Source organism: Platalea leucorodia (assembly GCF_965183815.1).
Source record: "Platalea leucorodia genome assembly, chromosome: 13".
NCBI lineage: Eukaryota > Metazoa > Chordata > Aves > Pelecaniformes > Threskiornithidae > Platalea > Platalea leucorodia.
The window spans coordinates 8,806,236-8,934,389 of NC_138835.1; the positions used below are offsets into that span (position 1 = coordinate 8,806,236).

The 128,154-nt window shown below is 43.8% G+C and overlaps 2 protein-coding genes across 2 annotated transcripts; both read left to right on the plus strand.

Annotated features, from left to right (window-relative positions):
• Positions 1 to 24,391: 24,391 nt before the first annotated feature.
• Positions 24,392 to 37,839, plus strand: SALL4 (spalt like transcription factor 4; the record flags this gene model as incomplete). The annotated part of the gene is made up of 4 exons (XM_082326157.1): positions 24,392 to 24,461; positions 32,812 to 35,346; positions 36,005 to 36,312; positions 37,417 to 37,839. 4 exons carry the CDS (start codon positions 24,392 to 24,394, stop codon positions 37,837 to 37,839), a joined length of 3,336 nt encoding a protein of 1,111 aa, XP_082182283.1.
• A 13,785-nt stretch (positions 37,840 to 51,624) lies between these two features.
• On the plus strand, positions 51,625 to 113,172 carry ATP9A (ATPase phospholipid transporting 9A (putative); the record flags this gene model as incomplete). The annotated part of the gene is made up of 28 exons (XM_082325618.1): positions 51,625 to 51,692; positions 64,025 to 64,169; positions 64,499 to 64,612; positions 68,129 to 68,237; positions 75,168 to 75,226; positions 75,838 to 75,889; positions 76,468 to 76,562; positions 77,774 to 77,854; positions 79,277 to 79,352; positions 82,482 to 82,558; positions 83,151 to 83,311; positions 84,086 to 84,228; positions 85,011 to 85,123; positions 87,908 to 88,120; positions 93,501 to 93,662; positions 99,670 to 99,762; positions 100,619 to 100,702; positions 101,591 to 101,761; positions 103,714 to 103,812; positions 104,097 to 104,186; positions 104,326 to 104,470; positions 104,999 to 105,063; positions 105,840 to 105,995; positions 107,394 to 107,458; positions 108,286 to 108,394; positions 109,692 to 109,749; positions 111,681 to 111,884; positions 113,036 to 113,172. 28 exons carry the CDS (start codon positions 51,625 to 51,627, stop codon positions 113,170 to 113,172), a joined length of 3,144 nt encoding a protein of 1,047 aa, XP_082181744.1.
• Positions 113,173 to 128,154: the final 14,982 nt, after the last annotated feature.

A 128,154-nucleotide genomic window follows, 5' to 3' on the forward strand; every position in this document is an offset into this window, starting at 1 on the left:
GACACTGCTGCACCTACAAACTTAGTGAACTGTTTCTTGATAGATCTGATAGTGCTGGGGTAAAGCAGGACGATATTTGTCACTTTATAAACACCAGTTTACATAAGATTTTGAAGTAAATGTTGTTTGGGTAAGTTTAGATAAGTATCTTTGACTCAATATTGGGGAAAAAATATCCTTCTGCAGAGTAATCCTCTGATTAAGAAGATCTGTGCTGTCTCATTGTAATATCTTAACATGAATACCACCCCTGTAGTCGTATTTCAAGTTAAGCTCTTTAAAAGGGCAGGCCTACCAGGCCTGACTGGTAAAATATGTCTGAAGTGGAGGTATCTTTGCATATATCCACGCTTGGCTTCACCAGTAAAAGTTGATCTCCCTGATGGTCAAATGAAATTATTCTCAAAATAGCACTAAGTCTGTATCAAGACTGTTCCCCCCGCGAAGCTGCAGGAAGGACTTTTGTTATCTCCTAGTACAAACTGCGCTCCAGAGAAATGACCGAAAACACCCCGGTACAAATTTTTACTCCTGCTGCCCACCTTCATGGTGTGTGGAAATCAGTCCTGGCTCTCTCAAATCTCCAAGTATTACATTGCCTGTCTGCTTTGTAGTTGTTCTTGCAGCTCTGCAGGAAGACCAGAGTGGCTCCATTTCAAGCTGCACCTGGACCTCCAGGTTCCACCTAGGGCAGCACTAACCTTCCTGAATGGCCATAGCACATGAAGAGCTGAGTTTGCAGGGGGGAGATGGTCCCTGAGACGTGCAGAAGCAGGAGTGTGTTGCAGAGGAACAGTACTGAAGGAAGGAGCCAACGTGAGTAAAGGTAGGACTCTGGATAGCAGCCCGGACAGTGTCTGTCTTGTGACTGATCCTACAGGCTTTGTGTCTCTGGAAAGCAGGAATCTCCAGAGCGCACTCAAATGAGGAGCCCGTTGAAGGCTGGAGCTTCAGCTGATGGACTTTCAAAAGAGACATAAAGGTTCTTGGAGACCCAGACAAACTCAGACACACAACCCAGTGAAGAAGGGAAAGACATTCAGGTAGATGCTGTGTTCCCCAGAATACCACCTCCACAGTCCTCTATTCTTTCTTCTCTAAAAGACAGAGAAACAAATACCAGCAGAGAACAAGAAAGTGCATTTTAAAATAGCTGGCTTATTTAAAAAACAAGTAGTGATAATCTTAGACAAAAGCAAATACTAAAAGCCACCATGAAAGGGCAGGGCACGACAGGCAAACTGGCTTCTAGCAGCATAAATCAATGCCTTGTGAACAGAGAGATGCTGAAAAGAATACCTGAGACGTAAACAGAACTCGGCAATCTTGCAAGCAGTCCAGGAACCGATTAGTTAGACTTAGAGATTCTCATGAATAAAATTGTAAAGTAAATCTATAACCTTGATGTCAATAATGCAAAACTATAGTTTCCCAGTTTTGAGAGTCCAGATAAATTACTTGGTTACCTTGTATCAAAAGAGAGAATCTGGTGCTGCCTGAGAGGATTTGGCCTTAAACTAGCTGGTGGAAGCTGAGTAAATAATTCTAGAAAGAGTGCCTTGTTTCCTTGTGGTAGTACACTGGTCCACAACACTCCAGTAATACAGCTGCCAGAGGTTTTTAATACCAATTCAGGCAGTTTTCTCCTCTGGATCTCCAATGTTTCACCTGTAACACTATGTCAGTCACCAGCACATTGAGCAAAATTTGTGGTACCATTCCTGCCTGTGTTACCCAAGATGCTCTAGAGTCCATCCCCTGCTGCAGAGGACCTACCAGACAGCTCTTACCCACCCCACCATGAATGGCCAAAATGCACGGACAAAAGTCAAGGTATTCTTATGAAGAACTTTAAGAGAAAATGATGGGAATTTGTTTTGCCCACGTTTCAGTCTAATTTCGGCTTACTGATCCCGATGGCCTTGGCTGTGTTATTCTAGAGAACGACTTCCCCCACCTGCTCACAGTGTGAACCCAGGCAGGAGGGCGGCACAGATGATGTGTCCTCCAGTCCAAAACTATCCTCAGGACAAAAGAGCTGAGGAATTTATGGTGAGGAAAGGCAGCGTGAGAGAAGGATTATGTCTAGAGAAAGGCACCAAAATGTTGTAGATACTGTGAGCAACAAATGTAGGTGCTGAAAAGCGTTATGGACCAAAGACCGAGGGAGTCAAGCACGACAGCCAGCGCTCCTCTGGCAAAGCACCTCCCCTGCCATCAGTGCAACGCAAGCTGTTACAAGCACACGTCCTCGGGGGCGGTCAGCCCTTCGTGCGTTCTTTTACACAGCTTTAAATGCCGTTAGAAGTATTTCTGTCGTTTATTGCTACTCAATAAAGTTTTATCTTGTGCAAGTCATGATTTATTTACTCCATCTTGCAGAACAGACATGTGCGCTCTCCCACATCAGCACCCCTTTACCAGATTCATAAAATGTGTTAACAATTCATTTAAAATTCATATACAAGCCAAGTACAGTTCCTTCACAAAGCTGCACCAAGTAACATAAAGCAGCACGCGCCCTGACATATGGCACACTGTCAACGTATGCTCTTAAGGTCTCCCTCAGCGGTAAGTGCTTCAGTGTGCTTTTGTAATTGCTCTTGTGTCCAGCCAGTCAAACAGCATCTTTCCATTTTCCAGTTACCACCAAGCTTTTGCTAATTTTCCTTCTTAGCTACCAGGAAAACACAGATTGTGAGAATACTTGGTTTAGAGAGGGACTGGTTAAGAGCTTATCTGCAGCCTTTCAGTTTATCAACTGCCTGTTTAACAGGGGGCTTTCACCTGCTCAGACAAGATGCAGTTTTTGCTGGTCTATGTGCGAGTTACACAAGCAAAAAGGTAAGGTGAGAATCAAAATGAGGGTTTCTATCCCTGTGTGCTCCTCTGGGAAAATCGTCTTTGCCTGTAGCTCTTCCAACAGTCCTCCTTCTGAAAGGTGCAATCATTGTGTGGCTTCAGTGACCTTTTACTAATGGCTGTGAAATATCTCTGGTTATTCCTTTTCCCTGGTAGATTCAGTTTTACTGCAGCACACCCGCTCACAGCACTGATATTTTCATTTTCCAGCACCAAAGGACCCTGGCTCTGAACCTGGCGCAGGAACATCTCACCTCCAGGCTCCTCACAGCAAAATGTCCCACTTTCACCCTCATCCAGGCAAAGACGACTTATGGTAACACAACCTCAGGCTTCATCATCCTCCAGTATCTCACCATATTTGCATAATTTCCAACCCAAGATGACGTGAGAGATCTGCAATGTCCCTGCAGTGTGCTTTTTCCTTCTATTCCGATTTTAACAGGGCCGTGCACTGGGAAAGACAGCCTGATGTTTGTGAATTCCAGAGGGAAAACTATTGGCAATTTTGTGGTGACCTAAACAGTAACGATACAATTTTGGGGTGTGGACAGGACCCAGGTGTGTGCTTCAGGCCCCAACTGTCCTTCAAAAGAGCACCCAGCTGGGCGGCTCTGCTCCATGTGAAGTTAGGAAGAGTCCTTGCTGCATTCCTCACAACGTTGCTACACACATTTGTGCAATATTTGGCTTATTTGTGCAACATAATTAATGAAACATGTCTCATTGGCACCAGCATCCCTAGGGACCCTAAAGCAAATGGGAGCCTTTGAAGCCTTAAAGGATCTTAAAAGCAGAAAATATTTACCACAAGTTTATTAAACCAAGCTTTACTGGTAATAAATCAGCAGCCTGTAGACATGCCCTTTTCTTGAGGATCTGACATTAATCTTTTAGAAAAATACAGTAACGATTTACAAGTTTCATAGCATCTTTCAATCTTTCCAGTTACAAGCTGCTGATGCACTTTGCTGTCAAAGCCTCTAAGTTTGGTAAGGTGTCCCTTCCCAAGGCAGGTCCTCTGCAGAAAACAGAGATGAGTCGAGAGACTCCTGTCCATATGCAATTCTCAGAAAGTCCATGGAAGACATCAAGCCTTACATAGCGCTTACAGGCGCACGTGAGCATCATGTTATTCCTTTTCCCGTAGCCACTGATCCACAACACTGGAAGTATTTTAAAGACATTGACCCAGAGTCTCAGTAATTGAGCTGGGGGTGGCTGAGAGGTCCATTCTGTCCCTACATCTGCAGTTTAGGTTATGTGATCTTACTGTGCTGTTTCAAAACCACAAAACACTGGGGCGGAGGGCAGTGTTTACGAATTTGCACACCCCTTACACTGCACCATTGTATGGTAAATTATATTGGAGCCTCTCCTGAGCTCATTAACAAAAGCCCATTGTTCGAGGGTGTTATATATCCTATGTGCTCTGCCTGGGAGTTATACTTGTATCATGAAAGCGTTGGTGAGTTCACATGAGAACTGTTTTCTATTACCTCTGTTTGGATTTTTAATGACATTTGTACAGGTGCACAGCTTAAAAAAGGGGCTCTTTTCTCAGTCTACAGAGTTGTTCCAGAATTCAGCTGGAGCAACAGCCATTCCCAGCAATGATTTTTAGCAGTGATCTCAAAATTGTGTGTCGCATCACCTAGTATTACTCAGTTTTATTTACTAAGGGTGTGTTAAAGTATCTTTCCATTAAATAGGGTATATGGGTGGGAGATAGCTTGTACAGTTCAGTGAGAGCTAAATCAAGTCCAAGGCAATTGCACTTGAGGATGTGTGCAGATATTAATACGTTCATCTTTTCAGTGTAAATGCTGTCTTAAGTAAGTTAATAAACGATTAAGTTTTATTGCAGGATCAAGCCTTATGTGCCAGGTAGTATATTCCTCACTGTATTTGACATAACCTGATAACTACTTAAAAGGTCTAAAACCTGTGGAATGAACTGTGGCATCTGTGACCGTGGCTTCATGGCAGAAAGGGCTCGGTGGCAGAAAGGGCTTAGAATGTTCTTGCCCCATTGCACGTTTCCCAGTTGCCATCCCGAGCTGGCTCTCCGTCCTTTGGTTTTTGTGTGTGTGTGTTTTTAAGCTGGATCAGTTCCCTGAACTGGATGACAGACTGATTTCACAACTAGATGGGCCAGTACAGGAAGGACCGCGGTGCATGGAAGAACCAACGTGGAGGGAGTCCTGGATTGTTGGAAACCACGGTTGCCTCAAAACTCGCCGTAACGTGAAGCCACAGATAAGGTTAGTCATAGCCTGGGACGTGCAGCTGATGACCGACCCCATGGGAGAATCGCTTCCCAGCAGCGTTGTGCAAGGGGCTGATACTCTGTCTTCCTAAATCCTGGAGGGCTGAAGCTTATTTGTACAACAAACAAGGCCCGGTTGGAGTTTACCATGCAGAATTGTCCCTCTCTAATATAATTCAGCTGTGTATGTATTTCATTGCAAAGAAAATATAGCTATGAGTTCTACCAGGTTCCTTCATCAGCGGCCATTATATTAGTGCTAAATGTTCATTTGACTTATATGTGTTAAAAGAAGTGCATTGGGCAGGATTCTGAATAAATGCAAATCACAGGTGAATAATCTGAAATATTTGGAGTTAGAGGCACAAGTGGGATCCGAGTCAAGCCACTTGTCCTAGTTTCTGTCACACAAACACTAACCCTTTATAAATCATTAATTTCCAGACTGTTTATTATCGGGGGAAGTAACAAAACAGTAGTATCACATAACACATCCTAAGAATGCCTTGTTCATTTTAAGAGCAAATAAAACTAAATAGCACCAAGTTGTTAGTGATGCCTACGAGACCAAGCAGAAACACAAAAAGGGGACCTTAATCAGGCTGAGGCCACAAAATAAACAGGGGAATGGGTAAAAAAAAAAAAAAAAAAAAAAGAGGTTGGAGAAGAGTGACTTCACATAGACTATCTTCACATAGATATTCTTTGTTTACTACCACGTGGAAATTGTCTCTGCTCATTACATGGCGGGGCTTTCACCAGGGATGCCGCAGCAGTGCTATTAGAGTGCGAATGGTTTCCACAGCTGCTGCTGCTGTTACCCTTAGCTGCCTTTCTCACAGGAATAATTTAACACCTATCCATGGGCAGAGAACAGAGCAGAGCCACCGTTTCAAAAAATAATCATCAAAATTAATTACTCCGTCGAGAAAGCAAACTTTTTGTTGTTTTGTTAGCACGGCCCCTCCTCTAATGGGTTTGTCATATGTTGCCCAGAAGCTGCTTGTGATGAGGTAACGACATTAATTCCCATCTAAAGATGAGGCAGAGAAGGAGCAAGAGCGATGTTTATCTTTGCTACAACTCCACTGAAGTTCACCTTTCCATGCAGCACCGGCTCCAGGGGAGCAGAGCAGCTCCCGCCGTGGGGAGAGGATGCTGCAAGCCACAGACGCTGCCAAGGCACGAACGTTCAATCGTGCGCCTTGTTCCAAAGTACCGTGACAGAGTTGCAAGTAGGAAGATGAGAGTTAGATAAAATGGGCGGAAATTCCAATTTATTTTGTAACCTTTCAATGGATAGCGCTGACAGCTGAGAAATGCACAGTTATGTATTCCTTGCAGGTTTGCTAACACAGCAATGCCAGAAACCAGACTGTTTCAGTACCGTCGAACCTCACCAGCACAAAACATACTGGCTTTTTGTCAGTTTGGCTTAAATCACTTCCCACTTTCACTAGTAAAAAGTCCTTTTCTGGCCAATACTACTGAGCTTATATTGAGCTGGCTTTTTTGCTGGCCTTATTTGTCAGTAAAGCACTGTACTTCTAAAAGTGATGTTAGCAAAACTGTAATCCAGGCCTCACGCATTATTTTGGTCCAGATGTTATTTATTTTAGTCTCTTAAGGTTCCAAAATACTATATATTTACAGTTGCCTTTAAAGTTATCGTTAGTTACAAAATATTAGAAACATAGTTTCATCTATAAAGTGCATAATTAAATTAATCTTTACCATACTTTTTTTACATGACACAGGAAACGGTTTAGTCTGATGAATACCATGGACATATAATTAGTACTTTATACCATAAACTAGATTATAACTTACACTGTCCACCCTGGCTCCAAAAATCCTTGCAGATTTTAATTCAATTGCTGCACTTTATCTGGATGAAAGCATTTGAATTCAATTATTATTATTCATTGTGGATTTGTGCCTTTATATAGGTTAGATGTGGTAGTAGTTTTAAAACAGAAGTTTAGTGGAAGTCTCAAATTAGGCATTTGCATCTATATTTAGGCATCTACCAGATTTTAAATGCCGAACATCTGATTTTCCTAGCTGAGGTTTTCTTAAGTTAGGGTTTAATGGGAATCAAGACTGGGAGATAAAAGTAAAGGGAAAATAATTTTGAGGTATTTCTGAATTTCTATGGGAACTGGGCACCTGACCTGCTTGGCCTCTTTTGAGAGCCCTCTTACATGCCTATCTGTACCTTTCAATGCCTAAATACCTTTCAAAATCTGGCAAGACACTTTGAATAAATGTTTAACAGTAAACTCAATAAAACCTTCTTGTTCTCTTTGATTTGTTCTTTCCACCGCCTAAGAAACTTTTAGATATTTTTGGCACCGAGACATCCCTTGAGGTAGATCTGCCCTTTTTAATTTTAGCTGAAGATAAGTTAGATGTGGTTGCAATTTAAAGACGTTTTAAAAATGGGATCCTGGAATTAGCCATGTGCTTCTATATTTAGGCGTCTCCCAGATTTAAACACCGAACGCCTGGTCAGGGGGATTGATCCTCCGCGGTCCCCGCTCCAGCCCAGGGCTCCGCCGGGCGCGCAGCCTCCGCAGGGGCTGCTGCAGGAAGCAGAGCCAGGCCATTTATTCTCCTATTACAGGGCCATTCCTGTGTTTATACCATCTTGTTTAGCTTACTCCTAATGCACATCCTAAGATGTACCTCTAATACACATCCTAAGACATGTTTATGAAAATTCTTTATAAGCAAAATATTTTACTTCCATTGAGTAAGTTCAGATACAGAACAGCCTCAGCGCTATAGGCCAGTTCAACTGCACTCTTGCTCTCTCCCTGTGCATCTTTTATTTAAAAACTCAGCCTTCAGCCCACCCACATTACCGCAGCAAGACCCAATAATTGTAACATACGGATTCTCGGCCAATCTTGTGCTGTTCTTGCTAACATGCTTGCAAGCAGTAATTATTCTTCAGAAGATTAAATACTACTTAGAGCTGCAGAAGGTAAGTTGTTAGCTGGAGAAGCAGCAACTGGGGTTTGGACTCATTTTGGGGTTTAATTCTTTAAATGCTTCTTCAGAGCAGATACTGTATCCCTTTATGAAGCACATATTCCCAAGGTGTGATCCTCCGCTGTCTGCTAATTGGGAAGTCCATTACATCAAATGGGCTCGAATCAATGGCATCATTGAACTGGCTAAGCATCAAAACCATGCCTTGATCTTAAAAAGATCTTGAACGTTTACAGAGCCCACTGACTCCGTTTATGGGTGCTCAGCACTTCTGAAAATCAGGCAAGAAGCTTTTAAAGATTAAACAATAGCCTGACTCCAGCAGGAAGTAAAATCATTTAAAATTTGAAGAGAGACACATAAAAAGGGGACGTGACATTCAAGAGATATTTTATTATATAAGACAGCAAATTCATAGGAAATGCTTTTTCAGTGAAGTGATTTATTGCACTGTGGGACTCCTGGCCACCAATACAAGGATTTTAAAAGTTTCGTGCACAGACCAGATGACAGAACTATCTTTGTTTAACTCTTATTGCTAATGGCATTTCTGCAAGGGTTGTTTAACCTCAGGCTTCAGGGTCTAATCTGTACTCTGATTTTCAGGTCAAGATGACACCTAATGTGGTGGCTGATTATCTTGCCTTGTCTTTTACACTGTCTTGCCTGAGCATCAAATGATGTCCAGCATCAAAAGTGGTTATTGAATGAGATGATAGGCACCTTCCCATTCCCCTGGTTTAGTACCACACAGTAATTTCTACTGTTCTAAAATCAAGTTTTCATATTCAGACGCTGCAGGAAAAGTACGATGCAAGTGCCCTGCAGAGGGATTCTGTCTCTAGAAGATAGAGACGATGAGCTCTACAAGCACAGCAATAACCAGCTACTTAGATAAAAGTTTTCTTCCCTGGATGCCGTGATTTGTCCCCAGACTCTTACTCCACACACGCCCAACCCCACATGCCCGAATCTCAGACGCATCAGGATTCAGGTGGGTGCCGCTTCCACACCGCTGAACTCAGCCTTCTCCTGCATTATTTATGTTTATTCTTTCCGGGGGCGGGGGGAGTAAAGTAAAAACATTTTACATGCTTTTTAAACTCATAAATATAATGAATCAAAGGCAATTTGGCAAATCTCTTTTATGGCTAGAGGCCCACCGTGGATCTGCCCACTTAGTTAAACTCAGTCTTGCTGAGGCATCTTTCTACCTCCAAAGAATCTGTCACTTGGAGCCAATCGATCACGGTGACGTCCCGTCCCGTCCTTCCCCAGCACTAGAATGTGTGTTTCTTTTTATTTGCCCATTACTTCAGTTCCTGCCATCTATCTCCCTTGAGGTTTCTTTTCCTTATTTTTAATACCTCTTCCAAGTTGTATCCCCACAATCTATTTACCTGCTGTGATCATCAGACTAAAACCAGAAAGAGACTGAAGCTCATGTTCCCAGCAGGCTGAAATCTGATTTCCTGCGCCTGTTTTATTTGCATATCATTGACAGTATCTGGACAACTGAATATACATTGGGTTTGGATGAATAAATTTCACATAAGAGTGAGATAAACATGGCATTATGCCTCACAGGTATTCAGAGAAGAAAAAAAAAAAAAAAAGAAAAAAAAAACACCACAGAAAGAACACATATTAGCTTCAATTACCCTAAAAGCTCCAAAATTATCTTAAAGTCCTGTGAGATTTATACATACACACACACACACAGAGGATATATATAAATACTGGAAAGATATATATACTGGAAATATATATATACTTTTATTTTTTTAACATATATATAAATATTGGAGAGATATATACTGGAAATGTTCTGTTTACTTTCTGGGGGTTTGTGACCTTAGGGTGAACCCCATAGAGACCCCACATTTTCAAGCTTTTCTTTATTATCACATGTTTTAAGATTACTTTACAGATCCACAGAAGAAAGGCTTCTCTTACAACCATTTGTTTCTCTAGGAACTTCAGTTCTAAATGAAACACCAAATATCGTGGGAGCTAGTAACCCGAAACCGAACAGTTTGTATCAAGAAACTGCTTGATATGAACATTGAGTGCTCTGAATAGCAGTCATTCATTTTCAGAAGTGCCATCAGCTGGCCATGTAGTAGTAGGTTCCCAAAATTATGGAAGTTTGCATAAATATCTCCTCAGACAGGCACTAGTGAATTAACACTTTTTTTTCTCTTTTCTTGTGTATGCATGGATGGAATTGCCATATTATTTCACACATAATTACATGTAAGGCTTGATTAAATAAAATCAGTTGTTCTTGAATGAATGTTGAATGTAGGGGGTAAGATAGAAGAGAAGCTGGTGGGGCAGCAGGGGCCGGAGCCTCAGCTGTTACCCGTTAGGCTGCTGCTGGTGGAGCCCATTTATACCCACCCCATCACCCCTGAGCTCCTGGCCGTGCCTGAGGAACAGGCCAAAGGCTTGGGGGATGCGTGTGGGAGAAGATGCTGTTCTCTGGCTATGGAATAATGGTACAAAGGAAGAGCTGGACACCCCACTCCTTAGGGTTTTTATGAAGACTAAACAGGTGAATTTATGGATGACGTTGTCCTTCCCCTCCTGTATTACAGTAGTGTGCTTTGGCTAGGCCGGCTGCTAGTAAATCAGCACCTTCAGGATTTCTCACTGGTGCATATACATTGCAGAGCCATGGCAGCAATTGGAGGGGAGGCTGCAACACCCCCCTGGGACAAGCAAAGCTGGTGTCTGTGCTGTGACATGATCAAGCCTTTCCTTGTTTCATGAAATTTCAAATCCTTCAGTCTTTACCTACATGAAGCCTCATTTTGGAGTCACTGCTCCTGATTAATGCTCTGTAGATACCTAAATATTTGAAAAAGCTGCTTAACACCTCTGCAAAGAGGGGGAGCAGGGTATTTTAAGAAGAAAAATGTTATGCCCATACTATGCAACTCCATGACTTGAGGTAAAGCCAGCCTGGCCCAGGAAACTGTATCCTGGGTTACTCATTCAGAGTATTTCTTCCAAGAGGCTGTTTGTTTGTGTACGGCTGCCCCGGGCTCTTGCAGCAAAATTCCTTGTGCTGAAGCAACTTCATTCATACAGGCAGGACCTGAAATAACGCACAGTGAAGCAATGCGCAGCTCATCAGTATTAGCCAGTAGCTGCAGATGTAAACCCTAACCGATCTGAATTCAATTCTTTGTACATACACCTTATTAATGGAACTTGAAATATAGAGAAACAAAGCTGGAGGGAGAAATTCCCGTCGTTTATATTTACACCATGCATTCAACAGACCTCCCTCTTTTCTGGAAGAGTTACAGAATGCATTAATTGAGCTTCAGGGTGGCTGATAATTACTTAATTACAGACTAATTTCCCCTTTCCTAGAGGTGAAGTTACATTGATGGCAAAAAACCTGCACAGCCTTCTCAAAAGCAGAAATGCTCCAGCGTACATGAGACCTGATCCTGCTCTGTCCAGGGCTATATTGGTGAGAACCTAATAAAAGGGAGAGAACTAGGTGGTGTGGCTGGCAGGAGGCTGCAGCCCATGGCTGGTGTGGTCCAGCCCCACATGCCTCCCCTCCTCACTGCATGGACCCACAAGCAATTTTTGTGGCTGTGGTCTGAGGACATGATCCAGCTGAGCTAGCAACTTTTTTTTTGTACTGGGTTATTTTTCAGCCAGTGCAGCATAAAAAGAACAAAAGAGAGGTGGGAGCACAGGCTGGTTTAGCCACGATGCTCTTTAGTGCTGATACTCAATGTCGTCAAACTAAACTGGGAGGCTTTGGCTCTGTGAACATGAAAACCCTGTCTAAAGGCTTGGTGCTACCATCCTTCCTCTTCCCATCCCTGGTTGGAAACAGGGACGGCAGCAAGTAGGTATTTTGGCTGATCCCAAACTGTAACTTCACCCTGAGAGAAAACACCAGGTCTCCTGATTGTAAACCATTTGGGCTTTGTCATCTTCTGTGTTTAAACAGCTCTGAGCATACTGGCTGCCCAAAATAAATAGCAGGGGTGAATGAGGGTGATGGACTGCTCCCTGATTATTGTGGGTGGTGATACCATTTCTGAGAGCTGCATTAGCATTCAAAATTCAAGGTATTCAGCCTTGATTTCACCATTACTCCCACTGAGTTCAGACAACCACTCTCTTATAAAGCCTGCCTGGGAGAACCGGCATTCAGTATTTTGTATATGGTGGGTGAGGATGTGCCACCTCGGCACTGAGTTTTTCTTTCCTTATGTCATACGGAGGTAACGCCCTGCATGATGACACATGATCGGGTCCTTCAACCCTCAGGCAATAACTTTATACCTTCTTTGACATGGCTGTAGGGATGATAAATATGCGTGTGTTTCTTAAGATTACTTCAGGTGGTCTCTGAAGGCCTGAGTTCTTCCTAATCTTTTGCTTTTCCCAAAATAATAAGAAAGATTTCTCAGCCATCTTAAAACCTATCGGGAGGCCTAGAGCTTCAGACTCAAACTGCAACTTCAAAAGGTTTGTAGCAAACAAGTCTGCAAATGTATTTAGTGTATGAAAAATGATTTTCTAAAAAACATACAAGATGTTCTATTTCACCTAATTCTCTGTATTGATTTCTGTGGCATCATCTTCTTCCTTCTCTTTTTCTTCTTTTAATGCATTTCTATTTCTTCCAAACACACAAAAACCTGTTTCTTTTACAAAAGAGAACAAAGAAGTTTTCCTTCCCAATCAGTAATTTCTTTTTCTTTTGTAATTGTAAAAAGAAACTCCTGAAAAATCAATATATTGTTGCCAAGTCATACACAATTGGGAATGGAGCAAGCTTAGTAAATAAAGGGAATTGCAATTTTTTCCTGTCTTTGGTCACCCTTTAGCATGCTCAAGGTGACTGCAATCTCTTTGCTGCTTCTGGTTTGCTCCCCCACCCAATCTATCCTCCCCTCCTCCCCGAAAATTTAAAAGTTAATCTCGGAGATGAAAAGAGAAGTTTGAAAAGAATTGTTCTTGGAGTCAAAATGCCTGATGTCCTAAATTACAGCAACCCCCACCCCGAAGTGATTGGCTCCTGAAGGTAATCTGACCCCTCTCAATTAACTAGCACAGAGATAAAGATTGCTCATGCTAAAGTTGTCACATAACACCAGGCTTAGAAATTGGAAAACCTCAAGGAAAAGAAAGATACCTGTTTGGCTGTATCAATAGTTTCAACATATATCAATATTTGGATACGATTTACTCTCTTGATGTGCAAAATTGAGGGAATTTATGCACCTAACCTAACAAGAAGGGCTTCTTGTTGAATAACCGCTTTAATTAAAAGTGTAAGAGACCATTTACTAGCTGAAGCTTTGAGCTAGGATCTGCGTTGCTTTTTTCAAGGCACAACTGTCATCTGCAAAATATACACATGGAGTTTTGAAGCTCAGATGTGAGCTGCTTGCAGATCCAAGGGGGGCAGAAAAAGATGCTTTACTGACTTGATTTGCACCTGCAATTAAACAGACACACAGGCTAGGCTAATTTACACTGAAACTTAATTGCAAGCATAAATCTTGTGTATACAAATGACATATAAATAAAACCTCTCCTAGATATCCACGATCTGTTACACAAAGGAGCCAAGAGTCCCATATCTCCTTTTTTTCACGGTTATAGGTCTCACTTTGGGACACGGAATTACTTTAAAGCATTTGTCTTCTTCCCTGAAAATACCTAACTGTGGGATGTCAAAAAAATAAATCAGGATCCAATTTGTCCTGGACTACCTTTAAACAGAGATGCTGTTAACAATTAATCAGCAAAAAGAGTGTGGGGAAACACAAGCATGAGGGTTACAATTTATTAACTGTAATTCCAGCTTGTTTGAGAGCCCTGCAAAGGTGCTTTGCTGCTCGCGTTTTTGTGGAGGGAGCCAGGGCTGAGTGGCATAAGGAATGGGTCAAGGGATTATAGATTTGCTGAGGCCATTTTTATCTTCTAACCAATATTTCAGTGTGGAAGGCACTTTGAGACTCCAGGGGTGAGCAGTATATGGTTAGACCAGCGTTCTTTACGTGAGTGGCAAGTTTTTGATGAAGCCTAAAGGAGAAGCTAAAAAAGGGAACATGCAAACAAGAACAAAAAGCAACCCCAGTTGGGTGTTTCTCCTGGAAATACCTCTCACATAACAACTTATTTCCATATAAACTTGAATGTTTGGGGGGTTTTGATGTGCCTGGATAAGGAGATCGAATGAGGCTAATATGTAGAAGGCTCAAGAGACCTAAAGTAATTTAATGCCTGGACCAGAATGGAGCACCTTCTCAATAATGTTGATATCTTTATGGAGGCTTATGTTAAAATACGACTAGATATTTTGAGGGTTGAATTTTAATTTCAGTTTGTCACAGGGCTGATCAGTTAAAAGGCTGCTAGAGTTGTTTTGTTTCTCTTCCACAAAATGTATTCTCCAGGTTTTTCCTACTTGAGTTATGAGCCTGCTGTTACTCTGATAAGCCTGTTTATGGTGTGACCTACTTAACCAGAGCTCTGGTGACTGGAGGCTCACAGTAGTGCAAAGACTAAAGGCCACAAACAGGAAAAGATATCATATGAAAAAAAAAAGTTTTCAGGCTTTTGTCCTTTACATGCTGCAAGGTGTCAAGCACTGAACTAGGGCTGAGACCATTGTTCAACCAACTGCTCTTTTCAAATGGAAATGTCTGCAAAAGCCATGTCAGCAAAAGGAATTCTTTGCTTAAACTGTGGCTCCTAGCTTATACCCTACAATAAAACCTGAGGCCTATTAGTCCATACTTAGGACTTGTTACTAGGTTTTAAAGCTCCTTTCAGGCACAGTTTTAGCCTAATCTGGCTGTATCACTAGCACGGGCAAGATTATCAAGCTGCAAGGTTATGTTGCCTTTGACTTGCGAATGTATGTCACAAGTCTAGTTTATAGTTTCCACCAGTGCCATTGTCTTTTAAAAAATATCTTTCTGCAGAAGGCACGGGAGCGACACAGGACTAGCTACGTCCACGCAGGAAACAGGATCGAGGATTTGCAAAGGTCTGTTGATTTTTCAGCTTTCATGCTCTGAAGATATATTTCCTTTGAAGTGTCTCAAATAGGGTAGTATCCAATTATATTTGTAATCCCAATCTAATTCAATCAGGGACTCCAATTATAGCTGGTCTGTCTCTTAATCTAGTTAAAGTCTGTAGAGTAGACTGCACCTTAGCTAACATAACTAAATTAAAATTCAAGCTGTTGAACGCTTGTAATCAGGGATAACCAAGTTACAGCCAGAACTAGCTGAAAAGTGGGAGGTTTGCAAAGGCTGATCTTCATTTAGTGTCCAAACCCTGCATCAGTTCTACTTGCAGCTAACTCCCTGCCAAGCTTCTAATTATAAAGGGCCTTAAAAAGTACTTTTGGGCTGAGCCAAATACAACAATTTTAGCTTTGTCTAGTTGTTTTCTGCCTCTCGAATGCTTCATCCCAGCTTCCCCAGCAGTGGGCTCAGGGACACTAATGCGGTGCTACTTGCACAAGTGCATCACCTTGCAACTCCGTGGAGCACGTGGCCCAGCAGCTGCTTGGCATCTTACCTGCTTATTGTGTGGCCATGGCATCTGGAGTAACCAGGCAGACACCCAGGTCTCACAAATCCACCCTCACCTGCACACCTCCATGAAAAAGCCTCACCTGGAGAGCCTCCGTGCTCCTGACGGACAGCGTGCATTGAGGGAGAGCAGGTAGATGATCTGATGTACATCGGTGACGCACCATGGTTATGGTGCAAAATTTACACTACTACAGAGAATAATCAGACAGCGTTAGGGGTCTTGTAGGTATAAAAGCAGACAGATTGTAAAAAAGCTGTCGGGGGAACTTTACAGACAGTGATAGCCCTGCTAGCCAGTCATGCTGCATCAGTGTGACTTCAGAAAACACATCGCTCTAGTTAACTAACCAATGTTAAAACCAGCAGGTCCTAAAACAGTTTGATGAGCCAGTGCGGATGGGGTTACAATGAAACAACTGAGCTTCATAGGTGGGAATACTTTAGGGTTGTGGGTTTTTGTTTTGGTTGTTTGGGGTTTTTTTAATTTATACCAGAATTGGCTGGCTGAAGTGACTTTGGCCAACAAAACAGCAAAGATGTCCTATTGTGTTTAATCATACTTGGGGGCAGCTATTAAATTTAATTAGTTCTGTCCCAACTGCCAGTTGCTCAGTTTCAATGTATTTACCCACCAGTTCCAGGCTCTCTCAGTTTTAAGGGCTGTACTTAAGCTGCCTTGATGAAGACTAAAGTCTCTTTCAACCATTTTGGGAGACAAGGTATGAACTAACACTCAACAATCATTTCCTTTGTTTGAAGAGAAAATTGCACAGCAATACTGTCTTTTGCTGAAAGCGGGGTCTGACAGCAGGAACACCTTGCAGAAAATGTCAGTCTGCCCCAGTTTGGCCTGAACTTTCTGAGCCAAGACTCGTTTAGAAAGCCATATGCATTCTCTTAAATACAATAATATAGCTACATGCCTATACAGCATCCAGACTGAATAAACACTCCAGGATTTATAGCATTATACCTGTAGTTTGAATTTTTGCTGATGAATCTTCTTGTGTAAAAAAATTCCAATGTAATTTTTTAGTTGTCCAATCTAAGCAGAGATATTGAATGATATCAAAAATGTAGTCTTAACTTTGGTGGGCTCATTCTGCTGTGGGGCTTCAGCACCTGCATGAAAAGCCAGACAAAATCCCTTTAATCATTCATTTAAAAGAATGGTATTGGAAATTTCATCAAAACTGGAGATACAAATTTAAATCAGAGTTTTCTTGAAAGAGTATTACTTATGGCAGACAGAACATACTACCATCGTCAAGTCTTGCTCAAGAAGTGATCTGTAAGAAAGTTGGAACAAGGAGAAGGAAGGGATGAGCTTCTTCCATACTTTACTCAGTACAAGATCCATGAATTGTGAAAATAGGGTACTGCTCACAGTAAATTGTGCAGATGTTCAAGAGCGATCATACTATTATATCCCCTCCATTTCCCCCCCCCCCCCCCCCCAATTCCTGGCATAAAGAGTAGAGTACTAAGCTTGATCATTTTAGATATTTAATTAATCATTCTGCAACTAAGCTGACAGTTCACCAAAAAAAGTGCAATTCATAGATTTTTGTCCTTTTTTTCTTTCAGGCTGTCATTGGGATAATTTTTTGTTGACTTAATTCTATTCATGGTTTTAAGTGTTAATGTTTTGGGTTGTTTTTTTTCCTATTGCCTTCCAACCATAACAGTTGAAGACAGGGGGCTTGGGGATTTTTCACTTGTTAATTTTTGTTATTTTTTAACTCAAAGCTGAGCTATCAAAGACCAGATAACACCTCCAAAATCTGCTAATGCTCTGAATCTCCACTAACAATTGGTTGCTAGTCCTTCATTAGGCATGGCATGAACCAAATTAATCTACATGGAAACTAGCCAAACTTAGGACTGGGATATAACTGATAAAAGTAATTGGAAAAACTGCTGTAGCAAAAGAAATGGAATTAGGTCTACAATGTAAAAAAAAAAAATAAAATCTTACTAATCATGGTCGTAAAAGCAGAAAATGAGAGCTAATTTTACTAAGTAAAAGACCCCTGCTAAGTGGTATTTTGACATCTGAAAATAATTCAGTTTCGATCTTGGTGCTTCACTGACACGAACAGGGAAATTCATAATTCTCTCTGCGAGCTGTTGTTTCAAGCCGTCTCTGCAGACGATCGCAGACCACTCGAGCCCAGCTAGCAGATTTTCTTTGCAACCATCAGGAACACAGACCTGGGAAGAGACCTTTTGGAACCAAGCTCAGTCCTTTACTAGGACAGGCAACGTGTTCCACGTGCCTTTCATGAGCTGCTTTTTAGGATAACATAATGGCACAATGTATCGACAAATTGATTATGAAGCAATACTACATGCGGTTCAATCATGGTTATCTGAGACGATAAGGATACAGGGGGAGGTTCTCCTAATTTGTTACCTACTAAGTTGTATTTAGTATTGCCATCCGATTAAATATTTCACCATCACATTCAGATATGGTTTGGTATTCACTGAAAAATTATACCTCATAATCAAAACCTATTAGCCTAGTTCCTAATTATGAAGGGGATTTACCATAGGCAAATGGCAGTCCTGATGCGCTGAAGGCAGGGGCTGCCGGCTCACAGCGGTTACTCCAAGAACCTTACACCACTGCTGGCCCTACAATCCCCCATAAAAAGGGATAATAATTAGACATCTCCAAAGGCTCCATTACAGCTTAGTGCTAAAACAAGGTTTGTGTACCTTGTCTGGAAGGAAACGATCTCACAGGATTCCTGCTACTATCTGCGATGTATCATCGGGTCATGAAATTCAGTGAAGACAGCACCACAACGACAAGTTACACTTACCTCTGGTCTTACGTTTATTCAGAAGCAAGTAAGTGTTTGAAAATGAACAAATATTGCAGAGTAGGGGGAACGCTATTCACTTAACACACAGTTAATCCATTCCTTGAAATACTTGGTTTGTATTCTTGGGCAAAGCTGGATCTCTCGTTCTCCAGGTTGCATCTGCCATCTAATACAAGATATTACACGAGGACACTTTTCATGCTGTGAGAAATAGAGCTGATAATGTTTACTCTTGCCTAGATGAAACGCTTGGGCATTTTAACAAACATCCAGAGATTTGTTTGTTTACCTGCCTAGCCCACATGCCTCTCATTCCTCCTGGCTGGGGAGCCAGTTGGTCATTCTTTCAAAAAGTTACCATTCCTATATTACTCCTTCCCTTGCTTGGGAGAGATAAGGTTTGAAATTAAGTTGTTTCCCGCATCTTCGGTCAGATGCATCTTTGGTAAAACGCATTTTAGATGTAACAGCCTAGAACCCATGGGAATCAGCAGTCCATTAGTTGCATTAGGAATACTATTATGAAGGTGGTATTTCTTTCGTGTTTATAAAATCTCAGAATTGGCAAATTTGTCAGCCTCAGTACAAGAGACTGGGTTTACAAGAGGGAGGGCAACTATGATTTTTACTTGTTACACTCCCATGTTGTTTCTTTCTCCTTCACCTTCCCGTGCTGTAATGGAGGTGTGAAGATCTTGCCACCTCAGAGCTCCTCCTCCCCTCTTTAGTCTCATCATCAATGGCTAAATATTATTCCTAAAACATAATAATGCCAAATAATGTCATCTCTTCACAGTAATCCCAGCTAACGGAGCTGGAATGAACAGTGGGAATGGGGCAGTCAGATGACTGAGCAGAGTCACAACCACTAAAGCAAGAGGGCTTGCTGCTATCAGAAAGTTTCAGAACAATACTAATGGCTGCTCACACTTAACAACTAGTTAGTAATTAATAACAGTTCTGTGGTGCTGTTACATGGACACTGTGCTTGCATAGTGATGGGAGGAAAATATGAAGCTCTGTTAATACCTTTGTTGCAGCTCTTCATTGCTGTTTTACTTAATATTGGGGCTCTTAAATACTTAGGACTGAGTGTCCAAGGGAATTCAGTGCCTAAATCCCTTTAGGATGTTCAAAGGAATTAGCATCAAAGATTTTACCACAGTGATAAAAAAACTGGAAGCAAATTCAGGAGAGTTTCTAAATTTAACCTAAAGCTTATTCACGAACAGGTGTGCCCCTTAATTATATTGGCCTGCAAGTACATATAAAGTCGGAGCATTGCTCTAGTGAGGGCAGGTGTATTTGTATTAACAATTCCCACACGGAAGGTACGTAAGCTGTATTGTGGCTCTACTTAACTGCAGCTGTACTGAAAGCACCACTAGGTCAAGAAGCAAGTTGTTCCCTGAGTAGTGGGCTAAGGAAGCCTCTTTCTAAAGGTTTGTGCTCCATCATTCTCCCACTCCTTGGTGTTTTCCTTGCTCAGTCCAATACCCAGAACCCTTGTGGGTGGCTGGTGCCAGTGTGTGTGCAGATCTGGAGCAACAATTTGGCTGATTGAGAGCACACACGCACTGCTGGCCCATCTGGCTCGCTGGCTGCCACGCGGGTAAGGTTTGAACCATGATTCTTTCTTTCAGTGAGAACATTAATTTGGATCTTTCTTCCCTATCCAGATGCTGATTGTCTCACAGCTTGCAAGGACTCATGTCTTCGAAACTGCGAACTGTACTACCAGTTTTGACTGAAGTGGGCAGCAGGTTCAGCAGTCGTTTGGAAGATGGATGGATGGACAGACCATGGAAAAATGTAACCTTTATTTTCTTATAAAGTAGGAAAAAATATGTCCCTTAATTACCATAGTTATAATGGTATAAAAAACTGTTTAAAGAGAGTGTCTCCTGGTTTTGGATTCAGTTAGTCTAGTCTGGAGGAGTCGTAAGTACTTACCAGCATGTAATTTAACGTACTTATTAACCACTTCAGAATTTGAATGTCTGGGTGTCTGCATTCAATCTTGATTAACTGGCCCAACAGTGAACATTAATTACCCTGATTTACATTGCCTACAGAGCTATGGTCAACTTGATATCAGCAAACTTGAGGCTTCCTGAACATGTTCCAACAGGGTGACATTCGAGTCGTCTTCTATGCAGTGGAGATAAGCCCTGAGAGCCTACGCTGGGAGATTTACCTTGCGATGAGCTGCAGTAAGGTACAGGGGGAAGAATATGGGAGGAAAGGGAACTGGTGTGCCTCAAAGTATATTAAGACTTTTTTTTTTTCCTCCCTCCCCAAGCTATAAAGATGTAGGTAATAAATAGCGCAACTTAGGAAAAGGCATTTTTATTTACATTTAGATTCTGAATATCGAAAAAAATATTAACTAAGTTTTAAATGTGTGTGTTCTTCCCAGTAATAAACTGAGCTGATCAGAGCAGGACAGCACGGGATGTAAGACAATGTTCTTTACCTTGGTGGGAGTTAGTAAGCGTGCGTATGGAGATACGTACATACACACGTGTATATGTATATATATAATGTATATACATCTCCCCACAACCATACTTATCAGATTTTCCATAGTCCTAATCATTTTGCAGTGGCATTCCTGAAGGCAGGAATTTCGCGGGCTGGGCAGAGCTGTGGTTCCCTGCCGCTGGCAACAGTTTCTTGTGGCAATGAGTTCCACGTGCTCGTACCGCACGGCGTTAAAAAAGCTTCCTTTTATCAGCTTCGAGGGTGGGGCTGGGCTGCTGTTGGAAGTATGCCTATCAAGAATGATGCCTCAGCTCTGTTGGTGGTAGAAGATTGTTCCTCTGGACTTTTCTTAAAAAAATAAATAAATGTCAAGCCAGAAAAGGAAGCCTGCTATTTTTCAAATCCAGAAGCTGTAATCATGCTAATCCGTATGATCGTGCTAAAGCCAAGCAACATGCCTTTTGCATATGATGTAATCATTCAGCGTAGCCTATTTATAATCACCACTGGCTGGGAACACCTTCCTAGAAAAATATAATCAGGAGAGATTTTCCTTGGTCACATTCCTCCTCTTCCTCCCTGTATTTTTCAGTCAGTTGTGCTCTTTCTCCTGCTTTTGCTGTCTTCCCAGCCTTAAATACAGCAACGTCCCCTGCTTTTTTATTTTTCATTTTAAACTAACACTTTCCAAGTCTTCTATTCTTTCAGTGTGTTAGAGCCGTACTGAGTGAAATCCCAGTCCTCTGAAATCAATACCAAAACTTCCATTGATTTCATATAATATATTCTTTTAAATTCAGTACAAATGCTCCACATGAGTCATCTATTTTAAATATGGATCTACTGTACAGTGCTGTCTGTCTCTCAGCTTGGTACACAAAACAGCGCGTTTAATAAATTCGCTGGTGTGGGTTGGTAGCATTATGTGTAATAAATGAAAATCTGTTGGATACACCGAGCATATCAAGTGTAAAAGGAGAAAATTCGTCAATGTAAATATCTATCTGTGGATCAATTGGTATCAATCTTGTTTAACAGTCTGTTTCCTCAGGACACACTTTGGAAACAAAGAGCATTTCAAACTGCTGGTTAAACAAACAAATATGTAGAAGCTCTTTGGGCAACATGGGGGTGGCATAATCACCAGATAAAAATGGTCAGCAATTTTAAGTACCCATTAATCTCTTCTATTTTATATTAGTAAATACAGAGTTTCTCTTGATGTAACACATCCATTAAAGTGCATCACAAGTAGGGGTTTATAAAACCATTATTTGCTTGCAGAAGAAAGGGCAAGGAAAGTGGTCTGAAAACCAAAATTTGTCCCCTGACCTCCATGTTCAATAATTGTCCAAGGAGGAGGGTGATACCTTTGGCTCTGCAAGACTTTTTTCTAAGATTTGTATTATCTTTAGCTAAATAAAACCCCTTAAGAGGCACTATAAAAACAAAACCAAACCCCAAGAGGATATATAACTAATTAGATCATGATGCGCTGTTTACCTTGGTCTACAATGTTAAGATCTTTTCACAGCTGTCCCGTGCAAACTACAGCTCCCCCCTTCTCAAGCATCACAAAAAAAAAAGACGTAATCCTGAGCAGTGCCACGGACACTTGGCATGACTGCACGCACAGGCACAAAGTTTAGAATATAATAAATGTTGTACAAACCCAAGGGGTTTTGCAAGGTAAAAATGCCGGTAAAGTAACTGGTAAAGTGAGACTGTGGTGTTGTGCAATGTTCTGTGGCAACTGTGGGGTGGCCTCATTAGGTACCATTGCTTCCTCTCTCCGCCTTCCTGCTGTCTGGCAAGATTTGGGTTTTCCACTCTACATCACCCTTCTGAATCCCACGTAACCTCAGGTGGGTGTTTATCCTCACAGCAGCTTTGCAGCTGGGGAAATGTCCTCCTCAGTTCACCAGTGGGAAACTGAGGCACGGACCCTGGTAAATTGTTTGCTCATGAATGCAATGGCAAGTGCCTATTGATTCCGACTTCGACTGAACCTAGAGCTTCTGAACCCTTACCCAGCGCCCTGCTCTTCCAAACCAACAAAATCATCTCTTCACCAAATCAGTCTTCTCTCCAACGTCTTTTAGCAATCCATTTCATTTTTCATAGATAGATCCGGGCGGGGTAGGGCAGGGGTGTTCTACATGAAAACAAAAAGAAATCATGTCTCCCACAAAGATTTTGCAACCCACGGCTCCATAGACTGGAGGATGCTCCCGGTTGTGCTGACGCAGGGTCCAGCTGGCTTCAGCGGGGTCGGAGGGGGAGCGGTGGCTGCCCTGGGACCCCCGGGGGCTTCCCAGCAGAGCAGAGCTGAGCGGGGCCCGCAAGCGCACCCAGCCGCCGGGGCTCTGCCCCCGGCTGCCACCGAGGCCAGCGGCCACCCAGCGGGGCCGGGGGGTTAAACGGGGTGCGTTTTCAGGTGGAACCCGACGGCAGAAGAGGGGGGTAAAAATGAAAATGATTCCGCTGTGTGCTCACACAGTCAACTTAGTACAGGCAAACGCTTTCAAAGTGTTGTTTTTTCACTTGCTTCAAGTTTTTCGCATGAACCTTTCACATGTCTAACGTTTTCATTTGCTGCTAAAAATACAGTGGCTCAATTTTGTCGGCTTCCCAGAAAGCGAGACTTAAAAGACGTCTTTAAACAAACGCACCAACGCCAAGCGTAATTACGCGCCGTCTGGATCCGCTTTTAAAGCCCCTTAACTTGCCCACACCACCAGGAGACCCCGGGCTCGTCCATTCGGGCAATCAGTGCTCCTTCCTTTCCCACCTTATCTAACGACAAAGGGAAGAATTAGCATTGTCCCGGGCTTCTGCTTGCTTTGGGAGAGGGGAAAAAAAAAAAAAAGGCGACAACGAAAAAAAGTCTTTAAAGCACAATATAAAAAGCGCAGGTGAGATAACAAAGGTATTGTCCCTCGCCAGCCTGGAAAGCCGGGCTGCCGGCTTGTTTGTTTACTCTCCAAGCGGGCCCCTGCCCCCCCGCTGCCGGGGGCGCTGCCCGGGGCGGCCCCGGCCCCCGGCCCGGCTCACGCCTTTGTCGCCCGCCCGGGCGGGCCGGGCCGGGCCGGGCAGGGCAGGGACTACATCGCCCAGCGTGCCCCGCTGCGCCCGGATCAATGGCCCTTATTTGAATAATCTGTGAGCCCTTGGACTCAGGCCAATCAGCTGTCAGGGACCCATGATAAATCGCAATGCATTATTGATAATCATAATTACTCTGACATGCGCATTCCGCCCAATGGGGGTAATTTCCCAACTCTAGGAATTTGTTGTGAAGCGGAAAATAATTGCTACTATTTTGCTCCCGATGCTGGTGCACCATGTCGCGACGGAAGCAGGCGAAGCCCCAGCACATCAACTCCGAGGAGCAGCCCCCAGATGCTGCAAGTGGTGAGGCGCAGGGGAGGGCGCGGAGCCGCCGCGCGTCCCAACTTTCCTGATGCGCGGAGGGGGCGGCCGGGGCGGCGAGGGGCGCTTGCCGGGGGGCTCTTTCCACCCTCGTGTTTCACCCCCCGCTCTTTTCCCCCCTCGGGCTCTGCCCCCAGCTCCCCGCAGGCTTTTGGGGGCATTTAAATCCCCGCGGAGCCCCAGCGCGGTGTTGTTCCGCGGGGCTGAGCGGGGCAGCGGCCCCTCGGTATTTCCCGGAGGGGGGGCTCGGCTTTGGAGCGGAGCGCGGTGCTGCCCGAGGGGTCCCTCGCCCTGCCCGGCCGGCGGCCCCCCATTGCCCCGCGCACCCCCCCGGTCCCGCGGAGCCTGCGCTGGCCCCAGCGTGGGGGGAGCGGGGCTGCGCCGGCCCCGCTGCCGCCGCGCCCGGGGTGCAGCCTCATGGGAGGTGAACCCCAAAGCCTCCCTAAGGCGGAGGGGACGGGGGGGGCAAACGGAGGCGGGGGGGGAGGAAGGAATTGCGAACCGTCTTCTCAGGGGTGGGAAATGGCTCGAGTTTGGTTTCCCCGGTCTCTATTTAACACTTTCTCGGCAGTTATATGAGGATTTTTGTGGGGCTTTAAAAAAAAAAAAAAAAAAAAGGCGCTCGGACTATTTTTGTTGGAGATCACAATCGCCCTGGACCTTTTGTAGCTTGACCTCCAGCCATCTTTGATTTCCGACTTCCTAAAATAACTCCGGTGAGCTAATGTGGGGTGTGCGTGAGCGCTTTGTATTCGGGCGGTGTGGGGGATTTGGCTGCCGCGAATCGCTGTCCCTCCTTTTAGGGCAGCTCGCAGCCCTTTGCCTCGCTAAGGGAAGAGGAAAGTCTAAATTTGCGCTCGAATTAGCCCCGAGCTCCCGGTGGGGGTGGGCGTGCAGGGGAAGGGGTGGAGGGGGCACTCGCTTGCCGCTGTCCCCCGCCGGAGCGGGGAAGGGTCGGGGCTGCCGGAGGGTGCCCGGCTTTCCGCGACGGAGCAGCATCTTCCCGCGGGGGGGGCGGCGGCTCCCTGGGCTCCCCGCGGGCTCTGCCCCCGCGGTGCCGCGGGGGTGGGGGAGCTCCGCCGTGGCCGTCCCGCGGCGGGCGGGAGCGGGGCCGGGCGGGCACGGCCCGGGCGGGGACCCGGAGGCCGGCGCTGAGCTGACCTGGGCTGCGTTTGTTAGGAGTTGGTGCGGCCGTTGTGCCCAAACGCTTCTGTATGACCCCGAGAACTTTCTTTGGGTTCTCTGCCTTCCTAAGGGTTTTGGGGGGGGGTTCCATCCCTAGAACTGATCAGTACCACTGCACGTTACAGAAGCTGCTTATTCCCAGCCCGCGGGAGGTTCGGGCTCTTAATTTTTTCCTCCTCCCCCCCTCTCTTCTTTGAGTCGAAATGTGCAATTGTTGGGTCCGGTTAATGGTGACTTAAGAAACAGCAAGCTGGCCAGAAGGCAATAAATCCCATGTTTAATGCATGACTGTTTTCCTTTGTGCATATGGTTAGGTTGGGGGATGGAGGTGATGTTTCCACATGTAAATCTCTGCCCACTGCTGGAAAGCCACCTCCGGGGCTGCGCTGAAACAAAAGGGTTAATAACTCCTGATGCGGCCTGCTTGGGGCGGGGGAGGTGTGCAGGAGGGGAGGATCGCTACACACCGTGCTCTCCGGGGCAATGGCCAGCTGCTTTTTTGTTGTTGTTGTTGGGGCTTCCCCCCCCCCTTTTTTTTTTTTTAACAACAAAACCCTGGATGAAAATCCCTCCGGGAGCCGGGGCAGCGATTGCAGGGGCCGGGGGGGACCTGGCGAAGCTCTCGCCCCGCCGGAGGGGGCTTCTCCTGCCGCCTCGGATGGGGCCGGGGGCTGCGGGGTCCGGGGTCGGGGCCGCCGTGCGCCGCCCCGCGGCCGCGCTCCGCCGGGACCCTCCGCTCCGGCCCGGGGCAGCGGCCGGGGCGGGCCCCCCGCTGAAACCCCGTCCTGCGTGATCGCCGTTTCTGCTTTCGGAAATAAAACTCGCGGCTCCGATGCCTCTTATCGCCCGCAATCTCCAAAACAGTCCTGCTATTCCCCGCTCCAGGTGTGCCCGTAAATAACAAGTGATGAAGCTGCATAACAAAGTCGAAATACCGCAGGGATTTGTCTGGGACATTATCGAGTGTATACATAATCGTAATAATAAAATCAAGCCCTTATCTCCTCTTTTGCAAGTGTTCCTTTTTTTGCAAAGCGATTTGGGACCCACCTCTGTGAACAATGCAGCGTGTTAAGAAACGGCTCTGCTAACCTGGTGATCAATTAACAGGTCAAAAAATCAGCAGGTGGTCACTGGAGAATAATACTACATACTGAAAATTAGCATTTTCACAAAGGGGTTGAAAATGCCCATTGTGCTGGATTGCTGCCATTAAAAATCTGATTCATTCTTAAAAATACAGTATCAAACTGCAACTTTTTCTCAGGGTAAAATTGGAGATTTCCTTTCTTTAAATCCCCGGTTCGTGCTTCGAGCTCTGCTGAAGTGGAGAAGGCGGAGGTGTTTAACGAGGAAAGCCAACTTTTGTGGTGGTTTTCTTGTATTTACTTGTAACTGTAGGTCTCCCGGCGCTGCGGCCGGCGGGGCAGGCTGGCCGGGCCGGCGGGGTGGGTAGCGGCCCCCGGGCTGTTGCGGCGCTGCGAAGGGTGAGAGGGTGCCTGGGAGCCGGGGGCGGGGGGGGGCGATGCCCGGCTTGTTTTTCCTTTTACGTAAGTGAAACATTATATTGGTTGTAGTGATGAAGCCCTTTTGCTGGGCTCGGCGGCATGTGACGTTTTGACAGAGCTGCTGCTCTAACCTTTGCCTCCTCCTGCTTGCTGTGGGTGGTAAGTTGATGTCAGGCTTACAATTAGGACTCTCATGCAATTGACCTTGGCAGCGGGGTTTGTGCCGTTTAGCTCGGTCTTAAACACTGTACTAGTGTTAAGTGTGGTCCGGGGCCGCGCCGGTGGGAGGACCGGCCGCGGCGGAGGCACCGCCGCCGAGCAGGTAGGGCCGAGGGCGGGTGGCCTCTGCTGCTGCTTCTGGGGGGAAAGCGCTGCTTTGGGGTTATTTCTTCTCGAACCAGGTTCGGGAATCGCCCTTTGCTTAAAAAAGGAGTCATTCTAGGTGATGTCTGGGTTGCCGTTTGGGCTCAGGTGGCTGCTGGGGGGGGAGGCGAGCGGGCCCAGCCCCGGCCGCGCTCCCCGGGGCGGCCCCGCCTGGCAGCACCGCCCGGGGGCGGCCGGTTCCCGGGCCGGGCCGGGCCCCGGGGCCGGGGCGGGCAGCGCAGGGCGTGAGTGCCCTCCACCGACCGGCGCCGGGACGCGGGTGTGCGTGTGCCTGGGTGCCAAAGGCTTCGGGGTGCGCCTCGGCAGGTAACGCGCAGACATTTTATAAGGGGCTTTGTCAGGGCGTCCTCCCGCTCGGGGCTCTCTGAAGCCCTTTGAAACGACTGGGGGGGCGATGGTGCGGGGAGCGGGGCTGCGGGGGCCTGCTCCGAGGGCTGCAGCCAGCGCCCTGCCCGCCCTCTGAAGCCAGGGCCTCTGATCTTAACTTCTCCTGCCTGTTTTAACGCTTTTTGCTCTTCAGATGGGTTTGCTCACACTATTCTGGCCCTTCTCTTTGGTAGGTGGATAATCGAAATCAAAAGGGTGAATCAGTAGGTAGATAATAATCATAATAAAGAAAAAAGCCTTGAGAGAACCTGAAAGCATGTGAAAGCCTAATTGTTAGGTGCAACACGTTTCTGGATCATCCTTGGGTAGAAAAATGCTGCTGATAAATTTTGTGTAGAAAACATCAAGGGCTCTTAAATATTTCTCTGTAGTCGGTCGTGTATTTTGCTTACCTCAAGGAAGTGATTTTTCATCGTTAACGTTTTAAATGGCGTTTTATAGTGGAGGAAGAAGGGATATTTTGGACAGTTTAAAGTTCTTGGAAGTCCTAGCTTTTCAGCTGGGAACGGGAAAAAAAAAAAAAAAATCAGGGAAGCACACTGCCTGGGAGCCGCAGGGAGCTTCACGTCTAGGAGTGGAGTGGATACTTGCTAATCCTGCATGAGTTAATTTTAACCGTGGAAGTGCACGGTTATGTTAATGTTAAAGTAAAAGTAGCTGATCAAATGTAGTCTGTGAAAAAGTAAGCTCACCAAAGGTATTAAACTCTTGAGGAAAAGAAAAGCATAAGGGGGAAAAGCTTGAGCTCTGACCATTTCCTCCCAATTCAAGTGAGATATAATTTTATCACAGTAGAAAAAAAAAAAATAGGTCACTAATTGCTCAGATGAGTGGTAGATCAGCAGCACCCTTTCTGAAATCACATGAAACCAGACAAGACTTATTTCACTCCTCTTTCACTGGTTCCTTCAAAAAAAAAAATTAATTCGAGCTGTGTGGATTTTATCAGCCTTCCTTGTCGATGACCGCCTTGTCCTACACAATAGTGGATTTTTTCCATCCATTTGCCAGTGATTCAATCTAGCCCCCCTGCTGGGTTTACTGCATTCTTCTAACTTATTGGATAACTAGATGCTGAGAGATAACATTCCTGAAATTCGGGGGTGGGGAGATAAAAAAACCCAGTAGAAGTCCTATCCCTGGGAAGCCTTTGGAGAGGGTTAAGTGAAGTGCACAAGCAATTGTTGTGGCAGGGCTCCCTGCTCCTCGGCAAGCCCCGGTACAGCGTGAGGACAGGGCCGGCTGCGGGGAGGCTTCTCTGCGGAGAAAGCCCACGTTTTCAGACCGTTAAGTTGGTGTCAGTGCTAACCCCTGCGGGGGGAGGGCCGGGGTAAATGAGGTGCTCTGATTGCAGGCGCTGGGTGCTCCTTGGAGGCTGGGGAGAGGATGTAGCTAGAAATCAAGATGAAGAGTTTCACAGAAGCTGTTGGGTTTTTTTAAAGAAACAGTAAATTGCTCTTTTGTTATTCCAGCTACTACACAATAACCAAGCGTCCTGCTTCTACTGACTGTACCTCAAACCCTTTTTCATAGAATCATAGAATGGCTTGGGCTGGAAGGGACCTTAAAGGTCATCCAGCTCCAGCCCCCCTGCCACGGGCAGGGATGCCACCCACCAGGCCAGGTTGCTCAGGGCCCTGTCCAACCTGGCCTTGAACACTGCCAGGGACGCGGCGTCCACAGCCTCTGGGCAGCCTGTTGCAGTGCCTCGCCATCCTCTGAGTAAAGAATTTTTTCCTAACATCTAATCTAAATTTCCCCTCTTTCAGTTTGAAACTGTTTCCCCTTGTCCTATCGCTATCTGCCCTTATAAAGAGTCTCTCCCCCTCTTTTTGGGATAGGGGAAGCTATTATACTCACTTTTTCTAAGGTATAAGGGAAAATAAGGCATAACTCTTCCCTACTTGGCATGTGGCAAGTCGGTACAAGCTGGGAATTCAATTTACTTGTCCTGAGCTAGTGCCTTACTGTCAGATGGGAACAGGAAACTAAAACTGTGTGAGCGTGGCAGCGGGCAGGGGCAGGGCTGCCAGCCTGCCTGCTGCTGCCGAGCACAGGTGCCTTCCATTTACTGGAGTTTCTTTCTCTGAGGTGGCAACTGGTGCTTAGGACCAGAAAAGTCACCTCTGGAGCTCCTCAGAATTGTGAAAATTAGGAGCATAGGTTGTGCTGGAGTTTGGAAAAGGAGGCTTTGAGTTTAGCGTGGTCTTACCAATGGAAAAAAACTGAAGGGACTATCAAGGGAAGGGAGATGATCAAACGCTTTGAAACAGTTAAAGTTTGAGAGCTTGTCTAGACATAGTTATCCTGGAATATCTCCTTGGGGGTGAGCAACAGTCTTTCATGTGGACGTTTCTAGTCCACTTGAAACATTTTGCATGGCCACTGCAGAGGTGCAAACTGCGGCGTGAAATGCATGCGCTCAGGGAGGAGAGAGTCTGGAAGGAAGAGCTTTGTGCCTTCTAAAGCAAGAGCTAAGGTTATTTTGCAACACGGGGAGACTGTATAGTTGGGCCTGGGAAACTGGACTGTTAAAGCCCTAAATACTAAAGCATTTGGGAAAGAGGTTTTGGATGTTTTAGCCTATGCTGTGAGATACCTGTTGGATGGATGGAAAGAAGAAAGTAGTCAAGTAAAGACCTCTGAGTCAGTGTACAGAGTAGTTATGGAAGCTTCTTGTCTTTTTTCAACACGAGTCCTTTCTTTCCCATTATATCTGCGCAGACTCTTGCAAAGATGAGTTTAAAAACATCCATTCTTGACCTCAGTTGACTCTATTTATTGACCGAGTTCTGAATTGTGTACTACTTGTACTTGTCTGCAGACTAGATTTCTCTGTATATTTTTCCATAGAGTTAAATCAACTTGAGAGGCATCAATTTAATGATATTTGGGGTGGGAAATGTGGCTAAAACTATGCTTCTACTCTTGTTTCCTTCACTTGTGGAAGTTGCTTGGGCTGAGGAAGGCGGGGAGGGAAGTATTTAACTTTCCTTGTTTAGATATGAGGGATCCAAACAGTTCTGATCATAGCTGTGCTGAGAACACCTTTCCTCCTTGTTCAGGGACTTGTAACCCTGAAGTGTACGTGATAAACAGAATTGCATACATATAGGTTTACATTTCTTGCTGTGCAGACCATAGCGTAACAGGCCTCTGATACTTGCATTTTTTAATTGATCAAGTTGTTTGTTTTTTAAAAATAAACTTTCACGTGCACTTTCCATCACTCAACATTAAACAGTTGAAGTTTGATTTGTTGAATATGCGTATAACACCCTTGTTAACCTAGCAAATGTGAAAGTTTGCAATATCCTCCCTTACAGAGCTTTTACACTACCCCGAAACAGTAAGCCAACGTGCTTGAGTTGTTGCTTGGACATGCTTCCCCTCCACCCTGCCATGTACAGGATATACACATGTATCAGATGTGTGGTTCAGTTACACCTTTAAAATGAAAGCCGCAAATAGGTCCTGTGCTTGCAGAGTCTTCGCTTCCACTTGTAAAACGGTGTGGGCTAGTAACGTGGAACCGGAGCTGAGCCCCGAGATGAATTACTGAAGATGCAAGACCTGAATAGAAGAGATCTTGTAATACAAATTCTCAGTTGTGGCTGAGGTCTGCAGCGTGCCCCGCTGGGCGCGTGGGAGGTGAAGTACTTGGTTATTGTGCCCTTGGCACCCATCAGAATTGGACCAGTTGATGTGAGTTAGAGGACATTTCACCTGATGGGGGCTGTAATACATCTGCAGTCCGTCCCGCTTCCCCCTCAGCTGTACGAGCCTCAAGTTCTGCCTCCTGAATACTCCTGCCTCCCGTGCCCCGTGTGCTCGCCCGCCTCAAGCTGGTTTGTTGTTTGAAGGATGGCTAGACTGAGCAAAAACATCCTGTTTTGCTTTAGAATTTCTCTTAACCTCTCTTCCCATTCTGATAATTTCCCTGAATTATTTTTTTTTTTTTGTCTGTGTGCAAATTATGCCCTGTCTAATCTGTGGGGCAGTGGTGGAGGAAGGGCAGGAGTGGACTTGCAGGCCAGCTTCGCTTTCCCTCCCCCTTCCTAAAAGCGGGTGATGTGCGGATGCAGCTGAACACCCTGTCCTGAGCGGGTCTGAAACGACTTCGCCTGTTTTGCAGGCAGGCCTTGTTGCATCGCTCTCTAGTAATCATCAGTATCAATGTAGGCTCATACCTCCGTGTGGGGTTCTGTAAGTTCATCATTTCTTCTTTACTACTGTGGCTTTTTAGAGGTTGTTTTTTTATGTGAGTGTGCTTTTGAAGTATTTAAAAGCTAATATTGGACTTACTTTTGCTCTTGTCAGCCCTCTTTGGTAGTAATTACTTCCATAATGGTGGAGTGAATGTCCTTTAATAGATCAGTGTACAATTAAGAACTGCTGCAAAGTTCTTGTTTTAACAATCTTACATGAATTTCTGCGAGATGGGTAACTAAGGATTACAAACTGAAGTACAAACACAAAATAAGCTTATGTGATGCTACGCTCAGTGTTACGATGCCTTCTCTGTCTGCCTTGGGTCGTGTTCCTTTTAAGCTGTTTTGCAGGTGCTAGTTGACTTGCTGCACTGTTCCCTTTTTACCTGTAAAAGGGATTTGCGATAAATGTCTTTCCATCACGCCTTGTGAGATTCCTTTTCTATTATTGGTTTTATTGAGAACAGAACTGAGACACACATTTCTTTGGGGCTGCAAATGAATTAGTAGGAAAAGAAAGAGGACTTAAAATCGATGTGCAAACTTGATTCCAGTGTCTTGTATCTTTAACTTGAAATTCGGGTGAAGTCAGTGATCTTAAGAATAGGAAATAGTCTAAATCTAGCTATTACTAATGTGACTTTCTTTTATTTTAAGGGAGTCCACGAGACGTCCCAGGTGACGGAGATGGTGAAATGAGTTCCAAAAGGTGCCGCACGGAGGAAACTAAAATCTGTGAGAAATGCTGTGCAGAATTCTTTGATCTCTCTGAATTCCTTGAGCATAAGAAAAATTGCACTAAAAATCCACCTGTTCTAATCATGAATGACAGTGAGGGAACAGTACCCCCTGAAAGCTTCTCTGAAGCTTCTCTAGGGAGCTTTCCCAGCGATCGAATGGATAGCAGGACACGCAAGGACATTCAGGCAAAGGGCTGCACTGGTTCTATGGAAAAGAGAGAAGGAAAAATGGATGCTGAGTCAGTAGGAGGAATGTACCTTAAAATAGAACCCCCCGTCACGCCGGCAGCTCCTGGGCTAAGCTATCTACCAAAATCCAAAGTACCAAACACTAACGTGACTTTGCAAACGATACGTGGCACTAAAGTGGCTGTGAACCAGCGGACCTCTGATGCCATCTCTTCTTCAGCAGCCAGTTTTAATGCTATCCCCATGATCCTGGAGCAGCTCGTGTGTTTGCAGCAGCAGCAACTTCAGCAAATTCAGTTGACGGAGCAAATTCGCATTCAGATTGCCATGATGGCTCCCCATGCCCTGCATCCCTCTATAGCAGCTGCTACTGATCCACTAAAAGCTCTGGGCGCTCACATGTCTCAGCAGCTGTCGGCTGCTGTTGCTTTAATCGGACAAAAAGCTGGAAGTCAGAGCCTATCACTGGAATCCTTGAAGCAAGGAAAACTACCTCATTCTAACACTGGCGTTGCGGCCGCCAGCTCGCTGGCTGCTGGGCTCTCCTCCTCCTTCCCCTTGAAGCCGGAGGCAAGCAGAAGCCTCCCCGGCTCCATTTCTCGGTTCCCAAATCCTTTGCTACCTCAGTCCTCCAACTCCGTCATCTTCCAAAATCCGCTTTCGGCCGTTTCTTCTGTAATAGATTCCTCAAAGAAGGGGAAGGGAAAACCTCCCAACATCAGCGTGTCTGAAAGCAAACCGAATGCAGAAGAGCCGTTCTTCAAACACAAGTGTAAATTCTGCGGCAAGGTCTTTGGCAATGACAGTGCTCTGCAGATTCACCTCCGTTCCCACACTGGTGAAAGACCCTACAAGTGTAACATTTGTGGTAACCGCTTTACAACCAAAGGAAACCTTAAAGTGCATTTTCAGCGTCACAAAGACAAATACCCCCACATAAAGATGAATCCTTACCCGGTTCCTGAGCACCTGGACAATGTACCCACTAGCACTGGAATCCCGTATGGGATGTCTGTGCCACTGGATGAGTCTAACCTAATTGTGGATAGCAAACCTGTCCTAACAACTCTGCCTACCTCTGCAGCCACCAGTGCACCTCAGACCGTCTCCAACCTAGCAGGCATTAAGGAGTCTCTGCCTGGTACGTTCTCAAGCGACCTGCAGTCAAGGCCTTCTCCAGAAAGTGAGGGTGGCTCTTCCTCATCAGGGGCGGTCGGTCATGAATCGGGAACAGAGCAGAGCTTGAGTTCACCACAAGCTGCCTGCAGCGTGAGCATCTTCCATGTGAGTGGGTCAAATGAGCAAGGCTCAGAAACATCGAAGCTTCAGCAACTGGTTGAAAATATCGACAAATCCACTGCTGACCCCAACGAGTGCCTCATCTGTCACAGAGTGCTGAGCTGCCAGAGTTCACTCAAAATGCATTACCGTACTCACACTGGAGAGAGGCCATTCAAGTGTAAAATCTGTGGCCGTGCCTTCTCCACTAAAGGGAACCTTAAAACTCATTATGGTGTCCACCGGGCCAATACTCCTTTGAAGATGCAGCATTCGTGTCCTATTTGCCAGAAGAAGTTTACAAATGCAGTTGTGTTGCAGCAGCACATCCGCATGCATATGGGGGGACAAATACCCAATACACCAATGCCGGAAAACACCTGCGACAATACTGATGTGGATCCTACTGTAGCTGAGAAGAATGGAGACGTCAGTCGCCCAGATGAGACTGTGGAAAGCATAGAGATGGAAGAGGACCTGGACTCTCAGGATGGCCCTAGGAGTTCTTCAAAACCTCCTACTCCGTACGATGCACAATCAGAATCGCCAGCCACGGCAGCTACCTTCTCTGGTATTGCAGCACTGGAGAATCAAATGAAGATCGTCAACTCTGCTTTGAACTTGCAGCGGCAAAGCAGCTTGAAGTCCAGCGACAATGGCTCTGCAGAAAGTGATGGCATGACAAATGATTCGTCCTCTGTGGCAGGAGATCCAGATTATCAGAACGGCAGGAGTCCTGCTGCCTCCGAGTCTGCGTCGCTCCAGGCTCTGTCCCCAGCCAACAGTCAAGCTGAGAGCGTAAGGTCAAAGTCCCCTAACTTCAACAATCAAGAAGATACAGGCACGGGAAATAAATCGGAGGGTCCCGAGAACGCTTCTGCAGAAATGGAAGGGGTTGTCGGTGCTTTGGATTTAACTTATGGCAATATTGGTCGAAAGGTCATTAAAGAAGAACCTGGGTTACACTTTGCAAATGGAGAATATGGTAAGTAATATGAAATGCTGACAATAACCTGGGGTGGGGTAGTAGGACTGGAGGAAATCTGTCTCTAAAAGGACCAACAGGAGTCAAAACCTCCTCAGCCTTCCCCTCTTCCTTCTCCTTTATTAGGATAGGAGCATATGTCCTGTAAAGTTTTCCTGACTCAGTCAGGCTCAAAATTCAGCAAAATTCAAAGACTTAAGTGCTGTCATCTCCTGCAAGGGGTAGCGTAAAGGTTCTTAAAATAAATAGAGGTTATGCACTTACTATCATGGGCTCACCTGATACCTCCCTATAGCTCTCTAAAGATACATGTTTGTGTTTCATGGAAAACTGCTTAACCCAAGAATGTGACATGAAAACTCTGGAATCTTTTGTGGGGTTTTTGAGCTCTTTAGCATTGAGGCTAATGTTGATCTAAATTTGACCTGAAAGTGAGGCTTTCTAAGTCCTAAGCTCACCAACAAAAATAGGCATGAACTGATTTCTTTCAGAGCATCCTAGCAAGTGTTATAGCAGCCCTACCGTGTGTCTTTGGAGGGCTTTGCAGGCATGCTCTTCAGGCACGTGCAGCTCCAAAGGCAGGGCCTCTGGTATCTTAGCCAGATTTAAGCTTGGAAGCAGAAGGGTGGGATAAATGTTATCTTTGCTTTCTTTCCAGGTCGAAGTAGTATTCCAGCTGCTTTTGTTAGAGCCCCACCAGCCCTCATAAAAATGGAGATGCCCAGCGAGCGTCCCATTAGCACTAGCCATTTCATTGGCCCACCAGCTCTCTCCCCTGGTGTTGCCCCTCTCCTCGTGCCACGACCGAAATTCTGCCGTCCCGCCAAACAGCACATCTGCACTACGTGTGGGAAGAACTTCTCCTCTGCCAGCGCCCTTCAGATTCATGAACGGACCCATACTGGTGAAAAGCCATTTGCCTGCACCATCTGTGGGAGAGCCTTTACAACGAAAGGAAACCTGAAGGTAAGTTGTCTCTTATGTTGTGGTCTCCTTTGTCGGGCAAAGTCATACCAGAGACAGAAAGACCGTTGCTAATATTTGTCCTGCCTTTGGGGACAACTTTGATTTTCTGTTAGTTCCTCAAATGGTTCTCTTTGGCTTTTGTCTCCTTCCTGAGTTTCTTCACACAACTTGCTAAACAGTGTACTGAGATCAGCCGCAGAAGTCTTCGTTGCTGTCCTTGACTTTCCTTTTTGAATGGTAGGGACGGCTTAGCCCTTACTAAGCAGATTGCTTTATCTTCATTTGGATTTGGATGTGTCAAGACATAAACATTTCATAGACTGAATGCCACAAAATGATGCCTACAGAACACATGCATTACACTGCGCTGCTCGAAACACCATGCAGGATGAGGAGGGATAAAACTGAGAGGGTAATCCTCTCAGCACAAAGTACTTGGGGACTGTGTCTAAGCACTTGCTGAAGAAGCGCTGCAAGTCTGTCCTTATTGTCAGATTAAGCCATTTGCCCTGTAAGGGACTCGCAGCTCCCTCACTCGCACAGGGGCTTCTCGCTTCCCACGAGAACCTCTTCAGGCTCTTCAGTCCTCTTGCATAAATGCTGATGGGGAGGGAAAATACTCTGCCGTTTGTGAGCAGTCACTTGCTGGAAGCACTAGCAGTATGTTTGTGGTGTGGAAGATTTTAGCTTAGGTGTAACCTCGCTTCCAAACGCCTTGGTGAGTTGGTTTTTTTTGGTGTTAACTAGTATTTTTTCAATGTAGTCTGTTCACAGCAAATAATGTGACTTTTATTTTTTTGGCGGGAGAGGGGCATCCTTGCCAACACCACTTAGAATAAGTGTAAAAACACAGTCCTACAAGCACTTCAGCAGTAAACTCCAGAGAGCCATGGTGATATCAGGCAGTAGAATGACTGTATCTTAGACATGCCAGGAAGAGAGCAAAGACAAGAACTAGCCAGCTTAAATACTTACCTGAGTGCAAATGCAACATACGTGACATCTTTTGAGCAACTTGGCTGTAAGCAAAGTAGAACTCGGGTATACCACAAAAGAACTGCAGTTCTTTTTAACGATTCTCTTTACTTTTTTCCCCTCTGGAAGGTCCATGTAGGAACTCACATGTGGAATAACTCTGCCAGGCGGGGAAGAAGGCTTTCGATTGATAACCCCATGGCTCTGCTGGGGAACGATCCCAAGAAGGTATCTGAAATGTTTCCAAAGGATATAATGCCTCCTTCAGTGAGCATTGACCCCACAGTATGGAATCAGTATGCAGCGGTACTCAGCAATGGCATAGCAATGAAGACTAACGAGATCTCGGTGATCCAGAGCGGTGGCTTACCTACCCTTCCAGTCACCATCGGGGGTGGTTCGGCAATAAATACTGCTACGGTCTCCAAAATAGATGGGACCCAGTCTGGGACTGGTTCTGATACGGAGAAGGCCAGTGGTGCTGCTGCAGACAATGTGCCAAAACACCAGTTCCCTCACTTCATGGAGGAGAACAAAATTGCTGTTAGTTAAAATTTCTAGTGAAGTTGACGTACAGAAAGAACAAATATATATATATACACAAACATATATTTTTAAGAGATTCCACTTCAGCCTCCTATTTTCCTATTGACGTGCAAATGATTTTATGGTTGTCTTTGTAAGAGTTGCCCAGAGTACAATCATGATATTGCTTTGCAAATAGTAAATAATAAAGAATAGGATTTCCTTCTATTTGGAAAGATGCGGGTCTTGCAAAGTAGTTCTTACGTGTGACTTTAATGTGTACAGCCTTACAGAAGTTTCTACAACTTGAAATTCCAAAGGTTAGAATATTTACCTCTTTGTTTAGAGTGAAATACTTGGGGGTTTTGAATAGAGTGGAAACAACCTACTGTTGATGGAAAAGCTTCTATTTACTGATGAGAAATGAAAACTATTAATGCGGGTAAATAGCCTAGAATGTCTGCCACCCTCTTAGAAATAGTTTTTCTGTTTGGATTTTTGGCTCTGTGTGGTTTCTGAATGTACTTTTTACTATAATGGCTATAAAAACTACAGATTTTGTTTTTTAAATTCCTTTTTTGCCTCAGAAGTTCTATGAAAAGAAAGTTGCTGTTTTTCTTTAATCACTGCTCCTAAGGAATTAATTCTCTGTATTGTTGACTGCTGCTTATTTAATACTACTACTAGGACAGTCCTTCAAGTATAGTGCCAAAACTCCTACTTCCAAAGATGTGCAGTTTTTCCTAGATGTTTTGTTTCAATACCGAGAGCCCCAAACAAGCATGGGTGGGTATGTATATACTTTTTTTTTTTTTTTTTTTTTTTTCCTCTCTTGAAAGGGAAGACTTGCCTTGGGAAGTCAGGTCTAAAAGCTCTGCAAGGAATCTCAGGTGACTGTTGCAATTAGGCATGGGAACTGGTTTCCTTAGCAAGAGACTTTTTTATTTTTATTTTTTTTCATTTGGGTAATTTAGAAGATCAGTCTGTGTAAACCTGTATTTAAATATGAAGTATTCATGCTTAGGTTAAATGTTTTGTGGGTTTTTGGATGGCATTCCTACTCTGGTCATTAAGTTTCTTGGTGGTCTGTGAATTTGCATTCTACCAAAATGGTAATTAATGATCCATGTGTATTGTATGAAGGTTGCTGGGATAGTCATCTGGATTCTAAGTTATCTACCTCATTTTTTCCTTTTGTAGTTGTAGTGTCTATTTTTCTATTAATGACCACTGTAATGAACTGAGATTCAAGCAGATGCTTCCATGCACTATCTGAAACCAAAACCTGATGTATTAGTGGAAGCACCTGAAGACTTACTGGACTGACCTTTCACTATTCCTCCAACGTCTGCTGGAACTGTATGTGTAATGGGATCTAAACCAGACTGGAAAGTGAGCATTTGGTATGGAAGGACTAAACGATGGAAAGAAGTCTAGCCGTGGACTGCAGGAAATCTTCAAGTCCAGTCTCCGTTGTGGAAGGCTCCAAAAATGCAGATTACCAAAAGTTTGTGTAATGTTGTTGCACCTGATTCTTGCTTATGATCTCTGTATGCCGAGTTGTGCCTTTCCTGCTGGACTTGTAAGTAAGAACATACCAGTACCTGTTTACACTGTAAAATGGATATTGTTACATAGACCATGCAAAAGGCATCCCAATTGTCAAGTTTCTGCGTTGTGAATGTATGACTTTTAAGAACTCTGTAGTTTTGAGTATCTACTGATGCGTTTCTGTTGACATTTTGAGAATAAATTTTGGGATGGCTTTTTCACACCTAGTGCTTAAATTTTTCTGGCAAAGCATTTGTCTCCTGAAGAGCAAGTTCAATAGGCAGCACGCTGTCTCACTCCAGTGACTTTTTAAATCCATGAGTTTGTTACCTAAAACAACAGAAACTAGGTAGCAGCGGAGGAGTCTCTAGATCGGTTTCTTGGGTTGGGGTTTGATACAGGAATTGGTACTTGCCAGGGATGTTGATTCCCACACTAAAATAGAATGGCAGTAATTCCTGTACTGTGATCACCCTAGAAAGGGAACGGAATACTAAGTTATCAAATTGCCAGTGCCTGAAGATGCTGGCTGCGTAGAAAAATGATAAATAACTTCCCCTAAAGAGCAAAGGAAAACAGAGTTTTGAAAACAGCCCTGATATAATGGAAAAGTGTTGAGATTCCGATACTCGCAACCTAAACTAGCAAATGTATTTTGCACTTGGGAGGTAACAGTGGGGAAAAATGGTGCAGAACCAGTGTACCCTTAAGGTGCACCCTTCCAACATTGGTGCTGCCTGATCATGGTGCCCCCTGCACAAGGCTCATACTTGGGAGTGGGGAAAAAAGGCAGAAAGGAAACACTTGCTCTTTTGGCTCTACCACAAGCTCTGGAGGAATGAAAAAAAGGAGTGGGGAGGACAGGACCAGGCGTGAGGTGGTCCAGGAAGGTGGGAAAAATAAACATAGGAGCAGAAGGAAAGGTAACAACACATGGTGGATGTGCAGGGAAGGTAGAAAGCATACAACACCTAACTAGTCTATGTGGACCGTGCAGTTCTTCAAAAGCGGAGCTATAGTTCCAGGAGGCAAAGTATTTGGTGCGAGAGAAGACGTGACCCTTCTCTGCTCAGGAAACCCAAGGGATTATAATGGGAAGCACAATGGATGAGGAGTATAGCAAGAGGCCTCGAAGTGGTGGTAAGTAAAAATAAACTACGCTCATGCTAGCATGGATACTGTTCTTGACCGCTGAGCTTATAACCTGCTTTGAGAGTTTGAGAGCTTATAACCTGCTGAGAGAGTTGCTCTGGGTGCCTGGGTGGGCTTGCTGCCAGAGCTGCTGCTGTGTCCCTTCAAACTTGGGGCTGGATTTCTGGCTGGTTCCTTACACTGGTGGTGCTGGGCACCCCATGCAGAATGTGCTGCCGGTGCAGGACCGACTGCAGCAGCACTAGGAACAATGTGGTGTGAAAGAGGAGGTGTTGGGTTTACAGGAGAGGTGGATCACATCTGAAGACATGCCCTAACTGGGAAATCTGCTCTCCAGCATGGGCCAACTGTGGATATTGTGAAAAATTGGCCTGTCTTCAAATGAACCTGCGATAACAAGCCTACTCTCCACTGATAGCCTGATACCAAGTGGTATCACGATGCCATGAAAATATGTCAGCAGCAGGAGGAAACGAGCAGTTTTGCCAGCAGGAAGCCAACAAAACCTGCTGTCCTGGGGCTTTGTACCTTGGCAGTAGCTGTTGATGTCTCCTCATCCAAACAGCTCCTGAGGATTGGGGTCTCTTTCTTAAATGTAGATTCTGAGCCTGTCCCATGAGGGCCGAGCTCACGTTACAGCTTCACCTCAAAAGGTGCCAAGCTGTGGGGCTCTGACTGCCTTTTCATGACCATCTGTAAGAATGTAATTATGTATTTAGACCTCTGCCACCTTTAACTGTATTGGTCAACAGGTTGGAAATCTAGGAGAGGTGAGGAGGGAGGAGGAGTTTATTAAAGCATGAGCTCTGGTCTAGAAATAAAATGTCAGGAAACTGCTGGGAAACCAGGACAAGAAGAGGTTTTGGCCAATAGTTGTACGATACCCTGCAGCACAGGGTTGCTCAGGGGAATCGGGGAGATGCAGCTAGGGCCTGCCGTGGCCGGGCGGACAGCGGTGAAAATGAAACGACGTGACGTGGCACAGAGTGACTGCAAGGCTTTACTCTCCAGCCATGGTGAAGTGGGCTCTCGCTGTGCCCAAAGCTGCACCTCGCAGCTCAGTGACAAAGCAGCTCCAGGCTGGAGCGCAGCAGGAGCCCCAGCTAAGCCACTGTGGGCAAGTCAAGGATCTTATCACAAAGCTTGAAGAACGGGTAGGACCTATCTGACCACTGTCCCCACAGCAGAAAGCGGGCTGTGCCATAGGGGTATTTCTGCTGGAGGCAGCTGCTGGGGGAGACTGTTTCCGAAGCAAGCAGGACTGGGAATTAGCTGCTCTCCTGTGCGCAAGAGCTGAACCAACACCTTCTGAAACTCAGCATGGTGGAACTCACTGCTCTGGCAAGTGTGTACAGTTTACAGTAATGTTGCATCTTAACAATTAAAAAAGACGTCTGATTCTCTTCCTCCCTATGCTGATGTAAATTAGGAACAAGTTTACTGAAGCTAATACAGCTACGTCGGTGTGAGAGCAGAAGTGAGCACGGTATGTGCGCTGTCTCTGCTCATTAGCCTCTCTTCTTGCCTAAAGGACTCTCCTGTTCTTATTTCTTACTTTGCTCATCGCGTAGAGGATTTACCCAGGCTGTTGCTTTTGTGTAAGAAGTAGCATATTTACTTGCATGAGCTAAGTTAAAGGCTGGCTTACTTAAAATGTTAAATTTGAACTTAAAAGTTGCATTGCTTTAAAAAAAAAAAAGTGCATTGGGTTTACTTTAATGTATTAGCTCTATTCCTCTAAAGAAGCATTTCTCTTGACCTACCCTTTCTGTTCAAAACTTTCCAAAAAGTCAATGGGAACTTTGAGGAGTGAGTGTGTCTGAAAATCATGCAGATAATCAGCTCTCTGGGCTGAGCTCAGCGAGGCTGATCGCCTTTCCAGCAGCTGGCAGCAAGGAGGTGGGACCCTTCCCGGGGCTGCTGATAAATACAATGTGGAGCAAAGTGTAAATGACCATTGAGCTTGCATCTGCAGAGGGGAAAGGACCCGGCTGAGGTGCTTGAGCTGATGGGATGGCAGAGAGAGGCTGGAACAAAGGAAAAGGGATGAGTATTGCATTATTTTTTTATTTTTCCTGTTGAAAGCCATTGTGCTCACTGCGGAGTTTGCAGTACATTTGGTATCAGGAAAGATGATGGCTCTTGTCTGCAAAATAACAGCTTAGGCAGAAAGCCTTCTTGGTGTCTGTGTGATCCCATGAGGTTACTGCTACGGTCCTGAGGCTTTCTCGGTCTCTTTTTGTGTTGTGTGGTCAGACAAGGCGGCTCTTTGCGTACACTTTCCATCGCCTCCCCGCTCACGCTCACCGGCGAGTGCTCTACGTTAGCGTGGTGTGGGTGAGCACTGGACTCGTGTGTGTTTGACTTCAGCTCGTGTTCATCACTGACCTAGAAAAGCATCTGTCGTTGCACAGCCACAGCAGGACAGGAAACGTAACTCAGAAGCAGAGAAAAGAACCGGCAATTACACACTCCCGCCTATTATCGTATTATCTGTTTCATTATCATATCTTCTATTTTCTGCACTTCGAGTTAATTGCTTATAAAGGGCAGTGGGTTTTGCAACCTTTTGATTGCTGTTAATACCACTGATACTTGAAGCTGTCTGATTTACTGGAAAACATGCTTTTTTTAATGCCTATTATAAGTGAATGATGTGCTGGCTATCCCAGCTGATCTAAAGCAGCATCCCTCTCCTTTCAAACTTCTTTATTAGCTTCTCTGGTTGTCACATCTTGCAGTCCAAAGGTTAACTTCTCTGATTCAATTACTTCATGCAGAAAATGTCTCGATTCAGAATGAGAACAGGTGGATCTCATCGTGTGCCTTATTTTCCAATACTTCATTTAGGCAAAATCCAGGCATTAGAGAGACACTTTTACACAAGCCTTTAGTAAAGAAAACTAAAAAAACCCAAATCAAGTAAAATTCACAGTACTTAGTGCTATTTTTTATACATATATAGATTTTTTTTTTTTTTTTAGTCAAACATAGAACCTAAATATATGGAGGAAAAGCAGAGGTACTGTCCATAATGTCAACACAATACTACAAGAGCCAAAGGGAAGAACAGGGTGAAATACAAAGACCACAAGCTCGAGCAGCAACGGGCATCGGTGCAGGGTCAGGAATACAAAGCCACTCTTGCAGTATTTGAATCCCTTTAACAGCGCGGTCACAGCTTCTGGAGGCTTGGAAGCATGAAAGCCATCTCTGCTGAAAATAGGCTGTCAGCCTGATGGTGGCTAAGGGACTGCCGGAGCAGGAGGGAAGGCTGAAGAAGCTGAGGCCTGTCTGCCGGCAGGGAGGTGCTCCCCGGCTCCTCGGCGATGCCAGAGGCTGGCTTCGGTGGGCCGATACCGCACCTGAGCACTCCTGGTAGGTCAGGACCCCTCTGTGTTCCTCCTCAGTCTGGTTAAGCAGGACACATTGAACAGGATGAACAAAGCCTTTTTAAAAACAGTTCGATAATTGCTGTGTAGAGATGTTTCTAAGCTTTCGCTTCCATAGGTTTAGGGGCAAATATGATTCAAAGCATAAGTAAGATACCGTTTTTATTAATAATGATTTTGTTTATACTTCAATAAGCTCATTTAAGCTTTCAAATAAAAAAAAAAAATCCAACAAAAACCCAAACAATAAAAAACAAAACAGTGAGCTGACCAAAAGTCAAAGCATCCAGTTTATGAAACCATGAGAACGTGAAGGCCAGGTGCACAAACCGTGGTGTGTTGTGAACTGAAAGGTGATGCAGGAGGAATATATGCGGTAAATAACTACTTGACAAATAACCTGTATTCTTATTGTAGTAATATAGAATCTGTCCTGAAACCTTTTATGCACATTACTTTCCTAGATCCTCAATGGCTTTGCAGTCCTATGTACATGATGACAGAGGATGCTTTTAAATCAAGTTAACTGAATCGGCTTAACAGCCCTTTACACTCCTGTAGAGCCACTTTGTGAAGTTTGTTTTAGAAAATTTATCTCCATGCAGTCTAGATGTTCAGAATACCAAACATAATTTTTTTTTTTTTTTTTTCCCCGCACACTCGTCGTTTCCATGAAACCAGTTTGATTACTTAGGTCCTTAAAGTTCAGCACACATTCAGGTGATTTGCTGCTTTGGGGTAGCTAAATCTCTGTACATATTAAAAGTACTCCAACCCTCTCAACTCATGATGTCCAGATTTGGAAAAAGTCAAATTTCCTCATTACCTATTCTTCTGTTCCCCCATCAATTCTTTCAGTCTTAACTGGCAAAATAACCACTTTATGTATGTTTTTTTTCTGATAAAATTTTCAAATATAAAGTGTGTAACAAATACCAATTTATTCTCAGTTTATAGCTTTACATTTTTTATCTCACCCTCAGGATGTGTAACACAAAAATCAGTATGGTGAGAACTCACAGAACAGCTCCGGCTAATAGCAAAATCATTTCAAGAGCTAACGTAATAAAAATGTGAGTTTATTTGTCTAGAAAGCTGCACCTTTTTCTTTCTTCATTTCTTGTATTTGACCGCTGTCCCAGATGAATGACAGTTTGACTATTACTGTTTTGAAAATTAGGTACTGAAGGGTTGTTTTCTTCTTGATCCACAACATATAATTGTGCAAGGAAGAAAAAGATCCTATACAAATAGTACACTTCCTCAGATCAACATGAGAAGTATCTGCGCTGAAACTTCATTATGAGAATGCCAAATGTTCTCTCGATAACAGAGCCTATGGCAGTATGAGCTTTATTGTAGTTTCCCTTAGCAAGTGTTGATGGATTTATGGAGGGCTTCATTAAATATAGGCTTAAAGGATATCCGCTATCGCCCACTTGTCAAAAGAAAAAATAATATCAAAGCCATCCGTGCAGATCAGAGATGCAGGTGTTAACAGTGCATTATAATCTGGTAGTGTTTAACTTGCCAATTAATTGCAGTAGCCTTGTCTGAGTTCAGACCTTTAAAAGATAAATTTAAAAGATGAATGCATCTTGTGTAGGCTTAGGGCACACGTACAATGATACCCTATTGCTAATGATTCTTGCTTCGGCATCCCAGATCGTGTTTGCGTTTCCCTTCCTAAAATGCTCCTTCCTAGCAATGACTGTGTGCGTGCGGCCGCTAAGCCCCAGGAATGGGCAGCTTTGGCACGTTTGCTCTTATTTTGAGGGATTGAATGTCACAGTCCGAGCCTATTTCAGTACTGCCTTGAGAAAGAGCGATGTTTCACCACACCAAACCCACCTCTTTCCTTGTCATTTGTGGGAGTGAGTCAGTAGCATGGGGAAATAACGCAGCGTACGAGGCTGCCTGCTGCACGGTTACTGCATGACTGCAAGTTTTTAAGCCCTTAGCAACCAAATCCCTGCTCCTGCATGCTCGTCTTCCTTACAAATGGTGCAGCTGCAAACACAGCTCTGAAGCAAAGCTCAAAATACCATGTGCAATGGGCTACATTTTCAGACAAAGAAGATGCACCCTGGTATTTGTAGAACGTGCACTTAGGAAATCAGATAATAACAGGTACAAAGAATAACGTCACAACCTGAATTGCCTGTGGAATCATAAACATTTTGTGCAACCAGTTACACACTTATAGTCTGAGCCATCTCCTTAGATGTCAGAATTACCTATAATTTGATACTCATGTTTTGGGGAAAAAAAAGAAATAAATGACATCATAAACTAAAGCAAATGTAGTTCCAAAATTGAATTAATCTTCCAGCATATAAAAAGTCAAACAGAATATTATTATTCTGACCTTCTACAATGTTCATTAGGCAAAAACACTGGAGTCCTATGCATAAAAAACTCAATTATTTATTTAGTAGCTCAACTAAAATGGAAGAAAATTTATAGCATATTGTGCTAAATAGGTAATGAGTACAATTTGCAAGTGCATTGTCAAAACCACCATCCATTGTTTGAGTGGGAACCTGGCACTAGGACTTGCTCCTTGGAGGAATATAGGCACACCCCCACACCCCCAAAATAAGATTTACGTGTTCTTTAATCGGTGGAGCTTAGAGACCTGGATGCATTTGAGGATCGGTGAAACACATAGGAAGGCATCACCTGGAGGTGAGAGGCAATGTCACAGGCAGAGAGAGGCAGAGAGGAGGTGGCAAAGCCGTGGGGACAGGAGGTCGTGGTGCTCTGTAACAGAAAGGTGCAAGGGAGGAGTGGGGGAGAAAGGCAAAAAAGGCAGGAAGGCTTGCTGCCAGAACACTGGGAACCGCTGCGGTAAAGGCTCACGGACACAGAAGTTTCTGGTTTGATTTAGGCACACCCAGGCAGCCAGTCGTGTCTGTAGGCTGTGCTTTGCCAGACTGAACTTCCCTTGTCTTTGCAAGCTTGAATGGCAGACCACAAGAGACTTAGGACTATTCAGTGCATAAAATAATCCTACTTGCAAAACAAGTGTGCTTGCGCTGCCTGCTCTGGGAAAAGATATTAAATCATTCCAATCAACAACCTGGTAGTTTTGTACAACCCTTCGCATTAAAAATGGGGGCTCAACCTTGGACTTGCCTATAAACAATTTCTGGTTTTGAAATGGGATCTATAACGTGGAGTGATGAAAACACTGGCAGCATCTGATAAACTCTCCCTACAGGACAGCCTCGGGGAGGCCAAGTGGTCCAGAATTGGCTCTATGGCAAATTGTATCGGGGGGGGGGGGAGAATAATACACTGTTTACTGTGGTGTTAATTTAATCATCTGGGCAAAAAAAGTCCTGGGAGAAAAAACACAGATAATGATTTAAAATTATGAAAAATAAATCAGCTCCTTTTAATTAGCAGTTGTGCGGTATGAATTCTGCAGCTTGCAGGGCTCCTTTGTGAGCCTCAAGTTCTGTGCTTACAGAAACTGAGCATCAGAAGAACAAGCCACTGGCATCAGAAAACCCAAAATAGGTTTTATTTCACTTGATTTAACAAATCTAGCGTCTCAATCTGAGGCTGGAGGTTTTCCTTTGGGCATTCCTTCTCAACAGGCAAATGAAAATCAAAGGCTTGGAACTCAGGGGAGCGCATACCTGCTATGAACGGTGAGATCAGACGTAAAATCTTTATAGCAAAGCTAATGCTGTGCAAGAAATACATCAAGGAGTGGGTTTAGCCTGTTGGGCTAGAGCCTAGTCTAAATATTTCCTAGTGATTTTCTAACTAAAAATCAAAAGCATTACAGTACAAGGCAGAAAATTAGAGTGCCTGTAAGGGAGGCTTTGAAAGTTTGTCTGAACCCCGAGATGCTGCGGGAGTAAGTCTGCAGGCTGCAGTGTCACTGGCACTTGATTTCATTATCCCTGATTATGCAGACACATGGAAACCTGGCTGTGCATCCCTTTGCTCCTCTTTCAGGATTATTGGAACTGAGAGTCACTGTACGACAGGCAGGTGTTTCTCCTCCCATGTTGTTGGATGGCGGAACTGGGTAATGTGCAGAACTGATGTGAAGGAAGTTTAGCTCCTCTATATAAAGGATGGACGTCATTCATTTCTGTCTGAAACACAGCGATACCAAGGGCCAAAATGTGGTGCTTAAAAGAACGTTGGCTGTGTTAAAATTTAGTGCCATTTCCACCTCAAAGCAAATAACAGTGACATTTGATAAGTTTGATTTTAGTTGCAGGTAGAGCCTCAAGGCTGGAGGCTAGGATTATCGTTTCAGCCAGTTACAGCATCAGGCCAGTGAGTTTGTGGCCATGGTGTTATCACTTGTGACAGTTTTGGTCAAGCACAACATCCTGGTTAGGTTCTTCAGTTGCTCCTTTTATTAAATCATCATTTGAAGTGAGTTCTATCACCACATCTTTTCTCTCATTTAAAAAAAAAAATATTTCTGCAGTTGAATATGAGGAAAAAATGGAGAAGATACGTTTCATGAGCTGAAATATTTGTGGGAGGAGAAGGGATTTCTATTTCTACTTCAATTGACCCCAGGAGTGGATAAGAACAGTAGATTGAGAAGTAAGAAATTAAAACATGGTATTACTATATTGAAATATAGTCTAAAAGTCAGTTCTGCAAACAGCCGAAGTAATAAGGCTGCCCTAGTTAGAATGGCACTGAGAATATCTGCCTAAACATTCTCAGTACTGGTGCCTGAAACTGGTGGAACTATTAATTATGTTGCTGAAATGTCCTCATTACAAAATGTCAGGATGACTCTGCTTCAACTGTAAAGAAAAAAATTAAATGACAATTGCAGTTTTAGTGCTGGTGTAATCCACAGTGTAACCTGAGCCAGAACGCAGTGAGGGCAGGAAAGAGCGAGCTACCCAGAAACTCTGATAGGACTCGCTATTCTTTGCTTTTCTTTTTTTACAGATATTCTTTGGTTTTCTTTTTTTCATAGTCTTCATTGTTTACTGAGAAAATGCTAACTATTATTTAAGATTACCTGGAGCTCATTTTAAGATATATGCAAACATATCTCATCTTAAAAAAAAGCAGTTTGGTATATGCTACTTTTCAGTATGCTAAAACAAACAGTGATTTTGATCTTACACTCGGGATTACCCACTCATTCTCTGCTCTTGGTCACTGGGATTGTGGTATTTCAGTTCTGCAGAAGCATGAGCAGTTTAGATTGACTGTGCAGGCAGGCGAGATCTGGCAGCCCAGGATAGCAGGCAGCTGTAGGGAGTAGCTACAACAACTAAATGAGACACACGTTGTAAGTAAGTGGTCTAAATATGGCTGCACGTGTAAGTAGGCACGGTGAGTCTTTGCTTCGTGAACATTTCCAAGCAGGTTATTTGTTAAATGAAGGATTTTGCAGACTGTTTGCAAAGGCATGAGAAATAACCTGGCCGTGAGCTAGAAAGAGGTTCAGATTTTGTGGTGACCGGGCCTGCAGTGTAAGATGCTGAGATGGATATGTAGATCTGACTATTTCGTACGATCCTTATCTGCACTGGGCATTTCCTTCATCTGTAGAGGTGCGCTGGCGTAAATCTTGGTGGTTTCAAACAGGAAGAAGCTACGCTGGCACGAACGACAGCCTGCAGCAGGCCTGCTGCCCTCCCTGGCGTGCCTGTGCGGGTGGCCGGAGCAAACCTGGCCGGGCAATGCCCACGGCGGCTAGCGCACTCTTACCCAAACGCTGACCCTGTCGGCTGGATGCTATCAGCACCCACGGGCGCCTGCCCGCAACAGCCACAGCCGCAGCTACTGCTCAGTACAGGCAAGGCTTCGGTTACAGAAAACATCTAACACCCACGTTATGATTTCCCTCGAGGCGAATCCGGCTGAAGAAGCTCCGGGCCCAAGCCCGTGCCCTCCCGAGGCTGCGGCACGCTGGCTGGCGCTGCTTGGCCGCTCGCAGGCTGTGCTCAGCATCCACCTCCTAATGGGATTTGATTGAAATAAATAAATAAAGGAACTCTGCCAGACAGATGATTTTTGTCAAACCTGTCCCTTTGCAGCGCTGACTTGGCGCACAGCCGCGCAGAGGGGGAAGCGTTACAGGGGAAGGACGAAGCGGGAGGAAGTCATTTGAAAGGCGTGGGGGCTGGATCCGCGTCGGCCAGCCGTGACACTGTGACACCGGGCCATCGCCTAACTCGTTACACAATCTGCAGCAATTTTTTTCTTTGTTACTATTACTGACATTTTCTCAATCGCTTGTTGGTTTTCTACGCTAATTTTAACCGAGCTTCCACTGGGCTATCAGCACAGCTTCTCGGGGCTGACCCGCTACCATTAACCCTGTTAGACTTCCCTATTTGTGGTTTTCTAGATGTCATTTAACATTCCACATTTTAAGAAGGATATGTTACAGGACTATTTGTCTTGACCAATTTTTTTCATGATAGTGTCACTAGGAAAGTGTACTTCATTTGAATAGGACCATTCCAGTACCAGCGTCTAATCCTCCTTATGAAATACATCTTTTCCACTGGGAATTTTGTTTTTCATGTTTGAATGAAGAATAAGGTCAACAGCATGAAAGGTACACGGGCTGGAGGTGAGCAGGGTGTGCGGTTCTTAGAGGATTCCTTGCTTTCTTGTTTATGGCAAAGAACAACATGAAGATACGGAGGCAGCAGGAGGAAAATGCAGTGGAGGTAGAAGAGCTGGAGCAAAGCGAGATGAGTGGATGGAGAAGATAGAGCAGGTGTCAAAGACACATTGGGCACAGTTTAGCTGGGGCAGGAATATGAAGCAACTGGTGGGAAAGACTATCGTGGCATCCAGGAACCCTGCCTGAGAAAATACAAAGTTTATCACCAGGCCAAGCACGTCTCAGCTTCTGTAGCCCAGTGCATTATTGGAATCTGATTTGTATACTGTTTTAATGAAGATTGTCACCATGATTGTAAAGAAAAGCTTGAAGTCATAAACAGAACAGAAACGCTGGGGCAATTTGTGCCTAAATTTGCAGAGGAAATCTGAATCAGGATCCAGAAATGAGCATTGCCAGGAGTAGCTGAAGGTCCCAAGCAAGAAGGGAGCAAGCAGCAGCACCGTAAAGCACAGCCCTGTACCGTGGCTGGTGGGATGGTATAAAGAAGGGGAGATGATACAACTCACACCTCTGCGCTGGCTGCAGAAGGCTGAGGACACAGGGGATGTGGCGTGCGCCTTTTGCCTGAGGTGAAACGCAGGAGGCCACAGGTGGGGAGGTGGGGGTGTAGGCGGCCAATGGTGCGGGTACGGCGCTGCTGAGCCCCCAGCAGCGACCCGGGTGGGAAACGGAGACGGGGTGCGGGGGCACCGAGGGGAAGGGGCAGGCTGGAGCACGGGCAGGGCAGGGGCGCGGGCAGCGCGGCAGGACTCGGCGCGGCGCCCCGGGTGCGGGGCAGAGAAGAGGCGGAGCAGGTGCGGGCCGGCCGGGGCGCAGGCGGCGGGGCCGGGGCGCGGCGGGCGGAGCAGAGGGGTGCGGAGCGGGGCAGGGGGCGCGAAGGGAACCGGGCCGGGAGGGCGGAGCGCACCGGGGCGGGCGGGGCGGGCGCGGCACCTGCGTGCTGGGAGCCCGGCGGCGCCGAGCCCGGCCCCCTCGGCGGCGCCGCCAGACAGCGGCGGGCCGGGCCGAGCCGAGCCGAGGCGAGGCGCTGCTGGGAAGCGCATCCCGCCCCGCTCCGCCCCGGCAGCCGCGGCCATGACCGACAACATCCCGCTGCAGCCGGTCCGGCAGAAGAAGCGGATGGACAGCAAGCACCGCAGCGGGTGAGCCGCTCCGCGGGGCGGCAGCGGCCGCTGCCCGCCGGCCCGGGGCCCCGCTCCTCGCCCGGCCGCTGCCTGTGTTGCGGGGGACGGGCGGGCGGCGCGACCCCCGGCCCCCTCGCCTCGGGGCGGCGGCGGGGACCCCGCTCGGGGGCCGCTGCGGGATGCCCGGGGCCGGCGGGGCGCGGAAACGCAGCGGAGGGCAGGCGGGAGCCGCGTCGTCCTGCGCTGCGCGGCCGCGGTCCGAGCCCGGGAGGAGGAGGAGGAGGAGGGGGAGGCAGGCAGGCGCTGACAGGTTGTTCCTGACGCCATTGCCGTGGCACGCCCGGGCGGAGGGCAGGATCCTGCCGGGCGGTGCTGAGCCGCGGCCGGGGGCGCCGGGGCTGGGGAGAACGCGGCCAGCCGTCAGCAGCCCCTTGCGTGGGGAAGAATCACCCCGGCCGGCCCTTATCCTCATCGCCTTCTCCATTAGAGCCCTCCAGACAAAGCGGAGCCTGGGCGGCAGCGAGGGCGGCCCGGAGAAGCGGGGCGGCAGACGGCCACGGGAATGGGAATGGCTATGGCCGGGCTGGCCCGGGCGAGGGGCGGTTGTGTCACTGCCGGCCCCGCACCAGCCCTGCTGCCAGGCCTGGTTGTCATCCCCGCTGTTGCGCTTGGCGCGGGGCTGGAGAACTGCAGGCTGGTGCTTGGGCGAGCGCTCGGCCTTTGCCGAGGACTAGCGTTGGACCAGAAATGGTGTTGGTAGATCTGTAACAAAGGTCTCTGCCTAAATGCAGAAGGCTCTGTTTAAATGTATCAGTTAAAGCAATACAATATCCTTAGTGTGGGATGTTGCAAAAACCTGGGTGTGGGATGTGTTGCTAAAGGAGATGTATGTATATATTCATCCTGATATTCTCATGCAGGAAGTTAAATAAGAAGAATGATCCTGTAATACTGTTTTGGTAGGAAATTGCACCACTATCCAGACAGGTTGGTTTGTACACAGCGGGCTGTACAGGGTATCCAAGTTACCTGGCTGTCAGTTATTGCAGTGCTTCTTTTGTCTCTGGATAATTTGTTTTTTTTAAAATGTGGTGAGTGGTATTACCAAAATAAACCAAAACATCAAAGGAAACCCTGACTATTAGAACAAGAAGAAATTGATACTTCGTCCCTTGTTTGTTATGTTTTTGGTTTATTGTTTTGATTCAGATTCCTATAACTGAAATTGTTCTACGTAGTCTATTCATTATTGGAATTATTCCTTATTATCAACACTGTTTCTAATAATTGATGTAGCGGTATCCATGCCAGCTGATACTGAGCTGGGGGGTGTGTGTGATGCAGCAAGTAATTGCCCAGCGCCTGTGTCACACGCGTCACTGGGCGAGTTCCACAAGGTGCAGCCACCGTGGCATTAAATTCAGTGACGTGATTGAAAGGGATCAGGGAGAGTTGGAGGCCTGAGAAATTTCTCAAAGCTTCTTGAATGATTTCTTTTCCTAAAGTTCTCTAATCTCCACCAAGACCTTCTTGGGTATTACGATGTGGTTAGTAGCATCTAACAGAAATTGTCCTCGTCTAACCTAAGCTATGGGTCGTTGGTTGTGGACTCTACCTGATTAGCAGTCACAGAGATGATGTTTCCTGTGTTAGCAAGAAGTTGTGAAGGAAGATTGCTTTGGATTTTTCTCAATAACGGTCTGAATAACTTGGATTTAGGATTTCTATTTGGTGCATTAACTCTGGGGATGGAACTTACGGTATGTTGGGAACTCTTGTTTTACTGATAAGTAGCCTGTGATATGTTAGTAATTTGATCAAATGATAGTGTGGATAACAAACCATTGAAGTCCAGCAAATCCAACAAAGTATTATAAACCAAAGGAGAAATCAGCCAGCAAATCAGGGAGGGTCCCTGCTGTCACATCCAGGATGGAGTCCTGGGAATCCTAAGCTATAATCAAGACCTTCTTTCTTCTGTTCCCTCTGAGAAAAACCCAAACAAAAGCACTTCCAAGTCATCTTCCTTGATATATATGAAAACCCAAGGATAAGCAAGTCTTGAAAGACTTCACCTTAGCATAGCCCTGACTGCAATTTCTACTGTGGGCGTTTCCCCCCACCAGCGGGGGGGCAAGTTCTCAGGCAGATTTTTGTCAGTGTGGCCTTCTGGAGTAGGGGACAGATTTCTGTTCATGTGCTGAAGGACTTTGTAGAAATCTTCATCTATGTTAACAAAAAAGTAAGAAATGCCTAATTCTTACGGAGGCAGCAAAGGGCAGGTGTCATCCAAGCAAGGCTTTCGTTACAGCCTTAGCCTCTGGCGTACTTTGAAGAGAAGCCGGGGAGGAACTCGCGCAGCAGCCTTGCAGAGATAAATGATGGTACAGACAGCTGAGATCTGTGTTGAAGAGAAACCATGTGCTTAATAAACCAGTGGGAGAAGTGGTTATCTGTTCCTGAGCATAACTTTAATGTGGATCTTCCTTGCTGCAATCAAAGGCTAAGCTCTAAATTCTGCAGCTGTATGCCTTGAATTCAGCCATATTCTTCCAAATGCTTTGCAGCACTCTGAAAACCACTATGAGATATGTGCCAATTAGGAGGGAAGGATAGCATTAGCTGCAGCGGGGCTGTTGGTGGGATGGCAAGCGAGTCTGAGCTTCCCAGGGGCTGAGCTCTGCCGGGAAGGGAGCTCCTGAAGCACCCCAGATGCTCTGTTCAGTGCATGACACCAGTTTTTCCCTAAATAGCTTATGGGCTCAGTCCACAATCCTGTAAGGCATTTTTTTGAAACTGGCAGACTGCTGTGCTCTTGCTGCCTCTGCAATGTAGAAGGGCCTTGATCCAGAAATGTGGGGGGAAGAATGGGGAAGGAGACAGGGAAGGAGGAGCTTTACAGTAACATTTCATGCGGCCATTCCATTGTACGTGTGTGTGTACTCTTTGGCTCTATTTAAAATGTCAACAGAGGGAGATGGGAGCTCCTGCCCTCCGTCTGCCTGCATGTGGGTGTGCCTCGGCACGTGCAGAGCTGGGCTGGTTTCCCAGAGGAGAGCTCTTCTGCACCGTGGTGCTTGGTGGATGGGCTGCAGGAATAGCAGCATTCCTGGCCCCTTCCTGAGCCACCCCAGCTGCGCCATCACGCAGTCTGAAACAGGAATATTTGGATCATGTGGAAGTGCATAAAAAGGCGAGGTTTGGCTCTGTTTTTTTTTTTTATCAATGGAAAATTCTTTATATGCTTTTAAAATAATGAAATGTGGAAGGTTGGTTTGTATATCAAAGGTGCCAAGGACTTTACAGCAGAGCCTGTGAGAAACATGGAAACATCATCTGAGAAATGTACTTGTTGTAGAAGTGATTAAATATGTTGATGAACTTCAGCACTATTTGACAAATACTACCCAAGCATTAGACAAATGCAACGCTTTTTTTCCATTAGGTTTGTTTTACATGAAAAATGCTTATGAAAGCATTTTTCATTTGCTCTCTCAAATACTTCTCCATCAAACATGCTCATATATAAATAAAACCTGCTTCTTGGTAATGGCTGTTAATCTGGCATCTGACTCAGTCATATTGCTGCTGCTTACATCATCACTAAGAATGCGTTTTTGTAAACAAATATCATCCCAAGTGAAGTACACAGCAGACCTGCTCTTCCGCACCTTCCGTTCATTTAGATCCCTGTGCAGGTTAAGGGCCATGTCACTTATAGGACTCAAAAGTTTCACATGCAGTTCACATTGAAAGAGATGCTTTTGAGTGGTTGTAATTTTATTTGGGGATTCGTGAGTTTGGTTTTATTATTATTTTTGCCAGGTTATGATCTAAAATGTGAATAACACAGTGCTGTATAGGCTGCCCCATATAAGCTGTCTTCATATATTTTTCATGTTCTTTCTGTAAGATAATGATTTTAAAAAGTTCAAGGTGTACAGTGACTTGCTAGTTTACTGTACTTCAGGGGCTATTGCAATGCTGTTCTTCAATGCTTCAGTTGCAACACGGAGAAGGAGAAATATTTAGGAGTATCTATTCCTAAACTTTTATAGAAAACTGCTCACACTTCTGTAACTTTGCGATTCCCATTCCTGGAAAGTGTGTGCTAATTTTATCAGCATCTCTAAGCAGCAATGTAAACTTCCAGCTTTTTTTCTAAACAATCTGTCTTTCCTTTCAAGGACATAGTCTTCTGATTTCCTGATGGAAAGTATTTTATTATTCCTAATAATGCCAATAGTTCTCTCCTGCCAGAAACAGCCAGCTTCCTCCAGTGACACTGACCTTGGCCTGAGCAGAAAACCGGAGTAATGTGATGGCCTGAGCAACCCCTTCCCTCCTCATCCATGTCTTTAAGCTTGATACCCAAAAATAGGGATGGTACCCAAAGAAACAGTAGATCACAGAACTGTGCAATGCCTGTAAAATTCTTTCAGGGAGGAACAAGTAAGTTAACTGGGAAAAGCTGATAGCCCCAGTCAAAAGGACTTTTTATTTAATGAGCACTAGGATAATGTGAAAACACGTTTGTGTACTTGTTTGTATGTCCTCTGAGTGCTTTGTTGCTGGTACCCAACTGAATGGATTTGCCAGAATGTTTTTTTTTCAAGGTTGAGATTATTCAGTTTGAATGTTCCTTGTTAGGTTCACCACCCATCCTTCTGCGTCTTCTTTCCCTTTTGCTCTCAGTAGGAGTTGTGTTTTGTCATCCCAGCACGTGGGCATCCCAAGTCGGATATTTAGCAGCACGGCCCAGGACTTTGCACCCTAAGCATGGTCGTCTCTCCCCGCTGTACAAGTCCTTGGCAGCTTTGGGGGCTTTTTCTTTGGCTCCTGTGAGTGCGCAGCAGCCGTGCAGTGCCGGCATGTGCCGGGCTTTCACCAGTGTCGCACCATGTATTGTGCCAACACAACCTGGTGCAGTAATAAGAGCGGTTGTGGAGGCCGGTGTTTACTCACGTGGCAACATCGGCATGGGTAAGACAGAGAGGGTTCAGGTGGTGAACCCGTCCTGTCTGCATGTGACCCCTAGGTAGGCTAATGAAACCTGCCTTGAGTCTATTAAAACACGATCTGCGTTGCAGCCACTCGTGTTTGTGTAAGGCACTTCGTAAGGATCGCAGATGTCATATAGAGGATTTTAAAGCAGAAGTAATGAGCTTAGTAATGTGTTCTTCCTTAATGAAGTTTAAGACATCATGGAAAAGTTTAAAAAAATAAAAATTATGGCAATGGAATATCTTTGCAGGGGGTGAGAAACACCTGCCTATAAGAACGAGCACATGGTTCTGTGCTTGAGAAATGTCTGTGTTCTTGCCAAAAGCTCCTTTTCTAACTTATTTCAACCAGCCATGGGCTGACACTTGCACAATTAATGTGCAGAGATAACTGTCACCGCTTAACATTCACGTTAGCCCGGGGTTTGGATTCTGGGTGTTTGCATTGTGGGCTTCTGCTCTGTGCCCGCCCGGCAAAGCACAGGCAGCTGCTGCGTGGTTTGTGGAGGAAAAAACAAGGTCACAGAATAGGTAAGAGTTAAATGCCAGCACTGGGGTTGACTAGGTGCCTTCATAACAAAAACTCTGTGGGGATCTTTGAATGTATTTGGGATAAAGATCAGCATTTGCTGATTTTTTCAGGATTTCCTTGCTCAGCATTGCACGTTCTGGAGGAGGCTTCGAGACAATGACGTAATGGGATTCCTGAGCGCTGATAAACCTCCCCAGCTGAAGTGTTGCAACGTGGGACTCTGTTATTGCTGGTTGTAGTATTGTGTTCATTGGTTGGACTTTTTTTTTTAAACAAATTCCTTTACGTTGCATAGAAACCTTGTGCTAAAAGGCTATGGAGGGGACTCCTAGTAGAAATGCTGGATATTCTTTACTTGAGCATTGATACTAACAATAATTGCCTTCAAAAACTTGCTAGGCAGGAAGTTTTTCTTTTGTTTGTCTAATTGGGTTTTCAGTTTGCTTTCCCTGTAATTCAGGGGGTTGTGAAAACTGTGACTCTAGCCAGGCAAGAATTTCACAAAACTGTTATTTTTACACAGCAGATTCTTCCATGCTCTTTCTTGCTTATGCTTGGAACTGCGTTATTTTTGGATTGATTCTCAAACCTTACAGTAACACAGCATTTGTAAATTAAAATTCTTACAGCAACAAGTATCTTTGCGGTGGGAATGCTACGAGAGGTCATGGCTTTGATTGCAGAACAAGTACTAAATTTTGGGTAATTTCACTCTTCTGCAATTGCCCTCTACTTCCCTGCCTTTGTAGGTGCTGTCAGTACTGGGGGCTGCTGTCTCATTTAGAACTAGGCAAGCATAAGCAATTTTGTAGTGCTAGGTGTTAGCATTCACAGACTAGTGCGTTCATAGTAATTTGGAAAATAAAATACTAAAAGCAATATAATTGTATGTATGTATTGTTTGTATGTATGTATTGTTTGTATGTAAACAGTTGGGCAGAGCGCACTCTTCTTTTGATTAGTCTGTGGGGTTCATTTGCCATTTTCTTACACGTTCAGGAAGAAAATGATGATCAGTCATTGAACTTATTCAAATGTTTGGAAGTCTGCTTTGGAGATTTAGGTATTGGTTTGAAGATCTGCCCAGATATTTGGAAAGTTCTTTGGAGCACATCGGTGAATTTTACCTTCTAAAAACAATTCCCGGCACAAGTAAAAAATATATTAAATTATAGTAGTACCCTCTTTGAGCCTTATCCTATTGTAAATATTATGATATAGGTGCATAGGTATTTTTGCTGTTGAGTACAATCCCTAGAAGAGGCCCAGCCTAAAAAATAAACAAAGGTAACTGGTTTCAGATGTCTGATTACAAGGACCAACTGACTCTCTCTCTAACTGGGAAGCACGTTGTGATGGAACGGGGTGTGTGGACACCAGGTTTGCTCCCTTGGGCAAAGCCTCTTATTTGGAGCTTTATCATAGAGGTCATTCTGAATTCACAGTCATTAAAACATGGAATCAAGGCTAATCTTCTGTGGTTTTCACCATCGTGAAAGAAGGAAAACAACTTTATTTTTTCTTTTTTTCTTTTTCCTTTTTTTTTTTTCTTTCCATAGAGCATATCTATTTTCTGTTGTGAAGCAAATACTACGATTTTCACTATTTTCCATTAAAATATATTTGGGATACAAGTGACTATTTGTCTTAGGTCTTCATCTGCAAACACAAAAGAAAACTACAATTAAAAAGTATCAACCTAATAAAATACACTTCTGAAGTAGAGTGTTTGAATTTGGGTGTTTAACACCAACTTTACTGTTTGTCTCATGTTGGTAACAGCCTTTCAGATGTAGGTATTATACACAACCGTGTGGGGAAGAAAGATCTACTAGTTAGTTTTTCTTAATGAGAAAAAAAGTTTGTTTATTTGACAAAAATTGATAGTTTCAGGGGCAAGTGTAACTTTTGAAGTGAGTTACATTTAGGGTACTTATGTTAATTATGGTTTTACGGTACTACCTAGGGAATAGTTAAAGATGGAAGTCCATTGTCTTAGAAATGTTAAAAATGCAGAATAACAGGCAATGTCCCTGTCTAAAGGTAAGCAGAGATGGCGGTAGTGGTGCTGCAAGTCTGTAGGAAATGTGATGCTTCTTGTATATACTGGAACAGTAAAGCATCTCCAATTATTTTATTCCAGTAATTTGCCTTAGGTGTGCATTGCTATCAGGGTTTTGAACTGTTCACATAACCCACTGTGTTTATTTCTGTCAGATTTTCCTGCATTCTCCTAATCTTCTCTTCTTCAGCAAATCAACAATTTGCAAGTCAGAGTTGACAACTGCAGAGGCTTTGATATCACTGACCATGTAGAGGGCAGCTTTAAATGTGCGTAGGTGAAAGCAGTGGGATCGTTAGTGAAACTGGGGGACCTTACAAGTACTCTGGTTTTGGAATGGAGACTTTGACTTGCATGGAGCTGGTAAGAAACTATTTGGCACCGTCTAAAACTTGTGATTTCATGTTCCTTCAGTAGCGATGTGTGGGTGCTATGTAGTGCTCTGCTGTCTTGTCAGCATTTCGGTCTGAAAGCTGCTTTGAGCGAGAAAACCTTCTCTTGTGTGTTTGGGTGGCACCTGTATGCTTACGGCTTAGGCTGTTCTTGAGCACAGACTAGAGAAAATGCACCTTTTCAGGGTTCATCTGCTACTCTTCATGGAATATAATCTGATCTGAATTCTCTCAGTGCCCGGAGGCACACAAGGCGCGAACATCGTTCTTCCACTTCGATCGGTCTGCGGCTGCGTGCTCTGGAGTCCAAGGGCCACAGCGCAGTCTTCTGTTGGTTTTTTCCTCAAGACATGACCGATCCAGTTCCATCTCCTCCTCCTCACTTCATTACTGATTTTCTCCATCTCTGAGTTGATGCTCGTCGTTTCTGCAACTTTTTTTTTTTTTTTTTTTTTTTCCGGGAGGAGGTAGTTGGCCTCCTGCCCAACCCCCATGACTTGGAGGGCCAGTGGTTTTTCTGTCAGGGTGGCCTTCCCTCAGGCTGCGTTGGTTCGCGGCACCTTCTTCAATTTTATCCGGTGCACCCTCCAGAGAGGGATCCCCTATGGAATATAATAATGTCAAAGTAATTTGATTATGCAAAAACCTTCTTGTCTAGCTTTAAGAGCTTGTGAGAAATTATCTTGCAAGTCAGCCTTGTGAAGTTAATGTCTATGCCTGCTCGTGGAGCACTGAATCACGTGGCGACACCTTTTCTTTACTTCTGGAAGCAAAGTTGACTTTTATTCGTCTTGCCTACTGAAGGAACTGACTTAACTGGTAACATGTCTTTCTGTTTATTTGCACCCAGCAGGGCATAAAACGTTAAAAAAATGCTATCTTTGTAGGAAACCACCTTCTGTGTGGTGAGTTGTAAACTCTGTTCATCATGCTGCATGTATCTTCTGGCAAGGCAGTGACTTCAAGAGCAGAATGCTTTGTGTACTTCCTTAAATAGTTATTTCTTTCAGTTAGGTGTGTATTTAACTGAACTTTTCTGGCAGAATGCCATGATTCAAGAACAGATCTTAGCGGTGGTTTCTGGAAAGATGTTTGTAAGAGCTCTGAAGCTTTTGGTTATCAGTCTGGCTGATACTGACTTTCCCAAATGTCAATGAAATTCAGTAGGGCTGGTTTTAAAGGAACAAGGGGGATTGGGAAGAGATTGGCTTTCAGTACGAAGCAGTGACAACAGAAAAATAACCCTTTTGGGGTTTGGGAGGGTACAATGCTGCAATTTTGAACAGAGAGGCTTTTTCAAGGTACAAGAGGGATCACTGATAAGTCCTTGTATCTCCCATGAAGTAACCGACGCTCTGTTTGATTCATTGCCTCAAGTAAGGATTCGTTACATCGAGCAGTGCATGGTTTTATTTGCTAAAATTTGTGTGAGAGCTGAGTTTTTGCTGGCCACGGCAGGCAGGGTGAAGGCCCCGCGAGGTGACTCGAGCTGGTGGCGGGTGGGCTGGGGCGGCCTGGGGGCCGCGGCAGGCAGGCTCCGGCCTGTGCGAGGAAAGTTGCAGTTCTCTGATGTTACCATTGCTTAATAAATTATGTGTTAATCCTCCACGTTTTTCTAGAGAATAAGTGTTTCCTGTCACCTCATCCCAGGGTCTTTTAGTTGCGAAAGCAGCATCTAGCCTGAAGTTTGTAGGCAGCGCAATGGTTTCCAAAACAGGGAATACGGTTTTGTTATGTATGACACCCAGCTGTGTGCTGGATGAGATTTTAACTTGGATAATTTCAAATATAGGCACCACATGCCATCGCAGGGATTTATGTTGGCTGAGGCCAGTTGTATGAGGTTCAACAAGGCTCAGTGCTGGGTCCTGCACTTGGGGCACAACAACCCCAGGCAACGCGACAGGCTGGGGGAGGAGTGGCTGGAGAGCTGCCTGGCGGGAAAGGACCTGGGGGTGTTGGTTGACAGCCAGCTGAACACAAGCCAGCAGTGTGGCCAAGAAGGCCAATGGCATCCTGGCTTGTATCAGAAATAGTGTGGCCAGCAGGACTAGGGTAGTGACAGTGCCCCTGTACTCGGCACTGGTGAGGCCGCACCTCGAGTACCGTGTTCAGTGTTGGGCCCCTCGCTACAAGAAGGACATGGAGGTGCTGGAGCGTGGCCAGAGAAGGGCAATGGGGCTGGGGAAGGGTCTGGAGCGCAAGGCTGGTGAGGAGCAGCTGAGGGAGCTGGGGTTGTTCAGGCTGCAGAAAAGGAGGCTGAGGGGAGACTTTATCGCTCTCTACAACTGCCTGAAAGGAGGCTGTAGCGAGGTGGGGGTCGGTCTCTTCTCCCCAGTAACAAGCGAGAGGACGAGAGGAAATGGCCTCAAGCTGCGCCAGGGGAGGTTTAGGTTGGATATTAGGAAAAATTTCTTCACCAAACGGGCTGTCAAGCTTTGGAACAGGCTGCCCAGGGGAGTGGTTGTGTCCCCATCCCTGAAGGTATTTAGAAGATGGGTAGATGTGGTGCTTAGGGACATGGTTTAGTGGTGGACTTGGCAGTGATAGGTTAATGGTTGGACTTGATGATCTTAAAGGTCTTTTCCAACCTAAAGGATTCCATGATTTATAGACTCCAGAGCTCCCCGACAGCAGCAGGGAGAGGTCGGGGTGCCCGCTGACCGGGGCTGCTGAGGGGACGCTCGGTGAGGTGTTGTGTACTGGTGGTTTAAACAAGTGCTCGGAGAGCCAGCTTAGCTCACGTCTCATAGCCTGGGTTTTAACTGTCTGCCCCGGGGAGAAGAGGGAATCCTTTAGTAACCATATCAGTTTTAGTGAAGTTGATTTGGCTTTCCTGAATTCCCATGTAACTTTTAGCAAAGGCCAGAAATGATGTTAAATAAATGGCTGTAACATAAACCTGAGTTGAAAAAGTAAAAAAATCAGCATGCCAACGTGTTCATATTTTATTTATTTTGAACAAGTTTTGGAAAACTGGCATTGCAAGATATAAAAAGTAATTGTGCTGGATAATTGAAACATGACAATATGTAATGGAACAAGAACAGATACTTCTGACAAAGTAGACAAAAATGCAGGAAAAAAAATTAGATCAGAGGTTATATTGAACTAATTGATTGAAAATAGGATGAACTTCAATCCCTGCAGCCGTTTCTCTGGCAGCTCGGGTTTGTGGTGCTGGGTCCAGGCGTGGGTCTGGGCTGCCCAGACTCGCAGCCTCCGCGGTGGTGCTGCAGTGGGACTGTCGCCTGACGAGCTGAAAATGCGAATTACTGCAGCTAAAGTAACAAACTGAGACTGCGTAGCTGGATCTACAGTGCGTGTTCTCAGCCGATGAGGATGTGCGTTATTCATTAGTAGTTAGCATACAATTTTGCCGCTAACATAACCAGACCTAATGACTGTAATGCTGTGTAAAAATAAAATCAGTAATAATTTTTTATCTATTTTCAGATTCCTCTTAAGGTTTCATTTTTAGGGGATTGTAGATTATTATTCCTTGGCAAGACTTTTTAAAGTGCAAAAATATGCAAATATTAAACCCTTGTATTAAAAATGTATGAATTACTATGAAGTAGGGGCTGTAGGGAAGGAGGAGAATCACCGTCTGTCTCCATCTCTTCTTTTCTTTAGGACATATAAGGTCACTTTACATATATGGATTCCTGTTTAAGTTCAGTTTGTAAATGGGAAAGCCCCCTTTTGTTTGAGGGAGTTTCCATACACCAACAAGGAAACAGAAGAAATAATAGAAAGCACCTGTTACTATTGTTTTTCATGGGAGCTTTCTGGCATAAAACCTGCAATCCAGGATCAGTGCAAAGGGACCTTTCTGCCTGTATCCCACAGCTCCTTGCTTCCTGAAGCCCTTCCATTCGCAGGAGGCAGAAGCTCTCCCAGCAGCTGGCACTGGCTTGGTGTAGTGATGAGCTCGGTCCGCACTTCTCCATGCATCGTTTTCTTGAAAGCAAAGCGAGGAGCTTCCCCACCCCTCGTTGCTGCAGGCATGTTTCTAGCACTGCCGCAGGCCTGCCCAGCTTTGAACACGTAGTTGCGTGATGTTTTAGTAACAGCTCCAACACATTACAAGATGTTTGCTCATAGCTCGGCAGGCTGCGAGGCAGGTCTGTAGTGGCTGTAGCAGGTGGAGTTGTCTGTATTTAGTCAAAAGTCAAGCTCTGGGTTTTAAGGTGCTCGTAATACAGTGGATAATTGACAGATGAGAGGTGGTGAGTGACAGATTAAGAAGTGATTCTCAGCTGTTCTCCCGGGCTGGTGGAGAGGGTCTGGGGTGCCTATGAGAGTCATAGAAACGTATTAAAAATTAACCCATTAATTAATTAATGTTCCTTCTGTAGGTGTTGTGAGTGCTTAAGATGCTGTGGGAGGAGAGACCCAAGGCCTCGTACTGTTTGGCTTGGCCATCCAGAGAAGAGAGACCAGAGATACCCTCGCAATGTGATCAACAATCAGAAATACAACTTTTTCACATTTCTTCCTGGGGTAAGTGTGAAGAAAGTTGCTTTTCATCATCCTGCCCCAATGCTTTCCCCAATTTTAGTGGTTTTACAGTAGACAGGTGCAGAACCTGGAGCTGGAGGGAATAATTAATGTTTGGGTTGTGTTTGGTAGGCCTCCTGCAAAGGCTGCCTCAAGGCAGCAGCAAACCAGACACAAATCTGTCCTGAGTGCCCAGGACTACTTTAAGACTGCCCTAAGTTAGCATTTAGACACTAGAAGAGCATGCAGAAATGTTTCTGGTGGTTAGTTCAATATGCATAACTTCTGAACTCTGTTAATCTCTTCCCCCCTCTCTTTTTCCTTTTTTTTAGGTGTTGTTTAACCAGTTCAAATACTTCTTCAACCTTTATTTCTTGCTTTTGGCCTGCTCTCAATTTGTTGTTGAAATGAGGCTTGGCGCACTTTACACATACTGGGTTCCTCTGGTGAGTCATGTACAGCTTATTTATTCAAGAAAGTTTCAGTGTTTGACAAAATTCCTTGTGCTGCCTTTTCTCTAGGATGTAAGTTTGCACCTTAAATCATTTTGTTAGCTTACTTCTTCAGGCCTGCTCCATGTATGTTGTAGTGTAGATGCCTGTTCTGGCCTTAAGCTTTATTTTGTAGAAGTTTGACAGGGATGTGCAAGGAGTCTGCCCCCAACTTGTTCGCCATAACAGGCGCAGAGCTGTTGCCACTGGCCACAGTGACGGCGAGAGCAGCGGGGCTTCATGAATAGCATGCGAAAATGAACGGAGACCAGAGCAAATATATTTCCCTGGCAATGTGTGTGTTGTTCACAGCTGCATCCGAACGTAGGGTGTGATCATGGAGGGTCTGCGTGGGTTGTTGCGCCCTCCCAGGGTGATCACGCAAGGGCCAGCGCTTGTGGGAGCTCAGACCAGCGTGGCAGCTGCAGTGAAGGACTGAAGGGCACCTTTCAAAAGTGACCTTAATGAGTGGCCATATGCGCAATGACAGCAAATTGTGCTCCCCTGCCAAACAGTTTGACCTGTGCCCTTGGGATAGGTCAACAGGCTGCTTCATAGTTTAACCACATTGTAAAAAACAAATGAAAAAACTGAGAAACACCCCTCCACAAACCTCCCACATATAAAAATAAATATACAGAGACGTAGTCATACTCACTCAAGGTGCAGGTACTCTTTCCTTCCTGTAAACTATTTGCCCTTTTCTTTTGATAGCCATGTGTTTCACCTGCAATCAAAGGAAATCGCTAATAATCAGTTTTGAGGCAGAAACTCCAGTGCTGTCAAAGGACAGAAATAGGAATAATTGCATTGAATGGGCTTCTTAAATCTCTAAAATGCACTGCATGAACCAGTTGCAACTGCTTAAATGCTTAAATATAGGTACCTATATATTTTTTCTTTCATCCCAGTAAAACTATTATTTTTCTTTCTATGTGAATAACTTCTCTGCTGCACTTCAGCTCATAACATTGTAGAATAGTTTTGGTTCAGAGAGACGTCTGGTCCAATTGTCTGCTCAAAGCACGGCTGTCTTTAAACTTAGGTTGGTTTAACTCATCTACCTGAGTTTTGAAAATCTCCAAGGATAGACATGCTTTTTACTTTAAAGAAATGACACAAAACCAACTGAAAAATGATTAAAAAAGCATAGGGCTCTTTCTAAGACACTATTTGTGCACTGATTTGAGAAATAGTGGTGGTAAAAATTCATGGCTCTATTCAGGGAGCTGAGGAGGGGCAAAGGAAATTTTTCCTGCCTTTTAGACTGCCAGTACAGTGAAACCCCTGGTAAAAGCCAGAAAGAAGTGAAGGGGCAGCTTTGGGACATTGCTGCTAAAATTTTGTTTGTGGTAAAGCCTGGATCTTGCTGAATTCTCTCTCGAGTGTGTGCTGTATTGCATTTGCTGTATGAATCTAAGGCTAGTTTCATAAGATCCTGTCCTATAAAGTATACATGCACACAGAGGATCTCTCTTTCTGGGTTTTGTATAGGCGGTTCTGACTTATCTGTGCCAGGTGAGCAATTAGAATTTGGCATATGAGCTGCCAGAAAGCAGGATAAGAAAGGTCTTTATTCATTACTGGCTGCTAATACGAGTGTTGGGGATGGAATGACATATGAGATGACATGGTGAGTTGACACATGTGGGAATATTTTGGGGCAATTATTTGAAGACTCTTCAAACAGCTGAAACATAAGTTGAAAATAACTGGTGCTTTTTATTTTATTTTGGAAAGCAGATAGGAATTTCTAGCTAAATGCACAAATGCAACTTGTAAATAGAAGAGAAATGTTCATTCTTTTCTTGATTTCTTGGTTATGGGAAAGAGAGATCTTCCACGGTGGTGCAGAACTGATGGTCACGGTCCTGAACAGCAGCAGGATGAAACCCTTTTCTGAAAATATTGTATTAATGGCTTCTTACTTTCAACGTTTATAATTACAGGATTGAATACAGGCATTTTTTAAAAAAGTAAATGCCCGTCCTTGGGTCTCTTCATGTGTCTGCATTTTTAAATACTGCAGAAACATACTACATTGCATTTCAATACTGTTATTAATTAATCTAGGTCATGCATTTAGATGCATATGTGTGTACTAGAATTAGGGACTATTTAGGCTTATTATAGGATTGTGAGAGCCAGCAGGTGAAGCGTACCTCAGTATTTTAATAATTAAAGAAACTGCTCTCCTTCAGTCTTAGTAGCTCTTAGGTCATTCTTCATCATTTTTCTTTGTTTAAAAAGAATGTGAGAATTTGAATTACTATTGTGTTGGGTAGTGTTAGCAATGCCCCACAGCAAGACTTTCCTGAGGTGGTTGTGGAGTTCAGGTTCACAAGTTCTTTGTGCCCAGCTCAACAACTCGTACGCACGGTTTTTGGAGGTGTGTACACAGCCGTTCTTTCTAAAAATGAAATTACTTGAAGTTGGAAACTGCAACCCACTGGCAAAATCTGTTTGGGTAGGTGGGTATTTACAGACATTTTCATGTGTTTTTCATGTAACCCTCAGTTTCTAACATCACCCTGCCCCCTTCTTAAAATAAAAAAGTTTCATTGACAGAGAGAATCTGTACATGGTTGCAATTTTCAAGAATACAGGTTGTAAAAAGTTCATTTTTTTTTTCTTCTGTAACGGACGAGGAATGGTTTAACTGTTTAGTGAGTTTGAGCTGAATAGTGCCTAACAAAAAAATGACTTTGTGGTACTAGCCCCACAAAGAATTGTTTTGCATTAATTTAGTTATTTTTTATATAGTGAAGGATGTGATGTGGGCATTTTCTTCCTGTCATGAGGAAATTAAATGACTGCTCATATCCACAGAAAAGTAGGACTGAAACCCTAATCAGACAAATGTGTAATTATACTATGAGTAGTTCACATTAATATGTTTAGAGTGCTTATTTGTGTAGGTTGAGTGTGTATATGTACACATAGATACACACACATTATGTAAGTGTATATATATATCTGTATATATAAAAGGGTTATAGAAATTTTTATGTAGATTTCTATATAAGGAAATCTCTCAGATTAGGTGAGCTAACTTCGATGGCTCTGTGGTGGAGAGAGTACTGAGATTTGAGGGATCCTGTCTTACACTGGATTTTTGTGCAACCCCTCTCAGTCTTGGGCACTCACCTGGGAAGTGAGATGAAGTATATTATTTACACTCTTCAGATAAACTTGACAAAGATTTGCTTGGGGGGTACTGGCAGAACATCACAGTAAAGCTAAGAAACGCAACCATAGTTTTTTAAGCGACAAGTCTGTTGTCAGTTTGCTGTTGGGAGTTCTGGACAGCAACGCATAATATCCCTATAATGATTTAGTGAGAGAAAATAGAATAAGGAAACGCAGATTGTTGGCATTGGTACTGATAAATATTGCTCTTATTAGAGGCAGATGTGATTTTTCCTGACCTTTTCATCCATTCTGTTCCCCCCCCGCCCCGGCTCCATTTAGGGATTTGTGCTTGCTGTTACCATCATCCGAGAGGCTGCGGAGGAGATCAGATGTTACATGCGCGACAAGGAAGTGAACTCGCAGATCTACAGCAAGCTCACAGCGAGAGGTCGGCTCGGCGGCTCCAGCGCGCCCGCTGCATCCTGGCGCGGCTGCGGCAGCGCCGGGGGTTGCAACTCAATCAAATGCTGCTGACAGTTGGAAAAGCAGAGTTCAAGGAATGGGGAGGGGGTTATGGGCTCGCAGGCACGTGGCTTCGCGGCCACGCCGCCGCTCCTGCCGCTGCGGGGGCCTTGGGGGTCCGGGTGGCTTCTCGTGGATGGCTCCTTGCAGGGCTGCAGTGGATGCTGGGCTTTGCTGAGGATCTCCCAGGGAGATGCACAGCTAATGTGAGGAGTGTGTGTGTGTTAATTGCTTCAGATAACTTCAGAGCATCATCTTGGTGACTCGAGGCATGGGGAGTGGGCAGCCAGTGCGTTTGCACACGCAGGAGCCTGCTCGGTGGGCTGGGAGTTCACTGCAGCCAGCACCAGGCAGGGGTGAACTTCCAAGCTGCTGATGTGATATTTTTAAACTCTGCTTGCTCCTAACTGCGGTGTAGGCCAGAACTTCTTTCCCAATTATTGTCCCTTCTTGGTGGGTTGGAATCATCAAGGAAAATGAATCTGGATCTGAATTGTTATAGGTTGTGGAGGTGGATGTTTCCAAAAGGGAAATGTGTTTTCTTTTCTGCAAAGCTGTGACATGAGAGAAGAGCTCTGTAATGTTGCATGGATGAAAGGAGGGAGAGGCAAATGCAGCAAACAGCATAGCAGGAAGAAAACAAGAATGGAGCTATAGCAGATGTGATATGTTGTTGTTGGGTTTTTTTTGTTTTTGTTTTTCTTCCAATTTTGGTAATAGTGCATCTGTCTTCCCTGTGCATGTGGTTTTTTGCTTGTTCACCCTGTCGGTGAGACAGATGTAAGAAGGATTCCTATAAGCTACCAATCCATATTCTTTAATGGAAACAACAAATGTGTGCTTAAAAAAGGGAGGAGGATCCACATAGGCAGATAATTTGCAAAAGCACTTTACTAGAAGAATTAAATCTAGGTCTGTGAAATTGTCAGAAGATGGTTATGCAGAGGTAGACTCAACTAATGAGGGTGAAGGTAGGCTGTGTTCTAGTATCTAGGACTGGGGACCCTTTCAGCACAGGCACCGCAAATCATAGTTAAGTACAAGTACTCTGTACTGAAGGAGCTTGTGAGGGCATGCATTAAATTTAAGGTGACTTGCTTGACATACTGACATGTTCCATCACTTATTGAACATGCAATACCAGTCGAGTTTCATCGTTTTTTCTGGGTTGTACCAGACAGGGACTTGCATCACACAAGTCCTTTGCTAAAAGAGACTGTATATGTTACCACATCTTTTTGTGTGTTTCAGTCGGCAGCAACTGATGTAGTTCCTCAATATTGGCAATATCTTCTCTTGTATTTTTTTGTATACATCATCTTTAGCCCCTTCCTCCAACTGTGAGGAGTTTGGAGACCTCGTTTGTGAGGGAGCCCAGGCTGCAGCTCAGCTGTGTCTGATCCCTGGCTCTGGCCATTGTTTACAACTGTGCCGTACCTAACAAAGACATTTAAATTCTCATTTGAAAAATCGAATGCTGCCTCACTGTGGAGTAACTCCTAATACCATGACAATGATGGCGAGGCCAGGGTTTTGTTTTTAAAAAGAGAATGAACTGAATTTAAGCAACGTCTTTTTTTTTTTTTTTTTTTCATTTCCAGTTTCTTTGTTACAAAAGTTTATACCCCTGAATTAAGATGCAATGAACTAGGTGTAGTAAAAATATCCTGCTTTCAACACTTGTGCTTTTAAGAATAAGGCTGCTTTTTAAATGTAGTTGCTTAAGGCTGTATATATTTCACATGCTGGGAATTATGAGGCAACTCTGAACTGGGGAGTTTGAGTTTCTGAATATTAAATCCCCTTTTAATAACGTGTTCTTACTACAACACTTAAAATGCTTGGCAACCAACAAAAGCCTCATCCAAGAGGGGTGTACTACATCTATTTAAAGATATAAAAGAGTTGCCTTCTGGATTCTATTCAATGATCTATAAGGGGCCTGACCTCTCCTTCAGTTCTTTTCATATTGCTATTACGTTTCCCATGAATGATTTCCCTCCCCCCAGTCCTTTAACTTTTCCAATTTTGTGAAAGAAACCAAGGAGGATTGGCAGCTGGGCACTAGCTGAAAATCTTAAGCCACTTTATTTAACATGAATTTGATGCAGAAACAGGAATGAGACTCTCTAGCAGTATAGTTTAGAGTAGGAAAAAGAGAAAATTATTTATGATTGTCCCGTGGTTTGGGGAGAAAAGTAATTTTCTGTCTCTCACTGAATCTCAGTACTCAAGCTTTTCAGGAGACCTGAACATCTACTTCTCCACTGATTAAAACGCCAGCACCTCTGAGAATCACCTAGGAGTAGGGAAGTACCTTGGGAGGCCACCACGGCTTGGGGGGTGGAAGTGCGTTGGGTTTGTTTTATTCTATCTATTAGTACAGTTAGAAAAAGTAGGCAAGCTTCCAAAGAAGCCCTTCCTCAGGTCAGAAGTAGAAGCAGCAAATAGCAAAATATGTTGAGAACAGCTGATCTTAATCATTAATTTTCAGTGTAGCTGACAAAACTCCAGGTAGGAATTGCCTTGGACTGTTTACAGGCTGTTTCTTTTATTTTTTTTTTCTTGAATAGCACGGTTCATGCTTCAGGATATTGGCGCAGCCCTGCACTGACAAGGGGCAGTGCAGAAGGTTACTGATGCACAAAAGTCCTCTGAAATGTTGCTATATAATTTTTTCAAAACTTCACAATAGTTTCACCTCTAAAGCCAGTGTTTTGGGGGAGGGGGATTAGGTGAGGCTCGACGCTGAGCACTGCTGTCTTGAAGATTGGCTATAATGGATCTAATGGAGCGCTATAGCTTTCTCCAAGCTATTTTTGTTTCTCCTGAGTATTTGCACTAAGCTGCAGTTAAGGTGGCTGGAGAATAGTTTTTCCCATCTCCAACCTTAGCCTCCCAGTGCAACCCCACGGTTGTAAATACATACTTAGATCTGAATGAAGTCAGGGAGACTTAAGCACGTGCTTATATGCAGTTTGGAATAGGGATAGAAGTAAGCACAGGTTTAAGTGCTTTCCTGAATTGGGATCCTCTTGTCCTCTTTGTGTGCGGTTCCTCGCGCCCAGTGCAGAGCCGCGGCTGCAGCGTGGCCGGGCACAGGTCCGGGCACAGCTCCTGCCGCCGGCCGGGAGCTCTCCAGCTCCAGCCCACCCGCCAGCCCGGTCCCCCACCCCTGAGGGGTTATTTTGGATTTGCAGCTTTGCGCCTGTACGTGAAACTTTTTTCACGCACTCTTCTTGTTAAGCTTTTTAAGATTAACTAAGCTGCTTGCTTTGTAGAGAAAAAGGGAGAATCCTCTTTGGATCATATTTTATTTTGAATATGGTTGCTGAATTCCAGGGACTAATCTTTTTGGAGGGCAATGTGAGGCAGAGTAGACAGTAGTATATTATTTTCTGTGTTACTTTATTTTACATAACATCAAAAGACCCTCCACCCTGAACCTCTTTTTCTCTTTCCACCGATATGATCCATTTATGTTCCAAAATGATGAAACCAGCAGACTTCTGGAAAGCATTTTTTTTTAATAGAAAGCTCTCCATTTAAAGGACAGTTGTTTGGATTGTAATAAAAAATAATCAAATTTCAATCCCCTATTCATAAACCTACAAGCTGCCTTGTGTTCAGAAGTCTGTGTGCTGACTTTCTGCTTGATAGAAAGCTAGAACTGTGCTTGCAAATTCTTGGTTTGTTTTTCTTCTCTCACAGCCCCCCTCCCCGGGTAACACTGCATAATAGAGAGAAACTCCACAGAAAGAAATGGGAAGAGACCTCCTACTGCGGGGTGCTACTTAAGATACAGATCATTGGCATTTACCAGCCATATAAAAACAATATTTTCCCAAACCCTCTGAGTCCTGCTCCACAGTTTATATAGCATAAGGCTGCAAAAGCCAAAAGTTTGGTGCAGCACATCCAAACAACCCTTTTCTTTTTTTTTTTTTCTTAGTTGCATTTGACGCATTTTAATAAACCTCTGGCTTCATCTTTAATGCCAAATTAAGCGGTTTGATCTGTACCTCAGTGAAGCTCTGCAGATCTATTGTGAAATCTTGACTTAAGTGCTCGCATGGTAGAAAAAGGCATCTCTTCTGGCTAATATATTTAAGACTTTAGATAATCTGCTTTATTGTACATCCATCATCCCACAGATTTGGTGATAATTCCAAAGGCCATAGCTGAAGCTGGAGCAAACCATTTGCATTTTATTGTGTTTACTTTTTTGTCTTTAAAAATATATATAAATCAGGGTACAGTACAGAATGAAACAAATATCAATCAAATATTAAGAACTGATTCTTTTTTTTTTTTTTTTTTAAATCAGAGATCAAGACTAGTTGCTTTTTTAAATTGTGTTAATCACTGACTTGTATTCTGGTTAACTTCTGAAAACATAAACTGGAAACATTGTAAATGCTAAATAAAGCTATGTGTATTTAGAGAAGCACTTCTAGATGCATTTATGAAAGCAGTAATTTATTATTACAAAAATACTTTAATAGCAGAGCAATATTGGGAAATGAAGCAGTTGTGTTATTAGCTAGTTTCTTAAACATGCGTGAGAAAACATCTAGTGTTTAGGAGGTAGTTTCCCCACAGAAAGAAAAAGGAATTACAGAATTCCCAAGATCAAAATAAAACTAATTCAAGTAAGTTGCTTTATGGGAGTCCTGAGTCAAAGGAAACATCTGGTCCCGCGCCTTCTTAGCAGGACATATGGTACATACTGCAGAGATGTCATCCATGAGAGGCCAGGAGCATGGCTGGAAAAGCAGAATTAGCTTTGCTACCTAAAAGGGCATCTCATTTATACAGGAGTTATAAAAATGTGTAGTGGTTAGAAAGGTCCTCTCTTTTACCTTGAAACAGCTGAGGTTGGGAGGGTTATTGAACAAGACAAATCTGCTCCAGCTGCTTTGATTTTTCTTGTATTGGAAAAATATTAAAGCAGATGATATTGTTTTCAGAATAATGGTCCAAAAAGCCTTTTTTGTGCATAATGGTAGGAAATCATCATGTTGTAGCTTTGTCCAGGTGTTAATTTTTCTCTTCCAGCATGCATTTACATCATTAAGGAAAGCCCTACAAAAATAAGTTTCCATTCTTGAACCCTACAGGTAGTGCTTCCTATACTGACAGTTAGCAAATAAATCCTTGTGGTCTTTAAGAGAAATACATAAAACATGGTTAAACAAATCCACCTCTCCTTCCAAGAGCTCTTTTGCACAGTGCTTGAGGAATTGCTGTGCCTGTGTGGGGAGAGCACACAGGGGTTTTTTTTCCCTCCTTTGCACAGGAGAATATTCAAAAGCACTTTTTGTTGTTTCGTGAATAACCGTATTAAAAGGGGAGGAAGAGATGTTATCTGTCAGACCCTTTTAGTGTCATAGTACCTAACTTTGTATAGCCCATACAGAAGACTGCCAGGGATGCTTTTTTGGATCCTCTTGGAGTGCGGCTTTTCTTTTCAAGCCTCTGCGTAATGGACTCTTAATCCCGATATGCTTCCTGCCCGGCAGAGATGTCTTTAGCCCAGCATTCGTTTTGTTTACCCTTTTTTTTTTTTTTTCCCCCCAACTAAAAATCTCGCAAGGCAAAACCCAGAATCCGCGAAAGACCTATGAGATATTTGTGAAATGGGCCATGACTGCTTATAATTTGTAGGAATAATTACAGCATGTAAGGAAGTCTGCATTTATTAGCAGCAGTGATGAAGCATGTTGTTAAGCACACAGTGTGTCACCAAAGCAGCAGGCTGCCGGGAGCCCAGAATGGCTTTCATTGTTAATTTGGAGCAGAAACACTGAAGCATATCCTGAGAAGGATGCTAATGAAGGGACTGCCAGTAGTAAAATCCTAGTGACCTTTGTGCTTTGTGCTAATTTCTGTTCCCCCTCCCTTCCCCCTTCTCCTTTCCCCTGAGCTGCTATCTGGCCAGTTAGCCCCTGAATTTCGAGGTACAGTAGGAGTGTTGTCTGTGCCGGGGTGAGCTCCACGTGCCTCCCCCACTTCCACTCAAATCACAGCAGATTAAAGAGGCTTTTGTTGAAATATAACAGACAGACACATAGAGGCAGGGTTCAAATTAGCTGATTATAAATCACTGGTTAGTCTGAGAAGCCAAATCTAGAGCTGGCTAATGATTTGAAATTACTAGCCAATTGTTAAATTAATCCCCTGTTTTAAAGCAACTGGGAAATGTTTGACAGCTGCAAAGAAATAAATATTTACGCGTTTTCTGTAGGACCTGTACTCTGCAGGGCTTGTTCAGGCTGTGTCTGCCGAGAGGCAAGGGAGAGGTGGTAGAGCCGAGCCAGATACAAGAGCTGCAGCACGGAAGGAAACGAGCCTGGCTTTTAAGATGGGCCCATTTTACTTATGGCTTCCAGCCCTTGGCTTCAGAGTTGAGCTTTGAATTTTCAGCCACCTACGGAAAAGGAGTCAGGAGCTGATGGTTCCCTATTGCAATTTTTCTGTTCTTGCTCTGTTGTCTGCCTAACGCCAAAAGTATTTTCAAATTCCTCGATTAAGCAGTATGCAAAGAAGTTTAAGAGCTTGTTTCAGAGCTGTCACTGGAGAGTGACCGGGGTTTCTGACTCCAGGGCTGAGGTCTGGGGCTGTTAGAGGGGAGGCTTTCAGCCCTTTTCACAGGCTGAAACCTACTGCTTTACCCAGTGGGAGCAGTAGGCTTGGTAAATCTTTACAGGGCAGCGTTGCCTAATTCTTGTGATAGAAACGCTACCCGTTTTCTCCAGAATAGTGAAGTGGAAGGAAGGGAGGTAAAGAGCATCGCACAGCACCCACAACCCCTGTCCCGCTGCTGCTCTAATGCACCGATACCTTTCCTTTGCAGGGACTGTGAAGGTGAAGAGCTCTAATATACAAGTAGGCGACCTCATCATTGTTGAAAAGGTTAGCCTTTATGTGTATCTTTTCTTTGTAAAGTACTTTTTTTTGCAAGACCATAGAAAATAAAGTATTTTGAAGTCACATTTGTTTTACAATAAGCTCAGAATATCAAGTGTTGAACACTAGTTATAATATTTAATCACTTTTCAGGGTTTCTCCCTCTCCCCTCCCACCCCCTTTTTCACACACTCTCTGTGCAAACAGCTATGTCCTCTAAAATGATTAGACTGAAAATATGCAGTACAAAAAAAAAAGAAAAATGGTAGCTGGAGACTCCAGATACATGCTTTCTTCTAGCATGGGACTTCTTGAAAGGAAACCAGCAGTAGTTTAAAATTTCTTCATACTTCTAGAGTTACTCACTAGCTCTTTTGTAAACCTAGCTGTTGGCTGGTCTGGTCAGTGGGAGCTGGCACCAGTTATTATTTTGCACTTGGAATTCTGCAGGGAAGTGAGTTTAGGATTCAAAGCAAAATGAATACCAAGCTTCGGTTTGACAAAGAAATCCTCTTTCTCTTCCATACCCCCTTTGCTTGTCACGGCGGGGCTGTGGAAGGCGGCTGCACACGCGTGCAGGGGTGTATGCACAATAATGGCCTTTCTTCTCCTAACAGAACCAGCGAGTCCCTGCTGACATGATCTTCCTGAGGACATCGGAGAAGAATGGTAAACATCTGGAACCAATTGTCAAAATAGCCATTAACCTTTCACTGGTTGTTTAGAGAAAATTATCTTTTGGAAATGTGAAAGAAATAGATAATAGTAAAATTTTAGAGAGACAGAGGATTCAAATGCTTTTATGGACCACCACTTCTCAGGATGTTATACTCTGTTTTCATTTGCTAATCAAAGAAAGTAGGTAGTTGAATCCGGGGTAAATGAATCAGGTTGCACAATGGTTTGCATTAAAGATGTACATCATTTTACTTGCCATTCAGGTTTGTTTTGTTAAGTGTGGGATAAGGAAATGTTTGATCAGAAGCATTAAAAAACATAAAGACTAATGAGAACATTTTAAATGTCTTAAAGATACAGTGTAGAGTCTCACTGTGTTCTGGACTAGCGGAAGGAAATGAATGTGCGATGTATGAATATCATTCTTACGTTATTAACAAATGTTACTTGAAATCAGATACTGTTGCCAAGGAAAGAAGGGTGTCCTAGGTGTACAGCTCATTTCATGAGCTATAGGGGTACCTAGGACAGATCTGGAAAGGGCGCTGACTGGTGTCGAAAATCCGCAGGGTCTTGCTTCCTTCGCACTGACCAGCTGGATGGTGAGACAGACTGGAAATTGCGGCTGCCTGTTACCTGTACTCAGAGACTGCCAACTGCTTCTGTAAGCTGCCTTCATACAAAATACTCTACTTGGTAAACACGTGTTATCTGTTTTACCTGAAAAACGTTCAGGTGCTTCAGTTAATGGGCTGTTTTGAGAAACAGGTTAATGCAGCGTTGTTCTGCACAGGGCTCAGTGCATGTTACAGATTAGCTTTGGCAACAAGAATACAGGGGTGAGCCAGCTCTTCCCGAGCTCCGGGCAAGATTTCAGGTAGGGTGAAGCTAGGTGTGTCTGTGCCGCATGGCTGTCGCCGCAGCAAGAGAATGACCTTGCAGCAGGAGGTGGCTAATGGTAAGATGCTCCTATATTCTTTTTTCTCTCCATAGACCGTTGCAGTAACCTACTGCAGGATAGGTCTTGTTGCAGGATAGGTACCCTTGTTGTGGTACTTCTCAGGTGCTCCCATTCATTCCTCGAACTGCAGTATGTTCAGAGGCACAATTCATGCGTTTTCATGAAATGGCTTCAGAGGCAGTTAAGTTTTCATTGCTTGCCTTTATGAAAGGAGGAGTGTCACCAGGGAAGCTCCACTCTGTGATCTGAAATAAGCACGTAACCTCCATCAAACATGCTGTTTCCCAAAATCGCTAGCTAAAGTAGTTCGTGTGTTTTTTTGTTTTTGTTTTTAAAAAGGCAGGGGGGGAGAGGAATCTAAGTACCTGTGTTATTGATGTTCTAGCTGTAAAAAGTGCAAGAAGTTTATTTTGCACAAAGGCTTTGAAGCAAGGCATTCTCTCCATCGAGTGAATAGTTCATGCATGTGTAGGAGTCAGCAGTGAAAACACTGTGCAGAACTGGCGTATCTTCTTGTCACCACAGAACTGTTCCTAGTGACACTGGCATCTTGAACTAAATATTGAGTGATAGGTTGTTCCTTGGTTGCCTTGGAAGGCTAGTCCAAACCTTCTTTTCTACGAAGTAATAAGTGTCTTAGGCTGTCTTAATTATTCAGGCTGAAATTACTTTTATGGAGCACCGACATCTAAGTAACTCCTAGGAGTCTCTTGGGTATCAGTTCAAGAAATACTCTTCAGTGAAACTGGTGCAACAATTGTATTTTCTCTTCGACAGTTGGGCTCCAGTAAGTAATATAATTTAGTAATTATCTTAACTTGATAAATAACTCTTGCTCAAAGTATTTTGGTAGAAACATTTGTACATTATTAAAATGTCGTCTAACTGTCTGCCAAAACATGTCTGTTTTATAGGACCTACTGCAAATTCGATCCTATGTATATGCAGAAGAACCCAATATCGATATACATAATTTCGTGGGGACCTTCACAAGGGTGAGTCTTGCTGACATATGCTTGAAATCATATATGTAGTGTTTGCTATGCAAACCTGCTGAATGCTACAGGATGCCAGAGTTTTTCAGGAGAAATAGTGAAGTCTCTCTTGCCATTCCTTGTCTCTTCTTTGGTTTTTTTCCTTTTTTTTTTCTCCTTTTTTTCCCCCTCTTTTTTTCTTTTCCTTTTTTTTCCTTTTTTTCCCCTTCATAAAACTAATGAAATAAATCTGAAACAAAAATACGGTTTTTGAAGCTTTGACTTGGAGACAATGTCTGAAGGTATTAGACCTGAACATTCGGACAGAGATTGGTAGCTACGTATTGATGGTGCCTGTTCAGAAGGACATCTGGATCACCATGGATTCCGTAGGATTAAAATCCTTTAACTGTGAAAAGACAGGGGATCTTAGCTACATCAGGCAATAGCAGTCTTAATTCTGAGTCAGTTGGGTTTTTGCCTTCAATTGCATACAGCCTATGTGAACTGAGTTATATCTGCCCCCTGTTTCAGAGGGCAGCAGCTCAGAGCCACTGTGAAATATCACCATTAAAAATATATATCTTTTGACTTGTTGTGAAGTTGTGAACTTTGGCTACTTGGGGCCAAAGTTTGGTTTTTTTCCCTCTCACTGGGATTATGAAAGTTTTGAGAGATTCGTCTAATACCCTTGGGGAGCTTTCAGAGGACAAATGGTTTTGTAACAATTAGGAGACAGTTACAGCTTTTTAGAAGTTGTTTGCTGGTATTTGAGTTCAAAATTGTAGGTTTTGCCTTTTTGTTTTTATGTGGCACGGTTTAATTTGGTTTTTATCTGTCATGGTTTAATCTGGTTTAATAGTGCTGGCACGGGCGAGTGGCTTGGGGAGGCAGTTCTTGTATAAAACCTGCCCAGACATTAATTTACTTTCTCATGCAAAGGTACAATTGTGTAGAATTAATCTTTTGGTGCCTAAGAGGAATCGCTCTTTCTTGTAACTGTTCTCTGGTGCGTATCAGACAACTTTCCAGGCATCACTGAGCAGTCCAAACAGCTTCTCGGTGAGATCTTACAGTAGCAGGTGACATGATATTAATCTGCATGAGCCAAGTGAGGGAACGTTTTCCAGTAGTCCCTGGAGAGCTCCTGCCAAATCTCTTTCTCATTTATGATTCCCGGGGACCTTCAGCAGGCAGAGGTATCTTAATAGATTTTTTTTTTTTTTCCCTCCCCCAATCCGTCTGTTCTACTGAAACAAAGTGCTCATGTTTTTAACCCAACCAGAGATTTACCTGGGTTTATGGAAATCCTCCATCCTATCAAGAAGCCCTCTACCAACTCTCCCAGCATCCCTCTCCAAACACTTCTGTGTGACTCTTGGCATCCACTGGTCTTTTGCATTACTGACAAGTTTGCTTATTTTTCTTTTTATGCTGTTGTAGGAGGACAGTGACCCTCCAGTAAATGAAAGTTTAAGCATAGAAAACACCCTATGGGCCAGCACAGTGATTGCATCAGGTAAGATGGAGGCATGTGTAAATTTTTTTTAAGGGAATATGTTAACAATTTTTAAAGGTCTTTTTGTAATGGAGTAATAATCTCTGTCAGTTGGAGAAATTAGCAGTTGGAATGAGGTTTCCCACTTGTCCTAACACCTCTGGGGAGCTGAGCTGACATCTAATTGCCTCTTGGACATTCCTAGATGAGAAAGAATTGGAGTGGCCTTTGGGCACTTCTTTAGCATCTAGGACCAGAATAGCACTTAATTGCTCTCCACATTGACATCCTAATCTGTAACAGAAATGGTGTCAAATAGATTCTGGTAACAGAAGCTAAGATGAAAGATTCCCAGGTAAGTGCTTCCATTGAGTTCATCTTCTATACTTTTTAAAAAGGAAAAAAATAAATTCCTTGACAGATTTTGGCTTATATATACAATAAGCTCCCAAGGCCTGAAATGAATCAATGCCCTCTTGTAGAGGCTTGTCAAAGTAAAAGCCTTGTTCCTCTCCTGTCCAGCATGCTTGCAAAGTTTGCAGGGTGGTAGCTGGAGGAGAGTGAAATTCTATAGTGCAGTTCTGGAATTAAAGTTGTTGAATGGAGAGACTTGACAGTGTGGTACCAAGGTGTACATGAAATTAATAATAATAGGGAGGAACATGAACTTCAAAAGATTTTTTGAAGCACTGAAAAGATTTTGATTTGCTCTTTAAAAAGCAGAAAGCAGTGAATAAATTTTATTCCTGTATGTTTGTATCTAATCCTGCTCTGACTCTGCTTTGAAATGTATTACAGTGTTGTCACAGTGCTATGACCAAGGGATTGTGAAAAAAAACTAGTTGTCCAAATACAATTTAATTAAGGTCCAAATAAAATTTAATCAAGTAAATTATGTTCATAGGTTAGTAATTGCCATGCAGTAGGTAACCTATCTTCCTCCCCTCTGAGTGTAGACACATGTGGTCAGCCTGGCAGCTTCAAATACCCATCAGGCTGCTTAATGCATAAGTCTCAGCTCATCCTGCTTTTGAAGAAAATAGGTGGAGAAATAGAAAACCACTTTTCTTGTGATTCTGTCCTGTACGGCTCCTCTCCCTGCAGCACCCTTTCCCAGGGGGCCTTTCTTGCCGCTTGTATGGAAGCTTTAATTTGTACCAGCTCTTGAACCGTTGCAGATCTCACACTGCCATGGCTGAGCCTGACACGGGGGGGTGTTACAGTGAGCAGTCCTGCTGAAGTCAGAGGGGAATGCTCTCCTGCCCTCGGCACGCTCACAGCCCGTGCCTGCTGGGGGTAAAAGCTCGTCCTCTGCTGTGCACTGAGCTGTGTGTAGTATACAGGTGGGTGCAGACATTTTTCCCCTAAGGAGGGCACCGCGCACGCTCTGCTCCACCCTTTTGCTCCTTCAGTGCTGTTTAGAAGTCCCGGGTGGTCTTGGTGGCTGCATCAAGGCATGCAACGACCTCCTCTCTGCCCAAATGAACTTATTGTTTGAATCTAATCGTCCTTTCTGAATAAGTTATTTGTAGATAGACATCTTTGTGAGTTCAGTTAACAGGAATAACATTTGCAAATATTTTCATCATTTCAAATGGTTTATGCAGTTGAGTCTGTTTTGAATGGCTGTAGAACAACTAGAAACACTCTTTTTATACATACCAATGTGTCTTCAAGCTGTTTGCTACTCCTGGCAGGTTTTTCTTCTCATTTTGACTGACTTGATCAATATAATACTCAGTTTTGTTTCTCCTATGGTAATAATAAATAGCATGTTGTAGGTTATTTCTGTTAGGAAAAAAAGTGTGGATGATATTTGTCTTCTTCTGTAAGTGAAAGCTGTCAAGTTGTGGAGATGCCATCTCACTGGGGCAGCCTTTGCTTGTAAGACGACGCAGAGCTATGTGGCTTTCTCCATCTGCTGTAGTAGGAATGGGTCTGACTCTGTTTGTGGTTGATTTGGAGTAGCTGTGCCATCTGCTGATTTGAATTGTGATGATCTTACCACCACCTGCCATCTGGCTCCAGTGATTTGTTGTTGTTTTTTGGGGGTTTTTTAAAGGAATGTTTCCCAGCATATTTTTAGAAACCACCTCTTTTGAATCAGCCTTATTTAAAAATAATTCACTTGCAGCTTGTTAAAACTTTGATCATTAATGGGAGCAGGGGAATAGCAGAGTATAAAATGGCAATGTATTTGCCTAAAAAGCAGTGCTTTTTTTTCAGTGTTGTTTTTCTCCATTTTTACAGACCCCTAAAATTTTCTAGTAAAAAATTCAGACTTTGGCAATTGCAGCTTTTAAACTCTTGACAGTAGATAGCTTTTTCTTTATGGCTTTTTGCAAAGTCTGTAAGAGAAATCTGTAGAAACCCAGTCATTTATGGTGCTAAACTGTATTATGTTTCTGCAAGAAGAAAAGGGAGAACTTTGTTGCTCTCAGCTCTTTAGCAACCGTGGGACATAGCATTAAAATACACTGATAGGCTCCCAGAAGCTCCATCTGTTACAGTAAGGTAGCAGTTGGTATGATTCGCCTTTCCGTGGGAACAGCAATTACACAAATACTTAAAGTAAATTGTAGATTTTAAAATAAGGTAATTCTGTCTTTGAAAGCTGTTGGAATTCATTGATTTTACTCTGATTACGGCAATCTTCACCAATAAAGAAGAACTGTAGCCAAGAGCACTGATTTAATTTTGACACACAATGGAGGACCACTATCTGGTGCAAGGCAAACTTACCCATGCCTAAGTGGGATTCAGAGTGGTGGGCAACTTTTATTTATAGTGGGGAGAGACAACTGACATCAAAAGGGGGTCAGGGAAAGTCGAGAGAGCAAAGCAGGTGACTTCTCTTTCTATGCATATTAGTTGATGCAGCCTGTGATGCTGCACCAAGTCCAACTGTATGGGCAGTGTGGTTGAAGCCTTACTGACTTTTTGCAGGATGTCTTCTGTTCAAAGTCTGTGTTCTCATAGGTTTTATATTTCAGGTACCAGCTTTTTTAATTTCTCGTTGCTATTGCTTCTGAAATTAACCTGCTAAAAATCCTTTGCAACTGTCAAGCCTTTGGATCCAACAAGTATTTTTATAAAGAAAACAAACAGAGGTGGTTTTTCTTCTGTTGATGCGTGCTCTGTTTTGTTTAGGTACTGTTGTGGGAGTTGTCCTCTACACTGGAAGGGAACTGCGCAGTGTGATGAATACTTCAAACCCAAGAAGTAAGGTATGGTAAGGAAACAGTCTTATAATAAAAAGGGGCAGAAATTTGTTATTTTTTAAAAGAAAATCCTGCCAAATGCTATACGTACACATTATAGGGACAACCCCATGGGAATAATGATTCATATCTTCCAGCCTATGATTTAAGATAGCTACCGTAGCAGAACCTATTTTTCCTTATTTTTCTGATACTATTATACACATGCCTTCTCACTTTAAGATTGATAAAACCATTGTTTTATATGGTTATAGTGAGATAGTCCCAGTTAGAATAGGAAAGCTTATTTTGCTGCATTCTTCTATTATAGCAAAGCTAAGACAAGGTGCAGGGATGTTTATACAGTCTGCAGCTTTTGGCAGCATGAGTCTTCTCACACCTCTTCATGCATTGCTTAGCTTCCAAAGGATGTAAGTCTTTAGTAAGCTGGCAGCAATATTGCTTATAAATTTAAATATGTTTGTAGTGTTTTAGAAGAGAAGAAGTTGGCTAGTGGAGAATGGCTCTTTGGATATGGCAGTTCATTCCCTTTGTGAATATTACATTGAGCTAACGTCTTCTCTTGTGTGTTTGAAATGTCTTTATTTTATTTCTTTAGATTGGTCTTTTTGATTTGGAAGTGAACTGTCTTACCAAGATCCTGTTTGGGGCTCTTGTGGTGGTCTCGCTTGTCATGGTGGCCCTTCAGCACTTTGCTGGCCGTTGGTATCTTCAGATCATAAGATTTCTCCTTCTGTTCTCAAACATCATTCCCATTAGGTAAGGCAATTGCTAATTCTTCCCAGCAAAATACTGTTTCCTTTGCATCCTCTTCCATGCTTCTAGTATGAACAAGCATGTAAACTCCTATCTATTCCTCATTTGACAAGTAAGCAACTCTAGAAATAGAAATCAACTTACTGTTCAAATATAAGAATTGCTTTGTTGTTTCTGCTGAATTTGTTTAGCATATTCACCCATTCACTGTCTAACTCAGGCTGTGGATTAGTCATTTGAGGCCCCTTCTCTCAGTGTTTGGGCTTCCTGGTTACTTTGATAAACGCAGAGCAAAAAATGGAAAAGGAGACATATTTATGCATGTAGTCTAATAGGACCCAATTGCCTTTTAGAGGGGACTGAAACTTAAATATTTGTTTACACTATATTAATAAGTAGATTGTTGCTTTCGGTGTAGGTCTGGGATTCATTTCGGTTCCATTTTTAACCTGCTGTCTGTGTATCAATCACGCTGTCCGTCCTTGTCTGTGGCCATCTTCCCCTCAAATTATAGCTGTTCTTCTCAAGATATTTATATCACCTACCTTTGAATTACAGTACCACTGCAGCAATGCGCAGTCCTTCTCCCTGTTTGCCACCGATTTGCCAACCGACCACTGACTTTGACTATACTTCTCCCAAAACACCCTCTTTGGCAGCTCAAATTCAGCATGGAACACGTGTCCTTTCATTGCACTGTGGCAGTTCACAATGATTTTTTCCAAAGTGTAACTGGAGATATGTTTTCTTTTTCTTTTTCCCCTTCCTCCTGCATAGTTTACGTGTGAATCTGGACATGGGTAAAATTGTCTACAGCTGGGTAATCCGCAGAGATTCCAAAATCCCTGGGACTGTGGTTCGGTCCAGCACTATTCCTGAGCAGCTGGGGAGGATATCCTATTTGCTTACAGACAAAACAGGTATCTGTGTGGAAAATGCAGTTTTGAGTCATGGTATGTTGTTGTTTGGATTTTGTTACATTTTTGGCCAACCAGAGAGTATAATGTAAGATTTCTTTGGACTAGAAGAAATAGGCATTTCCTGTCACTTTGACAATATGATTTATTCAGTTTTCGGAAAAAAAAAAATTTGCATTTTTTTGTTCTGAACTCACTATGAGTAAAATAGGACAGGAATATTATGCTACTTCAAAGAACACTTAAAGTGTGCTATTAAACCAAAAGCTGAGGGTAACAATAAAATTAAAAGCAAATTTTCGAGTTAGTTTTCAAATCCAGATGAAGATCGCTTACACGTGTAGGCAGAAACGTACCATCAGTCTGTCTGCTGCTGTTCTTACACTTTTAAAGTTGAGCTTGAATTCGGAAGACCTAAGCTGTAATGAAAAGCTTGGTCTGTCATAAAATCCTGGTCCCATTGAAGTTGTTTCCAGAACTTTTCTTTGGTTCCAACAGGGCCAGAATTATGCCTGCAGCTCTTGCTGGCATTGACTTTGGGGTAAATCTCATTCTTACTTGCTGGCACAGTGATGTGCACCACTACTTCCCGGGAGAATCATCCCTCAGGTTTGTTAATACTGTCTTTTTTGCTGGCCTCAGCCTGCACTGAGAGCCCGGTGCAGTGACTGATTCAGCTTCTGGCCCAGTTTCTCTTGAATTTGGGGTACAGCAAGGATGAGAACGTGTGCTGGGGAATAGGCGTGTTGGTTCCCACTCCACGTCTGGTGCTCCTTCTGTTACAGGAACTCTTACGCAGAATGAGATGGTTTTCAAGCGACTTCACCTGGGAACCGTAGCTTACGGCCTGGATTCCATGGATGAAGTACAGAGCCACATATTCAGTATATACACGCAGGTAGAATTAAATTGCATTACTTCACTCTTTGTTCACAAAACAGTTTTCCGGGTCCCTGGGCTAATGGTGAATTAATATGGCAGGGATCTGCCTATTAACTATTACTTTTTGGAAAAGTCTGAAGGGCATTGGATGCTTAATACATAAATATTATCATGATTGCTTATTACATTTGTAGATTGTTTCACATCCACCAGTCTTTAACTGCCACAGCACGTGCACAGATGTGTGAGTGTATGTGAGTGTACGTGCCTGTGTCTTGCTACCGAGGTCTGATTGTAAAATAGCATACTTTTATTTAGATATTCACCACTTACAGCAACCACAGGTTTGCTTTGTTGAAAAATTGGCTCTGGGTAATATTTAGTGCATGAAGTTGCTGTTTGAAATGGCGTGTACTGGGGCAGTAATAAAGGAAGAGGAACCATTGGTACTCAGTAGGCAGCAACAGAGAACAGTGTGCCAGTATCGCTGCTTTAGGCCTGATGGTTAAAAAAGAAAATGGTAAAAGTGGGAGTCTTTCACTAATGTATCAATGATCTTATATGGTGCATAACTGACACACCTGCTTTGAGAAATATCTACGGCTAAAGAAGGCAGCAAAGTCCACATGTAAAGTATAGAACAGGAAAATCCTGTTTTGGGAAGTCTCTCCCTTGCATTCCTCTTTCAGTGTCACTGGGTGAGCCAGCAGCTAAAAAGCCTTCATCTCTATTCTTAGACTTTTATTTCAGTTTTGTATGATAACCAGGTAATGTCACGTGACTTGTCTGGGTCAGCAAACTATTCCTTAGCATGTTACAGCAGACAAGATGCTTATCAATTGAAACTTCATATAGATACACGTACTTCCTTCTTAAAACAAGGGATGAGGTTTTACTTAAGAATATTGCTGCCTTTTAAAAAAATAATCAGCTGTCAGTGGCTGATGTTCCAGCCACTGGTACTTATAAAAGACTTAAGAATTGCCACTAATTATGTAATCATGGAAGCATTATTTTTTATTTTCTGTTAATAACTGTTCTTTCAACTGCAGCTAGAAATAACTTTTTTGTGACTTACTGACAATTAGGTTTTCTCTTTTGTAAAACGTGATTCCACAGACACAATCTGCACATGTTAGTGATGAGTTACTACTCCCATGTCGTATGTCAAGCATTTTCATTTCTCAATAGTTGTGGAATTGCTTCATTCCTACAGAAACTGCACAAGTTGCTGTTGAAGTGCCTGTGCTTTTCTGTGGGCATGCACACCCAATGCAATGAACTGAGTTTTTCATGTCACATTGTTTTTGCTTTGCTTGAGAGATTTTTAGACTGAAGTGCACTTTCTATACCCCGTACAAAGTGAAACATGAAGCCAGCATTCTTGCCTGGAAAAAGGCACTATGTACTTACTGTAAATAGGATTTTTATTTTTGGATTTTGTTCATGGTGGTAAAGGCACACAGCAGGTTTCCTTGACCTCAGTGATCTGTTTGATGGCATAGCTTTGCCCTAAGCAGACTGTCAGGCTACAATGTGCTTTTAACTAAGCATATGATAGTTGATAAATACCCGGTATTTTGAGTAATTGTCTTTTTCACTGGCTTGTGTCTCAGGTAACTTGTAACACCTAGCTATCTCTTTCCCTCCTCTGCTTTCACAGCCTTCTTAGAATCTGGTCCTTCTCTTGGTTTTGAGACCCTTAAATGACTGAACTGTACTTTAAAAAAAACCCAAGCCAACCAAAAAACAGACTTCAGATCTATTTGCCCTCATTTTGTACTCAATCTCCAGAGAAAACTTGACTACTGGTTAATTATTTGCCAAAGTATTCAATATTTGTCAAGCATCTTTTGATGAGCGTGACTAGTTCAGTATTTGACTAGTGCTACATGTCAATCTAAATGCACTTCAGCTGAGGGCTTGCTGTTGTTTGGTTGGGTAAAGCCTGTTGCAACAGTGCTGATGAGCAGCAATATTAAAGTTGAAGATCTTGTGTGTCCTAATCACTAGAGTGTGGAAAATAGCATGTGGAATTACACTCATAAAGGATGTGTCTCATAAAACGTTTATCATTACCGAGTGAGATTCCTTATAATGAGAAGCATTTGCTGGCAATGATTCATTTTGAACTGTAGTTCTTATTCTTTGCTCTTATTTTTACCATGTTGTGGCCTTTGACCTGGAAGTGAAACTTTTGTCCTCTTGACACTAAAGGTTAACAGAGCAGGAAACTAGATCACTGTGTGTCCCTTCTTCAACCAGGATAATTTAGTAATTGTGCAATTATCTGAAAACTCCCATTCTGATACTAAAAATAGTATTAAAAATTAAATGAATGTAATTAAGATTTTCTAGGTCCATACGAGTCATCTGTTTTCTGTTTTCAGCGATTATATTCTCTTGCATGTGAAACCCAATGGACTCTAAATTTCCAGAGCCACTGGTCTTTTGTGGAGCAAAAAGTGGTTTCACTGAGTCTTCTGACTTCGGTCTTTCACCAGTCGGTGTTTGGTGGATCTGCAACAAGGGGTCTTTTTCTCAGTGTACTGTTCCAAAAACTTAGGTAATCCTTTGGGGCACTTTACTCCACCAGTAACAATGATAAAGAAGTGGCATTACGCTGGGGTGTGTTCCCAGTGATGGTCTGAATTAAGGTGTATGAAGAGTGCGTCTCATTCCTGGGGACATAAGAGTCTGCACAGCTGCTGCATATACAGTCTTCACTGAAGTAAAAACTTAAATCTTTTTTTTTTTTTTTTCTGCAATAAGACTTTATTTTGCTTTCCTTTTTTATAAGCAATCTCAGGACCCACCTGCTGTGAAGGGCCTTACCTTAGCCACCAAGGTGCGTAAAACCATGAGCAGCCGAGTGCACGAGGCGGTGAAGGCAATCGCGCTGTGCCACAACGTGACACCGGTGTACGAGTCCAACGGGGTGACAGACCAGGCTGAAGCCGAGAGACATTATGAGGACTCCTGCAGGGTGTACCAGGCCTCCAGTCCTGATGAGGTCAGTATCCATTTGGGTGTATGAAAATATAAATATGACCTTGCTTGTGGCTGAAAAAAAGGATTATGTGCTGAAAGTGTTCCAGTCTAGTGAAGGGGATAATATTTTAATGCATTTATTGCACTGATAACCCATGAATAGACCATAAGTGGTCTCTCAGGTGATATACTTCAGCCAAATCTGCCTCTCTGCCTGAAGCTACAGAGCTACATGGTGACTAGTATCTGGCTGTTTTGTCAGCCCCTGCATTGCAGAGTTTTGCTCATGTTTCTGCACCTTTTGTCCAGGGTATATTTTTGCAGTTCAACGCCATGAGTCCCTTTGACCACATTTGGTAAATTATAGGCAATCTTGTCTTGTTTGGGGGGGGGTGACTTGTGGGAGGGGGTTAGAGCACTCCCACGAGTCAGCTTGTCCCTGATCTGCAAAGTGTTCGAACTTCCAGACGAAGTGAAAAGTTGTAAATCACTCTGGGTAGCACTGCTAACCCAGGACACATCCCTTCCCATGCGGATGGGACAGACCCGGAGCCCGAATTAATTCTGCAGAGTAACTGAAGTGCACAAGAGTTTCTCTGAGCAAAGCTGTGCCCTGCCAGTTCTCTGCCGGCACCCAGTCCAGCCAGGGCTGCACAGGGTGGTACAGGAGAGAGAAACTTTACAGCTCTCCAGAGACTCGCTGGAGACTTTTACTGAACACTTGAGAGATGAAGTTCAATACAGGATTTACGATTAAAGTCCTCTTTGCCACCCTCTGCAAAATCTGGAAAATCTAATTAAAGTGGTGTTTCCTTCTGTGACGAAGACAGGAGGAATAAAATATGGTTTCATGTATTGGTTATGCTTCTTGGATACATCTTCTTTAGTGCAACCGAGGTAAAACAATTTGTTTTCTATTAATTTGTACAATTACACTTGCTCTAAGCCATTGAAAGAGATGGAAGTTTGAAACTTCCCATAAGAATCCTGCTGATGGTATGAGATCATATCGCCCATTTGACTGCATTGGAAGGGTTGCCCCAAATAAAACAGATCTGCCTCTGATAATAACCTTTTCACCTTTGACATCGAAAGAGAAGCTGGCTTTCCTCATTGTTAGAGGTGAGAAATTGTTTGCATAGAAATAAGTTTATTCGCTAGCCCAGCTATGTGAGGATTTTGAAATTGTTGCATGTATTAATGAAAGACTGGCACACAGAGTTAGTTTCCACATTTCATGTACATTCAAAATATTCCCTATAGTGTTTTTCTTCCCAAGTAGGCAATTCATTCATTTCATATAATGTGTTCTTCTCTGTATTGTACAAAAGCTGCATCTTTGCTTTTTTCCCCCTCCTCCATTGATGTGCCTACAGCGACAAGCCCTTACTCCTCCCTGGCTTTGGAGCTGGTGAGCAGTGTGTGTGTGTGTGCCCGTGTGTCCTCTCCCACCGCACAGCCTAGGTTGGTGTTTTGCTTACCTGCTTTTCTCCTCTAATGTGTTGCTCTCCCATGTAAAGACAGCTTACAGGAATCAACTGCCTTTGGACTGAAACAAGTTCTGAATGACTTCCAGATGGCAATTTTTGTGATCTGCATTTAAGTTTGGTTTTTTTTTTTTTTTTCCTAAAGCATTTACTGGCTATTTTTGCACAGATCCTCTGTTTATTTACATATATACTGTGGTATATAGTGAAACCAGTGATTTTTCCTTTCCTTTTTTGCTTTATACAGTTCTGTCTTTAAAATATTTATGCAGCGATTTGTCTCAAATACCCAAGGGAGTGTTGTTTGTTTATTTTACTATAGCATGATAACTAATCCTTCCAAGATTATTGTTTAAATTGTTTCTTCCTTGCTTGTGGTGTCTTAAGTAGAGAATTACAGTGGGTTTAGAAATCAGATATGCTTTGCTGTACTGAGGAAATCTTGTCTGTAGGTCTTCGATGTACAAATACTGTTTAGATATGCTCTGCGTATGTCATACTAGATGGTACAAAACACAGGATCAGCACAAGCCGAGTCCTTGAGAAGAGAGCGATGCTGTTAAATAACATTCCCTGTAGGGGAATGGCTTTGGACTGCTGTTAAAGCCAGCCTTTGAAATCCTATATCAATAAAATATTGCCATGGCAGGGAAGGTCAGTTTATGAAATGAGTACAAAAACTTGTATTCTCTTTACTTTAACAGCAAGAGTAATTTCTACCAGTTGGCATAGGATTCATTTCCTGTAACACAAAGCAGGATTTCCTAAATTTGTTTCCTGTGCATGCTGCCATTTAGAAGTCTTGAAGTATCTTTATTCAGATATCGGTTACAGCCTTGGGGCTCTGCAAGCATGTCAGTTGTAGCCATACAGTAACTAACAGGGGAAATGAAATAGATATAATCTGATCAGAGATAAGAGCGCCTGGGATTCCTGGGCAAACAGTCTTTAACCCTGACAACCCGCCGCAGCTGCCAGGACATGAAAGGGTGCACCGATCAATTGGTTTCTGCCTGTTGTCTGTCTGCCTAGGCAACCCTAAATGGGACATTTGTAGAGCAACTCATGGCACAGAAGGATCAATTTGTCTCTTTAGAATGAAATTTATTAGTCGATATCCACTTCAGTGGTGGCTTGGGTAATTTAATTGTCAGAAAGAGCAAAGTTTGGGGGATAGTGTGCCGAGCTGCTGTAGCTGCTCTGCTTTGTAATGCTCGGCTCTGTATCTGACTTGGCCTGGACGGAGCTGCAAGCTCCTGGAGTGTGGTCAGGGACTTCACTGATTTCCCCTCGGAGTGAGCATGGGCTCTCTTGAAGGTGTTTGAGGGATTTCATGTCTGCTTTTAAATCTCAGTTTAAGCTGTAAACATATTTTTGCATCTTGAATGTCTCTCATCTTTTCACTGTGACTGAGAGCACCTCTAGTTATCTGGTTGCATGGCGCAGAGTAAACCTCTTCTGTCTCGCACTGAGCTGGGACCGTGCTCCCCGTCCCGGGGTGCCCAGGCCCTACCAGAAGAGCCACCGGCGCTTTTGTTGCTGTTGGTGTTGTCCGCTGGTGCTGCGGCACTTCCCAGAGGCCGGGCCTATTGTGTTGCCTGTTGAATGAGGACGGTAATTTCAATGCTTTTAGTACATCTGATAGGAACACTTCAAAATTATATCACTTTCTCTCTCAGTAATTATTCATTAAGTACTATAGAGGCTGGGAAGTGGCTTGTTCAAAGGGGTCAGCCCCACTTCCCTTCCCATGCTGAATGCGGTTCACCTGGAGGGCCATTAAGGGCTGACAGGACCCACGTCTGCTTGGGAGCGGCATGGAAAAGGGGGATTTCTTTCATTATTCTTCCCCTTCCATTGTCGTACCTTTTTGTGGTCTCAGGGCCATCTGAAATGACTGGCGTTGTGCAATGCAGTGCAGTTAGTTTGAAGCGTGTCATGTGCACGACGTAGCACCTCTGACGTGTTGCTCGTCCATTTGTTCCTCTGCGCAAGGCTTTTCTTTCGGGAGGTTTAAATGCTTCCTGACATAGGACTTAAATGAGACACTGGCAGGGAAGGAGGGAGGGGGTGTCTGTGAAAGAAAGTAGCAAAGGAGATGTTTTAACGGGCTGAGCTGGCAGCAGAGATTTGTCTCTCCAGACATTTGCAGCTTACCAACATGGGCAAATTAACAGCCGGTGCCATGCACGCTGAACATCACGTAACATCATGCTGTGAAAAATTCTCAATAATTATTATTAACCAGAGTATTAGAAGCCCAAGCTCCACCTCTGCTCTGGGAGACTGTTAGGAGGAGTATCTAACTGCACACTTTAATACGCTAAGGATGGCTTGAAGAAACTTTTGAAAAAGATAAGCCTGAAAGAGCCTTTGATTTGTTGTAATCTTTGTGAATAAGGCTGCAAAAACTTGCTAATATTAAAACAAATATTGATTCAAATTGGTTTAAAGGTCCTTTAAGGCAAAGCCAACTCAACTAATTTTTTTTATCTGATGATTTAAGATTACTTTATGAAAGGAAAAGTTTATTTTAGGTTGTCTTTTAAGCCTAATTGTGGATGAAAGGGAGCTGAGTTCACAAAAGATTCTCCAATTAGACGCAATTATATCAATTCATCTAGTAAAATCTTGACTCAATGCACGTATTTATAGATTTCATTTTTATCTGTATCTCATGTATGTGATTTCCCAAAATAAATTCTATTTTTGTCTAAGGTATTTGTGGTCACTTAAGGCAGCAAAGGCAGAACCTGAAAGGCACAAGGGATAATTAACCTTCAAGTCAGCAGCAACCATGTGCCCAGCCCTCTCATGCCTTTGAAAATGTCACTGCAAAATACTTCCAGTATTTCATGTCTGTTTGGAGAAAGTACCCCTTGATCCTTTCTGGAGGCCAGTGATATATGGGCTCACGTCAGCTGCTGCTCCCATCCGTTACTGCCAAGACAGCTTCTAGAGTTAAACCCCCGTATCTCAGCAGGCTCAGTCTTAGATGGATGAGTCAGCTGAGGTGAGGATTCTGTGGGGGATCATCAGGGAAGCAAAATAAAGGCTTTGGTCTTCTGTCATGACTCTGGTTGTAATCTAGTGCAAGCTGGTAAAGAATTCAGTGTTGTATGTCCTTAAATATTAGAAGCTGCAATCAGAATGGTACCCACATAAGCTCAATTAAATGAGTTCTGGTGCATGCCTTGAAAAATCTGGGGTTTGTTTTGGGTTGTTTGTTTGTTTGTTTTTTAATGTTTGGGGAGAAGGAGTTCTCTGCTAAGAAGTGTCTGAGAGCCAGCCTTCAGCTGTCTTGCTGATCAGTACAGAGGTTGAAAGTTGTTGATGAATTGTTACTACCAAACAGAGTATAACACAGGGCTCATTTTGTTTGTTTGATTTTCTAATATGAATTTTTAACATGCTCTGCGTTAGTGTTTCTGGCTTTGATATTATAAATCCAGGGTGAATGCATCGTTTTGAATTCTTGATTTCATAAATGGCAAGCTGGGAAATAGCACATTCAAAAAGTAAGTGTTTGTACAGAGATTTACCTGATGAGGCCAAGCAGAGGTTTGGGCACCCCATGGTGGAGGGTACCTGTGCCTGCCCATGCTGAAGGGTTGTCCTTCAGGATGTGGCAGTCGAAGGCAGGGAGCTGACCACCTCCTGCTGAGAGCCTAGGACAGCCTGGCAGCTGAATCGGGCAGCAGCTGGGCTGCCCAAACCTGAAAATACTGTTAGCAAGCTTCTAACTTCAGGCAAAGCCCACTAGAAAGAGCCATGTAGGAGCACCTGCATATATGAACGGATCCACTCCGTAGCACCATTGATGAGCGATGGACTTCTTTGCAGCCCCTACCCGCTGTCCCCTGAGGGGAGGTGTGGTGTGGGCTGGCCACCCTCACCATGCCCTTCTCCTCTCAGGTGGCCCTGGTACAGTGGACGGAGAGCGTGGGTTTAACGCTGGTGGGCAGAGACCAGTCCTCCGTGCAGCTGAGGACACCGGGTGGCCACATCCTGAACTTCACCATCCTCCAGATCTTCCCCTTCACTTACGAGAGCAAGCGCATGGGGATAATTGTTCGGGTAAGTGGCTTCGGGTAAGCTCTCATGTCTTTGTGAATCTCCTGCTAACACAACATGAAACATATAAAACATTTGCTCTCAGCTCTGCTGGCCCTCCTAGCTGAGTTTTGCAGTCTCTCCTACCTCAGGCTGGTTCTCTGTTTTGAGCTAATAGCATCTCATTGCTGGGTTTGTTTAGCTTGGCCATCTTTGGCAGTAAGTGCTATATTGCCCTGAGACATCTTTAGTTTATTGATCTTTGGTCCCTTGTTCAAAATAAGAAGGAGCTTAAGCTTCCAGCTTCCCCCAGCTGCTCCTTCTCGCTCCCATTTTTAATTCATCATGTATTCTGGGGTGGGTTTCAGCCGTACAGCTCCTCCATCTGCACACATCGGTTCCTGTAGGGTGCTGCTGGGGGCAATGTCAGGCTGGGGATGGGTGTCCAGCCAGTCCGTCAGCCAGCACTGCCGCCAACCGTGAAAGCCTGTCTTTGGCACTGCAGTGGAGCCTCCAGGATGGCGCTGGGAAGGAAGAGGGAGCTTGAGCATTTCCCTCCGACTGTGAAACCCAAGGGCCCTGGGGATGCTGGAAAATGTTCAGAGAGGGATTTTGCTACAAGTGCAAGGAGGAAGGAGACATAGGAGTGACTGCTGGCATGGAAGAGCTAAAATCTGAATGTTTTGGCTGTCTGTGTGCTGAACCAAGACTTAAGAGCTTTGATAATCAGCAGAGATGCCATGTTATCTCCCAGGTAAGGCTGTTGTTTCAGGAAAGCTTGAAGCCAGCACTGCCAGCAAAAGAAATAGTCACAGTTACCCTGTCTCCTGGGACCCGAATTCTGTGTCCCCTCCCACAGTGGCTGACACAGCGAGGAGGAAGAGGAGCCTGTTAGGGGCAGGACTGCTCTCTCCAGGGGAGCAGGCACCAGCAGCATCTCAGGGAAGCTTGAGCTGACTTTGAAGCCTCGCTCTGTGTCCCTGGGGTTGTCTTTTCATCTGTCCAAAAGCTCCTGGCCTTCCTGTCGTGTCCGTGCCGCGGTCATGCTGGCAGAGCTGGGCAGGCTATACAATGGACTGGGGTTGTGAGTTGACCCAGGTCACAAGTGCTTTCCCCCCTCGGGGTCAGCCGGGAGCAGGGACCCGAGCAGGTTCACCGGTCCAGCTTACGCTGTGTCTCCAAAGCAGTTGTGGTGGTACAACAAGAGGTGATGGAGATGGCAGCAAGTGGGAAGGAGGGAGGGGATCCTGGACCGATGCCACAACAAATAACTGTAGGATACTGTTAGAGGTATTGTGGAAGTGCTCCCCAGATCCCTGCCAAGCATGGAAACCCCGCAGAAGTTAGACACTGCAGGTGGAGGTACTTGTAGCTGCAGGGAACTGTGGAGATTTCTTTTGAGCTGTTTAACAGAGCCCACAGCCATGCTGAGAACATGGTGTCATAAGCAGGGTTTGAAAATAGCTGATTTAAGGTAAAAGGGTGCATTTGTGCAAATACCTTTATCAGCAGCAGCAGGCACTGTGCGCGCTAAATACGTGCCGAGCTGAAATTGTATGCATAACTTTGTGGTTTTATACACAAATACAATATAAGATCGGACTCTTAGAAAAAAATTACCTTGAAAAGAAAGAAGAAGAAGAAAGTGTGGGTGTTAAAAACAGTTGAGATCAGTTGTCACCATTATCATCATTAGTTTTCAGGATAGTGCTAGAGAATCAATGTTAATCAGATAAACAAAGCCTGCTCCAGTAAGGCACTGCCATTTGCCTGCGAAGCAAACAAGTGAAGCAGTTTGAATATTTCTTTTGGAGATAATTAAAACATCTTTGTTGTTTTTTTACTGAGAGTACAGACAGACAATTGGTACCAGGAATCTGAAAAATGAATACGAAACCTATAATCCAGGGTAAGATATGATTTGTTGTATCATTTCATGTGATCTTCAGCTTTGCTGTTTAGGGTGGGGAGAATAGGTAAAATTGGTGAGTTTTTTCCTTTTCTTTTCGTTTTTCTTATTTTTCCCTCTCTGTTTACTTTGTGGTAAAGCTGGGTTGCTGCATGTTTATTTTGGGGTATCTGGAAATAGGATGTAAAAATATCTTCTGCCTCATGTATTTTAAGTTGCAACAGTAGGAGGAGTAGCCTTTGGTTTTAGTTAGAAACATTTGGGATCAGTTGCACACGTGGGCCTCATCGATAGCAGATTAATTTGGTCTGCTTTATTGGGTGATGTTCGGTAGCTTCACAAATCTCAACTTCTCTGGACCCCTGGAAGAGCACAGCCCCTGTCAGAAACAGCACCATGAAGGGATGGTGTGAAATGGAGCAAGGCAGTGGTTGTATTCAACAACAACAAATATTACGGAGAACTTCAGTATTCCTGTTACCAAGAGATTTGGTGATAAAGATGGAACTGTAATATGTGCATATAATTATTTTTGCAAACCCATGAAGGACAAGCTGTGTTTAGTGTAGACTGAAAATCGTTAAAGCTCATACAAATGGCTGCATTTGTGTTATCCTACCTGAGTATTTTGGACCTGGATCTCCTGTTGCTCAAGGAACTGCTTTTAAGTTCTCTGGATCACACACCACAGTACAGTGTAGGGGGGACAAATTTGCATTTCAAGTTGTTCCAGGCTTTGAAATATTAAAACAAGCCCAAGGGCAGGAATGCTAGTTGAAGTGGGCTGATAGGCTGAGCTTGTACAAAGTAATCAGTGTGTTAAATCTGTGAATCTAGAGATCCGACTAAATGTGTTTGAACATACATAGTCATCAATGTTCCCACAAATATCTCGTGCTCTGTGGGATAGCTGCAACAAGTGTAGTGCATATCTGTTTAAACACAGCAAGTGTAAATTCTTCAGATTATTATTTTTATAGTGAAAATGATGTGGAGACTTCAGGCAACCTTTTCAAGACCTAGGATAAAAATATTAGCAATAAAAGAGGGAGGACTAAACAACCTCCCTCCCCATTGCTTACTGTAAGTGCAAACTTTTGATGAGGTGCTGTTTTATCCAGGGTGTAAGAAGTGGGCTAACCATCGAAGCCAGGGTATGCTTCATTAAATTGTGTTTATATGCTCAGCAGAGAATTGGATGCCCTTAAATTTTTCTCATCTAAGTGGAAAGGAGTCCTGTTTTTTTTCCTCTTTGATTTGAGGCTTATTCCTTTTAAATTATCTATGATCTGTGTTCTCCCCCTTTAGGAAGAGAAAGGTTTCTATTTTGCATTTCTGTATTTATAATATTACTGCTGCCAAAACCAGCAAAACTCCCACTTGTGGTCAGTGGGAGCAAGATCAGGCCTAGATCCTGACTCTAAATACTGTTGATAGAAGCATTGGCCCCTCTCTGTTGTGCTTGTTAATTCTGTGTCTTTATTTTGCAGCCATTGAGCTGCTGCTAAGCCACTAAAATCAGCTCCCTGTATACCCTATGCAGAAATAGATTCTGAGTGGCAGATGCTGGCTGCCTGGGTATTACTTTGCCACATTCCTGTATGCTCCAAAATTATATCTTCAAGCAGGGTTTTCATTTTTATTAAAAAAAAAGAAAAAGAAAACAAAAAGGAAAAAGAAGACTTTGTAAATAGGTAGTTGTCAAGTAAAATTTTCTTTTATTAAACATACATGTATGCATGTGTAGGCAGTCCATTTGGTTTTGATTCACAACTTGCAAGGTGTTTACCTCTTCAGTGTATCTTCTAAAACTGTGCTGCTTGCTTAAATAGAAATAAGGGGAGGGAAAGTAGCGTGAAGTATCCAGAAGACAACAGATGTAGTGAGCAGCTGGGGAGGGGAGGGAGGGAGAAGCTGCAGAATAAAACCACACTCGGGATTGTAGTGAGTAGAATTCACATGGTAATATTTTCTGCTCAGCTATACAGATATTGCCCATTCTTTTGAACGGCAGTTTTTTCGGCTAGCGGGAGCCATTGCAATCGTCTTGCCAGGCTTCCTGTACAATCTGGGTATAGAGTTTCAGCAAGCAATTCATGCGTCCAGCCCAGTAATGCTGTTACTGAAATCCTTGGCAGAGACGCCCGTCTCCCCTGCTGGTCCTGTCCGCTCTGGCTCCTATAAAAAGATCTCCTTCAACACATAACTTTTAGTAAATAAAGTAGTAGTTAATATTGAAAACCAGTAGCAGATGTTGCCTCGTTTGGGATATTTTTGCAATATCTGCTTGTTCGCTTGTGATCAACTGTCATTTCTGTAGCTGATTATTTCGGTTCTAAGAAGTCTTGTTCTACCCAAGCAGCCACTCTTCACCGTACTGTTTACTGACTTATCTTCTTGAAAGAAGGCCTGTTTGTTTGACCACAATATTTTCCATTCTTCTTTTTCTTTGCATTATTTTTCCCCTTACCCATGTGGAATGATCTTTGTTGTAAAGCAAAGATAGTGCTATTGTCATATCTGGAATTGAAAGAAGCCTTTGAACCGTGGCCAGAGTCAGACCACGGTGGAAAAAGATGCCTCTCCAAAACAATATAACTGGCAAATCTCCGTGTAGATTTATAGTGTGATCGTACCATAATATGAGAACGCACTAACCTCCTATTGAACTCAGTGAGAGGAAATGACTAATGCAAGGAGATAGCTGATACAGTATTTATATTGGACAAAAAATCTAAACTATCTTAAGCCAGTTCTGCAGCACGGGAAGTGGAGTCTTTATTCGGTTTCCTACAGAGTTGTTGTTAGACACTTTTTAATCAAATAATTTAATAGATAAACCTTTACCTTTGGTTAGTGCCAAAAGCGTTGTGTTTTATTTAAGCAGATTCCAGTTGTTTTGGTAGAGTGACACGCATTTTGCTTTGGGCATGTGAGATGTGTGGGTATTGGTATATGAAGGCTGGGTGTTTCAGGACATTGAAAACCATGCTTAAGCTTAATTATAAGAATCTTCCTTGTGAATATCTCTATGAGCTTGGCAAAAATGCTCAGTAAAGGAGCTGCGTTATCCTTGGCTACATCTTAATATCCCTAGCAAAGACACTTACTTCTCTTCTTTGCGTTTTTGGTATCCACATCAGGTGCTGCTTTTTTTTTTTTTTTTTCTTTTCCTGTGGATGTAAACTCTGTTTTGCCAGTGCCACAGAACGTTAGGCTTTCACCTACCGACTCAAACTCTTCATGTGTGAGAACCTTCACCACTAGGTTCTGTAATGGTGGGACAGACTGACACATATATTAAATAGTGTGAGAATGAAAGTGTGTCCACTGTGCTTTTCTTTCATTTCTTTTTTTCCTAAAGTACTTTTCCCCCTTCGTTCACAGCTGTCTATTTCCAGACCTTCCTGGGCTCTTTGGTTTTGCCTGTTAAGTTTATGTTCTTCCTATCCCTGGTGACTATCTTGGTTTACAGAGCAGTTTGTTCCTTACTCATTGTTTTGTCTCCTTTGAGGAAATTGCCAGGGTTTCCATTAGCTTGTAATACTAATAGCTGTGACCTCCTTAGGTATCTGCCTGGTTAGAAGGGATTTTTTAATTTGTGGTAATGTAAATATGCTTTGCTTGCAGCCTACAAATTACTTGGATCAGATAAGGCAGGCAGCAATCTAACCTTTCTGCAGCAAGCATAAACTTTAATTATGCTTGTGCCGTATAATGTAACAGGGGGTAAATTAGGGTGATTTTTACTCTGTTAAGCTTCGTGCATCTGTTCTATTGTTGCAGGTAAGTATGAAATAAATTTTCAGGGTGAGGGCTAGAAGTTATTCCAAAGGCACATGCAGTCAGGATTGTGTCTGCATGGAAACCACATGTTGCTGATGAAAAATCTGGTCATCCTTGTCTAAAGCATTAATTCCTGCTGCGAGTAACCAAGTTGCAATTGAATAGGCATCTCCTTTTGGCCTCGAGACAAGATGCTGAACCAGATGGACCTTCAGCCTGACACAGTGCAGACATTTTTGCGACTGATGTGCAGAAAATTCATCACTTAGCTTGCTGAGGCCACTCCAAATATGCTGATATTGGCCCAACTTAGACTGTTCTGTTTCTTACCTGCAGGATGAATCAACGGGAGAGATCACCTTCTACATGAAGGGGGCTGATGTGGTGATGGCTGGCATCGTGCAGTACAACGACTGGCTGGAAGAAGAGGTATGGGGCCATTTCTCCTATGTAGGGAGGGTTTCTCATGCGAGTGCCTTTCTCCTTCCTGGGCAATGCATGACAAAGCTTGTCAATGTGGCAGAGTGGACATAACTTAAAACATCTGTGAGGCAGAAGGTCACCGATCTTGGCAATTCATTGGATTAGTCTTCAGCCAAATACGTACGCAGTTACAAGGAAGTCAGGTGCCAAGTTCAACATCTTTAGTGCAGAATAAGTCCTGTAAATAAAATGGATTTTGCTCAAAACTGATTGTAGCTCAAAACTGATTGCCACTCAACATCACCAAATTTGTCCTGGGCTTGATCCTATGTTTGGATTCATTTTGGACTGAAAGGTCTGATTTCAAAACTACATTTGGCAGCTTTGTACTGGGATATGTTTGTCAGGTTAGTGGTAATGTTGACATAGAGTTCATAGCAGTAGCTTCAGTTACTGATTCTCCACACCCCCAAACCCTGGTGTTCAAAGAAATAATACTACCTTGGTCTTATTTTAAAGAGTTTATGGCCAAAGATGTGAAGTCTACAAATCAAAGGCTTGTGTCCTTTTACTTAGAGACAGAGAAAATGAAATCTATGGGGTTGTTTTTGCCACACTGGTATAGCAGAGGGGACATTTTTGTTTCTGATCACTGGGATAGATTACAAACCATTGCAGATCTCCTTTTTTCCTCTCGGGTTTATCATGCACTTTATCAGATGTTATAGACTCACTGGGGTTGCTCAAATGGGACGGTTATTTTCTTAACCTGCTATCTTACATTGCCATCTCTGCAGTGCTGTGCATAAATCATCTTACTTGAGATGCAGTTTATGGTTTACAATGTGATACTTCTTTCCAGTGTGGTAACATGGCTCGGGAAGGCCTGAGGGTTCTTGTCGTAGCCAAGAAGTCTCTGACGGAAGAGCAGTATCAAGACTTTGAAGTAAGATTTTATTTGTTTTTTTTTCTTTGTTTTTAAACAAACAATCACTGAAGTGATTATCACAGACCTCTCATGATAATGCCGCCTCTCATCTCCCTACTCCTTCTGCTAGAATTGTCATTCTTCAATATCTTGCTGTTCTTTTAATCAAAGTGGCTTTTTAAGTGATATGTATGAAACTGGATCCCAGCCAGAACCCTCCAAAACAGTTCCTGAATCCTGCCTTACAATCATTTGTGGTTATAAATTCTGCAAATATTCATCATTTGTTAGGCGGGTTGTCTTTGTGTGAGGAAATGTGTTGGCTTTTAATTTTCATTGTTGCATTCCGACATCCAGGGAAACTACAAACAAGCAGAATATTACCCAGCTGGGCTTCATGGAAACACAGGCTTCATCCGTGGAGTTTGTTAGATGGGTCTCTACACACAGCACTAAGTTGCTTACCCCCAGGCAGGCAAAACATGAAGGAGAACTGTTCAGTTAAATGCAGAGATGAGACGGTGGAAATGTTTAGGATTCTCTCTTGCCCTCGTTTGTTCGTCGGAGAAGCCGTGGTTAGACCTGTGGTGCGAGGGAGTCGCTTCCAGGCTTTCTGCAGGTGTCACTTCAGCAGCTGCTGCGCGTTCGTGTGCGCCAGGACGCGCTGTGCACCGTGCTGCCTGGCCGGCCCGGGGCAGGAACAAAATGACAAAAACTTCCTGAAATATTTTCCGCCTTACCCTGTAACGCGCTCCTCGTGTTCGCCAGCCATTACAGGTGGCATCCCTGAATGGCAGTTAGCAGAGGGAGGTGAACTCCCTAACCCTCACGCTGGTTAACCCTGTATTCCACAAAAATGCAGGCTGGCTGCGTGAGTGACTGTGGCTGTGTCTGCTCTGTCCTCAGGCACGCTACGTCCAGGCGAAGCTAAGCGTGCACGACCGCTCCCTGAAGGTAGCCACAGTCATTGAGAGCCTGGAAATGGAGATGGAGCTGCTCTGTCTTACCGGTGTGGAGGATCAGCTGCAGACGGACGTCAGACCCACTCTGGAGACGCTGAGAAACGCTGGCATTAAGGTCTGCGTAACCTAATGTTACCTAGCAGGAGCACCTAGACTCTCTGCAGTATGTGGCACTGTCCTACAAACAGCAAATTAAGACAGTTTGGGGGCCCTGTCAAGGTAAACGTTTCACCAGGTGCCCTTTGCAAGTGGGAACAGTGGGGCTGGCGGACGCATTTTAAACATCACTTTGGGAACAGAACATGCTGGAAGTAGGAAACGTTGACTAAGCATGTGAAAGCTCGTCACCTTTTGTGCTTTTCTTCCTCTAACATGCTCTGGCTCCTTTTGCAGAGAAATGGCGTGTGTAGGCGGGAGGGTAGCCACAGGAGAGTTTTGGGCAATAGTTCCTTTCAGATGGCTGCATGAAACAAGACCGGTTTGGATGTGCTTGGTCTCTGGTGCACAAACTCCCGTGCTGGTGTTGAAGCCCTGGCCTGTGAATATACGTGTTTTCAGTAGCCACTAGAGGGGGTCTGAGCCAAGAGAATCAGGGACTGGACATTTTTTTTTTTTTTTTTTTTTTTTTTTTTTTCCCCTCAACTTTCTGGGCTCCAGCATCTGAGACTCAGGCGCCTACGGCCTGAGCTCTGCTCAGCGGTGAGGGAAGCGACGTGATGCCTGCTTCATTTCTCTCTCTGAAAACTCGTCGGTCAGATCCTGGACTTGCAAAAGGAAAAAAAAAAAAAGGACTAAACATTCAGATTCGGGCAAGAGAAGTAGGTAAAAGGTTGTGGTTGTGGTTTCTCTGCTTTAAGTAACAAAGGGAGCAAAAATCTTGAGCCATGCTGTGAATTCAAAGCAGGGCTGTGTGTTTGGGATTTAGGTAGGAAGTGGAATTCGAGGCTTGGGACAGGCTTCCAAAAGTGCTTTCTGTTTGGAGCCGTCCCTGTAAACAACAGGGACTTCAGCAGAGAAGAGAGATGAGCAGAATCAGACAGCTCCGCAGCAGCGTTGTGGCTTTCTCCCCCGGCGGCAGAGGCCAGGCCAGTTATTCCAAAGCAGTTTCATTTTTTTCTCTCCACCTTGGCTGGAGTCGGTGTCGGGGTGTGGGGCGTGTTGTCGCACAGCGAGCGCAGCACTTCTGAGCACTCCTCGCAATGGTATGTTCATTAGGGTATTGCATGCAAGAAGTAAATCAAGAGCGAAGGCAGTCTTGTAATTCATTACAGGGACCATCTTGTTAAGATCAAATCTTTTTCCAACCTCAGCTTATTAAACAAATAAGTGAGTCTTTGTGTGTTTTCTGGGTTTCGGGGGTTTTTTAAAGTTTTGTTAAATATTCTTGGGCGGTGTCTTCAAAGACTAAAAACAGCAGTGGAAAAAACAAAACAAACTCTGATATATTTGCACTGTTGAGGGAATTCCCTGCCAGATTATAACAGGGTATTGCTGATGAGTATCGCTGCTGACATGGCTTTCTAATGCCCCCCTACACACACACCCCAGCACAAAATAAAAGGAGCAGTGTATATTTAAAAAAAAAAAAAAAATCTTAAAAAAAAAAAACCAAACCAACTTAGTCTGTTCCAGACGCACACATCAGCAGTGAGCTAACCCCAGTTGCATCATCCACATTTCAGGCAGGGCCATGAGGGATCTTTCTGCAGCAAGGCCCGCTTATTTCAGCGTACGAGAAATAGCTGGGGTGGGACACATTAACACACGCATACACATTCTTTAGCTTGCATTTTGTGGGTTTATCAGCAGAATCTTGAAATATTGCAGGTGGGAAAAATGTTATACATGCTTTGTAACTTCTTTTGCATTTCAGCCTCTTTAAAAGTTTTGCTTTCATCTGTGAGAATTTTCTTGTATGTTTTAAAATAGGGCTTTTTCAGAAAAGTAATTTGTATATATATTCTAACAGTCCTTTTATATGCCTAAACTGGCAGGTGGTACTTCTAGATGACCTGCAGACGTGGTTGTTAAGTTTTGTATTTAATACATTAAACATTTGGATTTTAGGTGTGGATGCTGACAGGGGATAAGTTAGAGACAGCCACGTGTACAGCCAAGAACGCACATTTGGTGACACGGACACAGGACGTCCATATATTCAGACTAGTGAGTAACACCCACCTTCCCCTCTCTCAAGACTTGTTTGGGACCCCAAATTCTGGAACAGGAGGGGTGCTGAGATCACGACTGTTTTCCAGCAGTAGACCCACAATATTTTTATTCTTTTGACCCAGGTTTCTATCCCCTGAGCTTTTGTTTATCTGACTGTGTGCTCTGAATAACTCAGTGTGCTGCCTGTGTATATTACTTTTGCTGCCTCTGAGACCTGACTGTTTGTTTTTTCACCCCAATGAAGCAAACCCTTCCTCAGTTGCCATCTTTTTCCCCAGGTGACGAACCGTGGAGAAGCCCATCTAGAGCTGAACGCCTTCCGCCGGAAACACGACTGCGCTCTTGTTATTTCTGGCGACTCGCTGGAGGTAGGCTCCAAATGCCTTGGGCTGCTCAGGAACAGCCCCAAAACTCTGTGCCTGAATTAGGATTTTTTTTTTCTTCTTTTTTTTTAAAGAAACTTTCATAGCACAAATATCGGTGACGCTTCTGATCTCTGTAAATTAGGTGTGTCTGAAATACTATGAGTATGAGTTCATGGAGCTGGCTTGCCAGTGCCCTGCCGTCGTGTGCTGCAGATGCGCTCCGACACAGAAGGCCCAGATTGTGCGATTGCTCCAGGAAAGGACCGGCAAACTCACCTGTGCAGTAGGTAAGGGGCTAGTTAGGGAGCAGTGACCATGTAGGGTGCTGTCTTTATTTTTTTTTTTTTTTTTTTTTCTTCTTTTGAGTGAACAGTCTTAAGTAATCTCATAATACCTGGAAATGCGGAGTTAGGGAACAGTGTTTTTGTGGGACGATTGAGGAGATGAAATTTTGCATATGGAAACTTCAATGACAGACTACTTATAAATATTTGGGGTGGTATCTTTGCAAAATAGAGCTTGCACAGGATCGGATAAAGTGCCGTTGTTAACCTGTGAGCTTTATTTCAGCATTGTATGTATCACGGTACACCTACAAGTCAGATAAAGTGATCAGTGGCCTTGAATTCCTGTGTGTCTATAAAAAAACTTCTTAAAGAACTTAAACTCCCAGTTTCTATTTAAAATCCTGCTTTTGTTCATAGGGTTCAGTGTTTCTTCTAGTACTACAGTCTGGTGCAGATGCCTTTGGTGGGGTTGCAAGTTGCTTTTGTTGCTTAACTACCAATGTCGTTTGTCTGTGCTCTGACCTGCAGGTGATGGAGGGAATGATGTTAGCATGATTCAGGAGGCTGACTGTGGTGTTGGAGTTGAAGGAAAGGTGAGATTACCTCATGTTTCATAAGACTTCCTATGGCAATTCAGAAGCTAGTTTGCAACTAACTCTTAAATGAATCCTCAGAAATTTGTGCAAGAAAGTGAAAAGCTTCCACAAGAATAATCATCAGACTGGTAGCCTTATCATGAAAAATAATTTGGCTGGAGACTACTGTTTAACAGAGTTCAAGTTCATTATTTGGTTCTTGGCAGATTCCCTGAATTTGGACTATCGTGGTTAGTTTTGGTGTGTTTAATCATGCATAGATGCTCCAAATGCTGGAGCTGTAATTACTCTGATAACATACACCTTACATGTACAATTAAAAAGTGGTTATGTTAGTTTAGAAAGCAAACTGGGTTAGAGCTCTGGTTCCTGCATATGGAGCTGCTTGGAGCAACGAGACTGGATTTGGCCGCAGTGGAAATACTCTGCTTGCAGTGAGCCAAAACATTAAAATTGAGTGAACTTTTGAGACTGAAAATTTGTGTTCGAAACTGACTTGATACGAGTGTCACGTTAACACGTGTGTTGTGAATCATAATCCAGAGGGTTGCTTAGAATTGGAGGCCAGGGTTCAAATGGGAATTCTCATTTTTTTGCTCTTTGCTTAAAAGCCACGGTGGAAGGCAGAAGTGCTGAGGTAATACTCTCCCCCACCTAATGTATTGCAAATTTTGTTGGAAATTCTGTCAGTGATAACTAAATAATAATACAATATTTCTTTGTTTCCACTAATGAAATGATCTCACTATGCTTTTACTTGCTGTTGTACACAGGAAGGAAAGCAGGCATCCCTTGCAGCTGATTTCTCTATCACTCAGTTCAAACATCTGGGTCGTTTGCTAATGGTACATGGAAGGAACAGTTACAAACGGTCTGCAGCTCTCAGTCAGTTTGTAATCCATAGGAGCTTGTGCATCAGTACAATGCAGGTAAATGGACTGTCATGAGGGCTTTTCCAATGGAGAGGTGAAAAGGCAAAATCAAAAAGTAAAGGTTCTGCATTTCATTTTGGATGCAACTATGTTTTTCTCCTGATAATTTTCATGGGTTGGAATTTGAGGTTGTTACTTCAGTATGAAAATGTGTAAGAAAGTTCCCGGTATTGGACAAACATCAGCAACTTCTCCAAAATTGGACAAACAATATTCTGTCGTAGAAAACACTGCTGTGATGCAGCATGTCTTTGCTGTCGTTTAGTAATGCTAGGAAATACTGAAAATCTGAAGTGGGGCACTGCTCTTAAGGAAGGTCTCTACGGAGCAAGTGTGCTTGTTGTCAGGTATGTTTTAAGTAAGGCCTTCAAATAGTGAGACCAAAGTTGAGCAGCTGAGGAGGACCTGGCTCAGACCCTGATGAGGTTACCACAAGCTTGGTCTGGCGTGCTGTGGAGTGTTCGCAGGAGCCGTGCCGCAAAGGCTGCTGAAGCACGTATTAACCTTCCCAAGTGCTCAGCAGCTTGCTGCAGCAACGTGGAGTCGGTCTGTTCCTCTCCGTTTCAAAGGGAACCTTAGAAACAGATTTGGTATTCACAAAATTTACATTGTCATCTGTGCTCAGCCTTAGTGTAACAAAAATGCAATTGCCAGTTGGCAGGGAGAGTTGAAAGATATTTTAAGAGTTCATGAGCCAAATTCCGTTCTTAGCTGTGGTGACTTAAGTGAAAGTTACAGTTAAGGACAGAGGTTATTCTTTGGGAGTTGCATTTCCACGCCATAGTGTACTGATATATTCCTTAAAAATACTAAGGTTTTTTAAAATAAAATACTTGATATTTTTGAGAAGCTTAGTTCCACCCTTTCCCCTTCTTAGAATAAACGTGTTGGAGAGGGATGCATAGAGACAAAAGGTTCAAACTTGGGGGACAGTCTAGCTTGCTCTGCAGCTAAAAACAAGAACAGAAAACAAACGCATAACTTCTGACAAAAGAAAAGAACAGAAAAATTAATCTTGAACTCTCTGGAGTTTGTATTTGTGCGTGTTAACTCTTTACGTTGTGAAGGCATCATCCAGGCATAAATAAGTACACACCTGTCCTTCACAGCATCTGGACGGCTTTGATCAAACCAGTGGGCTTTGGAGGAAACACTTTATGTTCTTTTCTGTGGAACCACATTACAAAAAGTTTTCCAAGTCCAGCTCTCCAATGTTTGCTATTAAACATAACTCTCATCCAAGGTTTGCGTAGGAATAAAAAGGGTTGATATTACATTCTTCTGTCTTCATTTCAGGAATTTGGAGAACCCACTGTTTGAACAGAGTATGTTTTTAAGCTGTTACTTTTACTGCAGTATCTACCTCCTGAAAAGCTTATTTCTTTTCTTTTCTAGGCTGTTTTCTCATCAGTATTTTACTTTGCTTCAGTTCCTCTCTACCAAGGCTTTCTCATCATCGGGTAAGAGCTCACTTTTTACTAATAGTGTGACAAACGTGTGCATAATGAATAGATTTGGGCTAATTAACATGCAAGGCATGCACATCTCCACTCTGCATGTTTCACAACACTGCTTCAGAAGATGGATGTGATCCTTGTCCCCTTTCTGCTCCTCTGCACTGAGCAAAGCCACCGAGGCAGCACATGTACTTCTAGAAGCCTTTCCAAAAGGACAGTTTGTCACATTCAGAACATGAGAAGCCAGCCGTTCTCCAGGAAGCACTCCTTCAGTCCTGGTAAAAAGCAGAGGGACAGTTGTTGTGCTCTGATGCCTGCACAGCAGTGAGAGCCAGTGCCCAGCTCCTGACCGTGTCAGAAAGCGGGGACAAGCCACTCTCTTTAACAGGAAGAATCAGTTCCTGTCTAAAGTATACTGGGATTACACTTGTAATCCCATGACTTTATAGACTTCCGAGTACATAATTAAAAGACAAAAAGCAAATTCATCTCCATTGCCTTGTGATGCAAACGGGATCAAGCCTGAACTGTAAAGCAAACCTTGGGGTGGGGACAGGTCTGTCCTTGGCTCCATTAATAGCCCTGTAACACCAGTTGCAATACTTGAGCTAATCATCTGTGTATGAGTGTTTCTAATCAAAAGCCATTCAAAAAGCAAATCTTGCAGGTTTTCCCTACATGCAAAACTCTGGTGTGTTCCATTGGCAGGTTTTTATAGTATGTGTGTCATTTGGCACTTCAAGAATACTGTATTTCCTTTCTGAAGACTAGCATTTCTGTTTGCTCATCTACATCTTAGATAATTTACTGGTCTTCTACCTTCTTCCCAGGTACTCCACAATTTACACGATGTTTCCAGTGTTTTCGCTAGTCCTGGACAAGGATGTTAAATCTGAAGTTGCAATGTTGTATCCAGAGCTCTACAAAGATCTTCTTAAGGTGTGGGAGACTCTTGTTTATCTGTTTTGGTTTAAGGCAAGATCCCTGTCTTGATTTGAAGCTCTCTAAATGTGTAAAGTCAAATATATTATCAGTAGATACAGAAGTTTATCATGCGTTTTCAAGCAAAATTGTTTTAAAGGCAAATTTGAATTAACAGATACCACCAGATTTCCTGGCAGTTTGTTATTGAATGCTACATGAAATGCAGCTTATTAAAAACGGCTGGGGAAATAGAAGTTCCATTCTGTGAGAAATTCTAAGGATTTAATATTACCAATTTGTTCCAAAATAAAGGGGAAAGAGAAATTGTCGGGGATTTGGCACTATCCTGAAGCCAGAAAAAGGGATGGGGGGAAGGGATATGCTAATTTGATGGCGGGAGGGGGTTATCAAATAGTTTAGTGAATAGAAATTTGCCTTGAGGATGATCAAAAGGGACCTAAAAGTTTGGTTGCTATGCCATTTTTGTAGCTTTAGCACGGAAGTCAGGTCCTTCTCCTTAGACAAAGAAAACTTCATTTGATATTTACCGTAGAAATATCAGGAAGGTAAATCTTGTCTTAGTTTCCTTTTTTTTTTTTTTTAATACCCTGGAAAGTTTTTTTGAATTACTGGGGTATGCAGACTGGGAACATCTTTCTTAATTGAAGGAAAGGGTGGACTGAGTCTTCAACAGATCCTTTCCCTCAAGGATTTCTGTTAAACAGATACTCTCAGAAGCAAAGCCTGTTTTTCCAACAGCCTGAATAAGTCTCCATCTGGTTTCACTTGTATGTTGTCTCTTATGTCATAAACCACTAATTCTCCAACCATCCTTAGGCCTGGTCTAAACATAGGGGGTTTTTTGTACTGGTATAGCTGTGTTGGCTGGAGATGCTTTTTTTAAAAACCTATCTGCCTTCAATATGATGGTGATTTGTGTGTTTGTGTGTCTAGAAATATAATATTAATATATTCATATATATATGTGTATACACACATCTTATATTTCACAGTACAGTGACTAAACTCATGAGACATCTTTGCATTGCATTAATCGTGGGTGCAGTAAGGAAGAGGTTGTACTGTACTGTGCAAGCAGTGAGCTTCCGCAGTCCCAGGCCTCCTTCGTGCATCCTGAAAAATGAGAATAAAGAGACAGTACCTCAGGGTTGGTTGATTTGTTTTGTTTTCTTTCCAAATCGCCTTCAAATTCTCTTTTATTAATTGCTGGGTTGATCTGTAAGTGAATGTTCATAAAAGAAAACCCAACGGAGCTTTTCCTTTTTTTTTTTTTTTTCTTTCCCCTGCCTAGGGACGACCGTTATCATACAAAACATTTTTAATATGGGTCTTAATAAGCATCTATCAAGGTAAGAAATCAACTTCTGCTTGCGCCTTTAGATGTTTTAATGAGCACAGAATATCTATTTTGTATTGCAGGAAGTTAAATAAGGCATGAAGTGAATTTAGAAATGCATCCTTGGGATAATTAATAAATATTTTTTTTTTTGTCTTGGAAAATGTTAGCAGCATTACCAAAGGAAGAAATTATCTAAAACTAAATATCGGCAGCAACTGGTAAACCCTATTGTAGGTATGACGTAGAAGTTCAAAGAGTTGTGCCTCTTCCCATTGGGACTATCCTTTGTAATTTTGTGCAAGTTCCTTTCAGTGCTTTAATTGCTCCATCTGTAAAGTAGAGTTTGTAACTCTTCCCTTCTTTTGAAAAAGGTTTTTAAACCTATGGACTACACAGGTTATTAAGTCAGCATGCAAAATACAGAATCTGTAGCTTTGTGTATTTTATCTAAACCCTGCCTATTAGAAGTGGCCATAGTTCTGGTTACTTCATAGCCATCTGTAATGAAGGACTAGAGTAGAGCTCAGGTTCTTGGTCATATCCCATACACTTTAATTAGGCTGCTAAAACAGTTAAGCAAATGCCTTAATTACAATGCATTTATTTTCCAGAAGTGGATGTAGTAATTGGGGTATATTGTCTAAGAAGGTCTTTTCTTTCAGTTTGTCTTTTTTTATGAAGTAACCTCAAACTCAAATACTTTCTATAAGTGTTAATCAGGGAATCATGGAAACCATGTCAATAACGTGGAGCTACAAAGCTAAAATGGCAGTATGATTCTGTGACAAAATGTCTTGTTTTCCAAAACTTCTTTATCAACAAGAGTCAGAATAAATGTGCCAAAACAAGCAGCTAATTCTTACTGATTTAATTGATATTACCATCCTCAGGAGAGACCGAAACCAAGTATATAAAAGCTTTCTTGGCATTATCTTCTGAAATCTAATACGGTAGAACCCTACAACAAGGATAATGGGCTTCTGATGCTGTACAAATATGATGGCAAAGCCAAGGCATTTATAGAAAACTCACAAGTGGTGGAAAGCTAAAGCCAGAGGGTGATGCATTGAGGGAAAGATTTCTTCTTGAGCTAAGACCACTATCTGGTTACAATATTTGGTTAAAGTGACTTCACTTCTGATGTGCTAAATAACTAGAAAACAGCAGGCCAAACAATTGGGCTAGTTGCTAGCAGAGATGAGCCTGACTGAAAACTTGAGCAGTCCTAAATTTTGGAAAGTTCACAGCTGGATTTGAACTTTGTGGCTCGAGCTCTAGTCACTTGCAGGTTTTCCCTTCCGAAACTAGCCTAGTGTGATGGATGTTGGTGCGGATTACTCATGCTGCTAACATGAGTTATTTGTGCAGGTGGCTGTGCGGGGCGTTGTGAGCATTCCCTGGCTAGCCAGAATAGGAGCACGAAACAATGCATCATTAACAGTGCTTTAATGTGTACTCCTTTTAGGGGGAAGTGTAAAGGGGAGAGATCTTGGCCAAAGTAGTGCAAAAAGTTCAGTATCCACTGAACTTTTCAACACCTTGCTTCCATCTGGGCACTGAGGCAATGCAGTAGGTTTTAGAAGGATTTGATATCTTTTAGCTTCTGAGTAGTGACCAACTGCTTTTCTGGGAGGATAGAGTTTCGTGATGTTAGAAATGTCCAGTTGCCAAAACAGCGTGTATTAATTTCCTATGTCCATGTGTCTATGAATATGATAGACTGTTATAAAAGTCTGGGCACCTCTGCTGTAACTTTTCCCTGTCTTCTCATCAGTTCTGTCTCCTAAATAGTAACTGATTCATTGTCATTACATTCATCAGGTTTCATGAAAAACAATCTCAAGACATGAGTGTGTTTCAGCCTTTCCAAGACCTAGCAGTGGGTTTTAGAGCTTAGACTGGTGTTCGAATAAAATACCCAAATGTTCCGTTCCCTTGCAGGTAGCATCATCATGTATGGAGCACTCCTCCTCTTTGAATCTGAATTTGTCCACATTGTTGCCATTTCCTTCACGTCCTTGATTCTCACCGAGTTACTGATGGTGGCGTTGACGATCCAGACGTGGCACTGGCTCATGATAGTGGCTGAGCTGCTTAGCCTTTCCTGCTACATAGCTTCTCTGGTCTTCTTACATGAGTTTATTGGTAAGGTTAAATGCCTTTTCTCCAATCAGTTGGTTTATGACCTCCATAGTAACTGGACTGTAAGGACATAAATTGAGTTTAAAGGCTGTTGGTGAAGCCAACATAATTACAGTGTCAGTGGTTCTGACCAGAATAAGCTCTATTTGATTTGAAGTCACCTGAAAGACATTTTATGGTTCCTTCTCATAGCAAAATGCTAGAGGAGATAAAGGTGGTCAGTAAACTGTGTGCTGCTGCACAGTCAGTCTCATCCTTACTTTCAAAGCTTCACCACGCGTCAGCTCATTAATAATGGTGGTCTTCATTTCCATATGAGAACTGAACTTGAGACTAAAAATTTGAGCTTCTGTTGTTGAGTTGAAAGATTTCGTCTTTTAACTGGGTGAAGTAGCTGCCTCCTAAAACTTACCTTATTTTATCTGCTTCATTGGGGCCGCCCTCTTGTGGGTTTGGGGTTTTTTTTGGTTGGGTTGTTGTTGTTGTTTTGGGGGGGGTGTGTGTTCTTCTTTTTCCTGGCTAAAGGAAAAAGGGTGAGGAATTCCAGATTCCCCCAGTAGCTGTCTAGTTGCAAATATCGGATCCATAGGGTTAGTTCCAGTGTTCGTTTGGGTACCACAAGATGTCACTACTTCATCCATAAAGCTCTTTGCTAACTCTGAAGACAATGAGGATAACTTCCCAATGGGCTAGATCTGTATCTCTTGCGTATGGGTATACCAGCTCCATTTTGAACGATACTTCAGCTGTTTTTGCAATGATTCTGAGGTATTATAACTGACTCAAGAAATGCGTTTGCTGGACTACCAGCAAAATACCAGAGGGCAACTTCCAGAGTCGGAAGACAAGTAGCCCATTTAAAGGAAGTTTAGTATTGCCAGCAGATGGATAGCCCTGTTTCAGATGGGGTGTGTATGGGCACTTGCCTGTGAGGAGTTGGCTGCTTTACTGAAATGTGCTGTGCAGAAAGCTGTATCTTCTGTGGAAGGGAAGGGAGGGACGAGTGAGGGACCAGGGATCGTATGAGCTTTGGACTTGCGTGTGGAGAAGGTGAGGCTGTTTAAGAAGCATTGGTAGACTGAATTGCTTTTCTGCACCTCTTCCCAGAGCGTACTTCCCATCTTCATTGACTCTGTGCTCTTTTCTTTCTACAGATGTTTACTTCATTGCAACTTTGTCGTTCTTGTGGAAAGTCACCGTCATCACTCTGGTGAGCTGCCTTCCCCTCTACGTCCTGAAGTACCTGAGACGAAGGTTTTCTCCCCCAAGCTATTCGAAGCTCACGTCCTAGGGCTGCTCTCCTTGCACACCAGAGACAAATATTGCACATAGCTGAGAGACAAAGTCATGTAGTTGTTACTATAACGTCCGATATTTGCATAAGGATCATGTGGTAATCTCTTACATGCTGCTTTATTGAAAAAAGACTTCACAACTACCGTGAACAGAAGCCTAATGATAAAAGGGAATTTTTTTGAGGGTGGAGGCACTTGTTAGTTCATCCAGTTCTTTTCACTTTTGTTCAACTTAACTGGAGTCAAATGCGCATAACTGCAACGATGATGGGTTTCTCATGCATGGTTAAAAGCATCTGAAAGCTGCTAACTGACCTTGGAATTTGCATTTGACAAATTTAAGTTACTTTTTAAGTATTTGTGCTGTTCCTTGCATTGTGTTATGTTGTTTTATATTATTTATCTTTTTGATTCAAGTAGTTACATTCTTTTTACATCTTGGAAATCCCTTAACGTAGGTGATGCACTGTACTGGTGACAGCTGATTCCTGATTTATGGCATGCTGTTTCCATAATGGGGCTCCAGCATGTCGGATCTACACACACTTGAGAATCTGAGCGTGTTTGAGACTTTCCTTCAGTTGAAATGTGGTCACCCTAGTGATTTTGGAGGTATCCAGCCGCTGATAAATACGGAGAAATGTACTCCAAAATGAAGAAATTCAGTTTTGTTTAGCTTTTCTGCTTCCTGTTAAAAGGAGCTGTTGACATAATAGCTTTACTCTGTATTTATTTGTATAGGAGAAAATTATCTAAACTAAAGCAAATCCTCTTTGGAAAAGAAATTTGCAGTTGATCAGACTTGAAATGTGTCGACAACGTGAGAAGAGACTCGTACTGTTCTGCAGACAATGTGGCAGACGTGTCTTGAATCCTTGGAGACTCAAAGGAAAGGTCACAGAGCTGCTGCTCCTCACAGCTACACGAAATCTGTTTCCTGTTAGGGCGAAACTGCGAAGATGAGCTGCAAATAAGCTGCGGCACTCCTAGGTGGGTGTTGCTCATGACACGCTCCCTGCAGAGAGGCAGTTTTTGAGAACCTTGCACTTGCTTTGCTCTAAAAACCAAACTTGAATCACAGAGGCAGGGGTGGGATTTGTACGAAGGCATTAGGCTCGTGCGCAGAGCAAATTTACTTGCTGATTTTTAATTTTCAAAAATAAAACTCGATGAGTTCTGTTTTTATAATAAGCATTGGCCCACGCTATAACACTATGAGGAGAGCAACACATACTTAGGCTGCCCAGGAGAATGGCGGAGTTATGGGAACGTTTTACAGTTGGGTCAGTGCATCAAACATGGATGAGCTTTTAGTGGCAGCCATCCTCATCTGATGGCTGTTTAGTCTGTGCTAAATTAGTTGCTTGCTGTCTCATTCTCACATCATAAAAAACACCGTTGGAGCTGGCAGTGCCTGGCGCCGTTGTTGGTCGGCTGCGCAGAGCGACCAGGAACGGCAGAGCCCAGAGCCTGAGCTCCCTTCTCCTCTCTCAAGGCAGCCCTTCGAGGTCAGGGCAGCCGCGCTGGTGTGAGGAGCAGAAGCTCCCCGGTCGTCTCTGTGCCATGCTGAACCTCTTTAATGGACTGCCAGCTTCTGTTGCCATTGCTACAGGCGTTCCACTGTCGCAAGCAGCACAATGCTGCATTAAAAGGTCTGGTGTGAAAATCAGTGGAAAATGGGAGCGTTGTTTTAAAAGAGCTGGAGTCTCTGTTGACCCATAGTGGTACGTCTTGAATTTTCAGATCTAAGATAGCCGTGGCTTGTGTGGTCGATGTGTGGTAATTGCTCAGGGGAATGTTTTGCATAACCTGACCTGCCTTCCTTGCTCTCAGTTCCTGTGAGTAAATATCAAAGAGGGGGGGAAGCAAGTTCCAGAAGATATAAAGAAAAACTGGATGTGCTTCATAATGCATGTGGATTAGGGCGAGTGGAAGGTGCAAGTTTGTATGACCTTGTTGTTACTTCATGTGGGGGAAGCTCTTTTGATTTAGAAAACTATGTTTCAAAATCCTTCAGGAATAAGAACAGCAAATGCTCTTTAACACACTGTTTTGTCTTTTGCGCCAGTCTTCTGATTAGGCTCTTGTCTGAAGTCTTGGTAAACAGCAACCAACTGTAGAAACATCCTACAGACTAAGGAAAGATAATTCTTAGTATTTACCTTTTCATAATATTTTGAAAATTTGCCTTTCTTTCCTTCTCTTCTAATTTTTTTTCCCAAAATAATAATAATAATACATATTTCTGCCCATTTGACACGCATGTTCATGTTGGGAAAGGCCCTAGAAGTCCAACGCTTCTCGGTGATCTGTCTCGCGGAGGAAAAGCAGTGCCTGAACAGCCCATTTGTGGGGGAGCTGGGCAACAGCCTTTTGTGAGTTATGCGACTTTGCCAAAAAGGTATTTAATGTTGTCTTTATCATGACTTGCTACAGCTCCGGGGTAGTGTCGGCCATGCAGGTGTTCTGGAGTCCCCAGTCAGCATTTGAGTTAAGTAGATTTAAAGTCAAGAATCAAGAATTTCTTTTGTGCAACTTCTTGTGACTGAGAAGTCGAGTCCCTCTTGTCCGTTGGCAAACACATCACAGTACACGTCTTTGTAAAGCCCTATCCCTATCTAGTGTGTATTAGTAGTTAAATGTCCTGCAAGAATAACAGTGCCATGCTACTGTATGTAAATATTTGAGACGTATATATGGTAGAATTCACTGTTTCCTGAAGTCAATACAGTTTACACTGAGTGGACCATATTTGCAAAATACTAGCTTACACCAAGACAGGGAGTGAATTGTGATTTCGGTTGTATTTATTGAATCATAACTTCAATAAGGAACGCATATTTAGTGGAATTGATAGTAATCTGTAGCTGTGTTTTGGGGTGCGAATTATATTCCTTTGCAGCTAGTTTTTTTGCGCAAGGTTGTAAATCCAGGAAGTAATTTCTGTCTGGGTATACGCTGCATTTTTTTTTAAAGCAATCGGAAAATTAAAACTGCCATCTAACAAACAGCGGGACAGAGGAATGATTGTTGTATTTTTCAAGTTTAGCACTTTATGTCTGCAACCTATTTCTCTTAAGTTATTTAAAAGATGTTTTTAAAAGTGAAGTTTAATACCTATGTTCATACTTACTGTACATTTGAATAAATGGATTATCTGCTGGAAATTTAATCTTTTTCCTCTAGTATGCTCATAATTTGTGCTTATTGGGAGTGAAGCATTGTTTTCTTCTGTGTAGTATCTTGTTTGTAGCCTTACTTAGTGTTCTTCCTATTCCTTTTTTGTTCTGGTTTATGTACTGTAGCAGTTCATATAACTTGTGTGCTTTGGGACTGCGCTCCATGTGATGCTGTAGGGTAGCGGTGTCCGTCTCCCAGTGTGCTCTTGCTTCCCACGGCTGCTTTAGGGAAGCCAACGCTCGGTGCTGTGCTGCTGCGGCGGTTACTTAACGTGGAGGGTTTGCGACACGCACTGTTCTCTTCTTGCATCTCTGCAGTAATTTCAGGTGTGTCGCAACCCTCTTCATTATTTTTTTTTTTCTTTAACTCTATATTTGTTTCCTCCGTAGAGCTTGTCCTGTTTATCTTTGCAAGCATTTTTTTTGCTCAGCTTATAGTGCAATTGAAATGCAACATTCTTTATTCAACAGCAGCAGCTTAAATCTGTGCAGGGTCTTATCCGAACTGGGCTGGGGAGCGACGAGTGACATCCCTGGTGTCCCCTCGGTGTTCAGAACTGTGTGCTGAGAGCTTCAGCTGTGGCTGGACCGAACTGAGCAGCACCAAAGGCGTTGTTTTCCTGTGGTCTCCTCAGCTATCACAATTAAACGCTGTGATGACCTCTCTCGTCCTCTGCAACTGCTGAGGAAACTTTTGCTATAGTTGAGCTGCGTCAGGGAGCCCCAGAGAGTTAGATAAGTGAATCCCTAAAGCTTGTCTTTTGGCTTTATCTTTTGAAGAAAGCTGCTGCACCATCTGATGCATCATAAATCCTTGGTTTGCACAAGCCGTGCTCTAAACCAGGTGTGTGAACTACTATTGCATGCAGCTCACCGTCACGGGTTCTTTGCACACAACTGTTCGGATGGGGTTTGACTCATCTCCGCAGTTGCTGGGGCCAGTCCAGTGCCCACTAAAATCTTCAGCGTGAGCTGGATGGGCTCTTTTATTTATTATTAGTTATTTCATAATTAATAAACTCTTTGATTTGCATGAAATCCTGGGTTCTACAGCTTTGCCAGTATGGTCCATTACTACTGCCTACTACAACTTGTGTACTTATATGCCTTTGAGAACATTTTTAATTGTTAAAATTGTTAAAAAATAAATGTTAATTTAATTTTTAATTGGGGAAATGGATTCTGGTGTCAAAATGATATTTACTGTGATGCCGATGTTTTGTACCTGTCATCTAGTTACAACAACATGTAAATACTGTTGATTCAAGAGAAACATGAATGCCAATTATTTATTGTTCTGTGGAGTTATATGTTGCAGATGTGTAAAAACTTTAAAGGGAATGTTGTAAAACAAGGTGGAAAAATAAATTTTATGCAACTTCTTTACTTCATCCATATACACCATGTACGATGCACCTGAGTTAGTCCTGGCGTGATCAGTCCAAGATGTGTTTTGACAGAATTGTAAGCATATAGGTTAAGTTGCATTGTGGCCCTTTAACTTGGCTACGTGGGAAATGCGTATCTGAGAAACGGTCAGTGCTTTCTGCTCATCAGTGTAGACCTGCTTCATTAATTAATTTGTTATAAACAGTTTCTAACAGGAAAGGGGTTTGGGGGGGGGGGGGGGAGGGGTGATTGTTGATTTTTTTTTTTTTTTTTTTTAAGTATTGGTGTAAGCTTTTGCTGCCTTTCACTTCATTAGGGACTTCTTGCAAGATTGCTTTCTGCAAGTCGTCAGTGCAATGCAAGGGTGTGCATTAGCTCCGCGAGGAGCCCAGGAGCTGCTGCTGGCCCCGCTGCCGTCCTGCCACCGCCCGGGCGAGAGGGCCTGGCCGCTGTCACCACCAGGTGGAACTTCAGCCCCGGGCTGCGCTTCGCTGCTGCCTCTCCTACAACCAGTTAGTCCCAGAGTACCCAACTGTCCCGAGGATTTTAAACAAGCCCTGTCATTTGTAAGTTCAGTTTCAAGAGACTCTGCTCATTCAGGAAGTTTTTGGTCAAATCGTCCGCGCAATTTTTGGCTCAACCCCAGTTAGGGAGAAGGTGGTCGTTCCTGCTGGTACCCACTGCTGCGAATTAGGAGAAAGTCTTTCGTTTGAAAGATATATATGCTGCTCTTGGAAAAGCAATGATGCAATAGCATTGGGAACAGCTATTTCTGGAATGTTCTCATCACTTGAACGTTAGATTAAGTAACTGTCTCGGCACAGCAGCAGTCCCACGGCTGGGGCTGGCTGCCCCGCTTCTGGGTCAGAAACGGAGGGAGAGGCAGGAGTTTAACACTGAATATTCCCCACAGGGGAAACATCAGTAACACTGATTAAGAACACAGTACGACAGTTTTCTACCAAAAATGTAACAGAGCATAAACGCTCTCAAAAAAAAAAAAAAAAAGTTTGTTGAATAAAGTAGATCTATAACTTGGGAGACTCTTTTACTAAAGCAGTGATAAACTATCCCTCAGATCATTAAACATTTATTAAAGATTTTCTTTTAGATTCTATAGGATGCAGTTGCCAGCATCTTAACCTTTTTCATGATTAACTTTTTTTGTATAAAATAGTTAATGCAAATATTAAATAATCAATTTTTGTGATGTTTGCACACATCAAATGAACGCTGTAGACTCCAGAAATTACAGTAACAGACTTCACTCCCAAGTGTTACCAATTTCCCACTCTAAATGGGTTACATAAGCCCTAGTTAGTGGTTCCTTTAATTTATGGACGGTTTCTTTTTAATGGTGAAATGTGTAATTAAAAAAAGCTAGAAATAGTTTTTCTAAACTCACTCTGGAAAGGGAAGGAGAATTTCTGCAATTTTTTTTTTCACCCAAACATTGCATAATAGTAGAAATGTCAAAGATTTCCATGGGGCTTAATTTCATTCTTCATGTGGCTGTGGTCATACAAGAAGTTTGAACACTGCAGGGGTTGGCAGATTTTTGGAAGATCACGCATCCTGGGATAAGTTTTCAGCCTGGGTTTTACCAAAGAATGCCTGGCCTTATTTTTCAAATTGTGGTTGTATTATACGCTAGTGTGTCTTGGTTTTTTTTTTTTCTTTTTTTCTTTTTCTTCTAAAAAAAAAAAAAATAGGTGCTGGCTGGTAATTGGGTATCTTACTATGGTCCTGAGCCTTACGTGTTGTATGAAGATGTACAGAAGCTTCCCTTTACCTTAAACCGTTTGGAGAGAAGAAAACCTTGTCAATACGCCCCGTCTTTGCCTTCTGGTGGCTCAGGTGATGGCAGCTGTGCACCTTCTCCGCCTCTTTTCCGTTGTATTAAATATCGTTGTCATGATAAATCTTCACTAGGGGAAGGTAACTGCTCCTGTTCCCGTTGCACAGGCAGGAGATGGGGGCAGAGAGAACCTGCGGTCTCCGGGCTGTGCCCAAAGCCCGTGGCAGAGCATGGAGTGCAGAACAATATTCTTCTTTTGATTATTAGACTTTCTCCCCACCTTAAACGTTGGAGTCAATCCTATAGGGAAGTTACTTATTCCACAGAGTACTCAGATGTCTGTTTTTCAATTAGGAATGTGATTGCAGGCTTCAAAAAAACCATCTTTACTATATGGAGTATTGATAAACCCCAATCCAAAAATTTTGCCAGGTTCTTCTATCTTAAACCTGGAACCGCAGATCCAAATTCCATCACTGCTAAATGTTTTGCAACTGTCTGTGGAAGCAATGCGTTTCAGAGAGCGTGAGCAGCAGCTGGCTGCAGAAGTAGCATCGCTGCAACTGCAAAAAGGTAATGCAAGGAAAAACTGCGGAGTGTGACAGCAGTTACCAGCGGCACTAAGTCCTGGTCCAGCACCTATTTAAGGTCAGCATCAGAACTGATGCTGTGGCCTCCTTGGGCCGTGAGCTGGCATTTCCTGGCCTTAAAACTCTCTGGGTGGTGTGGGGCTCTCTAGGTTGCATGGGGAATCTCTGAATTTATGCTGCTCGTAATTAAAGTTATAGATGATGGGCATCTTGCAGGATCTGGCCTTCAGAAGAATGTCCTTCCCTCTGCTGCTCTCCCTCCCTTTGTGGCCTGAGACCTAACTGTTAGTGAGTGAGTGGGTTACAAAAAAGGGCTTTAAAATAATTGCATTCCCACTTTAAAGCCTCCCTCTCTTGGCTCGCTGTAATTGCGCACGTAAGGAGGAATACTGTGTGCTGTTCGGATTCTCTCACAGAAAGAAGTAGTAACAAGAACAATCTGTGCGAAAGAATTTAGCGCATTAAAGATGGGGGTAATAGTCATTCTCATTTGTCCTTTTATGTGAAACAGATTTTATTTTAAATGTACACTCTGAGTAGCTTAACCATATCCAGAAACTTGTTTACCAGGGTAAAAGTAGAATTACCCACAATATAAATTAAGAGCATGAGTAGAGGTGAATTGATTGGCCTGCCTGATTCTGCTTAGTCGGCTCAGAAGTGGTCCCGGAGCACGCACCTTGGCGGGCACGTGGAAGCCGGTGCCTCCTGTGCTTGAGATTTCACTGGACAGCGTATTTACTCATGTGTTTCGCATCTGCTCCAGAAAAGCTGTGTTGTAGCTCTGCTGTAGGCGTTGTATTTCTGTGCCGTTAGACACGGATCTGTCCTGTGCTGGCTCTTCTGTTTTTAAGACATGTCACTTTGGATTCATGTTGTACAGCGGCAGATTGCGCCGACGTGTGACGTGTCAAAAAGTGATGCAAATTGCTATTGATCGGGATTTCTATTTAAAATGAGAACAAACCATTTGTCAGGGATAGCATTATATAAAATGCCACGTAATGGTCTGGACGAAGCATGTTACCTGCTCCAGCAGCAGTGGTGTAACTGCCACGGAAAGAAACGCTGCTTGGCGCTGAGCCCATGGGAAAGGCGAGGGATGCTGCCCGCAGAGGCAGAATTCCTTTGCGCCCTTTATAAATTTGAGATTAAGGTTTTGAATAAAAGGCACATTTATGAGGATCGACGTTCCCTCTGTCAGACGGCATCTCTGCTCCAACGCGGTGGTTTCCAGTGAATCGCTGCGTCCTGCCTCTGCCGTTGCTGTGGCTGCCGGCCTGGACCAGCGCAGGCAGAGCCATCACCATCACTCTGGAGAGGAAGGTCCCGCGTGTGAATCGGCTCTCCTGGGCAGGTCAGGGCGCTGATTTGGAACTGGGAGCTTGAACGGGTTGTGCTCACTGTGTTTTATTACCTTTGGCTTTGATCTTGTTCCAAGAGTTAAAGGATAGGAGCCTTGAGGAGGGAGCTTCGGACCGCAGCAGATGCTGAAGCGGCTCGTCATCTTGCTGCGAGGGCAGGGGCACCGCCAGCCGTCCTCTCCCCCCTGTGAGGTGGGATCTTTGCCCTGGAGATGTTGCTGGAAATGTTTATTGCTCTTCAGCTGCACCTGTATTAGGCTCCATCCTGTTGTCCTCATGTTTGACAACCAGCACACCATGAGCTGTAACGTTTCAGAGCCCTAGTGAAGAGCAGCCAGTGTTTTAAGCTCTCTCTAGCCAGCATTTTAACCTCTCTCTTGCCAAGGCTTCCTTGGCATGAGCCTGCAGCGTGAGCGAGGCAAGCTCTCGCTGCTGGAGCTGCGCTGGTGCTCAGCAAGCCCGGGGAAACCCCAGCACCACCCTGCCCGGCCGAGGTTCGCCTCCCGGATTCCCCCTGGGCAGCATCGTGGGTGTCAGCCCTCGCAGCGCTCGTGCCTGATTTCCATGTGTGCGTACACATTGCCTTTGCGTGTAGATGTAATTACAGATCACTTGATTTGCACATAAGATCCTTAATTTAATTTTTAAATGTAACTGGAGCAGTTACATCCTGCTGTTTATTAACATAGCTTTAATTATTTAGTATGCCATCTTGGCTTCATTCTAGCCTGGAACAATTACTTCAAGCCCAATGACAAACAGAAGAGGGATTTTAACACTGAAGGTTAATAAAATTAAACAAGAGCAATGACGTTTTTTCACCTAAAATGTGAGCTGGAAACACTGCTTCTTCCCTTTATCCATAGTTCTGTGTCCAAGGTAAATAAAATCCCTGGAGAAGGGGAAGGGCAGTTTTAAACAGGGTCTACGCTGTCGTCTGCTGTGAGCGACTCCGAAGAAGCATTTATCAGTCATGCACAGTGTGGCATAGGGACTTGGACCTCCTCCACCCTGACAGCTGGGCTGTAAAATGGAAAAGAAACGTCTAAAAGACCAAGGTTAGATGTTATCAACCCCTCATCTATCTTGCTTTCGCCAGGTATGCCTCTTTCCAGTCTTTGGTATCCTTTTATTTATTTGTCAAGATGCATTGCTGCCTTTCAGCTGGATCAAGATAAATTAACCAAAGTGACAGTTTACATTTTAGGTTGAAACTAGTGCCAGAATTTCTCAGGCAACTGTCCATAGACTAAAGTTTGATTCAAAGCTGCCCAGTTTTGCTTTTAGGAAGTTCCAGCCCTCCTGCTGATCAGATTTTGATTTCTGATCTTTCCTGTATACAAGGAGAAATGATCCAGAAAACAAATTTTCTAAATGAAATTGGTATTTGCAACACTGACCCATAAGGAGAAAATCCTTCCGAAATCAAGAGGAAAGCAGCATGTTGTGTTGGTATCTTGGTGGAGGATCCATGGCTGGTGTAAACGATCAGGTCACGCTCATCTACGCCGGCACACAGTCCTCGGGGTTTGTTCAAGTCCGAGTTTAATTCTTGCGAGTCCTCATTACTGAAGTGCGGAACTAATTTTTACAGGTGCTGTGTTCACCATAAATAGCCTTCGCAGAAAGAAACATCTTGTATTTCACATGTGAACGACAGCTATTTCCTTCAACAGCCTAGGTGCCTTTTGTGATCTTTCACCGTCAGGATACCGTGCAGGGCGGTGATTTATACGGGTTCCCACTCGTCTGTCTTTCAGCTCCCGTTGCCATTCCGGCTCCGAAGAACATAATGCCACAAAGCCTTCAGTAAACCAGCGCCTGGAGGAAATATCAGGTGTTAACATCCAATAAAAAGCTAACACGCTTGAATGAACTGGAATTGCAAGGTACCTCTTGTATGGCCCAGGCAAGGCCTGACCTAATGCGGGGTTTTATGATGGTGGCAGGTAAGGACTAATTATGGACCCTGGACTCCATCATGAGCTGACTTGTCAAGTTAACTTACCGACTGGGGGACCTACAATTACATTGTGGGGGCTTTCTGCTCCTTTGTATAACTGAATGCAGTTGCTCCTGAAGAAACATAGTGAGTAAATCTGAGGTGCTGAAAGAAATACTGCACTAGAAATTATGCTGTAGGGAATGTTTTCTATGCTTTGGGGTAAATTAATGACCGGGTTTGGATTTTTTAGGGGAGAAAAAAAAAAAACAACAAACTTTGTGCACAAATACATACTTTAAAATATATTTTCTTTCAAACACCAACTATTTTAACAACAGTGTAAATCAGATTTTACAGACCACATATTTCAAGTATGAAGTTCATTAAACGTGTGAAATTCTAGATTAGCTGCCGGGTGTGGCCAGAGCCCCAGGAATGAATCGTAAATTGTATTCAGGTTGTAATATCAGATTCCCTTGCGCTGGCGGTGATATTAAGGGGATAAAACCACCTTTTCAAAACAGTCATAACCTTTCTTTATTATCTTTATTTAGGTTAGCCATCATATGATATAGTGAAGGACTGCATCAGTGTTTCCGTCCTGAACCTAACGTACAGGTGTCTAATTGGATTAGTTCGTTGTTGTTATTATTAATAAACCAATTTATGTCCTAATGTAACTGAAACTCATGCTATCTATTTATACATGCATTTTTGCCAGTGCCCTGATAGCAGGTGGTAGGCTGTCTTTAGATACAAGAACATTGCTCTAAACTGCCATTTACTCTGACCTTGCATGAAAGAATCGCTTTATGTCGTGAGAAAGCAGCGTGACTTTGATTTGCTGTGTTTTGGAGTTCTCCACCAGCATAGCTGTATTCGCCAGCTGAGCCAGGAGTGAAGAGGTGTGGGCATTTGAGTCCAGGTGTTCTGTGAGCGTGGTGGGTTTCATAGTCATCTTCTGCGTCTAGGTTTGCTAAGTCCTTCTGGGACTAGCTTTCAACCATGAATGCTTTCCTTTTCTGAAAGCTTGGCGAACCCAGCCCCGCTGGCGAGGCGCTTGTTGCTGCGTGGTACCTGGAGAAAGGTCCATGCTGAGAACTGTGAAGGCCCTGGTGTGTGGACATGTGTCCCTAGGCGATGTTGAACCCACGCCAGAAAGGAACAGCTGGGGACAAGTGCTCATAATCGCCTGCAATCAGAAGGATCTCTTCAAATTGCTACCTGGGTTTTCTACAGTAACTCCTTGGAAGGGGAAGGTGAGTTGAATAGCTGGGAATAACAATTAATTAATGATGCCCTTCTCATTCCACAAACTCTTCTGTGAGCTGGCAGCAATGTGCAAAAGTGACCAGCTCTTTCTTTGTACTGTTGTAACAACTGCCATTTCGGGGACGGGATCCCTGTTGCGTCCCGCTTCCCCGGACCGAGCAGGCAGGAGAGGATGCCCCCCGCGCGTCCGCCCCAGGCAGGGCCCGGGACGGAGCGGCCCAAGGGCTGCTGCAGGCTGAGCCAGGCGCCTGTGACCCCGCGGCCTGCTGCCAGCCAGCACCGCCGGTTCCTCCTCTCCCTTTTTTCCTCTGCTATGCAAAGGGAAGGAGGTTCACAAGCCAGTTCTAATCCCGGCATGACTAATAATGGGAATTCCCCAGGTAGCAACTTTTGATGGGGCTAAAAATCCAGGGTTAAGGAGTTAAAGAATTGGCATTTCTCATGCATGGCTGTTTGTTGGAGATCTGTTCCCGAAGCGTGGCCTGCTGGCTGCAGGCTGACACTGGCTTAAGCTCTGCAAGAAGCAGGTAAATGGTGGCACGTTGTTTACCTGCCTTGCCCACACAGAGAAGTGCCTCCCCAACTCCCAATGTGACTAATGTTCCTCCTAATTACTCCAGCGAGTAATTGCTCTATTTGGCTGTCTCTTCTCTTTTTTTTTTTTCTGAACCTTAGCTTAAAATCTTGGAAAACAAAGCACAACACTGTGGTTTTATAAGCTTAAAGAGAAAATATCTTTGGCAAGAAACTAACGTATTTACAGCCTCATCCAGAGTTCTTATTTGTTTAATTAGTTTTGCTTTTAAAACAAGGTTATAGTTCAATTTTATCCTACGTGCTCCTCTGCAAAAAGCCTCGGAGCTGCTAACCTAGTCATTGGTAGTAGTTTGTAAGGCTGTGCCAGTCTGGAGGGCTTAAGTGTTCCCTGAAAACAATGTTTGATGTTTGGGTAAAAGCATAGATCATAGTGTATAAACATCCCGCTTTGCACAACTTTGCTAAATCAGGGCTCACCGAGCGAATTGCAGGTTTGCAGCAGACCTCGCGCCGTTTACAGTCCAGTAAACCAACGTCTTGCTTTTCGTTCCGAGCTGTCACGTCTGAATCCTGCTTGCAGGGTTCCCGATCCGCCTGCACCGTCCCTGCACCTCGCCGTTCCCGGCTGCTCCCCCCGATCCCGCCGGGAGCAGCCCCCCCCCCCCCCCCCCCCCCCCGCGGCTCCTCCCGCCGCCGCGCAGCCCTGCGCTCCCGCGGGGGCGGGCGGGGGGGGGGGGGGGGCAGCGGTTTCATCCCCCATATGGATGTGGGGAGTATAGGTAAACTCTCGGATTTTCAGCTGAAAGATCGGGTTTGCCTTCTGCCCGGGCGTGAAAAAAGCCTCCCGGGAAGACCGACCCCTTCCGCGGTACCTAGCGGGCCATCCCGCCCGTTTTCTGTCTCTCAGGCAAATGAATTTCGTGCCTCTAAAGCTCCCCAGCCGAGGATCAGTGCGGCCTCTTGGCAAATCGAAGGAGCCAGGGTAGATCTGAGCGGTGGTTTCGGTCCCAGAGGCGAGGGGGGAATCGCGGTGGGACGCTGGGCCGTTGCAAGGGGGTTGCGGGCTGCTGCGGGGCCGGGGGCTGCTGCGGGCCGGGGGCTGCTGCGGGCCGGGCAGGTCCCGGGCAGCCGCCCCCAGCTGCGCGGCGGGCTGAGCCATGCGGCTTTTCCTTGGAGAGAGGAAAAAAAACCAAAACAAGTCGGGTTTTTCAGGATGCTGAGGCTCAGGTTCCGTTTTCCTACAGCTGCAGGTGCAGATCTGGCACTTCTTTCACAGGCAGCCTGACATGAGGCGGTCGGGCATTTCCATATACAAGTGGTTATGAACCTGTGCGACTGCTTTGCAAGCGTGCTTCCCTGTCTGCAGTCCTACGCATCTCTAGGAGACGGACACGGTAATAGGTAAAACGGGAAATTACAGCCTAGGAGGGTATTGTATCAGGCCAGCTGAATTAATTACATCCCCCTGGTCCCATAAGAGGACACCAATTCAAGAGCTGCCTGACTAAAGACAGCGAGAGTGGGGCCCTGATGTTCAATGGGTGAGTTGAAAGACATCTATTTTTTCCTTTACAGGAAATTTTCGAGGGGAGGGGGAAGAGAAAGAATGTTCTCTACACTTTCTTCAATATCTTTTTTAATTTGTGGTTTTGTTTTCTGAGGTTGCCTTTGTTGAGGAAAAAGTAAAATAAAAAGTCACTCTTCACTTATAAAAATTATTTTTAATGTTCACAAACACAATCCGTTTACTAAAAGCCAGTTCTTAGGGGAAAAAAACACCACCACCACCACCAAAACAACAAAACTACCTTAGCTCAAAAAATAGCCTTTCAGTTTATTGAGTTTTGTTGAAAAAACAGAAAATTTCAACCAATTTTCATTTTAGATGAAAAGCTATTTCTCATTTGGAAAAAATGTTTTGATGGGAAAAATTCAAGCAGTTTAGTTCCAATCTCGGAGAGCTGTACGTGGGTGGATTCCCCGGGCCACGTGGAGCTCATTACAAGATCAGACACTTCGTTTGTAACTTGATTAAGTGAGTGAATATGTTATTTAGACAAGTGCATTGTCAGAAATAAGCTTGAGCTGGTAACATGTAGTCGTGATGCTCCAGGACCGTTAGGAAGAGGGAGGGAGATGCCAGTTTGCATGACTTAAGCAGGCCGGGCTGCAGATGTTGAATTGTTTGGTCCTTGCTGGGGAGCCCTGGTTAGGTGCAGCGCGGGCACGGCCCCAGTGCGTAAAGCTGGTGCTTAGGCAGGGCTCTGCTTAACGTCTTGGCCGAGTCGAGGCTGCTCTGGGGAGTGCGCTGGATGTGATGGCAGGTTCGGGGAGAACAGTATTTACTTTGGAAGGGCGAGGAGCTTTTGTCAAAAATACTTATTGTTGCTGTCAGCCTGAAATACCTTTTGCAAGTGGAAAACAGAGATGTCTGCATGAAGTCTATTATGATAAACTCCGGGCAGCTGCCCCGATGGCCTGAGAGCACATCCTCAGGAAGACTTGATGTCTTATCTCCTGGAGAGCATGAGAAATTAAAAAACAAACCAAACCCCAACAAGCTATTTGGCTTTTATTGCCAATTAACAGCGCGGAGCCGGCCGGGGAGCGCTCGCTCTCGGGCGGGGGCTGCGGCCGCCCGGCCCGGCGGCGGGGCGATGCGGCGGGGCGATGCGGCGGGCAGCTGCCGGGGGAAGGCAGGGACCCCCCGGAGCCCCCCGGGCCGGCTGCCGGCTCGCCCCAGCCGCCCGTATCTCTCCTCTCCCGGGCAGGGAGCTCCGTGCTCAGCCTCCTCGGCTGAGAGCCCGGCGCTGAGGAGGGGCTGGGCTGCTCACCCGGTTTGCAACCCTACCCCCTGGGCCAGGGGATGCACCCCCTCCCCGTCCCCAAAAGCCGGGCGTCCTC